The 122,110-nt window shown below is 40.4% G+C and overlaps 4 protein-coding genes across 6 annotated transcripts in view; 1 reads left to right on the top strand and 3 right to left on the bottom strand.

The window, feature by feature from the left end:
• Window positions 1-1,439, bottom strand: part of LOC124143686 — a 10,470-nt gene extending 9,031 nt beyond the window's left edge. The window contains exon 1 of the mRNA XM_046512731.2: window positions 1,296-1,439. The gene's annotated coding sequence lies outside the window, so the exon portion shown is untranslated. The remainder of the gene's footprint in view (window positions 1-1,295) is intronic.
• Window positions 1,440-5,301: 3,862 nt separating this feature from the next.
• On the top strand, window positions 5,302-19,294 carry LOC124143685. Of its 2 annotated transcripts, none has more exons than XM_046512727.2 (5): window positions 5,302-5,360; window positions 8,710-8,849; window positions 9,531-9,719; window positions 10,382-10,634; window positions 15,934-19,294. In XM_046512727.2, the coding sequence occupies exons 2-5, from the start codon at window positions 8,733-8,735 to the stop codon at window positions 16,587-16,589; spliced, it is 1,215 nt and encodes a 404-aa protein (XP_046368683.2). In that variant the 5' UTR covers window positions 5,302-5,360; window positions 8,710-8,732; the 3' UTR covers window positions 16,590-19,294. The 2 variants fall into 2 exon arrangements, with proteins under 2 accessions (XP_046368683.2, XP_046368684.2); XM_046512728.2 differs by having other exon boundaries at window positions 5,355-5,479.
• Window positions 19,295-26,260: 6,966 nt separating this feature from the next.
• On the bottom strand, window positions 26,261-73,784 carry LOC124143719 (transcription factor SPT20 homolog). The gene is made up of 26 exons (XM_048387608.1): window positions 73,661-73,784; window positions 73,214-73,321; window positions 70,666-70,736; window positions 67,823-67,889; window positions 65,401-65,556; window positions 63,445-63,480; window positions 62,295-62,333; window positions 60,731-60,838; window positions 57,962-58,155; window positions 56,486-56,639; window positions 56,211-56,267; window positions 56,023-56,073; window positions 55,076-55,239; window positions 53,266-53,298; window positions 51,870-52,068; window positions 49,343-49,469; window positions 48,554-48,689; window positions 46,930-46,979; window positions 45,972-46,184; window positions 45,271-45,312; window positions 44,040-44,188; window positions 40,200-40,391; window positions 38,050-38,173; window positions 34,991-35,181; window positions 28,180-28,318; window positions 26,261-27,546 (listed from the first exon to the last, which is right to left on the bottom strand). The coding sequence occupies exons 2-26, from the start codon at window positions 73,250-73,252 to the stop codon at window positions 27,233-27,235; spliced, it is 3,045 nt and encodes a 1,014-aa protein (XP_048243565.1). The 5' UTR covers window positions 73,253-73,321; window positions 73,661-73,784; the 3' UTR covers window positions 26,261-27,232.
• Window positions 73,785-78,659: 4,875 nt separating this feature from the next.
• On the bottom strand, window positions 78,660-121,226 carry LOC124143708. 2 transcript variants are annotated; one of them, XM_048388298.1, is made up of 4 exons: window positions 121,150-121,226; window positions 113,543-113,595; window positions 100,781-100,902; window positions 79,635-79,904 (listed from the first exon to the last, which is right to left on the bottom strand). In XM_048388298.1, the coding sequence occupies exons 1-4, from the start codon at window positions 121,223-121,225 to the stop codon at window positions 79,700-79,702; spliced, it is 456 nt and encodes a 151-aa protein (XP_048244255.1). In that variant the 5' UTR covers window position 121,226; the 3' UTR covers window positions 79,635-79,699. The 2 variants fall into 2 exon arrangements, with proteins under 2 accessions (XP_046368723.2, XP_048244255.1); XM_046512767.2 differs by lacking the exon at window positions 121,150-121,226 and having other exon boundaries at window positions 78,660-79,904; window positions 113,543-113,623.
• Between the last annotated feature and the right edge of the window lie 884 nt (window positions 121,227-122,110).

Below are 122,110 nucleotides of genomic sequence, written 5' to 3'. Positions count from 1 at the left end.
ATAATTGCTATCATTACCAAAAATAATATACTGAAAATCAGTGTCTAACTGTGACATTGCTAAGGCATTTTTTAAGTTTTGGCAACTTTGGAGATATAAATTTCGAAACAATTTTGCAAGGGCACCAGGCCAAGACAAGCGGGATCAGTAGCCATATCTGTGCTTGTAGACTACTGCGGCTTGAAACCTTTTCCACAAATTAAAATAGTTGGATTTGGCCGAAATATGTTTGAATTGTTACCTTGTTTCGTTTTGTCGCTGTGTGTACATCTGGCTGCACTTAACGTTATGACAGGACAGCCTGACTGTCAACAACGTCTGAACGTGGCCGTGACGTCCCATAGACTAGGGTTAGAGTAGCTTCCCTTTGACAAAGGGCAGCTACTCTAGCGGACAGACTGATGGATTGCCGCGAAAGGCACGTAAAAACAATTGTTGTTTTGCGTATATGTTGCTTCGCCACTGTATAAGAAACAGATTTCAGTTGGAACTATAGTGGCTACTGTCACTGTCCGACTTAGACATCACTTACCCTGTGACATAATAAATATTAATGCGTGCATTCCACGAAAACTCGCAATGTTTCCATAATGTTAGTGAGAGAGGGAAAGCGATTTTCAAGCACAGAATTAAAGTTTGGTTTGGTTTGGTTTGTTGTTAAAGGCCGCACTCAGCAATATTCCAGCTATATGACAGCGGTCTGTAAATAATCGAGTCTCGACCAGACAATCCAGTGATTTACATCATGAACATCGATCCACGCAATTGGAATCGATGACATGCATCAACCAAGTCAGCGAGCCTGCCCACCCGATCCTGTTAGTCGCCTTTTACGACAAGCATAGTCGCCTTTTACGGCAAGCATGAGTTGCTGAAGACCTATTCTACCGCGGAATCTTCACGAGATACAGAATTAAAGAATGACATTATGTGATAGAGAGGTTATCACGCTTGTGTGTTTGGGGATGGTAAATATCCTGCATTAGGAATAAACATTGTATTTAGCGATGGTAAATATCCTGCATTAGGAATAAACATTGTATTTAGCGATGGTAAATATCCTGCATTAGGAATAAACATTGTATTTAGCGAGCTAAATACAATGTTTATTCCTAATGCAGGATATTTACCATCCCCAAACACACAAGCCTGATGACCTCTATGTACGTGTAGATTTGCGTAAGAGGCATGAGGGATCCAGTAATATCTAACCAAAGCTATGATTCATGACACCTGATGCGCATACAAGTGCACAGCAAATCAACGGCATTTTCATAAGAAAAGCATACCATTACCTTTCCTTTTGCAAGTTGGTGCTCCAAAGTTAGATGAGTCCCGGGTAGCTTTGCACTTGCAGTTATAATTGTGCATCTGTTGTAATTACTTGCGTAAATGTGGACGGTTGTCAGACTCTCTTAAACTTAATGTCCGGTGTTTGTGCAATTTGCTTCCTGTGAAATACGTTTTATGGTTGCGCTACAATCCACAATGAAACACAGCTCCGTTATTCATTATTTGCATTCTGAAAACATCACAGGTCAAAGCGCAGTTTCACATACATGTATTAACAATGGAGAATTCATCCGTGGTATTGTATCGTATTTCCTCTCACAAACATTGATATAAAGTAGTTATATCTACAACATTCGTTTTTATTGTAAGGGCGCACCAATATGATGGTAGGAGCCACCTGGAGCTTCCAAAGTTTCCAAACGCCCATATTCAGGTACAATAATGCATCTCCACCAATTTTTAAAATGAACAAACTCCATTAATTGGTATTACAGTAAACTACGATTAAAACGAACACGCTTATAACGAACTGACGGATATAACGAACTTACCTGTTGGTCCCGACTATTTGCTTTAGTTATGCTGTATATTTGCTTATAACGAACTACGGTTATAACGAACTAAAATTAGTAGTCCCTTTGAGTTCGTTATAACCGTACTTTACTGTACATAGAAAATCTCACCTTCGTGTCTTTTGTCTTATCAAATTTATCAACACGAGTCGATAAAGGTTTAAACGCCGAGGTTTGTTCAGTGTTGAATTATTTATTCAATATCTTTTGGTAAAAACCGGGGTGCATACTATGTAGATCCGCGTGAATTTAATTCTCAGTTTATCATGTGGTGAAATGTATATGTTCACGATGGTTTTCTTTCATCTCATGATAGACGCGCGGGTTTACACAATGTGCACACCGTTTACGTTTATACCCCCATTAAATTAATTTGTTAATACATTGTTATATGGAACTACAGAATACGTTTTCTGTTTTTTAAACCGAACCTGTGTCAACGATATGTTACTGATATACAATGAATTCAGCATATTTCATTAGCAGCAATCTACTACTGATATGGTTTTAATGTTTATTATCTGGCAGTTTTCATATCATAACCAACATTGCCCCGACATCCGATTTGATATGGGGTATGATAAGAAAACTGCCAAATAATAGTTAATTGGTTGTTGTTTAACGCCGCACTCAGCTATCTTCCAGCTATTTGAAGGGGCGGTCGGGTAGCCTAGTGGTTAAAGGGTTCGCTCGTCACGCCGAAGACCCGGGTTCGATTCCCGACATGGGTACAATGTGTGAAGCCCATTTCTGGTGCCCCCCGCCGTGATATTGCTGGAATATTGCTTTAAGCGACGTAAAACCAGCTCACTCACTCACTCCAGCTATATGACGGCGGTCCATAAATAATCGAGTCTGGACCAGGTAATCCAGTGATTGACATCATGAGCATCGCAATTGGGATCCACGCAATTGGGATCGATGACATGCATCAACCAAGTCAGCGAGCCTGACCTACCAAACCCCTTAGTCGCCTCTTAGGCCAAGCATAGTCGCCTTTTACGGCAAGCATGGGTGCCTGAAGACCTATTCTAACCCGGATCTTAATGCTGTTGATTTTGCACCGTGCTTCACAAGCTCGGACAAAGGCATATAAAAGACAATCGTGGAATTGACAATATATTACACACGTTAGTTTCAAAACCTTTTACCTTCACGAACACTATATTATAAATGTATTTAGTCAAATTATGACCTGCGCCACCACTGGGTCGAAATTAATTATTGCATCGGGTGCTGCTTGTCATTCTTGTAACATTACAATTGTAACATGTATCTATTTGCAAGTGAGTGCAATACATTTTCACCTTGTTTTGCTTCATGTCGCTGTCGGTTTTACGTACTTTCCGTGTCTGTTTCGCTTTTAAATCTGTCCTCAGTATTGGCCCAGATAGCATCTAGCTCCATCATTCTATTAACAAGTGATAGTAATACATGTTCACCTTGTTTGAAAGACGGTGTCACGGGAAAGCTGTCACGCTGATTTTACGAAACGAGTGTCAGAGTTCTTGTGTTTCCCGAGCGAGAGCGAAAGTTTCGTAAAATCAGTCTGACACACGTGTATGCGAGTGTGATAATGTCTTTGTTACTCCTTATTTCTTCATCATTTTGAGCTTCCCTTTAGAAAGAATGGACTGATCACGACTGCTGTCTCAGAAAATCTCTATTGCCGAATGACGTCAACAATCCCTAGCTATGACGTCGTATATAGCGTGACGTCATTCCGATCTTACGTCACAATAAGATTCGAAGATCGCCAACAATGCATGCCGCCGGGATGACGTAAACAATAAACTGGAGCATGTGAAGTGGTATTTGGATTAGTTCATATTCAATTTTTATCCACTCGGGGGTTGGTCGGGCTAGCCTAGTGGTTAAAGCGTTCGCTCTTCACGCCGAAAACCCGGGTTCGATTCCCGACATGGGTACAATGTGTGAAGCCCATTTCTGGTGTCCCCCGCCATGATATTTATTGAATATTGCTAAAAGCGGCGTAAAACCATACTCACTCACTCACTATCCACGCGGTTATTTCTAACCCTATGGACCCGTGAAAATCAGGGTTAGAATTGGTCTTCAGGAACCTATGACTTAAGAGACGACTATACTTCTCGTAAGAGGCGACTAACGGCTCCTGGTGGTCAGGCTCGCTGACTTGGTTGATGTATGTCATCGTATCGTAGATCGATGCTCATGATGTCAATTACTGGATTTTATCATCCAAACCTGGCTCCTACAGGAGATGTCGCTTGGATTAGATCAGGCGATATCTACATTGTAGATATCGCTGCAATGAAATTACATCACAATGCTTTGCAGACCATTGTGACGTCACTGGTTACCATGACGTCACAATCAAATGACATCACTAAGGCTCTGCTACTGAAGCTGTTAGCAGTACTTTTTACACTGCTAATTACTCTCTACAAATTGAAAAGGTTGGAAGAATGATGTTGGATGATAAATAAAATCTCACCCTCGTGTCTTTTGAGATCAAATATTTCAACACTCGTTGATAAAAGTGGCAAAAATCCTCGGCAAGCCTCGGAATTTTTCCACTTTTATCAACTCGTGTTGATATATTTAATATCAAAAGACACTCGGGTGAAATTCTCTATGTCTTATCCAGACTAGATTATTTACAGACCACCATCATATAGCTGGAATATTGCTGGGTGCGGCGTTAAACAATAAACAAACAAAACAAAGAACCTATGGGAAATAAAAGAGATAATTATATCTCGTATAATAATTTCATTATTACCCATTATTTTCTTCATCCTTTTCAGCTTTCCTTTAGAGAAATGCACTGATCATGATCGCCGTCTAAGAAAACCACAATTGTCGAATGATGTCAGCTATGACGTCATTTCTAATGTGACGTCATTTCGAGCATCACAATAAGATTCGAATGCTATGTGGAGAAAGTTTAAAACTCCGAGGCTTGCCGAGGAGTTTTTAACTTTTATCGACGAGTGTTGACATATTTGATATCAAAAGACACAAGGGTGAGATTCTATTTATCATCCAACATTATTCTTCCAACGTTTTCAGTTTGTAGACAGTAATAAGCAGTGTTTTAAGTGTAAAAAGTACTGCTAACAGCTTTAGTAGCGGAGCCATTAGTGATGTCATTTGATTCTGACGTCATGGTAACCAATGATGTCTGAATGTTCTGCAAAGCATTGTGATGTTATTTCATTGCAGCGATATCTACAATGTATCTACAATGTAGATATCGCTTCATCTCACCCTAGCCATAGCTCCTGTGGGAGCCAGTTTTGGATGATAAATTATGTGTTCATCCAAACGTTCAAAAAAACTGATATTTATTTGAGATAATCACGTCAGCGAACTTAAGCATCTAGAACGACAAAAGCGCCATAAAATCCCCATGATAGCCGTCTCAAATAATTGTCACGGGTAACAAATTGTCTATTCACCGTCAGTTGCCTCGATTTCGCAATGCGGAAATATAGTTATTGTAAACAACAGGTGAGTGGGCCAACGAGTGTGTAATCTTGATGTGGGGTGTTGCAACGTTTGTAGATTAGAAAACCTCGATATTTCTTATTCGTCCTATTTACTGAAGGAGTAAGTCTTCCCGCTATCAGGTAAGCAGTAAGTAGACATGTCATTGAACATAAACAGACCAATAAACACGACCTGAAAGCACGGTTCTGATGTTAGACCATTTAAGTTACAGTCATCTTAGCGCAAAGATAGCTTTGTGGAACGGAGCTGTTAAAATTGTTCCTTAGGCTAACGCTAGTCTCTGAAAATATATATATTTATAGAATCAAACAACTCCGCTTTAATTATTAATAACCCCAGGGAGACAGGAAATTCAGATTCTGTTGAAAGTCCAGATCGACTTGCTTCATTTAGGACTGTTGCATTATGTACAGTAAGGGCAGGGAGGAATGGAAAAGAATAAGGTTCAGGGACAGTGAGACAGGCCTCAGCAACCTATGACTGTCCTAAGACAATGCTAAAAGACACGGCTCGTGAAGATTCGGGGTAGAATCAGGTCTTCAGCAACCCATGCTTGCCGTAAATGGCGACTAAAGGGATTGGGTGGTCAGGCTTGCCGACTTGGTTGATGTATGTCATCGTATCGTATTGTTAAACAACAAACCAAACCAAACTAAAAGACACATACGGTACCCTGACATGGTGGGATGTTGCTTATTTTTAAATCAATCACTGGTTTCTTGAGCACAGGTTTCATCATAGCCGAGAGCAGCAAGAGCCGTCAACACACAGCTCTCGGCACTCAGCTAGCTGTATATCTATAGTAACCATCATTATCTCTTCTCTGACTAGGGGCGGTCGGGTAGCCTAGTGGTTAAAGCGTTCGCTCGTCACGCCGAAGACCCAGGTTCGATTCCCGACATGGGTACAATGTGTGAAGCCCATCTCTGGTGTCCCCAGCCGTGATATTGCTGGAATATTGCTAAAAGCGGCGTAAAACCATACTCACTCACTCACTCTTCTCTGACTATGTTCAGAGATAAAGATCGCTCAGGAACATGGCGACAGTAATGATCGGATCGTGTTAATTATGCCAGGGATTTAGCTGGGATCCAAGATTAACCCTCATGGTGCCTGGCCGTCAGCAGGCTTTGTATACTGCTCAGTGCCGCATTGTGATGACGTCACTGTTTCAAAGATGAACTCTGTATAAAAAGTTTTCTTATTTCTTCACACAGTTTTACCAAATTGTCTAGCATTCAGCTCAAGTTAATTGTATTTCAAACAGAATCTTAATTCACTAAATACAAAAGGGATATGCACTGTGTGAAAGTAGCTGGAAAGTTTGCTACTTTTCTATACAATTGTATTAATTGTACTGCAGGTGCCAAGTAAAGTCAAGTAAGCGCCCTTGTTTGAAATCTAAATGTCCAATAATTCATATCATTTGAAAGTGCATATCCTAGCAATGATAGAAATATGACATTTCATATGTCAAAGTGTACATTCATTTTTTATTGTCCATGAGGTTAGCTTACCAATAAGAAATGCCAATGAAAATGTCAGTGTGTTTGACATCAAAACATAATTGGCAGAAGTGGTCATGATTAGTTTATACACTGAATGTTTCAAAGATTATATTACTATAAGAATGACAGTTTGGATTATATATATCTTGATGAAATTCCGGTTACGTCCACATAGATTTCAGTGTCAGTGTTCTTTCATTAGCGTGATGAGTGATAAAAGACAACCTCAGAGTAATTGTCATGAACATTTTTAAGGGGCAAAAAGTAACAGATTACTAAATAGTCCAAACAATCCACAAAGTGATATTGCTCAATTTCAGATATCAGTATTATTTCTCGTGGTGTAGTGGTAGAGCATCTGCCCGGAGAGCGGAAGGTGCGGGGTTCAATCCCCGGCCACGTCATACCAAAAGACGTTTAAAGATGGTACTTGTAGTTACCCTGTCTGGCACTCGGTATTAAGGGGCTAGAACAAGGACTGGTCGGCTCGGAGTCAGTATACTGTGGCTGAGTGGGGTATTCACATTAAGCTGCAGCATGGTATCTCAGTGGGCTAGCACTATAATTGGTTGGTTTGTTGTTTAACGCTGCACTCAGCAATATTCCAACTATATGACGGCGGTCTGCCTGTAAATAATCAAGTCTGGACCAGACAATCCAGTGATTAATATCATGAGCATTGATCCACGCAATTGGGATTGATGACATTCACCTGATCACCTGACCACCCGATCCCGTTAGTCGCCTTTTATGACAAGCATAGTCGCCTTTTACGGCAAGCATGGGTTGCTAAAGACTTATTCTGACCCGGATCTTCACGGATCCCTAGCACTATTAAATCGGCATTAGTCGGACAAGTACAAGCAGCCATACACACGTGCATGCATGTCTTTTGGTTTGATGTGGCCCGGGATCGAACCCTGGACCTTCCAGTTCCACTCTCTGGGCGGACGCTCTACCACTAGACCACAGAGGCAGTCACATCAAGATATTAAACTTTCATACATACAATAGTACACATTTGCATTTAGACATTTGTCATTTGATTTACATCATTCCTCACATTTATGTGTCTACATTGTGTTCAAATGCGAAAAAACCTCTTCATTCCCATGTTACAATAATACTGGAAGTTATAAATACAAAATCCAGTATATATTATGCAAAATACCCAGCATATTACCAGGTATATAAAATCACAGAGATATCATAATATTTTCGTTTATGATATTTAACCCAATTGAATAGGATGGTTTATAATATGTAATATTTATTTTTATTCTTTCCTGTTATCTTTGAAGTAGAAATCACCTCTACAAGGCAGTACCATAAGCTATTATATATTAACCTTGTTGACACGAATTGGGATGTACCAAGATACCTTTGCCAGGGGTCCAGTAAAACAATTCCTTATCAGACATTTTGTACCTAACTAGATTTTGCCAGGGGTCCAGTAAAACAATTCCTTTTTGGACATTTTGTACCCAACTCTTGGTGCTACAGTGGGTATCGGGGTAGATCCGGGTAATGGGGGGTCAGGTACCCGGGTAGTAAATATGGACTTATCCCAGCCCTAGCTGTAAATACCATGGATATTATTGTGTGTCCCTCGGGACACAGTTTATTCTTTTTTTGCGTCCAATGTCAACATTTGTGAGTACTGGATGCACATATGTGCATCACATCAAACCCTGGATGGGGAGAGCCAATGATCTCCCTGTTACAAACCTATTAAACACAGTAACTATCCTAGTTTTCTTTTATCAATAGAAACTTTCATAATTTCTCAGAGCATTTGGTAGTTTTAACAAATTTTACTGTTGGTTTTAATTTTGTTACAGAAGCAAGTCAACTGACATAGAACATGGGAGGCAATTCGTCCACGTCAAGGGGTCAGGTGTTGGCACCAGCTGGGCCAGCAGGTCCCCCTGAACCTCCTTATCCTGGACCAGCTGCAGAATACAACTTCATCAACACACAGGTAGGTCTTCTACAAATATACAGCTGATTGCACAGGTAAGTCACATGCACCTGAGCACAGCTGCAGAATACAACTTCATCAACACACAGGTAGGTCTTCTACAAATATACAGCTGATTGCACAGGTAAGTCACATACACCTGAGCACAGCTGCAGAATGCAACTTCATCAACACACAGGTAGGTCTTCTACAAATATACAGCTGATTGCACAGGTAAGTCACATACACCTGAGCACAGCTGAAAAATACAACTTTATTAACACATATCAGGTCATCTACAAATATACAGCTGATTACACAGGTGAGTCACATGGACCTGAGCATGGCTGCAGAATACAGATTCCTCAATGCACAGGTAGGTCATCTACAAATATATAGCTTCATTACACCTGAATGCACCTGCTGAATGAAGCTTTCTAAATACACAGATAAGTCATCTACACCTATACAGCTTCATTACTCATGTAAGTCACATACACCTGAGCACAGCTGCAGAATACAACTTCATTAACACACAGGTAAGTCATCTACACCTATACAACTGATAACACAGGTAAGTCACTTTTAACTATTCTGCTTCATTGATACCTGTTGAAGTTGAACTACTGAACACAAGGGCAGAATACAACTTCATTGCTACAAGGCTTTGCTGTCATCATCATTGTCTTCCCCCTGTTTCAGGTGTCGATGACCAACAACATCAGCTTCTCTACAACACACAACATGGTGACCACCAACATTGACTCCTATTACCCAATCCTGGGACAGAAGTATGCAGAAGGTTTCCGTCTCCTCACCTTCTACCGCATACCTGGGGGAGCACAGCGCCAGGGGGGCCTCTTCAGCATGTCCATGGCTATACCATTCCAGGTGAGTTACAATAAAAGTACAATCTGAATGTTTGGAGGTATTTCGTACCAGTATCCACTAGTAGTGGGACGATGCACACATGCATCGGTGGATCATGATTTTTTGCTTCTCGATACAAGTATCGATCATAATCGCACACAAAGTAAAAAGTATCGATTCTTACCTTAAATGTATTCTTTAATATATGTTACACCACACACTAATTTCTAGTGAAAATGAGTATTAAAAACGTAAATATTTTCATCCATTGCGCCATACTTTACACTGCATACTGTAAATCGTCAGTGTGTCAGGTATTTGGCCATCATGTCTATGAAAAGATGGCTTAGACCACAGATAAGAGCACATGCAAGTATCGTGATGCGAATCAGATCGTGAGCAAGGTATCGTGATACGTATCAGATCGTGAGCAAGGTATCGTGATACGTATCAGATCGCACAGTTGGTGTTTCTTCCCAGCCCTTGTATCAGATATAAATATTTGTGTCTAAAATAGAGATAATGTGCTATTTTTTGGCACCATGACATGATATTCTATTCATGATATACTGAGTCTCTGACAGTTGATGTTTGAAGGGCTAGTGATAAAATGTCTATCACTCACTCACTCACTCACTCACTCACTCACTCACTCACTCACTCACTCACTCTGCTGTTCCCAGGGTGTGTTCTGTCGCTACCCTCAAATGCCGAGTCAACAAGGCTGGCAGCTGCGCGTTGTCAAGTCTGTCATGGTGGCCCAGAGAATGGGTCATGGCTTGATCCAGCTCAACCCCCAGATTGTGGGAGACTCGTCTCAGATCTACCAGGCCATCGTGGACAACACTAATACAGGCGGGCGTCTCATTTGTGTCGAGATGACAGGGCAGCAACAAGGCCAGGGCTTCAGTGCCGCCATGCAAGGAATCAGCCCGAGTAAGTAGTGCAGTAAGACCCTGTGGAGATTCCAGGTTAGAACTGGTCCCCTGCAACCAATGCTTGTCGTCATTCCATGGAGAATTCATGTCAGAATTGGTCCCCAGTAAGTAGAGCAACAAGACTGGTCCCTAGTAGGGCTGGGAAGAGTCCAAATTTACTACCCGGGTACCCACTCCCATATTACCCGACCCTACCTGGGAACCCACTGTAGGTCTTAAGAGATACAAAATGTCCGATTGGGAATTTTTTTACCACAGCACTTGCAAATGTATTTACATTCATGTATCATACACTGACATTGACTTAAGTTATATCTTTATTCAACCATATGAAAAGTCAGGAGGAATGGGTGCATAGTCAGAAAGAAATGCGAACATTAGTGACTTGTAGTGTAACCATAGAGTTCGAGATAGCTTTTGCCATTAAACTATATATCACATGACTTAACACGGGTCCGGGTAGTCCTGTGGGTACCCGGGTCCTACACAGTACCCACCCGACCCGGGTACCCGAGTTACCCGTCCCAGCTCTAGTCCCCAGTGAGTAGAGCCACAAGACCCGTGGAGATTCCAGGTTAGAATTGGTCCCCAGCAACCTATGCTGGTCATCATCCCATGGAGATTCAAGGTTAGAACTTGTCCCCAGTGAGTAGGGCAGAAAGACCCTATGGAGATTCCAGGTTAGAATAAGTCCCCAGTGAGTAGGGCAGAAAGACCCTATGGAGATTCCAGGTTAGAATTGGTCCCCAGTGAGTAGAGCCACAAGACCCTATGGAGATTCCAGGTTAGAATTGGTCCCCAGTGAGTAGAGCCACAAGACCCTATGGAGATTCCAGGTTAGAATTAGTCCCCAGTGAGTAAAGCCACAAGACCCTATGGAGGTTCCAGGTTAGAATTAGTCCCCAGTGAGTAGGGCAGAAAGACCCTATGGAGATTCCAGGTTAGAATTGGTCCCAAGTGAGTAGGGCAGAAAGACCCTATGGAGATTCCAGGTTAGAATTGGTCCCCAGTGAGTAGGGCAGAAAGACCCTATGGAGATTCCAGGTTAGAATTGGTCCCCAGTGAGTAGGGCAGAAAGACCCTATGGAGATTGCAGGTCAGAATTAGTCCCCAGTGAGTAGGGCAGAAAGACCCTATGGAGATTCCAGGTTAGAATTGGTCCCCAGTGAGTAGGGCAGAAAGACCCTATGGAGATTCCAGGTTAGAATTGGTCCCCAGTGAGTAGAGCCACCAGACTGTGTGGTGATTCCAGGTTAGAATTGGTCCCCAGTGAGTAGGGCAGAAAGACCCTATGGAGATTCCAGGTTAGAATTGGTCCCCAGTGAGTAGGGCAGAAAGACCCTATGGAGATTGCAGGTCAGAATTAGTCCCCAGTGAGTAGGGCAAAAAGACCCTATGGAGATTCCAGGTTAGAATTGGTCCCAAGTGAGTAGGGCAGAAAGACCCTGTGGAGATTCCAGGTTAGAATTGGTCCCCAGTGAACAGGGCAGAAAGACCCTATGGAGATTCCAGGTTAGAATTGGTCCCCAGTGAGTAGGGCAGAAAGACCTTATGGAGATTGCAGGTCAGAATTAGTCCCCAGTGAGTAGGGCAGAAAGACCCTATGGAGATTCCAGGTTAGAATTGGTCCCCAGTGAGTAGGGCAGAAAGACCCTATGGAGATTCCAGGTTAGAATTAGTCCCAAGCAAATTATGCTGATCTTAATCCTGTGGTGATTCCAGGTTAGAATTGGTTCCCAGTAACCTATGCTGGTCATAATCCCATGGAGATTCCAGGTTAGAGCTGGTCCCCAGTGAGAAGGGCAGAAAGACCCTATGGAGATTCCAGGTTAGAATTGGTCCCCAGTGAGTAGAGCCACCAGACTGTGTGGTGATTCCAGCTTAGAACTGGTCCCCAGTGACTAGGGCAGAAAGACCCTATGGAGATTCCAGGTTAGAACTGGTCCCCAGTGAGAAGGGCACAAAGACCCTATGGAGATTCCAGGTTAGAATTGGTCCCCAGTGAGTAGAGCCACCAGACAGTGTGGAGATTCCAGGTTAGAACTGGTCCCCAGTGAGTAGGGCAGAAAGACCCTGTGGAGATTCCAGGTTAGAATTAGTCCCCAGCAAGTTATGCTGATCTTAATCCTGTGGTGATTCCAGGTTAGAATTGGTCCCCAGTGAGTAGAGCCACCTGACTGTGTGGTGATTCCAGGTTAGAATTGGTCCCCAGTGAGTAGGGCAGAAAGACCCTATGGAGATTCCAGGTTAGAATTGGTCCCCATTGAGTAGAGCCACCTGACTGTGTGGTGATTCCAGGTTAGAACTGGTCCCCAGTGAGTAGGGCAGAAAGACCCTATGGAGATTCCAGGTTAGAATTGGTCCCCAGTGAGTAGGGCAGAAAGACCCTATGGAGATTCCAGGTTAGAATTGGTCCCCAGTGAGTAGGGCAGAAAGACCCTATGGAGATTGCAGGTCAGAATTAGTCCCCAGTGAGTAGGGCAGAAAGACCCTATGGAGATTCCAGGTTAGAATTGGTCCCCAGTGAGTAGGGCAGAAAGACCCTGTGGAGATTCCACGTTAGAATTGGTCCCCAGTGAGCAGGGCAGAAAGACCCTATGGAGATTGCAGGTTAGAATTGGTCCCCAGTGAGTAGGGCAGAAAGACCCTATGGAGATTCCAGGTTAGAACTGGTCCCCAGTGAGTAGGGCAGAAAGACCCTATGGAGATTCCAGGTTAGAATTAGTCCCAAGCAAATTATGCTGATCTTAATCCTGTGGTGATTCCAGGTTAGAATTGGTTCCCAGTAACCTATGCTGGTCATAATCCCATGGAGATTCCAGGTTAGAGCTGGTCCCCAGTGAGAAGGGCAGAAAGACCCTATGGAGATTCCAGGTTAGAATTGGTCCCCAGTGAGTAGAGCCACCAGACTGTGTGGTGATTCCAGCTTAGAACTGGTCCCCAGTGAGTAGGGCAGAAAGACCCTATGGAGATTCCAGGTTAGAACTGGTCCCCAGTGAGAAGGGCACAAAAACCCTATGGAGATTCCAGGTTAGAATTGGTCCCCATGCAGTGAGTAGAGCCACCAGACTGTGGAAATTCCAGGTTAGAACTGGTCCCCAGTGAGAAGGGCACAAAGACCCTATGGAGATTCCAGGTTAGAATTGGTCCCCAGTGAGTAGAGCCACCAGACAGTGTGGAGATTCCAGGTTAGAACTGGTCCCCAGTGAGTAGGGCAGAAAGACCCTGTGGAGATTCCAGGTTAGAATTAGTCCCCAGCAAGTTATGCTGATCTTAATCCTGTGGTGATTCCAGGTTAGAATTGGTCCCCAGTGAGTAGAGCCACCTGACTGTGTGGTGATTCCAGGTTAGAATTGGTCCCCAGTGAGTAGGGCAGAAAGACCCTATGGAGATTCCAGGTTAGAATTGGTCCCCATTGAGTAGAGCCACCTGACTGTGTGGTGATTCCAGGTTAGAACTGGTCCCCAGTGAGTAGGGCAGAAAGACCCTATGGAGATTCCAGGTTAGAATTGGTCCCCAGTGAGTAGGGCAGAAAGACCCTATGGAGATTCCAGGTTAGAATTGGTCCCCAGTGAGTAGGGCAGAAAGACCCTATGGAGATTGCAGGTCAGAATTAGTCCCCAGTGAGTAGGGCAGAAAGACCCTATGGAGATTCCAGGTTAGAATTGGTCCCCAGTGAGTAGGGCAGAAAGACCCTGTGGAGATTCCAGGTTAGAATTGGTCCCCAGTGAGCAGGGCAGAAAGACCCTATGGAGATTGCAGGTTAGAATTGGTCCCCAGTGAGTAGGGCAGAAAGACCCTATGGAGATTCCAGGTTAGAACTGGTCCCCAGTGAGTAGGGCAGAAAGACCCTATGGAGATTCCAGGTTAGAATTAGTCCCAAGCAAATTATGCTGATCTTAATCCTGTGGTGATTCCAGGTTAGAATTGGTTCCCAGTAACCTATGCTGGTCATAATCCCATGGAGATTCCAGGTTAGAGCTGGTCCCCAGTGAGAAGGGCAGAAAGACCCTATGGAGATTCCAGGTTAGAATTGGTCCCCAGTGAGTAGAGCCACCAGACTGTGTGGTGATTCCAGCTTAGAACTGGTCCCCAGTGAGTAGGGCAGAAAGACCCTATGGAGATTCCAGGTTAGAACTGGTCCCCAGTGAGAAGGGCACAAAGACCCTATGGAGATTCCAGGTTAGAATTGGTCCCCATGCAGTGAGTAGAGCCACCAGACTGTGGAAATTCCAGGTTAGAACTGGTCCCCAGTGAGTAGGGCAGAAAGACCCTATGGAGATTCCAGGTTAGAATTAGTCCCCAGCAAGTTATGCTGATCTTAATCCTGTGGTGATTCCAGGTTAGAATTGGTTCCCAGTAACCTATGCTGGTCATAATCCCATGGAGATTCCAGGTTAGAGCTGGTCCCCAGTGAGAAGGGCAGAAAGACCCTATGGAGATTCCAGGTTAGAATTGGTCCCCAGTGAGTAGAGCCACCAGACTGTGTGGTGATTCCAGCTTAGAACTGGTCCCCAGTGAGTAGGGCAGAAAGACCCTATGGAGATTCCAGGTTAGAACTGGTCCCCAGTGAGAAGGGCACAAAGACCCTATGGAGATTCCAGGTTAGAATTGGTCCCCATGCAGTGAGTAGAGCCACCAGACTGTGGAAATTCCAGGTTAGAACTGGTCCCCAGTGAGTAGGGCAGAAAGACCCTATGGAGATTCCAGGTTAGAATTAGTCCCCAGCAAGTTATGCTGATCTTAATCCTGTGGTGATTCCAGGTTAGAAATGTTCCTCAGCAACCCTGACGTCAATCAGCATTGAGTATCACTGAAATGCACATGGCAAATAGTGAAAAGTTATTACACTTGATCTTCCTTACTTTATGGGTAATATAAGTCAATAAGTTCTTATAATGGGACCCGTGAAGATCCGATCTTCAGCAACCCATGATAGTCATAAAAGGTGACTATGCTTGTCGTCAGAGAAGACCAACAGGATCGGGTGATCAGGCTTGCTGACTTGGTTGATGCATGTCATCGTATCCCAATTGTGTTGATCGATGATCATAATAGCAATCACTGGATTGTCTGGTCCAGACTCGATTATTTACAGACCGCCGTCACATAGCTGGAATATTGCTGAGTGTGGCGTTAAACAACAAACATATAAACAAACAAACAGAACTTATTATTGGTCTCATTTTATGATTTGTTCACAATGTTTCTAACCATTTTTCCAGTGGGTGCAACTCACATTACGAACTTAACTCATCATGCATGTTAAATAATAATGTGCTCTTTGTCATTTTCAGTAATGGGAGTAGACTTGTTCTTCGAGATCCCCAATTCCCCAATGTCCGAGCGTTACCTCTACCAGTGTGTTCCCTGTCCAGTGACCATACAGGCTAATCTCTCCTTCGGGACATCGGGTGTCAGGGTCATGTGTGACTGGAATGGGATGCTTGGATCCCAGTTATCCCAAGGCTGGAAGTTGGTCGAGATTTTCTTCGACATGGGCCAAGCACGTCACGGAGCATTCTCGACATCAGCGTCGCTCAACTCTGTGTGGTTCTTCGAGAAACCTTCGTCGCGCGCCAATAACAACACCCCAGTTTACCAGGGGACAGTTGTGGAGCACTTCGTCTCCATGACATCAGGCTTCGGTGGGGTACATGCCACCACGAACTGGGAGCCCATCATACAACAGCTGGGGCTGAAGGGATGGGAACTTGCTTGTTTTGTGGAGACCCCAGAAAGCAGGATGACTGGTTTTGGGAAAGCAGAAATGAAAGTTTTGTTATTTTTTCAGAGGCCTATCCTACCCCCAGTAGGTGGAGCCCACCACCCCATGCCCGGCCCCGCCCAGCCCCACCCAGGGGGCCCAGCACCCCCAGCAGCAGGCTTCCTATATGACCAAGGACATCCTCAGCCCCCATCTAACGAGAAACCTCCCCCATACCAGGGATAGACTTTTATGAGAACAAATTCACCCAAGTCCATTGTCCCAGCTTGTATTACCTATCTGTTGGTTTAGAGGTTGGAAGTTACAGTAGATATATAAGGGTACTGTTTATATGTTATTCCATGTCGGTCCATGTTGTTTTTTGTATATTTTGAATTCCATTAACCTCAGTGTATTAAACAAGATGGCTGATCCATCCGGTTTACCAGATGCAAATATTACAGTCTACATGTTTACAGTTTGAGAATAAACACAATTAATTTTGACTGCGGGTCAAAGACGCAAACATAGTTTGGCTGTTTGAATCCTTGAATTGATCAAGTTGCATGTGACTGGCCTTTCTATTCTGGTAAGATCTTCATGGCTTTGGACCCCAGAAATCAACTGCTTAGAGTACCTGGACTTAAAAATGGACGAACTACTGTTGATCTCAGAAAATAAAGGATGGAAATTGATTTATTTTTCACTTGACTGCCAAAATAGTCCAACTCCCTAATGTTATCATTGAAATCTCAAGTTAAACCAACAGGAGAATTAATTTTATGGGTGAATGTTTAGTATGATAATGCTTACATCTTAAACACAATCATGTCTGTGGCCAGTATCACTGCATCTTTATATATCATTTGTAGAAACTGATGCATGCTTTAATTAGTTTTTAGTTTTGTACAGAACATATGGTATCCCTCCCTCCCTCCCTTCCCCCTCCCTCCTCCCTTCTGTTTTGTACAGAACATATGGACTCCCTCCCTCCTGTTGTGTACAGAACATATGGTACATGTATCCCTCCCTCCCTCCTCCCTTCTGTTGTGTACAGAACATATGGACTCCCTCCCTCCCTTTTGTTGTGTACAGAATATATGGACTCCCTCTCTCCCTCCTGTTGTGTACAGAACATATGGTATCCCTCTCTCCCTTCTGTTGTGTACAGAACATATGGACTCCCTCCCCCCCCTCTCCCTTCTGTTGTGTACAGAACATATGGACTCCCTCCCTCTTTCTCCCTTCTGTTGTGTACAGAACATATGGACTCCCTCCCTCTTTTGAATAAGATTCAGTGGCTGTGGCCTATTCATTGTAAATCATATTGTGATATGTTGTATGTTATAACAGTGATGTGTGTGACTCAAGCAGATTCTGTGATTTGACCAGATAAAGCGACTGAGGGATACAGAGTTTATAAAAGTCCATCCGAGTTGGTCAAGACCACATGCAACCTGGCAGGGCTCTATACTGATGTATGGTCTATGCAATGTCCAGCTTATTCTAGCTCACCATCATTGCCTTATTAAACAATACAATGAGGACAGATGTTTGAAAACAACTTAATTTCCCTTTTTTGGTCTACTGCATTTATTCACCATCAAGAGAGTTTGGGTGATTTATGTGCACACAATCTGATTGGCTGTTGCTAGAGAATAAGCCAATGGCTACAAACACAGTCATATACAGCTACAAATATATCAGGCATGATATTATTTTTTGTTATTCCAGTGTGTTTTTCACAATCTAGAAAAAACTTGTTCGATGGCTTCCATAAAAAAGTGAATAATTTGGCCTGGCCTAACTATAAGTCACTCTGATTCATTCCAGTCTGATTCATGATTCAACTGTAGCTATAGTCAGTAGCATGTCTCCTACGTCATGGTCTTGTGGGTGACTAACAGGATCAGGTGGTCAGGCTCGCTGACTTGGTTGATGCATGTCATTGCATCCCAATTGCATGGATCGATGCTCATGATGTCTATCACCGGATTGTCTGGTCCAGACTTGATTATTTACAGACTGCCGTCATATAGCTGGAATATTGTTAGGTGCGGCATTAAACAACAAACAAACAAACAAACAAACAAAACACAAATGCAGTCTTGTGTCGAGACAAGTTCCTAGTGCTGTCTGTTACTGGACCTGATCACAGACGTTGCAGGGGCGTTGCAGTACGTACTTGAACATGACTCTAGCTGATAGGGAGTCCCCTATTTGTCTTTCTCCATGTGCCATGATATAAGACACCATGCCGACACACCAATCAGTGACTCGGATATTTATTGTATTTAAATCAAGATCTTCTTTTAAAGCATAATACTTTTTGAAGCTAATATTTGTTATAACTGTTTATGAAATATTTCTTTCTGAACAGATATGGTTGGTGGGTGAAATAAAAAAACAAAATAAATTACAAATATATATTCGAGATCTCTTGAAATACTATCAGTAGATGTACATTGATGTAAAGTACATTGAAATGAAAAAAATGTGTAAATGCCCTGCTAAGCTTCTGCTTTGAATGGCAAGTCAGAACTCCTTTTGGGTTACATAAAAAAACGGCTTTGTTTTCAGTGTGTATGATTTGATTTGTATTGAGATAACTCACATGATATTCACTTAGTGCTGTATATAGATTGAAAATGTTTTATATTTACCTCATATTAAAGTGAAGCACAGTGGGAGATGGCTGACTTTGTATGTGTTGTTGTTGATTATTTACATTGCACTGAAGAAATTTATCCTGTTATCCATGATATGACTAGTACTTTTGATGTGATTGTGGGACACTGTGACACTTCACAAAAGCCATAGGACAACTGATTATATACATTTTAGTTAATCCTTGTCCAAGTATTGTGCCTTTTACCATTTAGTTATAGATTTTTCTGTTAACTATTTTGTCACTTCCCAGCAATAAAGTTGGATCATAACTCATTTGAGAATATGTGTTTGTTTCATATATGAAAAACTGTCTTTTTTAGAGTTATCAAAATTTTATAGTTAAGGCCTAATAAATTTCAATACATTCTTCTAAAATTGTGAGGCAAATGAATTTAGTTTTTTAAACAAACTGATCAAGGTCTGTGAATTTCAACAGATGTAACTTCTATGAAGCGTGAGTGTTTAGTAGGGCTATACAGTATAACCTCTAATAGATCCTGGGGATCCAATATATGCCGGCCTCAACTTGACACCCTAGGTCACACGCTCTGTCAAAAATATAGAAGCCTGGTCTCTAATACTGTCATATGCTGGTGATTAATATGACTGTTTCCTGCTAATGTATTCTTTGAATGACTAGAATGTGGATCTTGGAAAGGTAATATAGTGAGTTTACACTGACACCAATAAACAGACCCGACACCAGGTCAACGGCTTTCTCGAAATCAATAGATGCCCGGACGTCTAATAGAGGAAATTTCATCAAGTTAGGCAAAAAGGCAGCACACTTAAACCCATTTTCTTTATTGAGGTGTGTGGTGGTGAGGCATCAAGTGATGATAATCCAGTAGTCAGTTGCTCAACAGGAGACAGCATATATATTATTGTCCAAATCCATTTTACTTTCATGGCGACATGACCCGTGAACATCCGGGGTAGAATAGATCTACAGCAACCCATGCTTGCCATAAACTGCGACTCAAGCTTGCTGACTTGGTTGATGCATGTCATCCATCCCAATTGCATGGATAGATGCTCATGATGTCAATTACTGGATTGTCTGGTCCAGACTCAATTATTTACAGACTGCCGTCATATAGCTGGAATATTGCTGGATGCGGCATTAAACAACAACAAAAACAAATCATGGTGATATATACCGGTATTGGTCAAAATGCATGTACATGTACATGCATGGTGATATATAGCTGTATTGGTCACAATGCATGTACATGCATGGTGATATATACTGGTATTGGTCAAAATGCATTTACATGCATGGTGATATATACTGGTATTGGTCAAAATGCATGGACATGCATGGCAACATATACTGGTATTGGTCAAAATGCATGGACATGCATGGTAATATATACCGGTATTGGTCAAAATGCATTTACATGCATGGTGATATATACTGGTATTGGTCAAAATGCATGGACATGCATGGCAACATATACTGGTATTGGTCAAAATGCATGGACATGCATGGTAATATATACCGGTATTGGTCAAAATTAATTTACATGCATGGTGATATATACCGTATTGGTCATGCAAAATTCATTTACATGCATGGTGATATATACGGTAATTGGTTAAAATGCATGTACATGCATGGTGATATATAGCTGTATTGGTCAAAATCCATTTACATGCATATTGATATATACCGGTATTGGTCAAAATCCATTTACATGCATGGTGATATATACCAGTATAGGTCAAAATGCATGGACATGCATGGCGATATCATCTTCCCGAGGCAAGGGAGTTACCTGGCTATAAAAGTCCAGTTTCCATCCTTGCTGAACTTGGCTGGGATTATGGAGTTATGTTTTAGCTGGACCAATGAGTCAATGCATAATCCAATCAAAATCGCGAAACGAAATCAAAATCCGGCTCCTAAATCTTTTCATGTTTTTAATCAAGGTGCTCAAGTGATCTGATGCATATCGCTAGGTAAGACCCGTTTTGTTACAATATAGATCTTGATTATCGATCAGATCTTCTTCACTGGGCGCTGCCATTTTGTTTGAAGCAAAGGTAAGTGATATCAGAGGTGGAATCTGATTGGTCAATTGGAGGGATATAGAAGGGACATAACTTGTAATAGCCACTGGTGGCGCTACGATCGAATAAAAAAGTTCCGGCCTTGTTCAGCAAGGGTGGAAACTGGACTTTTACCAACATTAAGTCAACAGATATTTTCCAAATCTTTTCATGTTTTTAATCAAAGTGCTCAAGTGATTTGATGCACATGGCTAGGTAAGACCTGTTTTGTTACAATATAGATCTTGATTATGGATCAGATCTTCACTGGGCGCTGCCATTTTGTTTGAAGCAAATGTAAGTGATATCAGAGGTGGAATCTGATTGGTCAAAAGGAGGGATATAGAAGGGACATAACTCGTAATAGCCCAAAAATTCCGGTCCTTGTTTGGCAAGGGTGGAAACTGGACTTTTACAGTCAGTTAACTCCCTTGCCTCGGGACGATGTGCGATAAATACCAGTATTGGTCAAAATGCATGTACATGCATGGTGATACATGTATATACCGGTATTGGCATATGATACAAGGTTTTTTTGTGTCTATAACATGCAAAAGGACACAAGTTGTTGATGGTATGTCTGTTTATTGACGAAATAATATTTAGTGTGTCATACACCTCAGGTCGCTCCTGTTGAACTATCACTACTACATACAAGAGTAACTGTCAATGAGATAAAACGTGAGCGTGATCTAAAACATTACTTCTACTTACAATACATAAAATGATAATGCAGCACACTGTAAAAAGACCAACTAAGGTGTTCTTGAATGTTTCAGGGTAGGATCAGCTAAAATTATGTACATCACAAAACGTGCTCCAAAATATACATCAAGACTCTTCCTACAAATATATGGCTACCAAAACACGAAAGACAACGTCCTGAATCAGTTTTAGGGTGGAGATAATATATGAAAAAATGTACCAGAAGCAGACCACTGTCATCAATCACTTAGATGACATTGATTAACTCATTTGTGAACTATGCAAAATTGCTTGTACAAAGTTTTACCCACATTTTACATTCAGACATCATTTTCAGACTCAAAATTCTTTGGTTCAGTGAAACTCCTGAATTTCAATCACAATCATTAATTCTGGAAAATATAACTGTCCATTCTATGTAATTCTCTACTTAACATCTTTGTGTATACAAAATACTCCAGCTTTCAGTAATAGTAAATACAATTGAGTGACACAATAAAAAAAATAACACGTTTCTTTCAAAACGAATACCAAAGCTTTGCAAACTTCACATATTATACCCTTGTCGGGAATCGAACCTGGGTCTTCGGTGTGACGAGCTAACGCTTTAACCACTAGGCTACCTGACCTCCCCTCCCACCAGAGATCTTCAAATCTATCATGGTTGGAGGCAGGTTCAAGGCGCCGCCCATAACTGATAGTCAAAAGATAGTGTTGTATGTTGCTCGGTAAGAGCATGCACAACGGCAGAGTTCTCGTAACGGTACATAAATCACTGTGTCCGGTGTACTGAACATCTGCAATAATGTCCGTCACTGGCCACTAAAATTGTCAAAGGGTAGTTACCGTATTCGACGTAATCTCAAAATTAGAAATTAGGGGGAGGGGGGCTTATTAGACTATAATTATGGTGAAAAAAAAAACAGAATTGAAAGATTCTAAATTTCGTGATTTGGCGAACGCAGCAAATGACCGCTCTCAGTATTTTACCCCTTTAGATATATATGACTCTTACAAATAATACTACCTGTATACTTGCATGTATTACCTTCCATATCCACGTATTTGTGATAATGCAACTCCACATTAACAATGAGTAAAAATGATCGTCCATTGCGGTAATATTCTAACTATAACAATTCGGGCCTGATCATCATCTGATATGTTGGCAATTTAACATATGATGCCGAGAGATATTTTATTTCTTACATATTTCACCTGAAAATGTTATATATGTACTGATAACAAGGGATAAGGGGACAAACTGTGAAGGGAGGGAAACATGGCAAGTATTTAAAAATAACCAGTGATGATTTGACAAGGTCAGACCAATTTCATTACTTGCTTTATAGGTCTGTCTGTCACGTTTGGGCCATATTTGACAAACATCCTGAACATTCCGTAACAGGAGAGTGTGTCTAGTAACCTTTTATCTCAAAATTACATTTGACTTTGCTCAGACTCAGAGCAGCAAAGATTTCATCTTAGTATTTTCTTTTATGATGCTTTTAGCAATATTCCAGCAATATCACGGCGGGGGACACCAGAAATGGGCTTCACATATTGTACCCATGTCGGGAATCGAACCCGGGTCTTCGGTGTGACGAGCTAACGCTTTAACCACTAGGCTACCTGACCTCCCCTCCCGCCAGAGAGGTAGGGTTATATTATATACAAAATAATATGGTAATAGGTACAATGCAGTAGGAAGTTTAGTTACTTATTGTCTTATTTAAACAAGTGATTTATACTTCTAGTTCCTTCCTGCCTTCATATTTTAATGATAAATGTCATGAACAAGAAAAAATATTGGTCTGGCCTACACTCTCCAGAAACAACCATGTACTACCGTGACTTCAATGAAATATGAAGCTGATATATATTGAACAGCAGTAAATATTCTCCGATTTTGGTATTTTTCCCTCTTTCTCCTTCAGTACATAAAAAATACAGACAGAATTTGTGCCGCTTTCAACAGTATTTCAAATATATCATATATGTCAGCTTGATATGGGAGGAAAGCCCAAGTGATGCAGGTCTTAGAGGCTTACCACTTTGAACAGGTTTGGTCCTGACAAACCTAAACATCTGGTATTGAAACCCATATCACAGGATTGTGGCACGCCTAAGGGAGGTAACTCTGCACAGGCAATTGCTGTTTCTCAGACAACTGAGATGTCTGACTGACCGAGTATAGTTTTATGCCGCTTTTAGCAATATTTCAGCAATATCATGGCGGGGGACACCAGAAATGGGCTTCACACATTGTACCCATGTAGGGAATCGAACCCGGGTCTTCTGCGTGAGGAGCGAACGCTTTAAACACTAGGCTACCTGACCGCCCCTACAACTGAGATGTGTGCCCCTTGGCATTGCAGAGGCCTCTGTTATCAGCTCTGATCTACATATACTGTACCATTGATAAGATAGGGTACCATCATGAGACAAAAAGTAAATACTTTTTTCACCAAGCCACCACCTTAACCAAGAATGTTGTAAAAATGGAGGGTTCATTGATTAGAAATATAGACTGCTCAAGATCCCGAGCCAGAGTGGGACAATGGGACAACACTACATCTGCCCAGATTAAACAAAATTCTCAACATCCCTGTAATGGACAATATACTCTATATTTCCATGTTGGGAAAAAGACTGTATGCTGACCATTGCACTACTTTAAATCCTGTGCTGTGTTATAAGATCATAAAGGAAACACAACAGTTTTGATAGGAGTATGCTAGACATTTCAGAATGTCAAAGATGGCTTCTGATCCTTCAACCATTGCCATAGTCGATGTCAGGAAGGTGTGATGAACCGTGCAATGTCCCAACACCAGATTCCATTATGCATATGTGTCGTACCGGTATCTGAGCTGCATTGATGTTTGCATAGTGATTACTTCCAGCAAGTAGTGCCAGGTCCACCTGGTACTTGGGATTAAACAGCAACCTGGGTCCAGCCTGACTATGATCCTGGCTCCTGTTCTACATAGTGATCTTAGATCTACGGACATATTTGTTTATGTTAGAGTATGGCACAGAGCTCCAGATAACTTTTTGAGCAATTGAGTTTTTACTCTTTGGTTTCGATTTAATTGGGTTATTACATTTTTCATTGGGTAACTAATATTTTTTCACTCATCTATTCATCACTCTATTGGGTTTTCCCCTAAATTAGTGAACATTTTAAGATTTAAAAAAAATGAAATAATGTTTTGGTGGATATAACTGTTCTAAACACATAGGCTCGACTCGGAAAGTATATTAGCTCGTAATTGTGTTTCAGAAATTAGCTTTTTTGTACGCAGCTGAAAGGTTTTTTACACATGCTGTTTTTAATACATTTGAGTTTTTCATTTAATGCATGCGTTTCTGTACGCAAGTTAATTGAAAGTAATTGTGTTTTGAACATTTTGGGGGGGGTATTTTATGCAAATACGCTGCTTATCTGTAGCTCTGATGACACTCATTGAGCAAAGGTTACTTCCTGGAAGAAAGCCCGGGCCTTATTAAACAAAGTATCTTAGCACATGACTATCACAATTTGAATTAATGTATGGTAGTTACGATTGTCTCAGCGTTAAGATCATTTTCCAGAACTGCCATGGCCCCATTTCACAAAGTGTCTAAGTGCCACGACTGTCGTAAGTCTGAGTCAATGTGTGGAGATTGTGGAACGGGGCCCTGCTTTCACATCTAGCCTTGTACACACACCTTTACATCCTCCGTTATCCACTGTATTATGTCTCCATTTTATTTTAAAAATATCCTAAAGCCTTTTGTCATCACAAAGTTGTTTGGAAAGTGACCTCACCATCTCTCTCTTGTATCTGTAATGTCTCTGGCACTTGTGTTAAAATCAACAACCAATGCTAAATTTGGCTGAGATTCATATGTTGTGGTGTAAGAGTAACTTCCCTTGCACTACCGTATTCGACGTAATAAGCGCCCCGTTCTTATATGCGCCCACAGCGATATTTGCTAATATATTGGCTAGTGAACAATCCCAATTAGTACCCCTTCCGATTGATCAATGTACACAAGACTTATTTATTCATGTATAATACGCACTCGTGTGTTATATGCACCATTAATTATTGGCAATTAAATTCTGGAAAATTATATCTGTCGTACATAAACATTTCAGGCTGTCAGTATAAACCACAAAATTTACGATAAAATAATATTCTCATAAGAGCCCCCTATTTCTAATTTTGAGAGCACCCTGGGCGCTTATTACGTCGAATATGGTATATATACACAAGCTCCTTCCCAGCGCATGACACCTTTGTTACAGTCTCCGTAACATCACTGCCACCAGTGTGGGCGCGGCCATTACAAGTATCTTGAAATTTGCCCTCCTACCCCAAATGTATTAACGTTTATACTTTTGTCTATGTCTTTGGGAATGCCCCCTATCATTTTGAAAAGTTTTACGACTGACCATATTTCCCAGATGAATTTACCTTTTTGTTTGATTGATTGGATTGGTTCGAGATTGCAGATGATAATAAACCAATTTCTCCCTTACATTCTTACCATACCAATTACATGATAGTTGTACCCGGTAATGAAACAAAAAATCAAATTGACAAACAAAGAAAATAATTTAGTAGGGGTAAGAGTATTTGGCGTCACGGCAATCATCACTTGTTTGTAAACATAACGGTCATTCGGTTGCGAGTTCAAACTCCAAGCATGGTTGTGGCAACCTATCACAGTGGGGAGTTTTGACTGGTGGCAGCGAGAGTATAGGGAGCTCCACGAAAGGGCTATCGCTGGGCGCTGGGAGGAGTTGGATGTATACAGAGTTAATAGTCTCTGTAATTTGTTTGGACAGTTATTTTAGCATTGTCATTCAAATTGGACTGAACAATAGCTTGGTAATGGATGCGCTCTTGGCACATATGTCACAATAAAAAGAAGAAATAATTCACTCGATAATGAACAATGTCAACTTCATCCCCAGGCCATACCTTTTGATTACTTGAATAACATATCTTCCTGTCTGATTTTTTTAAAGAATATGAAAAAATCCAAAATTGAAACTGGCTAAGACTCTGATAAGAAGAAATTCTTTCGTTAGATATTGGACTGTGCTCTTGGACACCTCCAAACAATATAAAACTTGAAAGGAGTTGGCATGTACGAGAATGCTGACTAGTATTTGATGTAAGTTGTTTAACATAAAACAATTATTCAAATAATTTCTGCTTTTTCTCAGAATTACGAAATTTTGGCCACTTATTTTAAGAATTTAGCCTCCAACTGCAGTAACAACCTTAATAACTCCATGAATTAGTACCTCTGCCAGAAGAGCACTGACATGACCACTGTAAAGAGATTAAGTACTACCAGACCTGGCCTCTAGTACTGAGACCCCGACTGACAACCCCAAGTACCAGACAGACTCTAGTTCAGAAGAGAAGGAATACTGTGAATGATGACATCACAGACCCTTCTCAGAGTTTGGGCGGCGTGGGAGTGGTACGTTTCTTGCTCTTCGACTTGCTGTGTGAGGCTGACGGCGGAGCCGGAGAAGACGTGGGCTGTTTTAGCTGCAGCTGGTGGAACTGAAGGTGGGGCTGAGCAGCCGAGGACTGCGTCTTCTGGAAGGTGAGTTGCGGCTGGAGCTGTGACTGCTGCAGATGCGTCTGTCCCGTCAACTGCATCAACTGTTGCGGAGTGAAACTTGTCGTTGTCGTCTGACCTGGTTTACCCAGAGTCAGCGTAGATAGTGCTGCCATCTGCTGGCTAGTCAGGGTTTGTGTAAGCACTGGAACAAACAAAAATGGTTCGTTTCATCAAGAACTATTGTTCATGTTTTTAGCGTTTGAAATTTAGGGGAGTCCTGGAGGTTTCTTATGGAGGGACCTCCAAATCTTGAACTTTTAAAACTAGAGAGATAAGGACACCTTGACTTTCATTCTTATCTTTGAACACTTTGGCTCATTTTCAAATCAAAGCTGGCTTTTCTTCAAGGTAATGGAGTCCAAAGTTCTGACCTCTTATCAGTTGTAGAGTGTATAACATGTTCTCTGTGACATCACTGAAATGCTGTTCTCATAACTGACAGAGTTATAACTAATGTTGCTATGAGTGAGTGAGTGAGTTGGGTTAACGCCGCTTTTAACATAACTCCAGTTATATCATGGCGTGTCAGCTTATTGTGGGAGGAAAGCCTGAAGTGATGCAGGTCTCAGACGTTTACCTCTTCGGTGAAACCATCAAGCACGGTTATGGTGCTGACAAACCTAGACATTACTTTACATGCAGGGATAAAGAAAACCGTGTGTATTGTTTCATAAACCAAGCTGGAAATAGCAATTGGCTTATCTATGAGATTGGTTTATCTAGGGTCATATAGGGTACATGGAGACAGGAACATGTACAATGTCACAGTACGTACCGGTGGAGATGGGCACGGTGGTGGTCACAGCCCTAGCGCTGGTTTGAGTAGGGCCACCAGATGACTGGCCGGGCTTCACCTGTCCCCCGCGATGTTGCTGTTGCAGGTTTAGCAGCTGGATGCCCTGTTGTCCCTGAAGCTGCACCAAGTAGAAACACCAGTAAATCATTCCGGAATCATTCATTTTTCACAGCTGACAAAACAAAATCTCAACCTTACATTTCTAATTTCACAAACTATCCTGGACAAAAATATATTTTAAATTAGTTCACACTTAAAAATTGAATAATTCAATTTAGGAATGAAAACAGACGCCTCATAATCAAGGTAAAACAAAAGCATCAAGACGTTCTAATTCTTTCAGTTGCACATGAAGAGAATAAAGGCAATATGGTATTGAAGACAAAAAACATGTAATATAACCCAGTGTATGAGAGAACAAACCAAGTAGAATGCGAACCAATAATACTGAAAGCAGACTTGTAACATGCACCCTCAATGTAATGCATGTAAACAGAGTTATCTCCCTTAGAATATCACATTTCCCATACAACTGATAATTGTGTCCTTGATAGTCAAACCGTATTTCTCTCCATAGACATAACCTTGCTGGAACTGTGTTCTAAACTAAGCAATGTTGAACAATTACCCACAGTAACTAAGCAATACTAGAAGCCACATTTGCTTGGATGACATGGTGAACAACAATTAGCTGCAGTGCACATACCACATTTCATCAAGCCTAGTTGTAAGGTCAAATATTTGCCAATCATTTCTAAAACAGTAACAGAAGTTTCTTTCGACAAATCATTGCAAAGAAAAAGATCACCCATGGAAATTGACACAAATTTGAAATATATTCCATAATAAAACTTTTAGTAATGAATACCTATTGACATTATGCTCTTAAGTCACATTACTGTTTTATAGGCATTACTTAGAAGCTGACGGATGACAAGGTAGATGAATATCAACTTCATTATTTTACTCTTAAGACATTACTGACATTATCATTTGCATTATTATTTCAACTTTTGTACGAAGAAAGAATATTAGTGGACTGCAAAGAAACTGCAAATTTAACTCTCTTTTTTTAAAACCATTAAAATACAACGTAAACAACAATCTTAAAAAGGGTATTTTGGATGACTGACTGCAAAATGACATGCCCATTTGACTACACAGGAAACAATATTTACCTGAAGACGTGACCGCCCAGGTCTGCAATATGTACCTCAATTAATAATAGATAAAAGTACCTTTCTCACTCATGAACTGTATCAGCATATGATTCTTGTGTAAAGACACTTAGAGAATTGAGATCATATCAGGAGCTATTATGTGAACAAACATCATTCTACATACAACACCAATGGTAAATACAGTACCCAAAACATCAACTGTGCGGACTCTTCTTAAAACATCCCAATTTCATGATCACGTTACATGATGTTAGGTCAATATTGATATAACAATTTCTTTAGCAAATGTGGTCACCTCAAACTAGAATATTTACTGATGATTTCCAGCCCCTGATTTAGTCATTGACTTATTACTAAGTCCTCACAGATCATACAGAATCATACTCTCTTAACAAGAACCTACTTTCAACAGAAGGGCCTATTAAGTTATTTAGATACCAACTAACACAGCTTTACCAGCTAACCAAACAAATGAATACATCATAGGAATATAATACAGTTCAACTTTTAGATTTCAAATTCCATGTCATAGCTAGTTCAACTTTCATATTTCCAATTCCATATCATAACTAGTTCAACTTTTATATGTCCAATTCCATATCATAGCTAGTTCAATTTTCATATGTCCAATTCCATATCATAGCTAGTTCAACTTTTATATGTCCAATTCCATATCATAGCTAGTTCAACTTTTATATGTCCAATTCCATATCATAGCTAGTTCAATTTTTATATGTCCAATTCCATATCATAGCTAGTTAAACTTTTATATGTCCAATTCCATATCATAGCTAGTTCAACTTTTATATGTCCAATTCCATATCATAGCTAGTTCAACTTTTATATGTCCAATTCCATATCATAGCTAGTTCAACCTTTGTATAAGTCTTCCATACCGACTGAACATTCTTTGCATATAAAATTACATTCAACTACAAAGACTGAATAGCATAAATCTGAACATATACATACATTTCAGTAACAGGTTAGCAAACACTAATCCATAAAGAATTTTTATCTCTCTAACCACCAAAATTATCTAACCACACATATAAGCAAACCTGACACATATCTATAATATTTTAGGTCCTGTTTCACAAAACAATCTTAGCTCTCCCAATAACTTAGCCCTTAATTAGTCCATAGAGGAATGGAGACCTGACATATTAACCTCACCTCTAGTTCCCGGCAACATGACATACACCAGCCTCCCTCACCTGTACAAACGCCAGCAACTAGCCTCCACTCACCTGTACAAACCCCAGCAACTAGCCTCCACTCACCTGCACAAACCCCAGCAACTAGCTTCCACTCACCTGCACAAACCCCAGCAACTAGCCTCCACTCACCTGCACAAACCCCAGCAACTAGCCTCCACTCACCTGCACAAACCCCAGCAATTTGACATACTCGACAGCACTACCTTTGTCAAACTCCTATACTAGTCTCCCCTTACCTGCACTGTCCCTAGCAGTTAGCCTCCACACACATGACATACCAGCCTCCACACACCAGCACCTCCCTAGCAACATGTTATACTAGTCTCCCCTCACCTGCACCTCCCTAGCAACATGATATACTAGCCTCCCCTCAGTTGCACAGCCTCTAACAACATGATATACTAGCCTCCCCTCACTTGCACAGCCCCTAACAACATCATATACTAGCCTCCCCTCACCTGCGCTGTCCCTAACATCATATATTAGCCTCCCCTCACCTGTACTGTCCCTAACATCATATATTAGCCTCCCCTCACTTGCACAGCCCCTAACAACATCATATACTAGCCTCCCCTCACTTGCACAGCCCCTAACAACATCATATACTAGCCTCACCTCACCTGCACTGTCCCTAACAACATCATATACTAGCCTCCCCTAACCTGCATCCTCCCTAACAACATAATATACTAGCCTCCCCTCACCAGCATGCTCCCTAACAACATGATGTACTAGCCTCCCCTCACCTGCACTGGTCCTAACAACATGATATACTAGCCTCCCTTAACACACACATCCCCTAACATTATGATATACTAGCCTCCCATCACCAGCACAGTCCCTAAGAACATGATATACTAGCCTCCCATCACCAGCACAGTCCCTAAGAACATCACATACTAGCCTCCCTTCACCTGCACTGTTCCTAACAACATCATATAATAGCCTCCCTTCACCTGCACAGCCGCTAACAATATGACAAACTAGTCTCCCCTCACCTGCACAGCCCCTAACAACATGATATACCAGCCTCCCCTCACTTGCACTGTCCCTAAGAACATGATATACCAGCCTCCCCTCACTTGCACTGTCCCTAAGAACATCATATACTAGCCTCCCCTCACCTGCACTGTCCCTAACAACATCATATACTAGCCTCCCCTCACCTGTGCTGTCCCTAACTACATCCTATACTAGCCTCCCTTCACCTGCACTGTTCCTAACAACATCATATACTAGCCTCCCTTCACCTGCACTGTTCCTAACAACATCATATAATAGCCTCCCTTCACCTGCACAGCCGCTAACAATATGACAAACTAGTCTCCCCTCACCTGCACAGCCCCTAACAACATGATATACCAGCCTCCCCTCACTTGCACTGTCCCTAAGAACATGATATACCAGCCTCCCCTCACTTGCACTGTCCCTAAGAACATCATATACTAGCCTCCCCTCACCTGCACTGTCCCTAACAACATCATATACTAGCCTCCCCTCACCTGTGCTGTCCCTAACTACATCCTATACTAGCCTCCCTTCACCTGCACTGTTCCTAACAATATCATATACTAGCCTCCCCTCACCTGCACTGCCCCTAACAACATCATATACTAGCCTCCCTTCACCTGCACTGTTCCTAACAATATCATATACTAGCCTCCCATCACCAGCACTGTCCCTAACAATATCATATACTAGCCTCCCTTCACCTGTACTGTCCCTAACAACATCATATACTAGCCTCCCTTCACCTGCACAGCCTCTAACAACATGATAGACTAGCCTCCCATCACCTGCACTGTCCCTAACAACATCATATACTAGCCTCCCTTCACCTGCACTGTCCCTAACTACATCATATACTAGCCTCCCTTCACCTGTGCTGTCCCTAACTACATCATATACTAGCCTCCCTTCCCTTCACCTGCACAGCCCCTAACAACATCATATACTAGCCTCCCTTCACCTGCACAGCCTCTAACAACATCACATACTAGCCTCCCTTCACCTGCACTGTTCCTAACAACATCATATAATAGCCTCCCTTCACCTGCACAGCCGCTAACAATATGACAAACTAGTCTCCCCTCACCTGCACAGCCCCTAACAACATCATATACTAGCCTCCCCTCACCTGCACAGCCCCTAACAACATCATATACTAGCCTCCCCTCACCTGCACTGTCCCTAAGAACATCATATACTAGTCTCCCCTCACCTGCACAGCCCCTAACAACATCACATACTAGCCTCCCTTCACCTGCACAGCCCCTAACAACATCATATACTAGCCTCCCCTCACCTGTGCTGTCCCTAACTACATCATATACTAGCCTCCCCTCACCTGCACAGCCCCTAGCAACATTAGATACTAGCCTCCCTTCATCTGCACTGTCCCTAACAACATCATATACTAGCCTCCCATCACCAGCACTGTCCCTAACAACATCATATACTAGCCTCCCTTCACCTGCACAGTTCCTAACAACATCATATACTAGCCTCCCTTCACCTGCACTGTCCCTAACAAGATCATATACTAGCCTCTCTTCACCTGCAGTCCCTAACAACATCATATACTAGCCTCCCTTCACCTGCACTGTCCCCAACAACATCATATACTAGCCTCCCCTCACCTGCAGTCCCTAACAACATCATATACTAGCCTCCCCTCACCAGCACAGCCCCTAACAACATCATATACTAGCCTCCCTTCACCTGCACTGTTCCTAACAACATCATATACTAGCCTCCCTTCACCTGCACAGCCCCTAACAACATCATATACTAGCCTCCCCTCACCTGCAGTCCCTAACAACATCATATACTAGCCTCCCTTCACCTGCACTGTCCCTAACAACATCATATACTAGCCTCCCTTCACCTGCACTGTCCCTAACAACATCATATACTAGCCTCCCTTCACCTGCACAGCCCCTAACAACATCATATACTAGCCTCCCTTCACCTGCACAGCCCCTAACAACATCATATACTAGCCTCCCTTCACCTGCACTGTCCCTAACAACATCATATACTAGCCTCCCCTCACCAGCACAGCCCCTAACAACATCATATACTAGCCTCCCTTCACCTGCACTGTTCCTAACAATATCATATACTAGCCTCCCATCACCTGCACTGTCCCTAACAACATCATATACTAGCCTCCCCTCACCAGCACAGCCCGTAACAACATCATATACCAGCCTCCTCTCACCTGCACAGCCCCTAACAACATCATATACTAGCCTCCCCTCACCTGCAGTCCCTAACAACATCATATACTAGCCTCCCTTCACCTGCACTATCCCTAACAACATCATATACTAGCCTCCCTTCACCTGCACAGCCCCTAACAATATCATATACTAGCCTCCCCTCACCAGCACAGCCCCTAACAACATCATATACTAGCCTCCTCTCACCTGCACTGTCCCTAACAACATCATATACTAGCCTCCCTTCACCTGCACTGTTCCTAACAATATCATATACTAGCCTCCCATCACCTGCACTGTCCCTAACAATATCATATACTAGCCTCCCATCACCTGTACTGTCCCTAACAACATCATATACTAGCCTCCCCTCACCAGCACAGCCCCTAACAGCATATACTAGCCTCCTCTCACCTGCACTGTCCCTAACAACATCATATACTAGCCTCCCTTCACCTGCACTGTTCCTAACAATATCATATACTAGCCTCCCATCACCTGCACTGTCCCTAACAACATCATATACTAGCCTCTCCTCACCAGCACAGCCCCTAACAACATCATATACTAGCCTCCCTTCACCTGCACTGTCCCTAACAACATCATATACTAGCCTCCCTTCACCTGCACAGCCCCTAACAACATCATATACTAGCCTCCCCTCACCTGCAGTCCCTAACAACATCATATACTAGCCTCCCTTCACCTGCACTGTCCCTAACAACATCATATACTAGCCTCCCTTCACCTGCACTGTCCCTAACAACATCATATACTAGCCTCCCCTCACCTGCACAGCCCCTAACAACATCATATACTAGCCTCCCTTCACCTGCACTGTTCCTAACAATATCATATACTAGCCTCCCATCACCAGCACTGTCCCTAACAATATCATATACTAGCCTCCCTTCACCTGCACTGTCCCTAACAACATGATATACTAGCCTCCCCTCACCTGCAGTCCCTAACAACATGATATACTAGCCTCACCTTACCTGCACTGTCCCTAACAACATGATATACTAGCCTCCCTTTACCTGCACAGCCCCTAACAATATCATATACTAGCCTCCCCTCACCTGCACAGCCCCTAACAACATCATATACTAGCCTCCCCTCACCTGCACTGTCCCTAACAACATCATAATTAGCCTCCCCTCACCTGCAGCAAAGGTAAAGAAGCAGTTGTAGCACTGGCGGCAGCAGGCTGGGCCCGAAGCCCGGAGCCCGCCGATGTAGTCTTCCCTGCCCCAACGGGCACCAACTGAGTGAGATTCCCAGCTAGACCAAAAGGCAGAGACAACATGCCCGTTGACTGGGACGGAAGCACTGTGTTGGGATTTGAACCCAGTCCTGAACAGACAGAAACACTCAGCTAGCTTACGACAGACAGGGCAACAACTTGGCTCACGCTACACAGTGGAGTAGGATAACGGTTCAGTGATCATGGGGATGATGCTTTGTTCAATTTTCATTTTGTAATAAATGTGTCAAATATTGTATGTAGTTTTGCAGCTGTGACTGTGTGTTATTGGAACTGTTTTCTTTGACATATCTGTAGAGGTAATATTCAAATCAGGACCATAAAGATCAACTGTATTATCGAGAGAAAGGTACTTTCAATTTAGACATATTTCATTCAACTGTTTGATTCCATTAGAAAAGCATTAAGGAATCGTCTACATAGAGCATGGTCTGAGAAGAGTTTATAGCAATTACTACACAAACAAAGCCAAAATGAAATCAGATGTATATTGTTTGAAAAAATAATAAAAAGTTTGTATATATTTCCTTTTCTAAACTTTATTGGAATATTTTTTCACTGTTCCGAAAATATATACAAGATGTTGGGTGCCAAAGGCACAATTGACAACAATTTTAATGTGATGAGATGTGTTCACATGTGCCAATAATAGTGGACATTGTCAAAATATATAAAAAACACTACCAGCAACATGAACTAAATTGAAGTCCTGTCTTCCGATAAACATCAAGGGAGAAACTTATTCTGATGGAAATATGAATTTTGTAACATTGTTTTGAAATAGGCTTGGTGACTACACTGCACACATTCGAGAGGGATTTTCTTGCCACAAAGCTGCATACAGGATGTAGAGTATATGGTGGTAGGTATATGGACATCTATAGCTAGCATGCATGTCAAGGTACCACGGAGCCACCACAAGACAAGTATACATAAGCCATGCAATAACTGCACCAGCGACATAGACGCAGGTGCCCCTCCGGTGCAACCAACATCAAATATCATAATGTTGCATTATATACTGTTGTCATGGTTATAGAATATTTCTGATTCATTGGATTTTTTTCTTCTTCAAAAGAGACTAGAGAGTGAAGATGAACGTTTGGATATGTGCAGTTCTTGATTTCTGTTTCATCAACATTCGGAAATTTGAAAAAAATATTTTCATTGAATTTAATAATTTAATAATTCAACAAAGCAAGTTAATACTTCCCAAACATACATTTCAGTCGAGTTGATGGTGTGAAAAAACCCTTATAAAATAACACAAAACAAAACAAACATTGTGATAAAAAACATGCAATCATCAAGGAAAAATACAATCAAAGACACAACAAGGCTATCTGTGTAAAGAGATAGTCCCTCTTGCTTGGGAACAAAAACTGAGATTCCCCTCAGAAATCAAACAAAATAAAATGATAGAAAACAAATGAAGGAATTTACCGATATTATATGGCATCCATGATATCAAAGTAATGAACACAGCCTACCTGGATGAGTGAGTGAGTGAGTGAGCTTAATGCCGCTTAGAACAGTATTTTCAGTCATGTCACAGTGTGTCAGCTTGATGTGGGAGGAAAGCCCAAAGTGATGCAGGTCAAAGACCATTCCCACTTTGGGGAAACCTACAAGCACAGGTATGGTGCTGACAAACCTAGAAACAATCAGGGCAAGCCGGAATTCGAACCCACGTTCATAGGTTTCTGGCACGTCTTAGGGACTGTGTCACCTGTGTCGCCCTACCAAGATGAAGCAATAGTTGTACTGCAATTGCTATTATCCTGCATAATAAACCTCCAGTGATGTCATCTTATTGTTCTCCAATCGGGTTAAATCTAATATACAGGGATGTTATATCCCCAGGATTTTATACATACAAAGTCCTGTGATACTGGAATGATGCAAAATCAAACAACAAATTTTCCAAGATTTCAGTTGATCGAACTTGCAACAATCGTTTCTGTAGCCTCATGGGAAAACTAGTCTTTAGAGCCACTGACAAACCACAAAGCTTTCAAGAATCTCTTTTTCAAGTAATGTTTCGCGTCAGCAGGTCATGTCTCAATTAAAGATGAAAAGTATCCCACCATAAAGAACCAGAAACAATGTGCAGAGAACTACACCAACTGGGTATAATCCAATCTCATTAAAATCAGATCTAAGTTCTCACTGCTACTAAACAAAGATCTGAGGACATCCCATTACGGGTCCCATCAGAACGACCTTTCGCAAACTTTGACCGACCACTGAAATTGACTAACAAGAAGTCGACATCAGCCAGTTAGAAAGCAGCTTTCTCGGGCTTTACGGCGCTCATTCCAACCTGGCGACTTCCATTTCACACAACGTTTCTCGATTAAAATTTTGAAAACTGAACAAACAAACATTCCATAATGTCTAATATATCATTGAGATTGTATGGCAGTGCTTCCCACCTTCTGTGCAACGCCTCCTCCATTCAAATTTTTATCCTACAGAAGCGTGAGGTAGATGATAATATTGACCGAATCAGTAGTATGGGCCGTAACTGTCATTCTGAATACCCCGTGTTAACGTTTTCGAGGTTGCATGATTAGAAAACACATTCCGACTGTCGCTTTCATAATCTGGTAAGCGACACTTTGATTGGTTGGATGAAAGGTCGTTCTGACGTAATGGGATGTCCTCAGATCTTTGGTTAATGATAGCGAGAACTAAGATCTGATTATAATGAGTTTGTGTATAATATGAATCGATGAATTGAGTTTGATATCATGGTGCCCTTGTGCATTGAATCATTTCTGCCTGAACGATTCATGTGATTCCATGGGGTATAAGCACATGGTTATACATTCATTCCTGAATCTGACATGAATTCATCAAGAAACAACTGAACAAACACAAATAACTATGAAACATAAAATGGACACAAGTCTTCTATGAGAATTACTGTGTTAAGTGTAACTATGGCGACCTACCCGTTGACATGACGACCGTGGACGACACCGATGTACTTGTGGCTGTAGTGGCGGAAGCAGTTGTAGAGGGCAGCGCCGTTACCATGGTGACGAAAGAATGAGGGGAGGTCACCACACTTGTTGACTAGGAAATACAACACAAGATAATGACAACACTTCCTTGGAGGTAGAATAACTGTTGGAACTTTCAGAAGATGTTGATATTCTACAACACGACATGGGTACAATGTGTGAAGATACTTTGTATCCCCCTTTGTGATATGGCTAAAACCTCACTCACTACTATATGAGTAATGAGGTGAAATGGGGTTTAGATCCGGGGTAGAATTGGTCTTCAGCAACCCATGCTTGTCGTAAAAGGCAACAATGTTTGTCGTAAGAGGTGACTAATGGGATCAGGTGGTCAGCCTCGCTGACTTGGTTGATTCATGTCATCGTATCCAAATTAACTGGCTCGATGCTCATGATGGCAATCACTGGATTGTGTGGTCCAGACTCAATTTTTTACAGGCCGCTGTCACATAGATGAAATATTGCTGAGTAAAGCGTAAAACAACAAACAAACATGAAATAGGCTTAACATCACATATAAGATTATTGCACCTATAAACGGATGTACACACATGTGTGTGTGGCAGCTTGTACCAGTCCAGAAAAGAGACAAATGTTTCTCATTGTCATTGAGGGTCATTTTAAACCTGACGAGTGAATGCCTTTCCCACAGTTCCGAATGCAGCCATTTCTAATTTTTGAATATTAGACTTTTTCATGGAGCCTTCAGTATTCAAGGGTGGACTGTATGCCTTGGCATACTTACTACACAATGTACAAAACCATTAGATGGCTGTTTCCAGGTTTGTGGTGTATACTTTCAACACTTTCCTTGTGAAATTAATTATCAGTCTTATTTAAATGTCTCTGGTTGTCTTCTTACATTTGCTGTTTGAAAACAACACCATGTACAACAATATATGGTGAAACAAAATAGAAAAAAAAGCCTGGTCATCTTGCCATTATTAAACTCTGGACTTACTGAGTAACATTCGTTCTGTGTGGTTTAATGCTGGTTTTGTAATGCTCGTCCACTTGGATACCGGTACTATGCAACAGTTTAACAAGGACACCCCACTATGACAGCATGCTGACTCCAAGCTGAATAGTCCTTGTTTCATACCCTTAATGCTGAGCACCAGGCAGGGTAACAATAATGTACATTTTTTAACATCTTTTGGTGTGACAGAGCCAGGGATCTAACCGTCAACCTTAACACTCTCTATTATGAGAAATGAGATGAAAATGGACAGCTATTCACCTCTTGGAGAATTGTGCAAGTGAATGCATTTTAACAGTTCATCATGGATTGGTCTTATACCGCCTTATGCACTATTCAAGCAATATGACTGTTGGAACAAGAGTGAGTGAGTATGGGTTAACGCCCCTTTTAGCAATGTTCCAGCAATATCACGGCGGGGGGACACCAGAAATGGGCTTCGAACCCGGGTCTTCGGCGTGACGAGCGAACGCTTTAACCACTAGGCTACCTGACCGCGCCCTATTGGAACTAGATGATGCTTCATTCATTGTACTTTTGTACTTATTGTCAACATGTATATTTCTGTTTTCCTATTTCACATTGCTGTTCATCACTTGCTTGATAACAGTGTTAGTGTCTACACCGTAACGTCACGATCATTGTAATAAAGAAGTTGTTCATCCATAGATCTATATCCCTTGTTCAATAATCATGATCCCTAACTATTTTTGTTCAGTATATATTATTTGTTTCTTTGTTAGTTGTTTTATGCTGCACTCAGCAATATCCCAGCTATGTGACGGTGGTCTGTAAATAATCGAGTCTGTACCAGACAATCCAGTGATTCATCATGAGCATCGATCTACACAATTGGGATTGATGACATGCATCAACCAAGTCAGCGAGTCTGACAACCCGATTCCGTTAGTCGCCTCTTACGGCAAGCATGGGTTGCTAAAGACCTATTCTGTCCCGGATCTTCACGGGTCTAGTATATGTTAATTAACTCAGTAGAAAGCAATAATTTGTGAAATTTTTAATTTAAATAATAGATCATTAATTATTTTACAAAAGATCTTGAGGTGAACAGAACCTTTTCATCTCTTTTGCAACTGACCTGGTTAGATGACTGCGAAACAGATGCTGCTGCAGAGTCCGTGGAAGAAGACGTCACAGAGGCAGCCATGTTGGGGAGTGAGCTGACGAGGATGCCTTGGTTCTGTAGCAGTGACGAGTTGTTGTTGATCATTGTGATGGGGACAGGAACAGCAATCCCTCCACCGGGCATTGACACACCTGTCAGGGACACCTGTCACGGAGAAGTGGAACTTCAGAAGTGCTTGTCATGATCAAGTGTCAGTCTCTCCATAAGTCCTTGCATGCTAGATACCCCTGTATATAGGACAGCCACTGCAGTTAGGATAGTCCTTGCATGCTAGATACCCCTGTATATAGGACAGCCACTGCAGTTAGGATAGTCCTTGCATGCTAGATACCTCTGTATATAGGACACCCACTGCAGTTAGGATAGTCCTTGCATGCTAGATACCCCTGTATATAGGACAGCCACTGCCGTTAGGATAGTCCTTGCATGCTAGATACCCCTGTATATTGGACAGCCACTGCAGTTAGGATAGTCCTTGCATGCTAGATACCCCTGTATATAGGACAGCCACTGCCGTTAGGATAGTCCTTGCATACTAGATACCCCTGTATATTGGACAGCCACTGCCGTTAGGATAGTCCTTGCATGCTAGATACCCCTGTATATTGGACAGCCACTGCAGTTAGGATAGTCCTTGCATGCTAGATACCCCTGTATATTGGACAGCCACTGCAGTTAGGATAGTCCTTGCATGCTAGATACCCCTGTATATTAGACAGCCACTGCAGTTAGGATAGTCCTTGCATACTGGATACCCCTGTATATTAGACAGCCACTGCAGTTAGGATAGTCCTTGCATACTGGATACCCCTGTATATTGGACAGCCACTGCAGTTAGGATAGTCCTTGCATGCTAGATACCCCTGTATATTGGACAGCCACTGCAGTTAGGATAGTCCTTGCATACTGGATACCCCTGTATATTAGACAGCCACTGCACTTAGGATAGTCCTTGCATGCTAGATACCCCTGTATATTGGACAGCCACTGCAGTTAGGATAGTCCTTGCATACTGGATACCCCTGTATATTAGACAGCCACTGCACTTAGGATAGTCCTTGCATGCTAGATACCCCTGTATATTGGACAGCCACTGCAGTTAGGATAGTCCTTGCATACTGGATACCCCTGTATATTAGACAGCCACTGCACTTAGGATAGTCCTTGCATGCTAGATACCCCTGTATATTGGACAGCCACTGCAGTTAGGATAGTCCTTGCATACTGGATACCCCTGTATATTAGACAGCCACTGCAGTTAGGATAGTCCTTGCATACTGGATACCCCTGTATATTAGACAGCCACTGCACTTAGGATAGTCCTTGCATGCTAGATACCCCTGTATATTGGACAGCCACTGCAGTTAGGATAGTCCTTGCATGCTAGATACCCCTGTATATTGGACAGCCACTGCAGTTAGGATAGTCCTTGCATGCTAGATACCCCTGTATATTGGACAGCCACTGCAGTTAGGATAGTCCTTGCATACTAGATACCCCTGTATATTGGACAGCCACTGCAGTTAGGATAGTCCTTGCATACTGGATACCCCTGTATATTAGACAGCCACTGCAGTTAGGATAGTCCTTGCATGCTAGATACCCCTGTATATTGGACAGCCACCGCAATTAGGATAGTCCTTGCATGCTAGATACCCCTGTATATTGGACAGCCACTGCAGTTAGGATAGTCCTTGCATACTAGATACCCCTGTATATTGGACAGCCACTGCCGTTAGGATAGTCCTTGCATACTAGATACCCTTGTATATTGGATACCCCTGTATACTGGACAGCCACTGCAGTTAGGATAGTCCTTGCATACTGGATACCCCTGTATATAGGACAGCCACTGCCTTTAGGATAGTCCTTGCATGCTAGATACCCCTGTATATAGGACAGCCACTGCCGTTAGGATAGTCCTTGCATGCTAGATACCCCTGTATATTGGACAGCCACTGCAGCTAGGATAGTCCTTGCATGCTAGATACCCCTGTATATAGGACAGCCACTGCCGTTAGGATAGTCCTTGCATACTAGATACCCTTGTATATTGGATACCCCTGTATATAGGACAGCCACTGCCGTTAGGATAGTCCTTGCATACTAGATACCCCTGTATATTGGACAGCCACTGCCGTTAGGATTGTCCTTGCATACTAGATACCCCTGTATATTGGACAGCCACTGCAGTTAGGATAGTCCTTGCATGCTAGATACCCCTGTATATTGGACAGCCACTGCCGTTAGGATTGTCCTTGCATACTAGATACCCCTGTATATTGGACAGCCACTGCCGTTAGGAAAGTCCTTGCATACTAGATACCCTTGTATATTGGATACCCCTGTATATTGGACAGCCACTGCAGTTAGGATAGTCCTTGCATACTGGATACCCCTGTATATTAGACAGCCACTGCACTTAGGATAGTCCTTGCATGCTAGATACCCCTGTATATTGGACAGCCACTGCAGTTAGGATTGTCCTTGCATACTAGATAACCCTGTATATTGGACAGCCACTGCCGTTAGGAAAGTCCTTGCATACTAGATACCCTTGTATATTGGATACCCCTGTATATTGGACAGCCACTGCAGTTAGGATAGTCCTTGCATACTGGTTACCCTTGTATATTGGATACCCCTGTATATTGGACAGCCACTACAGTTAGGATAGTCCTTGTATATTTGATACCCCTGTATATTGGATACCCCTGTATATTGGATAGCCACTGCCTTAAGGATTGTCCTTGCATATTGGATACCCCTGTATATTGGACAGCCTCTTCATTTGGGATAGTCCTTGCATACTAGATACCCCTGTATATTGGACAGCCACTGCAGTGAGGATAGTCCTTGCATACTGGATACCCTTGTATATTGGATACCCCTGTATATTGGACAGCCACTACAGTTAGGATAGTCCTTGTATATTTGATACCCCTGTATATTGGATAGCCACTGCCTTAAGGACTGTCCTTGCATATTGGATACCCCTGTATATTGGACAGCCTCTTCATTTGGGATAGTCCTTGCATACTAGATACCCCTGTATATTGGACAGCCACTGCAGTGAGGATAGTCCTTGCATACTGGATACCCTTGTATATTGGATAGCCCTGTCTTAAGGATTGTCCTTGCATATTGGATACCCCTATATATTGGACAGCCTCTACATTTGGGATAGTCCTTGCATATTGGATACCCCAGTATATTGGACAGCCCCTGTGTGTTGGCAAAGTGAACGCCTACCTGCACGTTGGACAGCCCCTGTCTGTTGGTGATGTGAACACCTACCTGCACGTTGGACAGCCCCTGTGTGTTGGTGATGTTAACACCTACCTGCACGTTGGACAGCCCCTGTGTGTTGTCGATGTTAACACCTATCTGCACGTTGGACAGCCCCTGTATGTTGGCGATGTTAACACCTACCTGCACGTTGGACAGCCCCTGTGTGTTGGCGATGTTAACACCTACCTGCACGTTGGACAGCCCCTGTGTGTTGGCGATGTTAACACCTACCTGCACGTTGGACAGCCCCTGTGTGTTGGCGATGTTAACACCTACCTGCACGTTGGACAGCCCCTGTAGGTTGGCGATGTTAACACCTACCTGCACGTTGGACAGCCCCTGTAGGTTGGCGATGTTAACACCTACCTGCACGTTGGACAGCCCCTGTAGGTTGTCGATGTTAACACCTATCTGCACGTTGGACAGCCCCTGTAGGTTGGCGATGTTAACACCTACCTGCACGTTGGACAGCCCCTGTAGGTTGGCGATGTTAACACCTACCTGCACGTTGGACAGCCCCTGTAGGTTGGCGATGTTCATGCCCTGGAGACCAGCCAGGCTACTGATATTGAAGTTCTGTGGGAGTCCCCCAAGGTTTGTGATGTTGATGTTAGTGGTGAGGTTCGGCTGCTGGGTGATACTGCCACTCTCTGAAGGAAGACATTTGTCCTCTAAGACACACAATGGAGGGAACAGACTTAATTCTTTGGCTGCAAGACCCATGAAGATCCGGGGTAAAATATGTCTTCAGCAAACCATGCTTGTCGTAAGAGGCGACTAACGGTATCAGGTGGTCAGGCTGTCATCGTATCCAAATTGACTGGATCGATGCTCATGATGTCAATCACTGGATTGTCGGTCCAGACTCGATTATACAGACCACCATCATGTAGCTGGAATATTGCTGAGTGCGGTGTTTAACAACAAAGAAGCAACAAACAAACTTTGTCTAAATAAAGAAATCCTTGTACAAACATATATTTCTACGTAATCTTAAAATGAACTGGATAAAGTAGGTGATTTTGAATGAGTTTGCTACATCAATTTGAGTCATAAAGCACCCACAATTCCTTTTGATAAAATCCACCTGACTATCATTATTGACCATGAGGTAATGGAGTGAGACAGGGCTTGGACCATATTTGGGAATCCAACCCAGGTGTTCCTGGTGATGAGAAAAATCATAACCACTTGGCTACCCTACACTGCCACAATGAACTGCTAGTTATTCATGACTACACAGTGAGGTCATCAGGTCAGCGACATTGTACTTGGAATATACACTGATCCATTGTTAGGGGTAATCATTTCAGGGCCTTTGTGAGCATTGCCATGAGCAGTCATTTGGTGATTGAACATTAGGAGCATTATAAAATGAAGTCTGACAGGCATTTGGAACATGGATTCATGACACTTTTTAATGGATAGCAACTTCTTTTATTCTTTGTATGATGTTTCAGAGCTACTTCTTGCTCCTTCATCAGGTGAATGCCTAGTAAGTGCATAGAGTACTACAGTAAATTATGTTTATAACAAACACGCTTATAATGAACTAACCTATATAACGATCTTTGCTGTTGTATATATGCTGTATATATGATTATAATGAACTACGGTTATTGCAAAATAAAATCAGTGGTCAGACTTATGAACTTGGAATATTAGGAGCATTATAAGATCACTTATTTACTTATGACTTAAAGACCACCATGTTTTGAGTATAGATACAGACCTCCTGCGGATGTGACTGTCAGCGCACCAGAAGATGTCAGACCTGGGGAAAAACAAACATTCACTTGAGAGTGCCTTTCTGAAATACTTTTCAGTGACAAACATGAAAGAAAACTCACATCTGCCATTGTGGGTTACATGGACCACAATGCATCAGTAGTGTGATCAATCATTGGGACACATGGACCACAATGCATCAGTAATATGATCAATCATTGGGACACATGGACCACAATGCATCAGCAGGTTGATCAATCATTGGGCTACAAGGACCACAATGCATCAGTAGTTTGATCAATCATTGGGACACATGGACCACAATGCATCAGTAGTTTGATCAATCATTGGGACACATGGACCACAATGCATCAGTAGTTTGATCAATCATTGGAACACATGGACCACAATGCATCAATAGTTTGATCAATCATTGGGCTACATGGACCACAATGCATTAGTAATTGGATCAATCATTACATGGTGTGGATTGTTTCTTATGCTGTCAATAACTTATTTGTCTGGCCCAGATTCAAATATTTACAGGATATTCTGAGACAGCTGAAATATTGCTTACTGGACAAAACAACAACATTTACACACCAGTGACACCACTGTGTACAAGTTTTTGTTTTGTTTGTTTGTTGTTTAACGCCACACTCAGTAACTCAAGACCTATCACTACACCCTGCCCTTCCTTCTCACCTTGCAAGTAGGTGGTGAGGTTTGTGGCTTGTGGGAGATTCTGTGTTGTCTGACCAATGGTCACCGACTCTGTGGTGGACGTCCGCCTAGAGGCCGATGATGTGGGGGTGGGTGTCCGTGAGACAGGGGGTGGGGTGGGGGTGGCTGCAGGGGTGGGGATCTTCTGGCCAGTGGTCTGTACTGAGGATGCCGAGGCAATGAACTGGTGCTGTGCTGTAATCACAAATAGAATGAAACGATTTCATAACAACATTTTTTATTGACATGTCAATTTGGATTGTGAAAAAGCAAGACAAGCATCTCCATTCCAGACCTTTTTTAAGGTATGTGTGAGCTTTGAACTTTGTGGAAGTAGGCCCTGGATAGTAGTATTGAAGAGATACTAATCAACCTGGCTAGTTGCAAGGAGTGTAACGATATATCAAACAATCAAACTCTCGCAATTATTTGCCCTACAACTGTATCCTCACGTACTGTGTTTTCAAGCCACTAAGTAGTATTAAGAAGCATATAACCTTACGTGTCTAATAACAATCGCAATACACAAAAAAGTTTACTACAACTTCAGATTGGAGTTACTTCCCTTTGGTTTGAGTAGTGACAGGGAGGAAAATGTCCCTCTTTGAGTTTGTTAGCAATAATTAATATTCATTTCTTATACATTGATTAACATAATTATCAAGCCTTAAAGTCGGTTTAGTACTATCGCATACTATTGCAATAAATGACAACTGAAACAATACTATTGCAATACAATCGCAATTGTGAAAAAAGCTCAAACAGTCACCCCTATTAGCATGTTCCTGAGGCAAGGGCGTTAACTGACCATAAAAGTTCATTTTCCACCCTTGCCGGACTAGGCTGGAGTTCAGGGGTTACAATTTGGCCGGACTACTGAGTCTATGCATAGTCCAATGACCTACCAGTAACATGAGGAAAGCTGACATGAAGGACTCACCAGTGGTGGTAGCTGTAGGAGTAGACACAGGGCTCGGTGTACTGGTCACTCTGCAATACGGGACACACAGACATTAACATACACTGGGAGGGAATGCATACAATAATTGAGGGAGGGCTTGTGCCTCAATCAGTAATATTCCTGCTATACTATGGTGGTAAATAATCGTGTCGGAGCCAATAAAACCAGTGATGGACTGCACAAGACAGATTAATATGACACATGATCATCAAGATCAGTCATTTTCCTTATCGTAGACAGCTTTTACTCACGAAGAGGAAATAAGATACTTTACTGATGGAATAAAATCAGGGAGGTGGGGGGAGGTGAGGTGAGGTGAAATTCGGTTTAACGTCGCGTCCAAGATTATTGAACTTATATAGCGACGTGCATGCACGTGTGTGTGTGTGTTGCTGCTTGTACTAGTCCGGACTGATCACTGTCACTGAGATACCATGCCGCAGTTTAACATGAATACCCCACTCAGACACAGTATACTGACTCCGAGCCGACCAGTCCTTGTTTTAGCCCCTTAATGCCGAGCGCCAGACAGGGTAACAAAAAGGACTATCTTTTAACGTCTTTTTGTATGACGCGGCCGGGGATCGAACCCCGGACCTTCAGCTCTCCGGGCGGACGCTCTACCACAAGACCACAGAGGCCGTCTTATAGAATCAGGGAACACATAGCAATACAGTGAAAGTACTGAAAACGTATTCACCTGAAAATATTTCCAGTTAACCATAGCTGGAGATAAGATTTGTAAATAATCGAGTCTGGACCAGACAATCCAGTGACTGCCATCATGAGGATCGATCTATGCAATAACGATATGCATCAAGCAAGTCAGCGAGCCTGACCACCTGATCCTGTTAGTTGCCTCTTACGACACACAGGGTTGCTTAAGACAAAGCCTACCCTGGATTTTCTTGGGTTTGGGGATAAGAAGAACTACAAGGTTGAAGTGCCAGATTCATGGTGGCTTGTGAATAATGAAGCCTGGGCCAGAGATTCCAGTGACTCAAAGAATAGCCAACGTCCCACACAATCATCAAAGTGTTTGTTTATTGTTAAACGCTGCACTCAGCAATATGGCAGCAATGTGACTACGGTCTTTAAATAACTGAGTATAGACCAGAAAATCTAGTGATTAACATCATGACAATGTCAGTGCAATTGAGATACGATGGCACGCAATCAACAAAGTGCCGAGCCTGACCACACCATTCAATTTACCGTATTCAACGTAATAAGCGCCCACGGTGATATTTGCTAATATATTGGCTAGTGAACAATCCCAATCAGCACCCCTTCCGATTGATCAATGTACACAAGACTTATTTATTTGTGTATAATACGCACTCGTGTGTTATATCACCCTTAATTATGGGCAATTAAATTCTTGAAAAATACATCTGTCGTATGTAAACATGTTAGCACAAACCACAAAATGTACGATCTTTCAACTCAAAATAATATTCTAATAAGCGCCCCCTATTTCTAATTTTGAGAGCACCCTGGGAGCTTATTACGTTGAATACGGTAGTCATCTTTTTGGACGTGCAATAGGGGGCTGCAGACCCACTCTCATTCGCGTCTTGGCATGGGTTTAATACAAACTCACCTTGAGTGTGATATACTGAAAGGCTTTATCCTTTGTGTTGATGAGTGTGATTGGTTGCCCTGAGACAGTGTTAGCTGCTGAGCAGGAAGCGGCGTCTGATTGGTCAACTGCTGACTGCTGGTTGTCCCAGTAACACCTGCATACATTGTTCGACATTATCATCTTAATGCATGTTTCTCCCTCCAAACATATATGATGTAACTTCAGAGGATTTGATAATGACTAATGTCGAATCAGAAGTGAAATGTGGAAAATACTCACAATGTGTTTAAAACATTTAAAACAATAAAAAATAAGGTAAGTGCGAATATGTAAAAAGATGTAGCAACATTCCAACAACATCAGGTTTTCAGAAGCAAAACTGTGATTCACATATTGCTGGGAAATATTGGCATAAAAAGTAATAGTCTTGGTTCTGAGTAACCGCTAGCATCATTAAGTCCACCACATGCTTTGTTTTTGTTTCCAAAAAATCCTAATACTTAAAAACAAAGCAATCCAAAATAGCACACAGTTACTTCCCTTTACATGCGCACTGCTTTACTGCGCATCTCATGTTATGGTCATGGCGGCAATAGGAGTTTGTATGCTTGTTTATGTCGGGAGGCCCTTTCCCAGGTTGATGGTACACAACTGTTTATTTTCTTACATATACTAGTTTGAACAAGCAAAAAAACAAAACAAAAAAACACACAAAAATACCGCCTGTCTGCACTATAAGTCATTGCCTGAGAACCAGTTCTTTTATTTTTTTAAGCCTAAAAAACAACTCAAGAACTAACTCCTCACCTGACTGTGGGCTGAGGATGTTGGCAGCAGCATTGATGCTCCCCGACCCTGGTGGACCCAGAGACAGTGACAGCTGGATGGGCATGTTCCGTTTGGCCGCCAGACCAGCACTTCCCGTTGGTTCATTCTGGGGAAATAATGACAAGATAAAACCTACAGGAGCCATCAACAAATTAATAGTCTGGACTAATACCGATTTAATAGTGCTAGCCCACTGAGATACCATGCTGCAGTTTAACATGCATACCCCACTCCGACACAGTATACAGACCAGTCCCTGTTTATCCCCTTAATGCCGAGCACCAGGCAGGATAACAACAAGTACCACCTTTTAACATCTTTGGTATGACGCGTCTGGGGATCAAACTCCAACCTTCCAACTTGGCTACGGACGCGATCTCCTACATCGTGAACCTGATCCTCATATAAGTCATTTTTTACAACCGTGAACAAGCATGTGGTGAGGATCTTCCCTTCTCTTCACAGGGTCCAACACAAGCATGTGGTACTGAGGATCTTCCCTTCTCTTCACAGGGTCCAACACAAGCATGTGGTGAGGATCTTCCCTTCTCTTCATAGGGTCCAACACAAGCATGTGGTGAGGATCTTCCCTTCTCTTCACAGGGTCCAACACAAGCATGTGGTGAGGATCTTCCCTTCTCTTCACAGGGTCCAACACAAGCATGTGGTGAGGACCCACCCTTCTCTTCACAGGGTCCAACACAAGGATGTGGGTGAGTTTGGTATAACACAGATTTAAACAGTTTTTCAACTAATGTTGGGCGAAAGCCTGAATTTCAACCGTGATGAAGCCCCTCGTACAGTGCTGGCAAACAATGGTTGTAACTCAGTTTCCACTGTTTTGACCCAAATCCTCCCATGTCACCCTGCTTCAGGGCCCCGTTCCACAAAGTGATCTTAGCGCAACAATTGTCATAAGTCTATGTTAAAGTTCGGAGATTTGATCGTCAAGGGGGTTATTGTTATGACTCCATATTAAAATATGGACTATACGAGCGTTAAGGGGTTATTGTCATAACTCCATATTAAAGTATGGACGATACGATCGTTAAGAGGGTCATTGTCATAACTCCATATAAAAGTATGGGAGAAACGATCGTCAGGGATCATTGTCAAAAGTATTGAGATACGATCATCTGTGTATTTCTGGTCATACTTTCATGTTAAAGTATGCGAGATACAATTGTCAGGGTTTTTCTGGTCATAACTCAATGTTACAGTATGGGAGATACGATCATCACAGGGGTTAAGGTCATAACTCCATGTCAAAATATGGGAGATACGATCATCACAGGGGTTAAGGTTATAACTCCATGTCAAAATATGGTAGATACGATCATCACAGGGGTTAAGGTCATTAGTCCATGTTAAAGTATGGGAGATACGATCATCACAGGGGTTAAGGTTATAACTCCATGTCAAAATATGGGAGATACGATCATCACAGGGGTTGAGGTCATAAGTCCATGTTAAAGTATGGGAGATACGATCATCACAGGGGTTAAGGTCATAAGTCCATGTTAAAGTATGGGAGATACGATCATCACAGGGATTAAGGTCATAAGTCCATGTTAAAGTATGGGAGATACGATTATCACAGGGGTTAAGGTCATATGTCCATGTTAAAGTATGGGAGATACGATCATCACGGGGGTTAAGGTCATAAGTCCATGTTAAAGTATGGGAGATACGATCATCACAGGGGTTGAGGTCATAAGTCCATGTTAAAGTATGGGAGATACGATCATCACAGGGGTTAAGGTCATAAGTCCATGTTAAAGTATGGGAGATACGATCATCATGGGGGTTAAGGTCATAAGTCCATGTTAAAGTATGGGAGATACGATCGTCAGGGGTTCATTGTCATAACTCTATGTTTAAGTATAGGATATATGATCGTCAGGGGTTCATTGTCATAACTCTATGTTTAAGTATAGGAGATATGATCGTCAAGGGGTTATTGTCATAAGTCCGTGCTAAAGTATGTGAGATACGATCGTCAGGGGTTCATTGTCATAACTCCATGTTAAAGTATGGGAGATATGATCGTCAAGTTTTTTTGGGTTATAACTCCTTGTTTAAAGTATGGGAGATACGATCGTCATGGGGTCATTGTTATAACTCCATGTTTAAAGTATGGGAGATATGATCGTCAGGGGGTCATTGTTATAACTCCATGTTTAAAGTATGGGAGATACGATCATCACAGGGGTTAAGGTCATAAGTCCATGTTAAAGTATGGGAGATACGATCATCACGGGGGTTAAGGTCATAAGTCAATGTTAAAGTATGGGAGATACGATCATCACAGGGGTTAAGGTCATAACTCCATGTTAAAGTATGGGAGATACGATCATCACAGTGGTACATTATTATAACTCCATGTTTAAAGTATGGAGATACGATCGGAATGGGGTCAGTGTTACAACTCCATGTTTAAAGTATGGAGATACGATCGTCAGGGTTTTTCTGTCTCTGACCACAATACAACAATAAACTGACTGACCTGTGTGGTGATGGTAGCAGCCATGCTTGTAGCATGCTTGAGGAGAGCTTGAGCATTAGTGATGGTGATGCTGGTAGCACTTGGAGACTGTGTGGTCTGTGTGTACATGACACTGGCTGGCTGGTTGGGGCGCTGGGTCGTGATCTTCACTGACCGGCGACCTTCCTCCGTGAACAGCTCCTTGAACTGCTCAAAATACCTGACAACAGCACCACACATTCAAAACCTGCCACTGTACAAATAGCTCATACATTTGAGCACTTACAAAATGGACTATGAGGTGTGGTTTAAAAGGGGACATCCATAACTTCTCTTCCTTGTGTGCATCACTTCTAAATGCCTTTCAAAGACTTAAGGAAGGATAAGAATTTATGGATGAACAACTTCTTTATTACAATTAAGAGCGACGTTTCGGTGTAGGTTCTAACACCTTTACACCGCTACCTACACCGAAACGTCGCTCTTAATTGTAATAAAGAAGTTGTTCATCCATAAATTCTTATCCTTAGTTAGTACTCCAGCTTCTAAATGCCTATCAAAGAAGTTTCAAAGACTTGAAAGTTTCTATACGCATAAGGTGAGGTGAAATGGGGTTTAACGTCGCGTCCAAGATTATTGCACTTATATTATGACATGCAAGCATGTGTGTGTGGGGTGTGGCTGCTTATACTTGTCCGGACTGATTTATAATGCTAGCACACTGAAATACCACAGTTCACCATGAATACCCCACTCAGACTCAGTATACAAACTCCAAGCCGACCAGTCCTTGTTTTAGCCCCTTAATGCCGAGAGCCAGACAGGTTAACAACAAGTACCATCTTTCAACGTCTTTTGGTATGACGCGGACAAAGAACCATTTCCTGTGAAAACATTTGGCCAGGTATTGATTTATAGGACAAAGAGACTCATAATGCTCAGAAATGGAAGATTGTTTGTCTTTTTATTGGGAAGCAGTTCAAAAGTTGGATGTTGGACAAATATCCCAATTCCATTAGGTGTCAAAATTTTCACAATCAAGTTTTAAGGGGGAAGGGGTATATGTTAATTTAAGGAATTAACTTTTTTATGTGACATTGAGCTATTATCATGATAAACTACTCTCTTGACAATGAAACTAGGAAATGCAAGAGCTGACCAGTTCTTGTTTTATCACCTTAATGACAAATGCCAGGCAGGGTAACAACAAGTACCATCTTTTAACGTCTTTGGTATGATGCTACCGGAGATCTAGCCATCGACCTTCCACTCTCCAGGCAAATACTCTATCCACTAGACCACAGGGATGGTCCATTATTGAATGGACTTAGTAGGGGATATAATAATAGCTTGTGACATTCAACACTCATCTATTGACTTAGGTCTAACTCTAACCTACATCATATGTTCTACTTACTTATCAACACTCTCTTTCGATCCCAGAGTGAATCTGAAATGAAGGCAGACAGGAATGCACATAAACATATAGGAGCATAACAATCTATCAAACTATCAAGCTATTGCTATTGTTTGCCCGACGATGTTATTAGAGCACGGCTAATCGATGGATCCTACAAAGAAGAAAGACAACTTTCATGCTTACTGTATTTGACGTAATAAGCGCCCACGGCGATATTTGCCAGTACAGTCAAGTCCTGTAAATCCGACATTGTTGGTTGCATATGATTATGTCGGATTAACGAGTATGTCAGATAAACGGAGTGTGTGACGGGTCTAAAAGCACTGATTTAATTGGTTCCCATCATTTGTGTCAGATAAAGCCGTTTGTCGGATTAAAGAGTGTCGGATTAACGAGAATTGACTGTGTATTGGCTTGTGAACAATCCCAATTAGCACCCTTCCGACTGATCAATGTACACAAGACTTATTTATTTGTGTATAATATACACTCGTGTGTTATATGCACCCTTAATTACGGGCAATTCAATTCTAGAAAAATATTTCTGTCGTGTATAATACATACAGACTTTTCTTTTGTATCATTTCAGGCTGTCAGAATAAACCATAAAATTTACGATCTTTCAACTCTTTCACCAAAATAATATTCTAATAAGAGCCCCCTATTTCTAATTTTGAGAGTGCCCTGGGCGCTTATTACATCGAATATGGTAATTTCAAACATCGGTTTTGTCAGAAAAGATAGGGCTAATCACATGTGATTTTTTAAACATAATTTTGACAAAATGTCACAAGAAAATAAATCATTTAATCAAAAACTCTCAAAAGTAAAAAGTATTGAACTGGCACGCAAAAAGTGTTAAGAATTAATAATTTCTTATTACATATGTAAACATGTAAACAAAGGATTTTCAATAAATTCAATATGACCAATGCCAGTATGACCATCAGAGGCCTATTTTAATCATAGCTTACACAAAGTCTTACCAAGTGTGGATACTGATGAGATTCAGAGTGAGTGAATATTCTTTTATGCCGGTGCAATATTTCAGCTATATCACAGCAGTCTGTTATAACTGAATTGACCACATGAGTGAGTGAGTGAGTGAGTGAGTGAGTGAGTGAGTGAGAGAGAGAGAGAGAGAGAGAGAGAGAGAGAGAGAGAGAGAGAGAGAGAGAGAGAGAGAGAGAGAGAGAGAGAGAGAGAGAGAGAGAGAGAGAGAGAGAGAGAGAGAGAGAGAGAGAGTGAGTGAGTGAGTGAGTGAGTATGGTTTTTACGCAGCTTTAAGCAATATTTCAGCAAAATCACGGCAGGGGACACCAGAAATGGGCTTCACACATTGTACCTATGTCGGGAATCGAACCTGGGTCTTTGGCACGATGAGCGAACGCTTTAACCACTAGGTTCCCTGACCGCCCCTCCTGCCAGAGAGGTAGGTCTATATTATTTCGAAAATAATATGGTGATAGGTACAATGCAGTAGGAATTTTAGTTACTTACCGTATAAGTACAAGTAATTTAACCACTAGGCTACCCGACCACCCCTGACCAACTATCAGTGAGTGAGTGAGTGAGCGAGTATGGTTTTACCCCGCTTTTAGCAATATTCCAGCAATATCACGGCGGGGGACACCAGAAATGGGCTTCACACATTGTACCCATGTCGGGAATCGAACCCGGGTCTTCGGCGTGATGAGCAAACACTTTAAACACTAGGCTACCCAACCACCCCCCCAAGAACTATCAAGGGTGACTGTTGGTATCTGGTAATGTTAACGTGGGAGAAAGATGACAGCACAATACTTACTGACATGAATGACCGTCAGAAATTTTGTCATTACAGTAGTCGTAGTCGAGATAGAGTTCTCCGATGTAGCAGTCGTTACAGGGCTGTTGGTAGATAGTGATCTTGGCCAGCATATGACGTTCCTGGTTGGGATCGCGTTCCAGTGTGTGCTCTTCAATCAACACCTAGACACAAAATGCATCCGGGGTAAAGTAGGTCTTCAGCAACCCATGCTTGCTGTAAAAGGCACCTATGCTTGTCGTAAGAGGCGACTAACGGGATTGCATGGTCAGGCTCACTGATGTGGTTGAGGATGCATGTCATCGTATCCCAATTGCGTGGATTGCTCATGACGTCAATCATTTGATTGTCTGGTCCAGTTTCGATTTTTTCCAGACCGCCGTCATATACCTGGTATATTGCTGAGTGTGGCGGTCTGTAAATAATCAAGTCTGCACCAGACAATCATGTGATTGATATCATGAGCATCGATCCACGCATTTGGGATATGATGACATATATCAACCAAGTCAGTGAGCCTGACCACCTGATCCGGGTAGTCACCAGAAGTTAAATGTAATAAGTCACCCCAGAGAAGAATTAGACAAAAATTACTTGCTGGTTCTGTTGTGTCGTTATGTCGTTAGATCTACTTATATACTTTTACAAGATTTAGCACCATTATGATGAACAGTAAAGTTTCAACTTACACTAAGCAGTATGGTCTTTTACAATAAAGATTTGACTCATCTCAGGTATATGATTTTGTTCAGTTGTTTTACGCTATTATATCCCATGAGGGCCCTCCGTAAACCACTTGTCCCCCTGTGCCCACAGCTTCACTACAGTCAGGCACATGCATCCGATCTCAGCCCTCTGCAAAGTTTAAGGTATTCAGTCTCTCTGTTGTCAGAAAACCCTTGATATTATTCCATAATTGTTAAGAATTGTTCTGTGTGTGATCTTACCAGGTGTTTCCCAGAGGCTGGCGGCTTCTGAACTTTGGCCAATTCCTCCACCTTTAAACAATACAAAGTATTATGAAACTATCCACATGCACAACAAGACAAACATCATCATCATCATCATCATCATCATCATCATCATCATCATCATCACCATCATCATCATCATCATCATAACAAAGCTTACTTACGTTCACAGACTCTGGAGCTGACAACTGCGTGGGTCTCTGTTTCCACATGTCGACACACTGTAACATAAACTAACAGGTTATCACTCTACCAACTCCTAATACATAGAAACAAACACACTAAACCAGGGAGAGCGTCAATAATACTATCCGAATACATTTCTTAATATTCCATCAGATAGTACTACCTTGCGCAAAACATGACACTGAACGGTTGGAATATACCAAGGAATATAATTATCCTTGACAGCTTCATGACAGAAAGAAATATATCGTACTGATTTTCCCACTTTGAGATTGACAGGAGGGTTGGCTCGACTTTTATCTTTCCGTTTGTGGATGAAGTCGTGTAGTTTTAGCTCTGGTGGCGCGGGTGCCTGCTCTAACTTCCTCTTCCTGTTGACCGCTGCCTGTGTAAACTTCTTCACACACCTGACAACAATCGCAAGCTCAGGGTAAGACAGATGGGTAGTTTAGGATCCAATCAGATGAGCTATTTAACAAGATACTTCAACATCTCTTTGAAATTTTAAACCAAAGATGCATTAGTTGTTGCATGTAAAAATATCAGAATATCATGAAAAATGTGCTTTGAAAAGTATTTGTGCTGATAAACATGAATTAAAACATGTTTGATGAAAACTGAAGCTTAAGAATATTTGTAAAATCAAAATATTTTTTACATTTGTATACTTGGTTTTCTCCTCAACGCATCTACTGCTTACCTTGCGACATAGAAAACAGCCCTTTGCGATGGTCCTAGGTGAAGAAAAAAGGTTGTTTTCTTCTTCAGTCTACTTTTACTAGGACCCATCGTCATGTGACCGTCCGTGGTGATGTCCCAACTGATCACGTTCCTGCTCGTCGCCAAACAGGTTAGTTGTGCTTTGTTTGTTCCTCCAACTTTTGGCTTAATTTTGTGGTTAGTGTTCAAAATTAAGCCAAAATGGTCACCACGGACGGTCACATGACAGCAGCGATGGGTACTAGTAAAAGTAGACTGAAGACGGAAACAACCCTTATCTTCACCTAGTCGTAAGGTAAGCAGTAGATGCATTAAGGAGTAATGCAGGATAAGTAAAAACATTAGTAAAATCAGCTGTGATAAAAGTGTAGTGAGTGAATGAGTTGGGTTTAACGGTGCTTTGAACAGTATCCAGTTATATTATGGCATCTCAGCTTAACGTTGGAAGAAAGCACAAAGTGATGCAAGTCTTAGACGTTTACCACTTTGGTGAAACCCATGAGCACAGGTATGGTGCTATCAAACCTAGAAACATAACAGGGGAGAATCGTGATTTCGAACCTAGGATCATAGGTTTCTGCCATGCTCAAGGGACGCATGCTCAAACTGCTGTGCCTTAGATGACTGGGTCACCCGTGTCCCTATAGAGATATGAATTGCAAAGATGAGTTGTTTACACTGCTCACAGACACAGACTGTACAACATTTCTATTCCATATTTCAGGAAAGTCAGAAAGCCGACAGGGCCGTGGGTGACCCAGTCGTCTAAGGCGCCGCGATTCGCTGTGCAGAGTTATGTCCCTTTGGCACGCCAGTAACCTATGATTGTGGGTTCGAATCCCGGTTCACCCCGATTATGTTTCTAGGTTTGTCAGCACCATACCCGTGCTCGTGGCTTTCACCAAAGTGGTTAACGTCTTTCCTCCCACATTAAGCCGTGATATAACTGGAATACTGTTAAAAGCGGCGTTAAACCCAACTCACTCACTCACTCAGAAAGCCGACCCACCTCTTGAGCATGGGATTGTTGAGCTTCTTGTGTTCAAACTGCAGTCGGTTGTTGATAAGCAGCACAGCAGGGGAGGGGTCAAGACAGATGGGTTCCTCCGTCGCCATCAACAGCTGCCTCTCCAGCTGGAAGACATCATCCTGGGTCCAGCGATTGCCGTCGTTTGTCAGGGCGTTGATGTCACACAGGAGCGACTGCAACAAAAGATTTAAGAATTAGAACTAACTTCATAGTCTGTTTGTTGTTTAACGCTGCAATCAGCCATATTTCAGCTGTTTGATGGCGGTATGTAAATAATTGAGTCTGGACCAGACAATCCAGTTGACATCATGAGCATTGAGAACACACAATTGGGATAAGATGACATGCATCAACTAAGTCACCGAACCAACCACCTAATCCATAATGTCGCCTCTTACAACAAGCATGGTGGCTGGGGACCTATACTCATAACCGGAATCCACACGGGTGTATATAGTCTGCTGGATATACAGGAGTTTTGATGACTTGTATGTGACCAAATTATTGGTAATCATTAATAGTGAGCAGGCTCCCTGCCCACTGTAAGAAGACCAGAAACAGTTGGGAGTGAAAGAATAGTACTGGAATTAGCAACAAATGAGGTCAGACCAGTCAAGCAGCACCACACAGGACGATATGTGAAACACTTGTCCTTTATACATTGCATGGTGCATGTCCAACATGCTCCATCTGTACAGTCGGCCCGAGTGAGTGAGTTAGTTGGGTTTAACGCCACTTTTAACAGTATTCCAGTTATATCACGGCGTGTCAGCTTAATGTGGGAGGAAAGCTCGAAGTGATGCAGGTCACAGACATTTACCACTTCGGTGAAACCCACGATCACGGGTATGGTGCTGACAAACTTAGAAACATAATCGGGGCGAATCGGGATTCCAACCCACAATCATAGGTTTCGCGGCACCTTAGACGACTGGGCCACCCATGCCCCCGGTAATCATTAATAAGTAAACTGATATGATGGATATAGTAGTACTTGCTAGAACACTATTTAATCGATCCATTTATCTGATTAGAGTGAGTTGGGTTTGACAATATTTCATGGCATGACATGTGGTGTCAGCTTATTGTACAAGGAAGCCCAAAGTGACATTTTACGCTTGAGTGTTACACCAATCTCCTTAAAATCCGATATAGTGCTTGCTTCTGCAAAACAAAGATCTGAGGACATTCAATTAGGGTCATGTCAGAACAACCTTTCATCCGACCAATCAGAGCGTCGGTTACCAGATCAGGAAAGTGACAGTCGGAATGTGTTTTCTCATCATGCAACCATGAAAAATTTAACACAGAGTATTCTGTATGACAGTTACGGGCATTGCAAATGAATCCACACAATCTAGGCCATCTATTAGCCATTCAAGAATGTTCTTTTTCAAATTTGTCAAAATATGTTTCGAAGCATAGTTGCCGGTTTGAAACTAGTGCTGTAAACCCTGAAAAAGCTGACTTCTTATTGGCTAATGTAGATTTCTTGTCAGTCATTCCACTGGTCATCAAATGGTCATGAAAGGTTGGTCTGACGTGACCCATAATGGGATGTTCTGAGATCTTTGTTTGGTGGTTGCAAGAATTAAGATCTGATTTTAATGAGATTGGTGCAACAAACATGCACAGGTGTGGAGCTGACAGTCCAAGGGAGATAACTGGGAGAATATGAGCTTCAAAGCCATGACCCAAGCTCCTCACAGCGATTGCCCATTCGCAGAGCTCTCTATACTATCACCAACACCAGTCACAGTTCCCAACCAGGCATGGAGTTGAACTCGCAACCAAGATGACCATCATATCTACAACCAAGTGATGACTGGGGTGAAGCCAACTACACTTCCACCACTTAAACTATTTTGTTTGTTTGTCAATTTGAATTTCTATTTCAATCGAATATCATGTAATTAGTACTGGGGGAGATGGGTAGCTTTCTGCTAGTTTGCATCATGAACCAATCTGATTAAACAAGCATAACGTCATCTGGGAAATAGTCAGTTATAAGTCTCTTCCCAATTCACTATCATACACAGACATATACAACATACACCTCACTACATTTAGGGTTAGAGGGAAAAAAATAAGATTCTTGTTGTGGCCGCTTGTAAACTGGTGGCAGCGATGATACAAGGATGGTAATGAAGGTGGTGCGTACTGGGAAGGTGTTGCGTACTGGGAAGGTGTTGCGTACTGGGAAGGTGTTGCGTACTGGGAATGACCTTGCCCATGATCAGGCTATAGGACACAACTCTGCACAACACAATGGCTTTGTCCACTGGGCCAACTGTGGCTTCCTCACCTGATTTGAGGGGCGGTCGGGTAGCCTAGTGGTTAAAGCATTCGCTCGTGACGCCGAAGACCCGGGTTCGATTCCCGACATGGGTACTATGTGTGAAGCCCATTTCTTGTGTCCCCCGCCATGTTATTGCTGGAATATTGCTAAAAGCGGCATAAAAAAACTCACACTCTCAACTAATTTGAACAGGCTGTTGAGCTGGGCTGATTTGGCAAACAACCCATCTGGTGTATGAAGATGGAATAAACGAGCTCCTTCCCCTTTGGATTACCCCATCCTTGTATTAGAAACTGGGTGTATACTGAAGAAGATCGGAAGGGAACGGAATATCTACTCTGCCTGCAGCTGACTAAATTATAAGTCTTCCATCTATTACAGATCTACAGAGATATTGTGGTATCAGTATCCCCAAATCCCATTCCTCTTACTTCAGAATAAAACTTTACCTGCGGTGTTGGTTTCAACATGACATATTGGGTGTCATGTGATCCTGTTGTAGAGCGGCGGAAATCTCGCACTTCCACGATCACGCAACCATTGTAAAACACATTCACCTGAAAGATAGTAATCCCATGTATTACCCCCGAGTATGTCGGATAAATGAAATTCAGTAGTATCAACCTTCATGATTGAAAATCGGACAACACGATAGACAACGACACAAACATGTAATAAAAAAAGGAAAAAGGAAATATTCATGTTATTGCGTTACATTGTATATCGTTACATTCAGTGATGAAGTACATGTATGTTCAAAATGAGGCAAGGAATATCAATGATTACTTGAAGATTCCTCTTTCTCCAAAAATTTCTCCAACAGAATTTCAAAATTCAGAAGTGAAACTCTTTTTTTATTCTTATGAACATGATTAAAAGAGCTCATTGAAATGAAGACAAGCATTTTCTCTCTTTAACCAGGTTAAGGATAACATATGTTTAGAGAGTATTTCTGGGTATTTAGAGAGTATTTCTATGTATTTTGAGAGTATTTCTAGGTAATAAGAGAGTATTTCTGGGTATTTAGAAAGTATTTCTATGTATTTAGAGAGTATTTTTAGGTGATTAGAGAGTATTTTTAGGTCATTAGAGAGTATTTCTGGGTATTTAGAGAGTATTTCTGGGTATTTAGAGAGTATTTCTGGGTATTTAGAAAGTATTTTTAGGTATATAGAGAGTATTTCTAGGTATTTAGAAGTTGGATGTAATCATGACAAAGGGTATTATGAATAACAACGTCTTTATTATACCTGCAAAACAGTTCAGGACTACTTCTTGTCCCTTCACCAGGAAAAACGTGTTTGTATGACAAAGAAGTGAGTGAGTGAGTTGGCTTTAACGCCGCTTTTAACAGTATTCCAGTTATATCACGGCGTGTCAGCTTAATGTGGGAGGAAAGCTTGAAATGATGCAGGTCTCAGACGTTTACCACTTTGTTGAAACCTACGAGCATGGGTATGGTGCTGACAAACACAATCAGGGCGAACTAGGATTCGAACCCATAATCATAGGTTTCTGGCTTGCCCAAGGGACGCAACTCTGAACAGGGAATTGCGGCGCCTTAGACAACTGGGACACCGGTGCCCCCTACCAAAATTGTTTTTCTCTAATAATACTAGGGCAGTTATAATACACCAATTGTGTGATCCGATAAGTATCACGATACAAGGCTCACCATCTGATATGCAGTTCGCAATGTCAAATATGGCAGAATGGATGAAAATGTTTATGTTTTGACTACTAATTTCCACTGACTTGTTTGATGTAAACTTTATCATAGCAAACATTTACGGTATGAATTGATATTTTTCACTTAGTGTGCAACTGTGACCACTACTTGTATCGAGGAGTAAAAAACTGAAATCCATCGATGCATCAATGTAGTGTCCCACCTATGGATCAATGTATTGTCCTACCCCTAAATATTACTCCTTGTTATGATAGCTGTTTTATACATATTATATATAATATTTAAAAATAAACATCTCCACATTAAGAAGCATATAATCTTACCTGTGCTTTCTCCAGTAGGTCAACGAGGAAGGGTGGAAGCTGGGGACACAACAGATCAAGCAACAATCATCAGAACAAGAACAAGTTGTGTGACATTATGGAAATTAATGAAAAACCTTGAAACAAAATGTAAACTGGAAAGGAAGCTGCAGTTCATGCAAAGTAATGAGTGAGTGAGTTGGGGTAGTTGGGCTTAACACCGCCTTGAACAGTATTCCAGTTATATCATGGTGTCAGCTTAACACCGCCTTGAACAGTATTCCAGTTATATCATGGTGTCAGCTTAACACCGCCTTGAACAGTATTCCAGTTATATCATGGTGTCAGCTTAACACCGCCTTGAACAGTATTCCAGTTATATCATGGTGTCAGCTTAACACCGCCTTGAACAGTATTCCAGTTATATCATGGTGTCAGCTTAACACCGCCTTGAACAGTATTCCAGTTATATCATGGTGTGGCAGGTTACACCACTTTGAACACTATTTCAGTTATATCATGGTGTCAGCTTAACACCGCTTTGAACAGTATTCCAGTTATATCATGGTGTGTCAGCTTAACTCTGCTTTGAACAGTATTCCAGTTATATCACTGTGTGTCAGCTTAACACCGCTTTGAACAGTATTCCAGTTATATCATGGTGTGTCAGCTTAACTCTGCTTTGAACAGTATTCCAGTTATATCACTGTGTGTCAGCTTAACTCTGCTTTGAACAGTATTCCAGTTATATCACTGTGTGTCAGCTTAACTCTGCTTTGAACAGTATTCCAGTTATATCACTGTGTGTCAGCTTAACTCTGCTTTGAACAGTATTCCAGTTATATCACTGTGTGTCAGCTTGATGTGGGAGGAAAGCAGGTAGTGATGCACATCTTAGACGCTTTCCACTTTGGTGAAACCCAATAGCACAAGAATGGTGCTGACAAACCTAGAAACACAATCATAGGTGTCTGGCATTCCCAAGGGATGCAACTCTGCACAGCAACTTGTGGTCCCTTTGATGACTGGGCCAACCAAGTCACACAGGGTAATATAGAAAGTCAGGTAACATGGCAATATATAAAGTAGCATGGTTTTGCATTGTGATGCACAGTGTCATGTACTGCCTGCACATCGCAATGTAAGAAGAAAAGTCAGACCATGCACTTACCTGGGCAGCGTCAACATATTCCAAGAGTTCCGATTCCTGCAAATACAGCGAGTGAGTGAGGGAGTTGGGTTACAAATGGAGGTCTTACTTTTAATACACAATGTTTATAGATACCCTCAAATCTGCAATATCCAGCCTTATTGTATAGTGATAATACCCTCAAATCAGACTCCACCAAATAGAAGCAATGGAGGGCCAACAGGGGATTTGAGCACAATTGCAATCACAACATGGCTTTCATCACACTTCAAAAGAGTAGATCCAATTTTCGTATCACTGTGTGTGTGTGTGTGAGTATGGTTTTACGCCGCTTTTAGCAATATTCCAGCAATATCACGGCCGGGGACACCAGAAATGGGCTTTACACATTGTACCCATGTCGGGAATCGAACCCGGGTTTTAGGCGTGACAAGCGAACGCTTAAACCACTAGGCTACCCGACCGCCCCTCGTATCACTGTGACATTTTTAACTTTTCCTTGATCTCCTTGACTGGTGCTACTTGGAAACACATAGTTCAGGTAGTCAGTTAATAAATACTGTACACGTAACAAGCGCCCCGCTCTAATAAGCGCCCACGGCGATATTTGCTAATATATTGGCTAGTGAACAATCCCAATTAGCACCCCTTCCGATTGATCAATGTACACAAAACTTATTTATTCGCGTATAATACGCACTCGTGTGTTATATGCACCCTTAATTATTGGGAATTAAATTCTGAAAAAATATATCTGTCGTACATAAACATTTCAGGCTGTCAGCATAAACCACAAAATGTATCTTTTATCTCTGTTTTTTTCACCAAAATAATATTCTAATAAGATCCCCCTATTTCTAATTTTGAGAGCGCCCAGGGCACTTATTACGTCGAAAACGGTATGTCCTGAAATGGATGTTTTTGTATTGGCCTTGTTATAGGTCTATGACTGTCATTTGACTCATAACAAGGCCAATATGAAAACACCCATATGATAATGCAATTATATTCAATAACACGAGTGACAATCCAAACAATTGAGGTACGACAAACAATCAGCCAGGCAGCCAGCCCACTGTAACTATTGGATCTCTATATTAGTCTGCTCTGCAAGCAAGCAGTGGGACCCCTGAACATCCGGGGTAGAAACCATGCAAGAGTGAGTGAGTATGTTTTTACACCGCTTTTAGCAATATTCCAGCAATATCACGGCGGGGGACACCAGAAATGGGCTTCACACATTGTACCCAAGTCGGGAATCGAACCTGGGTCTTCGGCGTGACGAGCGAACGCTTTAACCACTAGGCTACCCGACCGCCCCCGAAACCATGCAAGAACCCATGCTTGCCGTAAAAGGCGACTATGCATGTCGTAAGAGGCGTACAGGATCAGGTGGTCAGGCTCGCTGACTTGGTCGATGCATGTCATCGTATCCCAATTGCTTGGATCGATGCTCATGTCAATCACTAGTTTGTCTGGTTCAGACTCGATTATTTACAGACCGCCGTCATATAGCTGTATTATTGCTGAGTGTGGTTTGTTTGTTGTTTAACGCCTCACTCAGCAATATTCCAGCTATATGACGGTGGTCTGTAAATAATCGAGTCTGGACCAGGCAATCCAGTGATTGATATCATGGACATCGATCCTTGCAATTGGGATCGATGACATGCATCAACTAAGTCAGCGAGCCTGACCACCCGATCCCGTTAGTCGCCTTTTACGACAAGCATAGTCGCCTTTTACGGCAAGCATGGGTTGCTGAAGACCTATTCTACCCCGGAATCTTCACGGGTCTGCTGAGTGTGGCATTAAACAACAAACAAACAAAACAAATACAAGCAGTGGATACTATGGATCTATTCTGCCACAAAATAAGATGACAATGAGACTATTCTGACTAAATAACTCTGATAGTCCTGTTCCCTCATAACCAGCTTCATGGCAAACTTACAAACACATAGGAAATAGTGGTACCTCATATGGCAGTTTGATGGTCTCTGACTCCACGCCATTCCTGGCCTTCAGCATCAGAGAGTAGCCCTCATTGGCAGGGTACAGGTTGAGAACCAAACAATTCAGCTTATCTCGGCGCACCAGCTTGCCGAGTAGGTGGGTGGCATGGTCCAACTCCTGGGAGGCAAACATGATACACATACAACACGACACACCAAGTCCTTTTGCAGTGTTTCATATAACTGAGGGTCTTTGAGGTGCTCCCCTATGATATTTGTGTGAGTGAGTGAGTGAATTGGGTTTAACGCCACTTTTGACAGTATTCCAGTCATATCGCGGCGCGTCAGCTTAATGTGGGAGGAAAGCCCGAAGTGATGAAGGTCTCAGACGTTTACCACTTTGTTGAAACCTACGAGCATGGGTATGGTGCTGACAAACACAATCAGGGCGAACTAGGATTCGAACCCATAATCATAGGTTTCTGGCTTGCCCAAGGGACGCAACTCTGCACAGCGAATTGCGGTGCCTTAGACGACTGGGCCCCCCCTATGATATTTGAATCTAGGAAACTCTATAAATGTTACATTAGGGTACAACAGGGACCCATTACAGGACTCAATTTACTTACATAAAACATGCACCAGTGCAACCTATTATTAAAAAAATGCAAACTAATATTTATGTCTACATGCACCTAGTTAATTTCAAAGAAATAATGTTTTCGTCTGACTGGCCCTTACTTGTCAACATAGATGTTTGAACACACAGTTTGTCATCTAAGCTTTATTAACCATAAGACTTATCTAATCCCTGTGTTGTGTGTAACTTGTGACCCAGATCAGAGATCTCAGATGTTACCATGGTTACACCTTTGCGAAATGGATGGGACCAGGGTGCAACTAGCATTTCATGTCAACAAGCACCAGTTGCAAGTTAAATCAAGTTTCTAAAGCAGCCCTCATTTTTGCAACTAATTTAGTCACTGTCGCAATCTATTTTTGTATATACGATCAGTATATTCATGTCAGTCGCCAGCTTGCGCCTGGGCATAACTCGAGTTTTGTGATCGAAATATGAAAAATATATATATATCAGTAAACAAACTCATCAGGTAAGACGAGCTCCACACCCTTAAGGAAGAGCTTATAGATTATTATTCATTGTCACGTGTCATTTGAGGATATATTGTTCATGACACGACAATATATGTGCATTTATGTCTTATGTTCACAACATTGTCTTGTGTTTTTAACGAAAGGTAAGAGCAAGGTAAGAGTGTTTTTTTTTAACATGCTTTAACATGGGGAAAAGGTCAGACATTTCACACTTGTGACAATAGACCTTGTGTCTGGGGGATCGGGGGTGAAGTTTAGGCCAGTTCCGGCAGTAGCAAGTTGCGAGGAAGCTATGTCCGATTTTTTTTAAGTCCTGATTTAACTTTGACTTTTTTCTGTAATAACCCACACTGTCAGATGAACAGAAACTGCCTTAATTTCACTGCAAGGTGTCTCACTCAGAGACATTTGATTAAAACAATCGACTTGTACTTCGTTGCTGATTAACAAAGATAATCCAGAAAGTCATTGGACTCCAGTGTTTGCCAAGACACGAACAGAACTTGACTTCATAACTATTCAATCTGAAATACTAGTACCACAAATTGAATGGAATATACCAATAGAATAGTTTTTGTCACAGCCAATGTTTGCATTGTGTTTGGTGAAGTAGGACTTCTATTTACCAATTGAAAAGTTGCCTACATATTTTCTTGGCTCCTTAAAATACTATACCGCAAAGTGGCTCCCTGGAAAAATACATTAACATTGAGGCCTGTGAAATCTAGCCCTACCTTTCTCTTTCATGCTTATTTGTGAGTGCGAGTGAGTGAGTTGGGTTTAACGCCGCTTTCAACAGTATTCCAGTTATATCACAGCGGGTCAGCTTAATGTGGGAGGAAAGACCGAAGTGATGCAGGTCTCAGACGTTTACCACTTCGGTGAAACCCACTAGCACGGGTATGGTGCTGACAAACCTAGAAACATAATCGGGGTGAACCAGGATTCGAACCCACAATCATAGGTTTCTGGTGTGCCCAAGGGATGCAACTCTGCACAGAGAGCTTATTTGTAAACATTGTACATGTAACATTGAGAACCGATGCGAAAAATGTAAACTGTAAGACTTTCTTCTATCATGGCTATTGTAAACAAATAAACAATCAACTGACTAATTTTCTAATATTTCACAAACTGTCACATACAAAGATCATAAAGTCAAAGTCAATCTATGCACCAAAGATACTCCTAAATAATTGTAGAACTACCTCGAAGTGATTTCTTAAACTTTCCCCTCCATCCCATCAACTTCAAGAAGCTTTGAGTTCCATTATTTAACGAACTACCAAACAAACTCCCATGATCCCTGTGCCCTACATCATACTGACCTTCACCTCCGGGTGCTTGTTGCATTCCTCGATGTAAAGGTCAACCAGCTTCTGGTGGAGTGACTTCCTACAGTAGTGAATAGATTCAGCATAAGTTCAATGCTTTGAGATACAGGGGACATGGATTTTTACTCATCCACATTGTTTTCAAGGCTCCTTCTGGCCCCTTCATAAGGTTTGAAGGGCATTTATGCACCATGCCCTGATGTAAATGGTCACTCTTGGTTTAGATTGTTATTGTTTGTTGTTTAACGCCGCACTCAACAATATTCAAACAATACGACGGCGGTCTGTAAATAATCGAGTCTGGACCAGACAATCTAGTGATTGACAAAATGAGCATCCATCCACACAATTGGGACACGATGACATGCATCAACCAAGTCAGCAAGCCTGACCATCTGATTTAGTATGCCTCTTAGGACAAGCATAGTCGCCTTTTACGGCAAGCATGGGTTCTTGAATGGTTTCTACCCCAGATGACATGCATCAACAAATTCAGTGAGCTTGACAACCCAATCCGTTAGTCACCTCACGACAAGCATAGTCGCCTTTTACGGCAAGCATGGGTTCTTGAATGGTTTCTACCCCAGATGACATGCGTCAACAAATTCAGTGAGCTTGACAACCCAATCCGTTAGTCACCCTCACGACAAGCATAGTCGCCTTTTACGGCAAGCATGGGTTCTTGAATGGTTTCTACCCCAGATGACATGCATCAACAAATTCAGTGAGCTTGACAACCCAATCCGTTAGTCACCCCTCACGACAAGCATAGTCGCCTTTTACGGCAAGCATGGGTTCTTGAATGGTTTCTACCCCAGATGACATGCATCAACAAATTCAGTGAGCTTGACCACCCAATCCGTTAGTCACCCTCACGACAAGCATAGTCGCCTTTTACGGCAAGCATGGGTTCTTGAATGGTTTCTACCCCAGATGACATGCATCAACAAATTCAGGGAGCTTGACAACCCAATCCGTTAGTCACCCCTCACGACAAGCATAGTCGCCTTTTACGGCAAGCATGGGTTCTTGCATAGTTTCTACCCCAGATGACATGCATCAACAAAGTCAGTGAGCTTGACCACCCAATCCGTTAGTCACCCCTCACGACAAGCATAGTCGCCTTTTACGGCAAGCATGGGTTCTTGAATGGTTTCTACCCCAGATGACATGCATCAACAAATTCAGTGAGCTTGACCACCCAATCCGTTAGTCACCCCTCACGACAAGCATAGTCGCCTTTTACGGCAAGCATGGGTTCTTGAATGGTTTCTACCCCAGATGACATGCATCAACAAAGTCAGTGAGCTTGACCACCCAATCCGTTAGTCACCCCTCACGACAAGCATAGTCGCCTTTTACGGCAAGCATGGGTTCTTGAATGGTTTCTACCCCAGATGACATGCATCAACAAATTCAGTGAGCTTGACCACCCAATCCGTTAGTCACCCCTCACGACAAGCATAGTCGCCTTTTACGGCAAGCATGGGTTCTTGAATGGTTTCTACCCCAGATGACATGCATCAACAAATTCAGAGAGCTTGACCACCCAATCCGTTAGTCACCCCTCATGACAAGCATAGTCGCTATTTACGGCAAGCATGGGTTGCTGAGGACCTATTCTACCCCGGATGACATGCATCAACAAAGTCAGTGAGCTTGACCACCCAATTCGTTAGTCACCCCTCACGACAAGCATAGTCGCCTTTTACAGCAAGCATGGGTTGCTGAGGACCTATTCTACACGGGTCCCTGGATTTGGATATTGTACTTAGTGCCATGTTTAAAGTTTAGAGAGTCACTCTATAAGTTGGGTCATTGTTAACTATTACACTGAAACACCTCATAAAATGTAAAACAACACTCAAAAAGGTGATGTTTTAATGACTGGCATCAAACTTGCTATGGCTGCTTACAGGAAAATGCCCAATCTTAATGAAAACATGAAATGTTTAAGGATAATAACTTCTTTGTTGTTTGTAAGGAGGTCTCAGGGCTATCATGGGAACGTTATTACTCAGTATTCATCTGAGGGAGGGGCAAGAAGTAGTGAACAGCGGTAGAAATTGGCACTTGTCCTATAGCCATACCAAATTGCCCAATAGTTAAGGTATCATGAGGACCAGTAGAAATTTGTCATTTTATGGGTTTCGCTATATGTTATCATTATAAGGACTAGTGGACTAAAACTGTTTCTACCACTGGAAAGTTCATGTCTTCCTGTTCCAACTTCTAAATGTCTATCAAAGACTTGTCATCTTAATGTGGGAGAAAATAATCTAAAAACTGAAGCTTGTAGTTATCTACCACAATGGTGAGTGAGAAAGTTGGGTTCAACACTCGAAGTGATGCAGGTCTAGGACATTTACCACTTTGGATTGTTTGCTTGTTGCTTAACACCGCAATCGGCAATATTCCAGCTATATGACGGCGGTCTGCAAATAATAGAGTCTGGACCAGACAATCCAGTGATTCACATCATGAGCATCAATCCACGCAATTGGGACACAATGACATGCATCAACAAAATCAGCGAGCCTGACCACCCGATCCGTTAGTCACCTCTCACGACAAGCATAGTCTCCTCTTACGATAAGCATGAATTGTCACTTTGGTGAATGGCCCCAACACAAACCCTTACCCAGATAACTGCTTGGAAAACTACCATCATGGGAAAATTGACCCCTGATAATGAACATTACACATGCATCCAATTAAACTTTGTTTGAACTTTTTAATTTTATGTCGTATATATTATATATCTTGAAGTGTATTTATGGGGGTAATTTCCCCCATATTTAAATAGAAATTAAGCAGGCTAAAAGTAATTAACATACCCCTTGCTGCTGGTGGATGGTGGTGAAGGCAAGAGGCTGGCAGGATGCTGTCTGCTGCACTGTAGCAAGTACTGCAACACAAATTGCTCTTAAATTGAAGTTATTTACTACAAGTTTGTATAACATGTTATTATTTTTCAAATATGAAGCTTACATGATATACAGCTTTTCCATTGATGAAAGGCTGTCACATGACTGCGAAACTAACGTTCATAACTGTATTAAGTAGGGCCAGCTAAAAAGATTGATAAACAGAATTACCGTTGATTATCAAACAAATATTAACAAATATGGATATCTGTTTGTTTGTTTGCTTATTTGTTGTTTAACGCCGCACTCAGCAATATTCAAGCTATATGACGGCAGTCTGTAAAAAAATCAAGTCTGGACCACACAATCCAGTGATCGACATCGTGAGCATCGATCCACGCAATTGGGAAATGATGACATGCATCAACCAAGTCAGCGAGCCTGACCATCCGATCCTGTTGGTCTCCTCTTATGACAAGCACAGTCGCCTCTTACAGTAAGCATGGGTTGCTGAAGACCTATTCTACCCCGGTTCTTCACGGGTCTCGATATCTAAATCATGTCACAGATAATATCTTACATAAACTACTATGATGAAATAATACTTAGAATTATCAAAACAGACTTGTTATTGTCAATCATGTTGATTGCCAAAGACATAAAGCAACTGATTTTGTTATATCTTAAATGTCCACAAAGTAATCCATGCATAAATGTGTCACCACTCACCAGTGATGTGAATATGTTGCTCTCTTTTAGACTTTTGTTTGCACATTTGCTCAAAGTCACTTCTCTTATTCTTATAGATAATTGATTGATATTTAGGTAATGATTATCGATCTCTGTGATCTGTATCAATACCCAGCTCCAGTTTTAATGGGACAGTACGTCGATGGTTCTGTGTGTTGTTAAATCATGCATGAAATAATTCCGAGTGTGACATCACATGCCCCCATCAATTCTCAAACAAAACAATAGAGCTCTGATGAGTTGCCAAATTCTAATTACCAGCTTGATTAGATTAAAAGCCAGTGTTTATCAAAGCCTAGATTACAATATAAATATGCCTCGGTCATATGAAGCCAATCACTCTCCTACCCGGTGTTCCATGCGGCCAGCCAAGTTCCTCCATCACATCTTCAAATCTCACACAGTCCATTCATTTGTTTTTCATGTTTCATTTTGGACGAATGTACACATTTAAACATAACAGTATTCCAGTTATATCACAACGTGTCAGCTTAATGTGGGAGGAAAGATCGAAGTGATGCAGGTCTCAGACATTTACCACTTTGGTGAAACCCACAAGCATGGGTATGGTGCTGACAAACCTAGAAACATTATCGGGGTGAACAGGGATTCGAACCCACAATCATGGGTTTCTAGCGTGTCCAAGGGACGCAACTCTGCACAGCGAATCACGGCGCCTGAGACGACTGGGCCACTCGTGCCCCCTGTGATGTGATGAAGAGCTACATTGTCTTGCACCTCACTGTGGCAGTTGTAGTAGTATATCTATATAATTATGCAAAACAATATGTAAAGAGCACCAAAAGGCTTGCCTTAGCCCATCTGTTCTTGTTTCAGAATTAGTGCATTTGTTTACAATCTCATTAAAATCAGATCTTAATTCTCGCTACCGCTAAACAAAGATCTGAGGACATTCCATTGCGGGCTATGTCAGAACGACCTTTCATCTGACCAATCAGAGCATCATTTATCGGATCATTCAAGTGGCAGTTGGAATGTGATTTTTGATCGTACAACCTCGAAAAAAACCACACAGGGTATTCTGAACAACAGTTATGGGCTTTATGTCTGTATTCATACAATCTAGACCATCTATTAGCCATTCCAGAATGTTCTTTTGTTCAGACTTTAATTTTTTAATTGAGTATATCTCAAAATTGGTTTCGAAGCGTAGTCGCAAGTTTGAAACTAGTGCTGTAAAGTTCGATTAAGCTGCCCTCTGATTGACTATTGTGTATGTCGACTTCTAGTTCGTCATTCCGTTGGTCGTCAAAGTTCACGAAAGGTCAGTCTGACGTGACCCATAATGGGATGTCCTCAGATCTTTGTTTAGCGGTAGCGAGAACTAAGATCTGATTTTAATGAGAATGGCCAACGTCCTGTCCCTTTGAGAACACATTTTGACATTCCTACGTTTTTCAATAGACTTTATTCTTGAAATGGCCCAAACTAAACTACTGCCACATTACTGGGCAAACCCCTTGAAATTCCCCAGCACTAATAAATACAGATTCAATGTTTCTGATCATTTAGACACTATAATCTTGCAATTAGCGTTTTAGAATACATTGGGAAAGGTGTTTGACTGCATGCCCATGCACAAATATCCTCGCTACAACCGATCCTAGTGAACAAGATGCAGAAATTCACTGTAAAATTATCAACTCAATAGTTTTTCGGGGGAATACAAGCCGGACCTCTGATGGCATGTTTCCGACCCCAAACAATGGGCTCAAACACTGTTTAGCAAGCATGTGGTCACACCTACCTCAGCATACTGAGCTGCCCGCTGTATGCTGGCAGTCATCCTCACGGACCTGTCGCCCCTTCTCACTCACTCACACATACACTGTACACCTTGGCTTCACAGCTACATCTGAAATAAAAAAGATAAGACACCACCTACAACCACCATTGTTGGCAAAATGAAATAGCTGAATAGTACGACGTCCTTCCTCAATCATTTACTAACGACCAAGAAAACAAATCTGACAATATCGGTATTAATATTTCAGATTTTTACCTGCACGGTCGATGGAATCTTTCAGGTAAAACAGAACTAATCAACGCTTGCACAATAATAAACCTAAGCGTCAAATTTCGCATTGTTTACATAGCACGAAATTAGGTGACACTGTCGTACCGTTCCCAATCAATCAGTATAGTCGTTCGAGATTGCACTTGCAGTAATTTCAAATATGTATGTTCTACTTACTTTTAATTACTGTTTTTGTAACACTATATTAAACATACAGACACATCCTGTCTCGTAATATGACTAATATTTCTGCAGGGTAATTTTCGCTGACATTTCTCTCACAAAAGCGACATCTATTGGTGAAACAAAGTCAGCTTGACTTACCTCCCTTGTTCGTGGAGTTTTCATTTCTGTCTGCATTTTCTTAAACAAATGTCAACGAAGCCCACCTTAAAATAGGTACTCAGCCGATCAGGATTTTTGTTCGTTTTGGGGGGTTTATCTTTTAAAATTTATTGTTCCCAGAGTTGTAGAGTAATGTATCAACTGAGAGCAAAGAATTACATTCTGAGAATAAATGTGACCATTTTTTGTCAAAGTCAAAGGAACCAAACCGAAAATAGAAATACTTTCAAAGCTACTTAAAAACATATATTCAATCGAGAAATGGATTGCTTTAAAAAGGTGGTCATCCTTTTTACAGCAATCCATTTCTCGATTGAATATATGTTTTTAAGTAGCTTTGAAAGTATTTCTATTTTCGGTTTGGTTCCTTTGATTCCACATACATGAATATGTCTTTTTCCCAATAAAAGTATATGATTGATTAAAGTATTAGACTAGATAGAACCAAACCAAATGAGATATTTTGTCAATTTATTTTTGTGTGAAAGATAATTGTAAAAGCCAAAGTCCGAGATCATTCCAAAATTGTAATTCCATGTAAAAATCTGTACTGAAAACCTTAAAGTTTTATCTCCTTCAGTTTACATCTAAAATCAGTAAATATATTTTTCCAAATAAAATCTCCGTGAAAACTTGATTGCCATTTATCACAAACTCTAAGATTATGTTCATTGAAAATTAATATGATTTAGCATTATTTAGCTAAATCGGTTTATGGTCAGCTGACATTCAACTCCCAATTACAATTGACTTATTATCTGTTACTGCCAAATCATTACCGGTCTTACGCAACGTCTCTTTGCACAGCTGCATACCTGCTTGCATTTTTTGGATTTTTTAGAATCGGTGAGCTGGTGGCAGGGTCAGCCAAGGATTTCTCGCTTAAGGCGTGTCTCTTGTCTGATATTCACGTGGCAGCAGATATAAGTCACATAACGATATGTTTACGCCCATCCAAGACGGATCAGAGCGACAGAGGTGTGCAAATAAAAATAACAGCTATTCCTCACTCTGTCCTGTCAGAGCAATGCAACAGTTTCTATCAATCAGACCACCAGTGCACGGTCATATGTTCGTCCATTTTGATGGACGTCCTTTAACTAGATTCCAATTACAGGCAATTTTAAGAAAGACCCTGGCTACTTTCTTTACCATAGCTCAATCTACATTTGTTGTCGTCACACCACAGCAGCAATTAATGGGGTTAGTTCCAAGCAGACATGGGCGTTGGAAATCGAACTGTTACAGCAAATATATCCGCATTACTCAACTCGCAACGCCGGGCGGGTATGGCCCATTTTAAAACAAATGTATGCAGGACATTGTTTAGTTGTAAGTAAAGGAGCAGTTTGGGTAAGTATGTAACTTCACTTTGGGGGAGGCGCATATTTTTTCTTTTCCTTCCCAGTCCCTTATCCACTCCCCAACTCCCTTCCACATCATAATTTACCCCAAATATAATATAATGTGTGGATGTCTGCGGTGTGCAAAATATTGCGCCCCGCTGTTTGGCATGGTGCAGTCGGGGGTTTGGTTTAACACCATGCTGGTGTGTGTACGATACTCTGGCTGCCTGCTAACTACAGCGGGAGCGCATATTCTTCTGCCCGCTGTTTCCGCGGGGGGAGTGACAGTATCTTTGCTGTGGGTCCTGTCTGCCAAGCACGGTGGAGGGACAACTTGACCCGCGATAGGGTCTGTATGCGATTTCTAGTCCGTGGTAGCACCTTGCTTATCGCCCCCGCCTGCATCATCCACACTCTGCTTATAATATCCCTCAAAACATCATTATTTGTTAATCTTTCCTTCTAAGGTAGTCTGAACATAATTTATCATAAAAGATTCTCGCACCTTTAAGATGATTCATCAGATCACTTAAAAAACCCTGTTTATATACAAATGCTGTAAAATATTTGTCCAGTTTTCTTTATTGTTGTTGTCCAGGGGTCTGGTATATTGAAAATGAAATATCTATAGTCTGACATTATAGATAACATAACCAGTCAGGAGATGTGAAGGGGATTAAGAGGTATTTCACTGGATTTGATGAAAATTATGTCACTCGGCTGTCATCTGTATTGATTATTTCGTGCGAAATACATTTCAATCTGTCATACACCTGTTGTATTTTTAATGTATCTCGTATGAAATCGTATTGCTATGGATCTACAAAACTGAGTCTGTATTTTACTTATTGACTTTCTACAGTATATTCATTCGGGAAAATATAATTACATAAAGGGATTTGTGAACACACACTTAATTATCAATATTGAAACCTCTTCATTTAAAATAACACATATTTAAACACACGCGCAAACGCACGCACGCACGCACGCACACACACACACACACACACACACCAGTTTTACAAACAGTAGTTGATGTTATGCTTCCCTTCAAGCCAGGATCCAGCTACCGTTGAAATTTCAAATCTAGCCAAGACATAGGTATCTATTATAGTCTTATTTAATCACAAATCTCTTACTGTACATTATAAATGCAACAAGGGAACTAACCAGTTCAATGGATCACCACACGTCCAAGACAGGTATATACATCTTCCGGATGTTCCAACTGAACAAAATAAACTGAGCACAGTTTATTAGTTTCAGTATATTTCTAAAAAAAACCACCACATTGCACATATGCATTTACACACATAATTTATATATATATATATATATATATATATATATATATATATATATATATATATATATATATATATATGATAAAAAATATCAACTTACATAAACATACAATAAATCTGGACAGATTTCCAAGTGTTGTTGTTCAGTCATGAGAACTGTAAAATGAGCATCATTTGCCTGACGTTGTCCATCGTATCTCCAGTTATACTGGATATTTGTAATAAAAGGTTTCAGTACTAAACAGTTTATATCAATAAAATTACTCAACCGATGTGTAGCACATCTAAATTTATGTCCTGCAGTTATCGGCCTCAGTTTTAAACAATTAGGGTCTTTTATTTCAATATAACAATTGGTAGTATTTTTACATTTGTATAAATATTCGGACATTTGTGAACTTTAGGTAATCCTCCTTTCAGTTGTAGTATTTTTTTATGAACATTGGTATTATTTGTAACTGCTACCTCGGAACTGTCCTTATGATTAATTATAATCCAAACCATTTTCTTTTAATCGGTAACACCCCCACCCTCCCCCACCCCCACCCCCACCCCCCTCCACCCCCAAACACACACGCACACCTTTATCAGCCTATGTGGTAATGACAGTTTTATGATTAAGATTATCTTAAAGTGCACGTCGTTTTTTATTACATTTTCCTTTACTTATTTGGGCACGTTTGTGGAAATAAAAGAACATTAGAAATAGAGTCAATATATTTATCTAGATGTGAACTACCTTTCTTCGGTGTCCAATAATATTTGTTCCTTAATATTTTTTATGGTTCGTTATACAATGTTTTTCCTGCTCATATGCATTGATATTGCTGGAATATTGCTAAAAGTAGTGTAAAACCATACTCACTCACTCATATATTTTCATTGAGTCATGAGCGTTTGCTTTGGCTGAAGTGATTGTAGGATATATTTGTAATTTTTTTAAATGGATATTCTTATGTTCTGTACAGTGTTCTACCCTCTACTTTTTCTTAAAAGCTTAATTTTTCTAGTTTTGATTCTGTTCAAAGACTCAACAAGTGTGTCTTGTATCATGGTGTTGTTTGTTTGTCGCACCACTCATCAATGTTCCAGCTTTTTGCTCTGCGGCCAGTTGACAAACAAGTGGTAACATAATGCGCAACGTCAAACGCGTTCTGGAACGTAATCAACCAAGTCATCCTTGGTCATCTTCCAAAAGGCAAAGGCGTTAATTGACCATAAAAGTCCAGTTTCCACCCTTGGCGAAATAGGCTGGAATTTCCAGACTCGATCGTAGCGCCACCAGTGGCTGTTACTTGTTATGTCACTTCTCTGTCCACTCGATTGACCAATCAGATTCCAGCTCTCATATCATGCATTTGCTTCAAACAGAATGACGGCGCCCTGTCAAGACTATCTGATTGATAATCAAGACACATATTGTATTAAAACGGGTCTTACCCCGCGAAGTGCGTCAATCACTTGAGCACATGAACAGATTTGGAAAAAATCTGTCTACACCAAGATAACGGAACACATGCTTTGCAAATCCTGCAGTCGACCGAAATCTGCACATTGAAATCAATGTGGTTTACGAACCGGATGCCTTTGCAGGTACATCGACTTGTGCAGAGGACATTTTTGTATGAACTGTAGGGTCTGAGATTGAAGCCAATCAAAATTTAATAAAAGAGACCGAAATCTGCACATTGAAATCAATGTGGTTTACGAACCGGATGCCTAGTTCCTCGCGCGATTTTGATTGGACAATGCATAGACTCGTTAGTCCAGGCAAAATTTAACTCCTGAATCCAGCCTAGTTCGGCAAGGATTGAAACTGGACTTTTATAGTCAGTTAACTCCCTTGCCACGGGAGTATATCCTTGGTGAAAACGTCAACTACGGGAAAGGACTCTTAACTGAATACCGACAGTAGTGCTGAATGGAGCCACCAGAACTTCTCCATAATGTAGAATTGTTTGTTTGGCAAAGGGATCTGTTGACATCTCTTCTTTGCAGGTACATCGACTTGTGCAGAGGACATTTTTGTATGAACTGTAGGGTCTGAGATTGAAGCCAATCAAAATTTAATAAAAGAGACAATGTGAAAATTCTGAATGGACTGGAGTCGGGTAAACTGTAAACGACATTATTTCTTTCTTAATCTGATTTTATTCACAGTCTTTACATCCCGTAAAATGATAACTTTTCATAGCCACTGCTTAAAGATACATTCTAATATTCTACCACCCTACTCACAAGTACCAACCAGTTCTAATAAAGCAATATATGTAATATATGATTAATCTATAGAAAATGTTTCCAATCTTTGATTCTTCTTTTATGTCCATAAACATAGATTTACAAAGGTGATATAGGCTCATACTAACTTTGAATGAACACTACTATTTTTGTAGGTCAGGTATATTTGTTATGAAAAAAAATCAATATTGTCAACATTTTGATATTCCCCGAACACGAAGTCTGGCATTGGATCATAATCAAACATCTCAAAATCACGCTCAAAAATCTTCCTCAGTTTGACCTTAGCATGATAGGTCAGTGAGCCATATGCCTGTCTCAGTGCTCTATTTCTCCCTTCATGTAGAATGCTAGGCTCTGACGCATTGTATGCTTTTTGTGCTAACTCATTGAAACGTTCAAATGTAATTTTGGTATCATTTGCTTGTAAAGGAAATGGAATCTCTTTTGATATCATTCCCCGAATCTGACATGTTTTCCAGAGCGCCCGGAGTCCTTCAATAAATGACAGCCCACAGGTTTCAATTTCGACCCGTCTATCATAAACGAGACTTACCCAGCAGGAAATCGTTTCACGCTTACCATGGAAACCATATTTTAGTATAGCCTCCCTCGTAGTCTTATAGTCAAGCATACCCATAGCGTCACTCACAGACAACATGTCATCTCGAAACGTCTCTATCTTCCCTATGTACGTATATTCAGTCTCACAGAACTTACAATGTTCACTGATTGGCATAAAATGGGAATCAATATGCTGTTTGTTGTCATGCTGGTAAATAAAGTAATTCACGAACTCGGCAAAACTTATGTCATGTCCACAACGTACGCTTCCAGTTCTGGAAGCGTTGCCCCGAACCACCCTCAGGACTGACTTTCCCACACTCTTCCAAAATGAAGGATTGATACAGTACATTTTATCAACATATCCTGAAAATAATCTCGTGTATGGGTTTCTAACGAACGCAATCATTGTGCTAGATTTTCTCAGTTTTGAGCCGCGATCGTATGTAATTGAAACATCCATATTGGTTCTTGTTCTCTCCATCAGCATTTTTCTTATATGCATCATCAACATGTCTCCAGAAGGTACTGCCACTCTTTTGTATCGTACACAAGGAATATTTTGGCTGGTTGGTTCTGTGGTCTTGAGTAAGAGGGCTTTGGGCCTTCTCTGGAGACCTTAGGCCTTAGACGTTTACCAGTTCGGTGAAACCCACGAGCACGGGTATGGTGCTGACTAAACTAGAAACATAATCGGGGCGAACCTGGATTCGAATCCACAATCATAGGTTCCTGGCGTGTCCGAGGGAGGCAACTCTGCACAGCGAATTGCGGACCCTTAGACGACTGGGCCACCCGGGTCCCTATAAACATACAAATTATATAATTAAAGAATATATACATTGTTGCTGCATATGTATATGTACATAGATTGATAATTAATAGACATATAATGGCAATTAGGGAATTGCATTGAACATCATTTTTGATACTGATGTATGAGATAAAACGTTTTGAAAGTTTTATATGAGTGTTGTAAACCTTCATGAAACACCTCTTGAACAGGAGTTGTATGATACTCTTTCAAATCTTCTCAGCAAAAGGATGATAGACTGTACATCAAAAGTTGTGAAATGTAGACACCAAAGGCTGGAGCTGCTTGAATATTGCTCGACATAAATTTAAAGTTCACCATTGGAATATTGAAGTCATCACTCTTGTCATACAGTCTTGAGGAGAGTTTTTGTCACTTTGAATCTTCACAAACTCAGCAATAGACAAAATTGACCACGATCAGATCTCGACAAGTGCTCAAACATCATTTCAAGGGACTGTAAAGTCTTTGTTTCAGCATCCAGATCTTCTCAATTTTGTTAAACAACAAACCAACCAACCAACCTTTACAATCTGGGCGTAATTTTCAGATGTTGTAAGATTGGTTGGTTGGTTGGTTTGTTGTTTAACGCCGCACTCAGCAATATCACAGCTATATGATGGCGGTCTGTAAATAATCACGTCTGGATCAGACAATCCAGTGATTAATATCATGATCATCGATCCATGCAATTGGGATCGATGACATGCATCATCCAAGTCAGCGAGTCTGACCACCCGATCCCGTTAGTCGCCTTTTACGACAAGCATAGTCACCTTTTACGGCAAGCATGGGTTGCTGAAGACCTATTCTACCCCGGAGTCTTCACGGGTCAGATGTTGTAAGATGTTGTAAGAGCATGTGAAGCATATACCACAATTGTCCTTGCATGAGACACACAATGTAATCCATTTTGTGAAGCATCACGTTGTATTTCTGTTTGACCAGAGCCACCAAAGAACTTCAACACTGGTGGTTCAGACAAGACATTCTTCATCTCCTTAAGAGACTTTCCATGAATGTGTTCAACCCACAAGAAGTGATTAACATCGATCAACAATACACGTCGAGTGATTTGTGACAGCGTGTCCAGTCAAAACGATCTGATCGATAATCAAGTTCTATATTGTAAAAAAACCGGGTCTTACCCCTCGAAGTGCATCAAATCACTTCAGCACCTTGATTAAAAACAAGAAAACATTTGGAAAGTCTGTCGACGTCCAGTTGGCGATACACATGCTTTGCAAATCCTGCAGTCGACTGAAATCTGCACGTTGAAATCCATGTAGTTCGTTCCGCGATTTTGATTGGACTATGCATAGACTCGTTAGTCCAGGCAAAATGGAACTCCGGAATTCCAGCCTAGTTCGGCAAGGGTTGAAACTGGACTTTTATAGTCAGTTAACTCCCTTGCCACGGGAAGATATCCTAGGTGAAAACGTCAACTAGGACTCTTAACTGAATACCGACAGTAGTGCTGAATGGAGCCACCAAAGCTTCAGCCAAGTTCGGCAAGGGTGGGAACTGGACTTTTATAGTCAGTTAAACCTCGGGAAGATGGCAGCGAGTGTACCCTCAGAGAATTCTGTTTCAGCTGGACTAACGATCACCATGCAACGATCCAGTCTGGAACCCGATGTGGTTGGGACACTCGTGAAGAGCAACCTCCCCATTAATACCTGATAACTGTTCCATTTTTACGGCCGAAGCAAAGGCCATATTCACAGCATTAGAATATATCAATAACCAATCAAAACATAAACAATTCATTATACTTCAGACTAACTCTCTTGCCAGTGTCTGGCGATCAATAGCTCATTTATATCTTGTATTGTTACGTATGATGTTATATTTTTATGGCTACCTACTAGTTTTAAATATAATCTGTGATAAATCTAGTTATTTTACTGTCCATCGTTGACAAATTTTTATTCATTCTAAATATATGTATTATTAATGTACTTTTCGTCACGATATGGCTGAAATACTGCCGATGTCACTATGTGATTGGTGCTATCAAAGTTTCTGAAAACCAAGGTGAAAAGCATTCCCGATCCCACTGAATGATTACGGAAGGCAGATATCTTTGTGTTGAACCTGAATGATTACAATACACAGAGAACTCAAGTCACACATATTGTTCGCGTTTTAAACATAAACGTTCCTGGTGCTTTAAACAATTAGCGTTGCATTTAATTTTTTATTGGTGTCAATGATTTAAGTGAATCATACTCATCGGCGAATACATTCACATTTGATATTTCTGACATTGTTGTTTAAATATTTCATTGGAGAATTAAGGTTGAAATATTTTTTTAAGTGTTTCATTTACAATTGACCCAAAATAAAATATACATACTGATGAAATTACAATTCAGTGTGTATTAATTGTAAAAAGTCATCATTATCAATGGAAAAGGAAGATAAAACAAATACAGTTGCACATTATTTGATTAAATAAAGTGTAACAATACGCATTGTATTAGTGACTTAATATAACACAAATAAATTACATATATTCGATGATATGGTAAAATCAGTATTTGAACACGAAGTAAGAATTTGCAAGAATTGTAATTTATTTGTATCCTTATCTACTCACTATGCCAACAAAAAAGGCTTTGCATTTTTCTGAAAGTTTAAAACGGTCATAACTTGTCTTTGCTTTGATAGACATGATTATTTCTATCTCTGATTTGTATCTTGTTTGTTGTGTAACGCCGCACTCAGCAGTAACCCTTCTGTATGAGACGGGTGTGTAAATAATCGAGTCTAGAGCACAAAATCCAGTGATTGACATCATGAGCATCGATCCAGGCAATTGAGATCCACTGACATGCATCAGACAAGTCAGCTAGCCTGACCACCCGATCCTGTTAATCGTCTTCTACGACAAGCATAGTCACCTTTTACGACAAGCATTGGTTGCTGAAGACCTATTCTATCCCGGATCTTCACGGTATAATTTATAAAGCGGACTCACCTCAATATTGCCGCTTGACGAAACTGCAAAAGACAACTGTTGTGAAGCATGATCTGAAAAAGAGGTTGATCTCTAACAATTGATTATCTTATGATTTGTGTGTTTGTTGCTTAATCCCGCGATCTGTAAACAATCGTCTCTGGACCCGACAAATTCAGTGATTGATATCACCAGCTTCGATCCACGCAATTGGGATATGATGCATCAACCAAGACAGCGAGCCATCCGATCCCGTTAGTCGCCTCTTACGACAAGCACAGTCGCATTTTGCGAGAAGCATTGGTTGCTGAAGACATATTCTATCCCGGATCTTTGCAATTGTATTTAACTCGAAGTGAGCAATATGCGACAGAGATACATGCATAACTAGATACAAATATATTTTGACCACAACAATCTCCTACATGTACACATTAGCGCTCCTATTATGGACACTTATATAAGCCGTCTCGTTGCTTTATGTTTGCAAGGAAATAGCATTGCAAAGGCCGTACCTTGGCAATATCACTTGGCAACAGAGGGGTAGTAGTGTGGATATTTTAATTCTGGAAACCCAATAGTCCTGAAACTCTACGGTCTTTGCCCAGTCTCGGTCAAAGGTATTTACAAAAATAACATGCTGTTTTCATGGGAACATACTAAGGAAGAAAAAATGAAAAACAAAATGTTCAAAAACTATTTATACTATGTCGCCCATGGGCAGGCCCAAGTCAACTAATTTGTGGCGTTATAAAAATATTTCGCCCATGTTTTCGTCAGTCCCTTTAAAGCATTAACTAATTGTGTGCAAAGTATATTGTATTATGTGAAATAAACTTTATATTATATCATTACATTACTATTAAAAAAGGGCCTTTTGTTGGATGTTTCCTTTATAGAAGTTTTACAAATTTGACCTTTTTTACCTTTTGTAGCGATCTTTAATGAACCCGGCCTTACCTCTCAAAACGTTTTGATAGTTTATCATACGAATTCATGCGCGTGTACTCCAATTCATTGGCGTTATTTTCCACAACATTAAAGTTTAGTTAGTTTCTTTTTCATTTCCCATTTTATGTCTCCTTGTTACATCACACAGGGCAATTAAGTGACATTAGGTATACAGATACAACATACAGGTACACGTGCGCGAATTTTAACGGGGGAAAACCCGATTCGTCTTTCATTGCATAACGTCTGCCTGAATATCTCACATTCTAACGAAATCTCGAAATAATTATTTAATTATATGCGGTGTCGAACTGACCATTGGGAATTATGTTTAATGGCGATTGAGGAAAACTTGAGTGAATATTATGACACGAAAGCAACTTTTAAATGCATTAGCAGTTATGCAGGTGTTGCTGTGGGCAAATACCTTATAATTATATACGGACAAATTTATCAGAGAAGGTAATTTTTAATCATTAATGTCCAAAGAAGGATTTTAATTAACGGTAGTAACCATAATTTGTTCCAAGCACCTACGGTATTCGGTAATAACATCAACAGTTTAAATCATAAGTCCAAAGCACGAGAATCTGATGGCACACAGGTTCAGTACGTGTATGGCCACCATGTGCGTTGACAACTGCCACACAACGCCTTCGGATGGACCTTGTGATGCTTGTGAACACATGCTTGGGAAGACGAGGCCATTGTTGCTGCAAAATGGTGCCAAGATCTTGCAAATTCTGTGGTTGGTTCTGGAGAGTGCGCAGACTTCTGCCAAGAGCATCCCAGACATGTTCGATGGGATTGAGGTCGGGAGACCTTGACGGCCAGTCCATGACGTTTACTCCCGCATTCTGAAGGAAATTCCTTGTCAAAATTGCTGTGTGGGGTCTGGCATTGTCGTGTTGGAAGATCAAACCGGGTCCATGTGCTTCCATAAAAGGCAGATGTTCTGGTGCCAGTACCTGGTCGAGGTAAGCAGCAGCGTTGAGGTTGCCACGGATGACAAGAAGCCTGGAACGTGCATTAAATTGCCACAGAAAGCACCCCACACCATGACACTTACGCCTCGAAATCTGTCAACTTCCTGTTCATGACGGCGCCTCCAGACCCTCGCCCTACCATCAGCAAATCGAAGATTAAATCGGGATTCATCACTGAAGACGAGTTGATTCCAATTCCTCTGAGTCCATCGTAAGTGTCGCTGTGCCCACAATTGACGTTGACGTCTGTGTAATTGAGTCAGAATCGGCCCGCAGTATGGCCGTCGTGCTTGAAGGTGAGCAGTTCTCAGACGGTTTCGAACAGTTTGCGCACTCAGTCTACGTAAGACAATCTGACGATCCTCTGCATGTGACGTCACACGTGGTCGACCTGGCCGAGGGCGATCAGCGGTGGTACCCGTTTGCTCAAGACGCGTCTGTAAATCATAAACATTCCGTCGACTACAACCCATCGTCCTTGCGACTTCAGCTACGGACGTTCCCGTCTGCAACATGCCGATGGCACGTTCACGTTGCACATTTGAAAGGCCTGGCATGACAAATGGTCGTTAAGACTTTTGTTTTCTTGTGTTTTTCTTTTTTTATGTTAATGACTGCTAACAAGTATGGCTGAAAACACGTGCGGTATTATGGCCACGTGACCAGTTGCACGTGAAAAAACACTTTTGCCACTATAGCTGTGCACATGATTTTGATCGATTCACCTGCACAAAAACGGGTGTTATCTGAAGACAATACGTGGCCATTACTGTTTAAATACACAATAAGGGCCCACAATAATAACTGATTAAAATTTTAGGATTGTGAAATTTTAATTTGGTTCAGTATATATGTAATATATATATATATATATTGTGGATACATGTATTACATATTTTCATTAATTTGTGGATATATTAAGCACAAAGACAACAGGTTTATGAAAGATGAATTCGTCCTTTGATATATATATATATAACGAGAACGAATCTTGTATTTTCTCCGCGATCCTGATGTGTATCATGTGTGACTCTAAAGCAATCGAAGATGAAATCCACTTTCTAACTGAATGTAACTTTTATTCTCATTTAAGATATGATTTATGGAATTATATTGCCTCCTTGGAGCCCTCCTTCCCGACCTTTTCTCTACTGCAACAGACCTGCTATCTAATGAATACTACATGTATAAGTAAATCCCTAGCCTCCCTTGTCTACAGAATGTACAGGCGCCGTAAACTTTATATAAACTGTTAGCTTTTATTTTTAATTACTTTTTATCCCATCCATCATGTTATGCATTGTCTCATATATGCACGTAGGTGTGTAGGTGGGTGTGTTTATGTACGTTAGTACACAGTGCCCCTCATTTATATCATCTGTTGTATTTAATGTATGTTCATACTGTATTCAGTACGACACTTGTATGGTTGTATGTGTATATGTATATGTATATATGGACTGAGGTGTGAATGGATGGATATAGGTATGGTTGTATGTGTATATGTATATGTATATATGGACTGAGGTGTGTATGGATGGATATAGGTATGGTTGTATGTGTGTATGTATATATGGATCGATATGTGTATGGATGAATATAGGTATGGATGTATGGTCGTATGTGTGTTAGTATATTTGGATTGAGGTGTGTTTGAATGGATATAGGTATGGATGGACCTGTGTATGTATAATAAGGATTGATTTATGTTTGATGAATATAGGTATGTATATAGGTTGGTATGTTAGTATGTATGCTAGTTATACATGCAGGTTAGTATACACGATTGATGTATAAAGTTGTGTGTATATGGACGCATATGTGTATAAATGTATGACATGTATGAGAATGCCGTGAGTGTTTTGTATGAGATTGCTGCGAGTGTTCTGAATGAGATTGTTGTGAGTGTTCTGTATGAAATTGTTGTGAGTGTTCTGAATGAGATTGCTGTGAGTGTTCTGTATGAAACTGCTGTGAGTGTCCTGTATGAGATTGCTGTGAGCGTCCTGTATGCTTACCTGTTTGTATGCTTACCTGTTTGAATGCTTTGAGCGGGATTTTAATGCGGATGTGTGTGTGGGTGTATCGGTGTGAGTGTGGGTGTAGTAATATACAAAGTTGCAACTAATTTTCCCTTTTTTTTTCTTCTTCTTTTTTTAATTTTTAATTTTTTTTTTTTTTTTTTTTTATTTTTTTTTTTTTTTTTTTTTTTTTTTTTTTTATTTATTTATTTATTTTTTTTTTTTTTTTTTTAAATATTTTAATGTACCATTATGTAATTAGTGTCTCGTAGGCCAACTGGCCGGGTGCTGTTTTTTAATGAAATGTTTATATGTCCATATATTTAGTACTGCAGCATGTGACACTTTAATAAAACAATTTTCTTCTTCTTCTTCTTCTTCTTCTTCTTCTTCTTCTTCTTCTTCTATATGGACTGATGTGTGTATGGATGGATATAGGTATGGATGTATGGTTGCATGTGTGTTAGTATATTTGTATTGAGGTGTGTTTGAATGGATATAGATATGTATGGATGTATGGTTGCATTTGTGTTAGTATATTTGTATTGAGGTGTGTTTGAATGGATATAGGTATGTATGGATGAATGGTTGCATGTGTGTTAGTATATTTGTATTGAGGTGTGGATATGGATGTATATATGTATATGTGTATGTATAATACGGATTGATTTATTTTTGATGGATATAGGTATGTATGTAGGTTGGTATGTTAGTATGTTGCTGGTTATACATGTAGGTTAATATACACGATTGATGAATTAAGTTGTGTGTATATGGACGCATATGTGTATAGATGTATGACATGTATGAGATTGCCGTGAGTGTTTTGTATCAGATTGCTGCGAGTGTTCTGTATGAGATTGTTGTGAGTGTTCTGTATGAGATTGTTGTGAGTGTTCTGTATGAGATTGCTGTGAGTGTTCTGAATGAGATTGCTGTGAGTGTTCTGTATGAGACTGCTGTGAGTGTTCTGTATGAGATTACTGTGAGTGTTTTGTATGAGACTGCTGTGAATGTTCTGCATGAGATTGCTGTGAGCGTCCTTTTTGCTTACCTGTTTGTATGCTTTGAGCGGGATTTTAATGCGAATGGGTGTGTGGGTGTGTGGGTGTGTGGGTGTGGGTGTAGTAATATACAAAGTTGCAACTAATTTTTTTTTTTTTTTAAATATTTTTAATGTACCATTACGTAATTAGTGTCTCGTAGGCCAACTGGCCGGGTGCTGTTTTTTAATGAAATGTTTATATGTCCACATATTTTGTACTGCAGCATGTGACACTCTAATAAAACAATTTTCTTCGGTACACAAATGTCGCGGTGTCAGTGTGGAAGGAGTAACAACGACGGTCAGTCTTGTCTACAGCTACGATACCATCATCCCTGTCTCAACTGGCGTAAAAACGGCTTATTCAAAATATTAATTGTAAAAACAGACTAACGAATGCAGTCCTCAACTGGATGTTACATTCCTTATATCAGCAAACGACCCTGTTTGTGAAAATATGCACTAGACATAAGATTGAAGGACTAATAAAATCAATTTTAAGACCGCATAGACCACAAAACCGAGTAAAATATGTCTTGGTATCATCTCTTGTGTATTAGATGATGGTAATGAAGTGTTATAACGTTAGATTAGGAAGGAGAAACATGAAGGTGTTTTCTAATATTTGGGAACATGAGCAATAAGATGTAGCAACATAAACATGCATGGAATGGGGAAAATGGGGAAAACAAATCGAAATAGATTTTAATAAAACATTATTGTACTAAACAACTTGCAAAAGCGGTGAACAAAATTGTTTGACCGTATTTTGTGTGTTGTAGACTGACGACAGCAAGGAATTGTCATGTTGTACGCATGGTTCCATATACAAATTCAGATATACAACCGGTATGAAACTGAGAACTGAGATGCCAGGTACAACCTGCATTCACACACGGAAGCAATATACTTATGTGTGTGCCCTCTCCTCTGAAAAATGTATCACTAAAGTATTTGCATTGTAATAAATTTAGTAATTAATAAAACTTGGTAATTTGATGGGTCTCCGACAGATATGATTTTCGGTTTTTTTACACCTTTGATTGATACTGATTACGTACATGTAGTCACTGCCTCTAATGTATCTGCAAGTTGGAAATTTCAAATGTCATGTTAAAACACTGTTCCTGAAATAAGGCAGTTTCTTTTATCGGGTATAAATAGTTGATTGGTCTAGTCACGCAGCCATTTTTACTTGATCGAATAATTTCCACGAAACATTCCAGCAGAATTTTGTATTTTATCATATACATGTATTGTTAATTGTAGAAGATACTTACATCCCTGTGTCTCAGAACGCAAAACTGATAACATTCAAACATGTAGTACACAGTGAATTGTTACATATAATTTCCTGCATGTTGCTTTTTGAACAAAAAGCCTCTATGTATACTGTAATCGGTGTCCACTGTTAAAAGGGTATTAGTGCAGTCAGCCATGGTAACTGACTGACTGATATAGGAGATTTAACGTGCGCTTTCCGACTGTAGCGTATTTCGCACACGGGCCTGGTAGGACCATTTAGTGTATTCCGAAAAGGGTGAAAGTGGTGTGTGCAACCCCAGAGGGGGCTTTTAGGAGTTGCTTATATTGAACTTTTGGAATTTTTAAATTTGGAATAAATGCCGAGGTGGGTGGAGGAGGGAACTAGGGGGCCGGGTGAGGTTGGTGTTTGTATGTTTATTGGATTTTGGATTGGTAGATTAATTAGTTTTTAGATGCGCTTAATTAGATCTGTTTTGATTAGGAATACGCCCTAGGGCCTTGAAGTTTTCTAGTTTATTTTGAGGGTTTAGTATTTCATCTAGAGTAGGAACCTTATTTAGATTGAGGGTGGTTTGTAGTGTGGTTCTGTGTGTTTGGTAGTGGGTGCAGTGGATGAGTGCGTGTTCTGTGGTTTCGGGTTGTTTGCAGTGGGGGCAGTCGCCTGTGGTGTGTCTTTTAAGTGTTTTTAGGTGGTTATTTAGGTTCGTGTGTCCTGTTTGGAGTTTTGTAATTAATCGGTCAATTTTTTTAGAGGGGTGTAGGATGTTAGGTTTGGCTAGTGGTTTTCTGAGCACTTTTTTTATTTGGCCATGGTAAATGGAGCGACACTAATAAGGTGATTAATTATAGTCTGTTGCAGAATATGCGGCATAAGTGTAGTCATTTATACATATACACATTACACATATACAGATGAAATACACAATATGACACAGTTCAAGAACAAATTAAGACACGGTTTCTATCAAAAATAATTACAGGATTATGGATTTAATTAGCATGTTTAATGATACGGTCTACATACATCTTCAAACAGGTTTCACGGGCCAACACGGTTGAGATACAGCATCAGCATACTCAACTGGATTTATTTTTCTGCCGGTCGTAAGTTCAGTGTTTGACTGAGCACACTTGTGTCGGGGTTGTGATATTTTCTTATCTTTGTTGGCTGCCTGCCACCGGCCTGAATTAAGAGAAAGGTCTCAGCATCATTATTCTTAATGATGTCTACTTGTAGATGTTGGGGCGGTTACGACCAAAAATTTTCAGCTTAGAGTGCCACTCTTCCCAGTGTTAGTGGTCCTGGAACCCATGGTGTCAAACAGGTTCTGCGCAATACGTCCATCAGATTCTTTCTACTGTTCAGCAACATTGTCACTGAATTTCCGAGGTCTGGCATGATCAAGGATTACGAAGGTGAACGAGGGGAAAGGCAGACGCACGTGGATTTACTCTTAGGTTATTATTGTCCGGAGTTCACATTTTGGGGAATTACAGACACTAATTAAACAGAGTTCACCTGCACATGTCCACTTTAATCAGACAGACTATAAACAAAAATTGCAGTGAGCTGAAGCTCTTAATCCCTTATAACAAGAACACCCAGGGTGAGGGCACAGCAAGGTTAAACGTGTCCACCAGACAATATCAGGTGGTTAACGTCATATCTCCCATCAAGTCAGCTCTATTTTTTAAGAATAATTTAATATTTTACATTTTGAATAAAAGGAATTTTAAAAAAATCATATTTAACAAACCTACACATTACCAAATACAAACCATTATAACCCTTTCTACACTTCGTTCCAATTGACCTTGATCATTCAACTCGCTCGCGAAGGTCGAAGGTCGTGTACGACTTTAAAGTGAATACATCTACAGTGCACAAGTAACTTTTAACTGTATCATATATATTCATATAATTTTTTTAGTTCCTAATTCAAATGAGCACATTCTGCGGCTAAATCTGCAAAAGGACAGACAAAATATTTCTTTGTACAATACAACGATACAAACGTAGCGGCTGATAAAAGAGACAAGGATTGAAGAATCCGCAATATATTATTTCAATCTATTGTAAATTTGAAGTCATTGTAAAGTTTCAAGGAGTACTAAAATGTTGTGGCATTATGAATGAATTTAGAATATGAATAGCGAAAAGCAGTCACCATATGAGATGTACATGTCTAACTTATCTTCCAAAACCACGCTTGTGCCGAGGCCCGTGGTCATAAAACTAATCGGTCCCATAAAAGCAACTAGTTTCGCAGATATTCCGCTGTACTTGCTATGGTTCACTCCTAATCATCTGAGAGACCAGTCAAGTGTGACCAGTGTACCTGCCTGGTTTTACGTACTAATTACTGAGCTGCCCAATACTGTCATACTGATTATGATTGTGTTTGTAAGTTGCGTTTGATATGTATCGGGTTGCAGGTGTTTTATTAGGCAAGACCAGGAGTAGTTTTTTCAAAGAAACCTTTTAACCGTTGAGTTTGTTTTTCAATAATTTCATTAAATACATTGTTAGGTAGAATAATAACACGGTATATAGATTAAACATCTCCCTAACCAGAGTATAATCTCATATGTACTCGAAGTACCGTACTATATTACTTTGAGGAGACATTGAGTATCATTTTTGAGTTGGCATTGTATGCTGTCGGAATGACTTTACACAAATCCCTGCGTCAATGGACCCGTGAAGATCCAGGGTAGAACAGATCTTCAGCAACCCATTCTTGGCGTAAAGGGTAAACTGTGCTTATCGTTGTTGTGTAGATATTCTGTTCAGATTATTCACCGTATGTTTTGAGAAAGGTAAAATGCCTAGTGCATGGAAGCAGTCGATCACTAATCCTATAGTTAAAAGTGACACTGACTTGCGACTGCCATTAACGTACAGAGGAATATCACTCATTTCAGTCCCTTCTAAGATCTACTGTGATGTACTCAATCATCAAATCTCTTCATGGTTGGACTCCAGAAATATTTTAGTAGATTCGCAGAATGGATTCCGTAAGAAGAGGAGTTGCTTTGACCACATACATAGTTTGTATACTATTTTGAAAGGAAGGCGTGACTCCAAAAGCTCAACTTATACCTGTTTCATTGATCTGAAGAAAGCCTTCGATAACGTTGACCGAAGTTGTCTCTGGCTGAAAATGTTAAAAGCTGGGATCCATGGGAAATTGTTTTCCACTATACGGTCCTTGTATGATAAAACTACAAGCGCAGTACGTGTTAATAACTGCCTAACACCATTCTTTAAAGTATCAACAGGCGTCAGGCAAGAATGCACACTGTCTCCGACTTTGTTTTCGTTATATATTAACGACCAAATGAACTTGACGAGTTGAATGATGGAGTTACAACTGACGCGATGTGCGTTTCTGTTTCACTCTACGCTGACGACATAGTTCTGATTGCCCCTACTGAGGGGAAACCTTAGTTAAATTATTAATCTTTATACTAAACAACGTTACTGATAAGATGCTACCTTGGGGGACACCTTGATCTTGATCGTAAAAATCGGACAAAGTGGATCCCACACATACATGGAAATGTCTCTCTGTTCAAAACTGAGATAAAAAAGTAGGCAAACGGCCTCTCAACCCCATCTCATGAAGATCCTTTGAAATTCCATGTTTCCTGGTCGTATAGTTTGCTTTTTCTAAATCGAAAAATATAGATACGGTGTGTTGTTTATTGATGATAGCATTTTTAACAACTGATTCTAACCTAACTCAATGGTCAATAGTACTTCTATTTTTCCTGAAACCACATTGAATATTTGTTATGAGATTATTTGTTTCTAAGTACCATATTAATCTGTTATTGACTATTCTTTCCATGGTCTTACAAACGCAGCTAGTAAGGGATATTGGCCTAAAATTTGAAGGATCAGTGGGATCCCGGCCAGGTTTTGGTATTGGTATTATAACAGCATTCCGCCATGATGAAGGGAAATTTCCCGTTGTCCAGATATAATTAAATATATTTAATAGGGTTTCTAAACACGAGTCAGGTAAATGTTTAAGTAACTGATAGTGGATATTATCAGCACCTGTAGCAATATCATGAGCTTGCCCTAAGGCAGTATTTAAAGTTTCTCCTAATTTGTTCGCTTGATCGCATTTATCGGTCAATAGTGTGTCACCCTGATTGAGATGATGAACATTAGATTTTGATCCTTTACCCTTTATCCTTTGCACCATATTCCACACTTTAGACTTTGGTGTTCTGGAGTTCAATTTGGATACAAAGGTCCTCCAAGAGTGGCGTTTATTTGGCTTAAATGTGCGACGTGCTTTTGCATTTAACATTATAAATTTATTTAAGTTATGGACAGTTGGGTGGTGGCGGAAATATTTTTCTGCCTTTTTTCTAGCTTTCCTAGCTTGTTTACAATCAGTTTTGAACCATGGTTTACGTACATGTGGATTTGTAGAGGACTTTGGAATGCATTCATGGGCAATTTCATTTACAACGTCGGAAAAAAATTGAATAGGATCAGCGACATCACTGAAACAATCAGGATTTATTTTTTCATGTATAATGTTTGAAACAAAGGCCCGTTTGCCTTTGTAAAATTCCATCTGGTTGAAGGTGGAACATCAGATTTATTGTTTTAATCGTAGTTGGGAAATGGTCACTTCCACAAAGGTCATTGTGTACCGACCATTCAAATTCGTTGAGAAGCTCAGAATCAGTTAGGGACAAACCGATTGAAGAATAGGTCCCAGTTGCAGGATGCAGATAAGTGCTAGATCCACCATTAAAGATGCGTAGGTCATTATTGGAGATGAAATCCTCAAGTATTTTACCTTTGTTGTTAGTGTTTGTACCACCCCAGAGGGGGTTGTGGCCATTTAGATCACCCATGATTATACAGGGTTTAGGGAGTTCATCATAGAGAGCTTGAAGATCTGACAGCCTGAGAGCTGAAGAAGGCGGAATATACAGAGAGCACAGAGTAAAAACAACGTTCAAAGTTAGTCGCACTGCAACAGCTTGGAGATTTGTGTTAAGTGTAATTGGACTGTGGATAACATCATTCTTAACAATGACTGAAGATCCTCCAGTGGCCCTATCACCCGGAGATGAAAAATGATGATATGCTTGAAATTGACGTAAGTTAAAATGATCTGTCTGCTTTAGATAAGTTTCCTGTAGACAGAATGCCAATGGTTTTAAATCCTCGACTAATAAATGCAATTTATTAAAAATTAGTCCTTAGTTCTCCACAGTTTAACTGTATAATATTATCACAAGAGTTTGTCACTAACGTGGCTATATCCCCCGCCCCTGTTGCAGAATTTATGACATAATTAAATCTTAACAAACCCTAACCTTTTTTAACCGAGGTCGAACTTGTCATGGAAATTGTAAAAAAAGAAGTCCATCTTGTTGCCATGGAAACGTAAAAAATAAAGATTTCTAAAATTTCTAAATAGCAAAAGGCACCTTTACAGCATGTACATGACAGACCTGCAAAGTTTGATGAAAAAATATTAACGGTTTATGAGTTATGCTCCGGAAACGAACCCTACCCTCACAGAACCTAAGTCCATCTTGTTGCCATGGAAACGTAAAAAATAAAAAATTCTAAATAGCAAAAGGCACCAGTTCAGCATGTACTTCAGCATGACAGTCTGCAAAGTTTCAGTGAAAAAATATTGAACGGTTTCTGAGTTATGCTCCGGAAACGAAACGTGACGGACGGAGCCCGTTTCTATATCCCCCGCAGTTGGACAGGGGATGATAAACTATCTCTTCGGTGGATTGATGGGGGATCTACCCCGCAATTTCTTGGATGGTGACAAGCTATGTGACTTGGATGGATGTTTTCGGACACACCCATGTCCTCCAGGGTTCCAAACTTATTAAAAAGTTGGATCGGAATTTCTGACCCCTTTGAGGCTCTGCCTCTTTCATAATTTTTAGAAGATTCTGATTAAGGTTTCGTTTTGCTTTTGAGAAGTTTCAAATCCGTTTCAGAACGAGTGTGTTGAGCAGACTGAGATGATTGGTCCTGAGATAGTGATGTATTCTGAGTAGATGACTGTGAGTGAACTTGAGATAACAGCTGTGTGTTAGAAATAGATTTAGCGGTTTGAGTAGACTGTTCAGTTGCGATAATTTGTGGTGTGTCAGTTTTAACCCAAGTCAAGTCAGTTTGACAGTTTATAGACGAAGTGGTTACTTTTGGGGTGGTTTCAGTAGGTGTTCTAGCGACAGAAGCATACGTTTCACTTGGTACTTTTTCATCAACAAGTTGTTGTTTTTTTGCATCAGCAAAGCTAATGTTCCTGGTGAATTTAATTTGTGTGATTTCCGTTTGGTTTTTTTCAAATTGGACATTCTTTGGAGAAAGATGAATGACTCCCTGAACAGTTTGCGCACTTTTTAAAATTGCTATCACAGTCCTCTGTTACATGTGTGGTCTCACTACAGTGAGCTGTTTAATAGGCTTCGTGCAGGTATTGACTCCATGGCCGTACATCTGGCATTTAAAGCATCTCATAGGATTTGGGATACAGGTGACAGATGCGACATTGCAGTAACCCACCTTGATTGATTTTGGAGCTGTAGGAGAGGAGAACGAAAATAGGTAGGTGTTTGTTTGAGTTGTTTCATTGTTTCTGCGGGTTGTAAATTGGTTTACATTGATAACTCTTTGATCTTTCAAATTCACTCATATCAGCCAACAATCGATCACGGTCTCTCACAATGCCTTTACTGGTGTTCATTTCTGCTGCCATCAGATTTGTAGCTTGCTGTTTTCTATTGCATTCAATCAATAGAGAGTCTGAACGCATGCGTTTAATGTTTTTAACATCACCTGCTATGCCATATATTCCCTTAGAAATGACAAAGATCTGAGTTAGTTACTGGCTGTAACCTCAAAGGGGGTTGACGTAGTGTAAAATTATTGTCCCCCTTAGAGGATATAGTAAGTCCATGTCATTCAAAGAATAGTTCTGACTACTACTCCTTTAAACGTAGTATATTTGTAATTTTAATTGTGGCTAACTTTGCGTACAATCGCTAGTTGCTGAAGGGATGATGTAAATCCTGATGGGTTCCATGCAGGAAGCTAAAGTACTGTGAGTCCCCATGGTCCCAAGTATGGTGATCTACCTTCAGTTGCTGGCGATCTACAGCCCGTTTTTATACTGTGATGTTATGTTTAGTGCTATCAATTTTATGATTCCATACTAGTTTTAAATCTACTTCTGTGATAAGTCTAGCCATCCTTCGTTGGCAGGTTTTCATATAAGTTTCAAGATATGTACAGTAAACTACGGTTATAACGAACTCCAAGGGACCTCTAATTTTAGTTCGTTATAACCGTAGTTCGTTATAAGCATATATACAGCATAACTACAGCCAATAGTCGGGACCAAAAAAGTAAGTTCGTTATATCCGTCTGTTCGTTATAAGCGTGTTCGTTATAACCGTAGTTTACTGTAATATGTTTAACTACTGATAGTCACGCTCGATATGGCTGAAATATTGCCAAAGTGACTTACATTTTAACCCACTCACTCAAATACCACGATGTGCCAACTGATATTGTCATTATGTTGACAAAACAGCCTGATTGTTAACATCTATCAGTTGCGACGTATTATATGATTGCTTTGTATAACATTGGGTCAGTTTTAATGTTTTGGGTTGCATACTGTTCACTTTGATTGGTACTGGATTCTTCTTTGAGCAATAACCAGCGTATCTCAGTCGTAGTTTGTTGACTTTGCAAACGATATTAAGCGGAGTTCAACTTGCTCTTGATATTGTTAATAAGCGAAAATCCACCATGATGGCTATTCACATCCAATGTATACCGTGCAATTAAACCGACAGCTCAGCACAAATCGATTTCAACACTTTTAAGTGATTATAATATAGAAGTCACCACGAGTGCAATCACCTCCGCTATGTGCATTTGACCATAATGTCTACTCGCATACCCAGCACTGCGCCAGGAACGTACCAGACGTCTCAGCCGCTTACCTGTCAATATCATTGCAAGGAGAGTACGTACTCCCGCTAACAGTGTGTGTGGCAGGCTCAAGTCTTTGTACATATGTACATAACTTTTAGTTAAGATTTATTAGTTAGTAGTTCGGTTATATGGCCTTGTTACCATTTTAACTTATTAGTTTATTACGATATTTACATTATAAGAATATATAATTAGTTATGTTTTATACCTTAGTATTTTATACCTTAAACATTCATTTCATAGCTCTGTAACATTAAGTAAGCTTACTCTCAGCCTGACTTCCACTTATTGTCACACTGCATGCTTTTGACTTTCAGCACTCTTTGCCCCAGCGCGCCCCGGCCCAGTCTATTGTCTTGTTGATAGGCCAAGCTGGCCATACATGTAGCTACAGCAATGTTTAGATGTTGAATTTTACAAAATCAGTTGCTACTTTCATCTCACAAGTAAAGAGCATATACTTGGCGAGATTTATTGCCCTACTGAGTCCGTTTCTCATCATGTGAGGATTTGCATATGTGAAGGCATTTATTCATACTTAAGGCTGGTTGATCATTTATTTTATGATGTTGTATATATGGATGGTTTCTAATTATTGCGATTAGAAATAATATATATTGTAGAATAAATTGTTAATTTGATTTATTAGAAACAAAATGTATCTTGTATGTATTGATAGTTCTTGATGAACTCACGGTTCAGTGAGTTATTATCATCAGTATAATTAGATAGTATTAAAACTCAAAACCTAGATATGTATAAACTAAGCATTATATGTTAAACCCCTCTGTACAGTAATGAAAAGTAAATGTATGTCTGTATGATTGATTGATATGTCTTGGTAAGTGCAGGTGTATAAGTGTTGTATGTCTGATATAAGTGGCTGTTGTACTATATATTTTTTATACATTATTTTACCATAGGATATCACTTGTATATAGTATTCTGCATATGTATTTCTTTATTATGCAGATTTGTCAGTGGAACCGTTCGCCGTGTAATCATTGTTACCGGTATTACCAGTACAGATCTCACCTATCAGGTATGTAATGTCATCTTAGATATTGTATAAATATTCTATCTTTCATGATTTATAATTCTTACCAAAGTTACATACAGTATGCTCATTATCACTTTATTAACATATTAATATATTTTGTATCTCTGTAGTGATGTATTGATGTATTGTACAGATACTGTACCTCATCTAGTACTGCACGTAAGTGCTATTTATTTAATGAAAGTGATATCTATATTTCAGAAATTTAAAGAGTAACTATAACAGATTGTAGATATTTATTAGATTCTATGTTAAATTTGCTTATGTTGTGCTTTCATTGTTTCAGGCTGAAGTAAGTACGTACGTACATTCGTACCTTCCAATATAAATAAACGTCATCAGCCTCACCCCCACAGCTGTTTGTGATTATTTGGCCAGTAAATCGCCTTCTCTACTATCGGCCAACTCAAGCACACTTACATGTGGAGTACTAATTAAACATTCCAGTAATGTTACACGCCACGATATCAGTTTTATTTGAAACTTGCTAATAATATTGATCGACTTAAAAACAGTGCATTTTGCACATACAGAACAATTATTGTTTCGCAGTGAAATGAAACATGAAATCTTAAGTTTTCTAATCACCTTTTATTATCCCACAATTATATATTTAAATACAGAACAATTGAAGGTAAACAACTCCACGAATGTAGTAGTATTTCCTTTTTTAAGTCAGTCCCAATATGACTGGAGGTTAAACTATACCCAACGATGTCATACCGGCTATGATGACCATCGTCAGTCTAATCATGTTTTCTAACGTCTAGCCACCATTATGATTGATGCTAGACTCCTTTAAAGATTAATCAACATGCTTTTATAACAAAAAAATTAAGGAAAAGCACGTGCATTTCAGCGTTCTTTCCGATAAGCTGATGCGTTTGCGACAGTTCATATCCCGAAAACAAAAATTATAACAAACAGTCACTGCACAGTGTTCCTGAATGTGCACTGTCAACGTCAATCCGCGAAGTAAATGACATTATTGTTGTTTTTTAACTACAAAACCGACAATCCATAAACAGTTCTTCTAACAATACATAGCAATTATCCCCCTTTACCAACATATACAAAGAAACTCAGTGATCAACTAAACCACTGCATTATGCACATACATAATAATCATAATCATAATAATAATAAACGAATACATAACAATTATATCCCTTTACCAATGTATTCAAAGAAAAACAATTTTGGAAATATCATGTTTACAAATTTGTAAATTTTTGGATATAACATCTGTCCAAAATTGAATATTTTTGGATATATCATCTATCCAAAGCATATACAAGCTTGTATATCTGGAATTTTTGTGGCAGTGCGTGCATCCTAGTCACAAGTACAAACCAGTCCTAATAAAGCAGCCCAATATAAATATATGATTAATTTATAGAAAATGTTTCTAATCCTTTATCCTTTCTATTTATTGATATAGGCTCATACTAACTTTGAATGAAAACTACTTTTTTTGTAGGTCAGGTGTATTTGTTATGAAAAAAATCAATATTGTCATTTTGATATTCCCCAAACACGAAGTCTGGCATTGGATCATAATCAAACATCTCAAAGTCACGCTCAAAAATCTTCCTCAGTTTGACCTTAGCATGATAGGTAAGTGAGCCATATGCCTGTCTCAGTGCTCTATTTCTCCCTTCATGTAGAATGCTAGGCTCTGACGCATTGTATGCTTTTTGTGCTAACTCATTGAAACGTTCAAATGTAATTTTGGTGTCATTTGCTTGGAAAGGAAATGGAATCTCTTTTGATATCATCCCTGAATCTGACATGTTTTCCAGTGCGCCCGGAGTCCTTCAATAAATGACACCCCACATTGTTCCATTTCGACCCGTCTTGAAAAAAACACAAGACGTGTACTGGAGGAAATCATTGCAGACTTACCATGGAAACCATATTTTAGTATAGCTTCCCTCGTAGTCTTATAGTCAAGCATACCCATAGCGTCACTCACAAACACCATGTCATCTCGAAATGTCTCCAGCTTCCCTATGTACGTATATTCAGTCTCACAGAACTTACAATGTTCACTGATTGGCATAAAATGGGGATCAATATTTTGTTTGTGGTCATGCTGGTAAATAAAGTAATTCACGAACTCGGCAAAACTTAAGTCATGTCCACAACGTAAGCTTCCAGTTCTGGAAGCGTTGCCCCGCACCACCATCAGGGCAGGCTTTCCCACACTCTTCCAATAATATGGATTGATACAGTACATTTTATCAACATATCCTGAAAATAATCTTGTGTATGGATTTCTAACGAACGCGATCATTGTGCTAGATTTTCTCAGTTGTGAGCTGGATCCAATGGAAATATCGTTATTGGTTCTCATTCTCTTTGATCCATCTGGAGACGGTGTATACCCAAACCGGTTGCAGGTGTCTTTCAGAAGTTTTCTCCTCTGAGCAAATCTGCTTTCAAGTTGCACTTTCATCTGAGGGCTTTGTTGCAGCGGTGACATGAGGTTTCTCTGGGCCTATAAACAAACATAAACATTATATAATTAAAGAACATGTACATGTTTGCTGCATATGTATATTGTCAATACATACATACATACATACATACATACATACATACATACATACATACATACATACATACATACATACATACATACATACATACATACATATAATAGACATATAACGGCAGTTCCTAGCTATTAAATGGCGGTCTTTCAAGTATCGAGTCTGTCCCAGACAAACCGATAATAGATATCATGAGCAACGTGGCACGCTATCAGGCATGCTATCAACCGAACCTTAATAGCATTACATACATTAAAAGAAATGTATGTTTACTGACCTGAACTTCGAATAAGACAGACCAGTGAAACCCCTCAACTTTCTGAAGGTCAACTTTTCCTTTTAGTCGAGCAATATTCCAACAGCTACAGCCTTTGGTGTCTACATTTCACAACATTTGAGTCACCCCTCGCATGTGGATATGTAGAATGAGAATAGCGAGATTCCAGAAATCTGCTATCGTTTCCAAAATCGGAACATTGTTTTTATGATACTTGTATTTGAAAGCAAAATCTGCAATCCTTCATAACCACCCAGGTCTATGAACATGTTTGGGGGATGCGTTTCTTTTTTTGAAGAGTGTTTGGTGTTTGTATATGCATCTAACGTATCACACATCCGACATCACACACTATATCATGAGCATGTGTTTATGGACACCAGGTGTTCGGCAAGAGGAGAGCGTGTCCTGCCCCACCGGATGCACCCGTCACACACACACACACATTCAAAGGCAACTGTTCATTTGAACAGAACTTTCAAACATATTGTACATATTGTATCAAAATAGGGAATTGCATCGGACATCATGTTTGTGACTGATGTGTATCAAATGTGGAAGCGTCCTCCACATGAGACCTTGAGTGTTGAAACCTTGATGAAACACCTCTTGAACAGGAGTTGTATGATATTCTTTTAAATCTTCTCAGCAAATGGATGTTTGACTGAACCTCAAAAGTTGTGAAATGTAGTCGACACCAAAGGCTGGAGCTGCTTGAATATTGTTTGACATAAAGGGAAAGTTGACCATTGGCATATTGAAGTCATCACTCTTGCCATACAGTATTGAGGAGAGTTTGTGTCACTTTGAATCTTCACAAACTCAGCAATAGACAAAATCGACCATGGTCCGATCTCAGCTAGTGCTCAGACATCATTTCAAGGGACTGTAAATTCTTTGATTCAGCATCCAGATCTTCTCAATTTTGGAGTTAAACAAGCATGTTCTCAGACATTGACAGTGTTAAACAGCAAGACACGACCAAACAGGTACACCTTAGTACCACCTGTTGTTGCAATCAGGGCCATTGTACCAATGTCTGACAGTACAGGACATGGATCAGCCTTTGCCAAGCCTGACTTTGTCATGAGTCTTTCACAGGTTTGACAGCATTTCCACCTTGCCATTTGACTGCGAATATCTCCATGGTGATATTTGGTGAACAAAGTCACAGCTGCCAGCAAACGGTTCAAAAGCACCTGAGTTTAATGGCGTATCATTATAGGCCATCATGCAATCTGGTATTCAATGTCTTGCACATTGGACTTTGAGATTCTCAATAACCTCAGCATGCTTGCCATGTAGGCAATCAACTTCAAAGTAGTCAGAAACATACATGTTGTTCACTTTGATGAGATAGACCCACTGTTCAAATTCAGACATATCAAAGTCAATTTTCTTCCACGGACGACATGGGATTCGCAGCCAATCAGCGGTTCCTTGCTTTGACAGAAATCTCACATATGCGCATACATTCTCGAAAATCAATATGGCTGGAATGTATCCTCTCAATAATATCGTTTTGTATACTCTTTGGTATGACCGGACGGCCTCTTGGTCGAGTGGTAGAGAGTCTGCCCGGAGACCTGAAGGTCCGGGGTTCGATCCCCGCCCGCGTGCGTCATACCAAAAGTTGGTACTTGTTGTTACTCTGTCTGGCGCTCGACATTAAGGGGCTAAAACAAGGACTGGTCGGCTCGGAGTCAGCATATTGTGTCTGAGTGAGGTATTCATGTTAAACTGCGGCATTGTATCTCAGTGGGCTAGCACTAAAAATCGGCATGAGTCCGGACTAGTACAAGCAGCCATACACACACACACGTGCATGCACGTCATTATATAAGTGCAATAATCTTGGACGTGACGTCAAACTCCATTTCACCTTACCCCACCTTTGGTATGACCACACGTTCACCCCTGATGATGATGTTATTCTGCACAAACAGTTTTCAGTGCCAGCATGCCGACACCTGAATAATCTGCTTCCTGTATCTCTGAAAACCTCTTCTCAGAGATTGAAACTTACTCTGGCATTTGGATGGATTTGTACAATCGACTGTATGCAGAGATTTCTATTGGATATGGAAAGAACACGTCCCATTTTAATTCTGGAAACCTATGTGTCATGACACATGATTCGACTCATTTTAACTTAATTCAACTAATTTGTGGCGTTATTAAAATATTTCGCCCATTGGCGAGAACATTTTCCTTTGCTCAAAACTCGTGTTTTTCTTAAACAAATACATAAAGGTTTGTCTACAAGCATCATGACACATGATTAAACGCATTTTAACTCAATTCAACTAATTTGTGGCGTTATTAAAATTTTGCGCTCATGGGCGAAAGGGTTGGGCCCATGCACGAGAATATTGTTCTTTGCTCAAAACTCATGTTTTTCTTTGGCAAATACATAGAGGTTTGTCTATTAGCATCATGACACATGATTCAACTCATTTTAACTTAATCCAACTAATTTGTGGCGTTATTAAAATATTTCGCTGGGCAGGCCCATGGACGACATAGTTTAAATTTTAAGTTTACGAGGTAGCCTAGTGGTTAAAGTGTTCGCTCGCCACGGCGAAGACCCAGGTTCGATTCCCGACATGGGTACAATGTGTGAAGCCCATTTCTGGTGTCCCCCGCCGTGATATTGCTGGAATATTGCTAAAAGCGGCGTAAAACCATACTCACTCACTCACTAAGTTTTCGAAGATTTTTTAAACATTTTTTCTTCCTTTTATGTACCCATGAGAACAGCATGTTCAATTTTGTAAATACCTTTGACAGAGATTGGCCACAGCATGGAAAGTTTCTAGACAAATGGGTTTTCAGAATTAAAATTGGACGTGTTAAAGGGATTCATCGCTTTATATATTCTCCCTCTTCTCCCTTCTGCTTCATCATGTGTGGCCAAGTGTGTCCGCCACATACATCAGCGACCTTTTCACAAGGCTACTTTCATGTCAAACTTTTAAAGACGCAACATCATCGTCATTTTAGCATGCTATGCAAGTTTTGTTAAGGATTGCTGATTTATGATCTACCTCGACATGCACTTTCGTACCATCGATATAGTGTTCAAACCTTTCCATGCCAACCACAACAGATAACATCTCCTTTTCAATCTGGGCGTAATTTTATTCAGATGTTGTAAGATGTTGAAAGAGCTTGTGAAGCATGTACCACAGGTAGTCCTTAAATGAGAGACACACCCACGAATCTATTTTGTGAAGCATCACACTGTATTTCGGTTTGACCAGAGCCACCAAAGAACTTCAAGACTGGTGGTTCAGACAAGATATTCTTCATTTCCTTAGGAGACATTCCATGAATGTGTTCATCCCACAAGAAGTGATTACCATCAATCAACAACGCACATAGTGGTCAAGTGATTTGACAGATTTGGTGCAAACTTCTGAAGAAAGTTTACCATTTCAAGGAGACGTTGCGCTCATGCTTGTCAGTTGGTGCAGGCATTTTAGCTATTGTCTCTATAAGAACTGGGACCAAATTTGAAATGTTTGATTGGCATTACTTAGAAGTTGACGGATGACAAAGTAGACACAATATATTGATAACAACTTCTTTAATACTGTAAAGGCAACGTTTCGGTATAGATCCTTATACCGTTGTCAAGCAAGACTATCCAAATTTGCTGACCCGGAATCGAGTACCCATTACTGTTATGGATTTAGAGTTCTTCCCCTTATGCTCATATCCCCGTCATCAACAACGGCTGAGAATACGAGGAAAATATTAATGGAGATAACTTGATTTTTCCAATAGTCATTATTAACGCCAAAAAATATTTGACAAAGAGAGTTCAGTTTCGAGAACAGCTATTTTCACCTTTGCGCAGAAACTACTTGACCATATATTTTTATCATTGCATCGATGTTGTTAATGAAGAAAATTCACTTGAAAGATCTTAAATAAATCCGGGGATTTAGTATTGAAAAGTTACATGTATTAATACTGCAGTTTCAAAGACCAGTTCAATAAACAAAATGATAATAGTGTATATATATCGAAAAAAGAAATAGTTTCTTATTTTAATACTTAATAGTATAAAGACCAGTTGTACACGGAAAAAGTTGCATTGGCGCCTAAAAGGTTTCCAACGTTGAGCTTGTTTGTGGGACTAGGCCCACGAGAGTTTTGCGTCACACTTAACCCATTATACACGCCTCCAACTCACAAAATTGGGAAGAAAATTATCATGGCGATGTACGAGAACGAGAAAAAGATGCTAATATCCAAATTAAAATCACAAACAATGGCCTTTACAACCGACATGTGGACTAGGTTGAACACAGTGGCTTACGTTACTGTAACTGGTCATTACATTTCTGACGACTGGAAGCTGCAAAATGCAATGATGGCCACAACGGACCTCCATAACCAGCACACTGGGTTTAATATCGCAGAAGCACTGACCATTATTGCAAAGCAATTCCAGATTCACAAAGTAATATCACAGCGCTTCAAACATGCTGCAGACCAGCATACATCAAGCGTGAACAATGTTTTGCACATAAGCTGCAGTTTGCAGTCCAGAATGGACTGGACAGCACCGCCATTACGTTGCGTTCTTCAACAAATCAATTCCAGCATCAAATGCCCTAACTGAACACCAATAGAAGCTGGGCCAAAAAACAAAACAGTGGTTTAAGATGCTCTGACATGGTGGAATTCCAACTATGTCATGATAGAAAAACTGATCTCAAAACAGTGCTTACTGACCGACGTTCATCAAACACAAACAACTTAGTTTGAAGGAGAACCACTGGATTCTTGTTGACCAAATGTTGCCCATCTTAAAACCATTGAAGTAAGACTAGTTCTATGGATGAACGACTTCTTTATTGCAATTAGTGCGACGTTTCGGTGTAGATCCTAACACCTTTATCAAGCAAGTGATGGATAGTGCTTACTTACTTACTTACTTACTTACTTACTTACTTACTTACTTACTTAGGAGATTTAACGTGCGCTTTCCGACTGATGCGTATTTCGCACACGGGCCCGGCCAGGCCATTTAATGTGTTTCCGAAAGGGGCGAAAGTGGTCTGTGCAACCCAAGAGGGGGGTTTAGGGGTTGCTTATATAGAATTTGGGAATTTTGAGATTTGGAATAGATGCCGATGGGGTTGGGGAGGAGAACAAAGGGAGCTGGGTATGGTGGATGTTTGTTTGTATATGTGATTTTGATTTGGTAGGTTATTGTGTTTTTAGATGCGTTTTATTAGTTCCGTTTTGATTAAGAATACGCCTAAGGCCTTGAAGTTTTCTAGTTTATTTTGTGGGTTTAGTATTGCTTCTAGAGTGAAAGCCTTGTTTAGATTGAGGATGGTTTGTAATGCGGTTCGATGTGTTAGGTAGTGTGTGCAGTGGATGAGTGAGTGTTCTGGGGTTTCTGGTTGTTTGCAGTGTGGGCAGTTACCTGTAGTGTGTTTTTTTTTTAAATTTTAGGTGGTTATTTAGGTTGGTGTGTCCTGTTTGGAGTTTAGTGATTACTCTGTCGATTTTTTTTTGATGGATGGAGAATTTTTGGTTTGGTTAGTGGTTTGCTGAGCACTTTTTTGATTTGGCTATTTGAGTTTAGATATAGGTTATGCCATTTTTGTGATTTTTTGCTTGTTTACACTTTTAATTTCTGATTTTGAGATGGGTAAGTTTAAGCTTATTTCTGGGATTTTGAGGGATAGTTTAGCTGCTTTTTCGGCGTTTTCATTACCGTATATTCCTACGTGGGCGGGTATCCACAAGAAGGTTATTTGTTTGCCTGCCTTAGTTGGGTCGTTGGAGTTTTTAAGTATTTGATTGATTAATTTAGGTCGGTTTTGGGTATTTTTGTTTTGGAGGGCTTGCAGTCCACTTAGGGAGTCGGTAAGTATTAGGATTTTTTTTGTGGTTTTATGGATTCTTGATTATGGAGGGCTGAGGCCATGCCCATTAGTTCTGCCGTGAATATTGATTGGTTGTTTGGGAGTCGGAAGGATTGTGTGGTTTTAGTTGGTTGTGTGGTATGGACTCCGAAACCTGTGTGTTTTGAGGTCGGATCTGAGGATCCGTCCGTGTAAATGTGACACCAATTTGGCCAATTTTCGTGTATGTATGCTAGTGTGGTGGTTTTAGCTATCTTTGGGTCGGTTTGTTTATTTATTTGGCTAGCTAGTGTTGTGTCTATTTTGGGTATTTTAAGTTTAGGGGTGAAGATATTTGATTGTTTGCAGTTTTGTTTAAGATTTTTAATTTGGTGTTCATTTAGGTAGTTTGTTATTCTTTGGGATATTGGGGTAAGTAAGGGGTGTTTACCAGCTAGAGCTTGGTTTTGGGGGCCGATGTTTTGGTTTATTAAGTTTTGGATGAGAGGGTTTGATTGGGACGCGGCCCAGAAATTTAAGCTTAGCTGTTCCCTGCGTAGACTTAGTGGCATTTCTCCTGTTAAGGCCTGAAGTGAGGTGTAGGAGGTGCCATGTTGGGTGCGTGTAATTAGTTGAGAGCCTGATATTGTATTGAGTCAAGTTTTTAAGATAGAGAGTTGTTTAGGGTGTTGTATATGGCGCAGCCGTAGTCTAGTTTTGATCTAATTAGTGATATGTAGAGAGAGAGGAGGGTATCTTTGGAGGCTCCCCAGTTAGAGCCAGTTAGGCATCTTAGGGTGTTTAGGTCTTTTCTGCATTTAGTTGTTAGGTTTTTGATGTGAGCATCCCAGGTGAGATGTTCATCGAAAATAAGTCCTAAGAATTTGGTTTATTTTTGAAATTTGATTGTTTGATTGTTTAGCTGGAGGATTGGGGAGGCGGGTTTCATGTTTTTATGTTTGAATACTATTCCTGTTGTTTTTTCTGAGTTAAGGGAGAAGCCCCATTTGTCAGCCCATTGTTGTATTTTATTAAGAGATTTTTAGAGTAAATTTTGGGCCATTTAAATGCATTTAGTGCGGATCCAGATGGCTCAATCATCCGCGAATTTTGATGTGTTTACTTTAGGGGATAGGCCCTCGAACAGATCGTTTATTATTATATTGAAGAGAGTGGGGCTGAGGATACTGCACTGGGGAGTGCCATTTTCTAGGGGGCATTGGTCCGATAGAGTTTGGTCTATACCCACTGTTATTTTACGATTGTTTAGGAAGTCCTGGATGTAGTTTATTATCTGACCTTTGAGTCCTATTTTTTTAAGTTTTTGTATTAGCCCATCGTGCCATACCATGTCGAAAGCTTTAGAGAAGTCTAAGACGATGCCTGTGGTATATTGTTTATTTAGTTGTCCTGTCTTAATATCTTGTTCTAGTCGGGCGAGGTTATCTAGGGTTGAGCGGCCAGGAGTGAAACCGCTTTGATCTGGGTTTATGATGTTATTTTGGGTTAAGTAATGTTGTAATCTATTTTTAGCCATTGATTCCATTACTTTACATAAGTTTGAAGTTAGGGATATTGGTCTATATGAGTTAGCTTGATTAGCTGGTTTATTAGGTTTAGGGATTGGTATGACTAGGGCCTGTTTCCAGGGGGTAGGAACCTGTCCGTTTAGGTAGATGAGATTGTATAGTTTGAGTAGTGCCCTCCAAAGATACCCTCCTCTCTCTCTCTACATATCACTAATTAGATCAAAACTAGACTACGGCTGCGCCATATACAATACCCTAAACAACTCTCTATCTAAAAAACTTGACTCAATACAATATCAGGCTCTCAAACTAATTACACGCACCCAACAAGGCACCTCCTACACTTCACTTCAGGCCTTAACAGGAGAAATGCCACTAAGTCTACGCAGGGAACAGCTAAGCTTAAATTTCTGGGCCGCGTACCAATCAAACCCTCTCATCCAAAACTTAATAAACCAAAATATCAGCCCCCAAAACCAAGCTCTAGCTCGTAAACACCCCTTACTTACCCCAATATCCCAAAGAATAACAAACTGCCTAAATGAACACCAAACTCAAAATCTTAAACAAAACTGCAAAAAATCAAATATCTTCACCCCTAAACTTAAAATACCCAAAATAGACACAACACTAGCTAGCCAAATAAATAAACAAACCGACCCAAAGATAGCTAAAACCACCACACTAACATACATACACGAAAATTGGCCAAATTGGTGTCACATTTACACGGATGGATCTTCAGATCCGACCTCCAAACACACAGGTTTCGGAGTCCATACCACACAACCAACTAAAACCACACAATCCTTCCGACTCCTAAACAACCAATCAATATTCACGGCAGAACTAATGGGCATGGCCTCAGCCCTCCATAATCAAGAATCCATAAAACCACAAAAAAAATCCTAATACTTACCGACTACAGTGGACTACAAGCCCTCCAAAACAAAAATACCCAAAACCGACCTAAATTAATAAATCAAATACTTAAAAGCTCCAACGACCTAACTAAGGCAGGCAAACAAATAACCTTCTTGTGGATACCCGCCCACGTAGGAATATACGGTAATGAAAACGCCGATAAGGCAGCTAAACTATCCCTCAAAATCCCAGAAATAAGCTTAAACTTACCCATCTCAAAATCAGAAATTTAAATCGTAAACAAGCAAAAAATCACCCAAAAATGGCATAACCTATATCTAAACTCAAATAGCCAAATCAAAAAAGTACTCAGCAAACCACTAACCAAACCAAAAATTCTCCATCCATCAAAAAAAAATCGACAGAGTAATCACTAAACTCCAAACAGGACACACCAACCTAAATAACCACCTAAATTTTTTTTTAAAAACCACTATAAGTAACTGCCCACACTGCAAACAACTAGAAACCCCAGAACACTCACTCATCCACTGCACACACTACCTAACTCATCGAACTGCATTACAAACCATCCTCAATCTAAACAAGGCTCTCACTCTAGAAGCAATACTAAACCCACAAAATAAACTAGAAAACTTCAAGGCCTTAGGCGTATTCTTAATAAAAACGGAACTAATAAAACGCATCTAAAAACACTATAATCTACCAAATCAAAATTTCATAAACAAACAAACATCCACCATACAATGCTCCCTTAGTTCTCCTCCCCAATCCCATCGGCATCTATTCCAAATCTCAAAATGCCCAAATTCTATATAAGCAACCCCTAAAGCCCCCTCTTGGGTTGCACAGACCACTTTCGCCCCTTTCGGAAACACATTGAAAGGCCTGGCCGGGCCCGTGTGCGAAATACGAATCAGTCGGAAAGCGCACGTTAAATCTCCAAAGTAAGTAAGTAAGTAAGCACTATCAATCACTTGCTTGATAAAGGTGTTAGGATCTACACCGAAACGTCGCACTAACTGTAATAAAGAAGTTGTTCATCCATAGAACTCGTCTTACTTCATCACACCAACTTCTAAATGCCACTCAAAGAAGTTAAAACCATTCGTTTCAAACACTGTAAACACCCGCAGCTGTCCGATCTTGACAGCAACAAAGTTTGGGATTTCAAAACCAAGGTCGCTAACTGTCCACACGAAACGTCTCTTGTCTAATAGCGAGAACAGCCACCTGTCACCTGGGATTGTAGCTAGCATTCTAAATCGGCAATACAACCTACGCCGCAAAATGCCCCGAGTCCTTCACTCACGTCAAGGAACTCTTGTCATAGGCTGTGAACAAACAATAGTGTCCGTCTCAGACAAATATCAATGTTACAGATGAATCAAGATAAGCTGAGCACTGGTGAACAAATGTTGAGAGCGTGAAGAACAGACCAGGAGAGCCACCTGTGAAGAGGATCTCATGTGCGACATCGTTGCGATTGAAGAGGCATCTGAGGTAGAATCTAGTTATCTTTCTGATCCACATAAGAATACGCGACTCAACAACGCTACCCTTATCTTACAAGGTTGGCCTGACACTGTTTTTGCATACTAGCAACGAGTCATTTTCCCGAGGCAAGGGCGTTTACCGACTATCAAAGTCCAGTTCCCACACTTGCCGAACTAGGCTGGAATTTCCAGGCTCGATCGTTGCGCAAACAGTGGCCATTACGAGTTATTTGCCTCTTCTGTGTCCCTCCTATTGACCAAACAGATTCCATCACACATATCACATGCATTTGCTTGAAACAAAATGGCGGCTTCCAGTCAAAACGTTCTGATTGATAATCAAGTTCTATATTTTGAAAAACGGGTCTTACCCCGCAAAGTGCATTACATCACTTGAACACCTTGATTAAAAACAAGAAAAGACTTGGAAAGTGTCGACGCCAAGTTGGCGGAACACATGCTTTGCAAATCCGGCAGTTGACTGATATCTGCAAGTTGAAATCCATGTAGTTCGATATGCGATTTTGATTGGACAATGCCTAGACTCGTTAGTCCAGGCAAAATGTAACTCCGGAATCCAGCCAAGTTCGGCAAGGATTGAAACTGGACTTTTATAGTCGGTTAACTCCCTTGCCACGGGAAGATATTCTTGGTGAAAACGTCAACTAGGACTCTTAACTGAATACCGACGGTAGTGCTGAATGGAGCCACCAAAGCTTCCAGCCAAGTTCGGCAAGGGTGGGAACTGGACTTTTATAGTCAGTTAAACCTCGGGAAGATGGCAGCGAGTGTACCCTCAGAGAATTCTGTTTCAGCTGGACTAACGATCACCATGCAACGATCCAGTCTTGAACCCGATGTGGGAGTTGATATCATAGTTTTATTGATTGGTGTCAATGATTTTAGTGAATCAGAACTCATAGGCCAATACATTCATAGTTGATATTTCTGTGTATGTTGTTTAAAATTTTTCATTGGAGAATTAAGGTTGAAATATTTTTTTAAGTGTTGTGTCATTTACAATTCACACAAAATAAAATAGACATACTGATGAAATTACAATTCAATGTGTATTAATTGTAAAAAATCATTATCAATGGAAAAAAAAGATAAAATAATTAAGATTGCACATTATTTAGATTAAATAAAGTATACAGTACGCATTGTATTGGTGACTCAATATAACAAAAATAAATTACATATATTCGATGATATGATAAAATCAGTATTTGAGCACGAAGTAAGAATTTCCAAGAATTGTAATTTATTTTTATCATTATCTACTCACTATGCCAAATAACATTAAGCTTTGCATTTTTCTGAAAGTGTGAAACGGTCATAACTTGCCTTTGCTTTGATAGCCAAGATTATTTCTATCTCTGATTAGCTGAACACTCGTAGGTGTGTCTGAATAAGCCAATAGTGGCGATTGGCAAAATCGAAAGCAAATGCAATTGAGGTTTACTGAGAAAACATTATGTGAATTGCAAAACTTCCTCATCGATAACATCTATGTTAAGACATTTAGGCAAGAAGAAGGAATCCCCAGGGGCACCAATTGTGCTCCCCTTCATGCTGATGTGTGTCATATGCAGATGAATTGGAATTTCTGCTAGCATTGGCAAACTTTCCATCCAATGATTTACACATCTGAACTAGAAATACAGGTGACCAGTATGACAAGAGGAATGACTTCAACTTTCCAGTAGTCAACTTTCATTTTATGTCGAACAATTTGCCTCTGTGTGTGTGTGTGTGTGTGTGTGTGTGTGTGTGTGTGTGTGTGTGTGACGGGTGCCACTGGTGGGGCAGGATACGCGGACACACTATTTGATAGAGATTCATAAATACATGCTCATGATATAGTCGGAATAATGCACTGAGTGCGGAGTTCAACAACAATACGAGCCATCAACATGTTAAAGGGAGAGCTTCAAGTAGTGTAATTTACATCACGAGCTGCCGAGTCCACGGTGTGCAACACGTTCCTATAAATGAACAACTTGGATGAAATGGTTTTCGTGCAGGAAAATTTGAAATATTAAAGTTGAAAACATCGAGATACTGGAACATTTTAGGAAACTTTGTCCGAGAATGTTACTTAAATTTATTTGGACTTTGGCTGTCTTGATATCTTTGGGATGCCAGAAAAAGAGTCAATACATTAACGTTGGCACTAAGTTGGTTAGAAAGACTGCCAATGTCTTTATTTTGACATTACATTGGAATTGGAATTTACGTAATTTATATCTTGTTTGTTGTTTAACGCCGCACTCAGCAGTGTTCCTTCTATATGAGGGCGGTCTGAAAATAATCAAGTCTGGACCAGACAACCCAGTGATTGTCACCATGAGCATCGATCCACGCAATTGGGTTACGATGACATGCATCAACCAAGTCAGCGAGCCTGACCACCCGATCCCGTTAGTCGCCTTCTACGACAAGGATAGTCGCCTTTTACGGCAAGCATGGGTTGCTGAAGATCTATTCTATCCCGGATCTTCACGGGTTAATTTTAAAGAGCCGACCTCAATATTATCGCTTGACGAAACTGCCGGAGACAACCGTTGTAAAGCATGATCTGAAAAAGTGTTACAATTAATTATCTGATGATATGTTTGGTTGTTATTTAACGCCGCGGTCTGTAAACACTCGAGTATGGACCCGACAATCCAGCGATTGACATTACGAGCTTCGATCCACGCAACTGGGATACGATGACATACATCAACCAAGTCAGCGAGCCTGATCACCCGATCCCGTTAGTCGCCTCTTCCGACAAGCACAGTCGCATTTTGCGACAAGCATGGGTTGCGGAAGTCTTATTCTAACCCTGATCTTTGTAATTAATTGTATTTAACTCGAATGGAGCAATATGTGACAGAGATACATGCATAACTAGATGCAGCTGTATTTTGACCACAACAATCTCCTACATGTACACATTAGCGCTCCTATTATGGACACTTATATAAGCCGTCCCGTTGCTTTATGTTTGCAAGGAAATAACATTGCAAAGGCCGTACCTTGGCAATAGCACTTGGCAACAGAGGGGAAGTAGTGTGGAGTCACTGGAGTGGACCCTTATAATGATCCTACAGTCAATCGGTTCAGGAAATTAACAATGTATATCTTCTGGTTTGTGTTTTTTTATATTTTGTTTGTTGTTTAACGCTGCATTCAGCAATATTCCAGCTATATGACGGCGGTCTGCAAATAATCAAGTATGGACCAGACAATACAGTGATTGACGTCATAAGCATCATAACAGAACAGAACTTTATTTACGCTCAGGCCGGGATCCTCGGCATATGAGGTACAAATTTGCAAACAGTAAATACATAAGATGGCGGGATGGTTTACATGGAAGATTTTACAGTTTTCATAATGACATTACAGAATGTACAGAGTTTCTTAATAACATTTATTTTTTACAATTAAAAAGTTCTTTAAATTTAAACATATTTGGGGTTTTAGCATATGAAATTGGAAATTATATTTTCGTTGGGTCTTGAAAAATTGACAAACAAAAATATAATGGAATTCATCACCAACGTCGCTCATGTCGCAGAGTTTACACGTACGTTCATTGACAGGGATTTCGTGCCACCTACCTAGTTAAATAGGTAAATGGTGGCACGAGGTTCTAAACAGAAGGAATTTTACAGCCAACGAGAAAGGGATAACTAATAAATACTTTTCAAGGACGAGTTCAGTTTTAAATATGCGATATGTGATACCTTTAGAAGAATGTGTAATCTCTGCATTCCATGTTTGAGTTGCTATATTAGATAATCTTAACGACATGATCGATTAAAGGACATTAGGAATAACTGTTTGTTTGCTTAACCAATAGAACCTGAAGCCCGTTTCATTGAAAATACTTTCCAAACATTTTATCCATTTTTCATCCCCCGCCACGAAGTGGAAGGGGGATATAAGAATGGTTGCCGTCCGCCCGTCCGTCCTTCCGTCCTTCCATCCGCTCGTCCGTCCGTCACATTTCGTTTCCGGAGCAGATCTTGAAAACCGTAACATATTTCTTCACCAAACTTGGCACATAGATAGGTCTAGTGGTGAACTGATGCCTTTTGATAGTTTGGGATTTAAAAAAAAAAATTGTTTTGAGTTTCCATAGCAACGACTTTGAATTAGACTGAAAATGGCGGTAGTCCCCGTTTCCGGAGCAGATCTTGAAAACCGTGCCATATTTCTTCACCAAACTTGGCACATAGATAGATCTAGTGGTGAACTGGTGCCTTTTGATAGTTTGGAATTTTCCCAAAAATATTTGGTCGGGATGGTTTACATGGAAGATTTTACAGTTTTCATAATGACATTACAGAATGTACAGAGTTTCTTAATAACATTTATTTTTTTACAATTAAAAGGTTCTTTAAATTTAAACATATTTGGGGTTTTAGCATATGAAATTGGAAATTATATTTTCCGTTGGGTCTTGAAAAATTGACAAACAAAAATATAATGGAATTCATCACCAACGTCGCTCATGTCGCAGCGTTTACACTTTCGTTCACTGACGGGGATGCTGTGCTACCTACCTAGTTCAATAGGGAAATGGTGGCATGAGGTTCTAAACAGAAGGAATTTTACAGCCAACGAGAAAGGGATAACTAATAAATACTTTTCAAGGACGAGTTCAGTTTTAAATATGCGATATGTGATACCTTTAGAAGAATGTGTAATCTCTGCATTCCATGTTTGAGTTGCTATATTAGATAATCTTAACGACATGATCGATTAAAGGACATTAGGAATAACTGTTTGTTTGCTTAACCAATAGAACCTGAAGCCCGTTTCATTGAAAATACTTTCCAAACATTTTATCCATTTTTCATCCCCCGCCACGAAGTGGAAGGGGGATATAAGAATGGTTGCCGTCCGCCCGTCCGTCCTTCCGTCCTTCCATCCGCTCGTCCGTCCGTCACATTTCGTTTCCGGAGCAGATCTTGAAAACCGTAACATATTTCTTCACCAAACTTGGCACATAGATAGGTCTAGTGGTGAACTGATGCCTTTTGATAGTTTGGGATTTAAAAAAAAAAATTGTTTTGAGTTTCCATAGCAACGACTTTGAATTAGACTGAAAATGGCGGTAGTCCCCGTTTCCGGAGCAGATCTTGAAAACCGTGCCATATTTCTTCACCAAACTTGGCACATAGATAGATCTAGTGGTGAACTGGTGCCTTTTGATAGTTTGGAATTTTCCCAAAAATATTTGGTCGGGATGGTTTACATGGAAGATTTTACAGTTTTCATAATGACATTACAGAATGTACAGAGTTTCTTAATAACATTTATTTTTTTACAATTAAAAGGTTCTTTAAATTTAAACATATTTGGGGTTTTAGCATATGAAATTGGAAATTATATTTTCCGTTGGGTCTTGAAAAATTGACAAACAAAAATATAATGGAATTCATCACCAACGTCGCTCATGTCGCAGCGTTTACACTTTCGTTCACTGACGGGGATGCTGTGCTACCTACCTAGTTCAATAGGGAAATGGTGGCATGAGGTTCTAAACAGAAGGAATTTTACAGCCAACGAGAAAGGGATAACTAATAAATACTTTTCAAGGACGAGTTCAGTTTTAAATATGCGATATGTGATACCTTTAGGAGAATGTGTAATCTCTGAATTCCATGTTTGAGTTGCTATATTAGATAATCTTAACGACATGATCGATTAAAGGACATTAGGAATAACTGTTTGTTTGCTTAACCAATAGAACCTGAAGCCCGTTTCATTGAAAATACTTTCCAAACATTTTATCCATTTTTTATCCCCCGCCACGAAGTGGAAGGGGGATATAAGAATGGTTGCCGTCCGCCCGTCCGTCCTTCCGTCCTTCCATCCGCTCGTCCGTCCGTCACATTTCGTTTCCGGAGCAGATCTTGAAAACCGTAACATATTTCTTCACCAAACTTGGCACATAGATAGGTCTAGTGATGAACTGGTGCCTTTTGATAGTTTTGGATTTATAAAATAATAATTTTTTGAGTTTCCATAGCAACGACTTTGATTTAGACTGAAAATGGCGGTAGTCCTCGTTTCCGGAGCAGATCTTGAAAACCGTGCCATATTTCTTCACCAAACTTGGCACATAGATAGGTCTAGTGGTGAACTGGTGCCTTTTGATAGTTTGGAATTTTCCAAAAAATATATTTTCAAGTTTCCATGGCAACGACTTTGACTGAAAATTGCGGTAGTCCTCGTTTCCGGAGCAGATCTTGAAAACCGTACCATATTTCTTCACCAAACTTGGCACATAATGTCATCTCGCGGTATTGAACACATTTCCATTCTTGTTGGTAAGTTCTGCATCGCTTGTGTTTATCTTCCTCCAAAAGTGTCATGGACACGGTTGTTACATTCATTGACTAACTTTATGCAGAAACACAACTCATTACAAATACAACAGTGTAACTGATCTTAAACCTACTCAACTGTATTAACACTGCCTCCTATCCTGTATATATTCTTGTCGACCATACTCTGTACTTCACTTGCTTGATAATGGTGTTAGAACCTACACCCAAATCATCGATACAAATTGTAATAAAGAAGTTGTTTGTCCATTTGTCTCATCCTTACTCTTTCCAAATACAGTTACATATTCTATCATAAACTGCAGATGGGAAACAACACCAGTAATAACTATTTTTACTGCTGCAAATAAGGCCATTTACAAAAAGGCCCAGTGAACATAGTTCACAGGAGCTAATGAATTGCACACAACCGGACATGTCATATTGGCGGGGGATATGAGTATTTCATGCTTGTTACAGCTATTATTTGTACAGACTTCAATGTATAACATTTGATATAGAATTCTTGATAACTTTTGTTCTTTGCCAGATAAGACCTTAGCCCAAAAACATACCATTCGGCATTTGATAGAACTACTTAAAGGTACTCTTCCAAGTTCTCCATACAACATTATAAAGGTGTATTTTTCTGAATAGGAAGTAATTTAAGTAGAAACAGATTCAATTTGTTTACAATTTTCAAAACCCCAGATTTCACAACCATATAATAGAATTGGTTACAATAGCATAAAAGAGATATAATTGACATTTTATGGATAGATTAAATGTTTTACTCTTACGTAATACAAAGTACATGGCCTTTATGGCAGATTCACAATTTGCTTTTAGTTTTTTGTTTTACTAGTATTGATATGTAATCTCCATTTTCTGCAGTAAAGTGAAAACATATCAAACATATTTTGTAAACTTTGATGATTAAAAGCTAACAAAACTGTATCATCTGCATATACACATGTAGTAATGCGAACAAAACAACGGAGAGATCTAACAGACCAATAAGTGACAGAGATTGAATAGAAACACTAGGGCAGTTTTGAGAATATAAAAACGATTCCAGATAATATAGAAACAATGAAAACAATATTGGGGACAGATTTTCTCCTTGACAAGGGAAATGTTCTGAATATACACCGTTTGAACACACACATGATGTAATGCCATCGTACATATAAACAATAATACGAATGAGTTTCCCATCAATACCTTGTGCTGATATTTTTTTCCATAATCCTATACGCCAAACATTGTCAAAAGTTTTTTGGAAATAAACGAAACAATTCAATACATTTTTTTCTTTCTATTTTTTAGTAAATCAATAATTGCATACATGGTAAAATTATGACCATTTGTGGAGTAGCCATGTCTAAAACCCGCTTGTGATTCTGACAGAATGTTATTACTTTCAACATAATTGTTTAATCATTTATTTATAACTGAGGTAAACAATTTTGCGAGGCAACTTATAAGACTTATGGGGCGAAAGTTTCAAGAGTCATATGTACTTTCTTTACCTTTGTAGATCGGACGAATAATTCCGTTTAACCATTGTTCGGGAAATATCCCAGTGTCAAATATAAGATTAAATAGTCTGGCATACAAGTGTAAAACTGTTGGCACCGAAGCTTATATATATTCATTGATAATGTTATCCTGGCCACATGCCTTGTTATTCTTTAGTAGTTTGATGGCGTATTCAATTTCTTGTTCGCTTATATCAGTGTTTAAAATATCATTACAATTATTGACATCAAAATTAATATCAAAATCAGTCAAATCATCAGGGATAGAGTCTACACTATCTGCGTTTAGGTTTTTGAAATAGTCAAAGAGTGTATCGATAGGTGGCAAATTTGCATCATTATCCTTTTGACTTAACATTTTCCAGAATGAGCGGGTGTCATTTATCCGTAAATTAGAAATATTGTTTTGCATTTTGAAGTGATGACTATTATAGAATTTGAGAAGGTTTTTTTTTTTTTATAACGTCGACTACAGTTTAAAAGTTGAGTTTTGTTTAGTAAACTTTTATGTTTATTAAAATTCCGTTTTGCCTGATGATACAGTCCCCTCCTGATCTTACATTGGCGTCCGAACCAGGGCTTTGATCTATTGCATCCGGGTCTACGCCGGCGGATTCAATGATTGACACGCTTCAGGCCAAATCTGATTTTGCTGTGAGTAAGAAAATGTTGTTAATATTATGTACAATAAGGTTTACATCGTCATTACAAATATCACTGGGCACCAGGAATGAATTGATTGTACAACATCGTCAGCGTGCCTCTTATCCCAGAGTTTGATTGACAGATGTCCCTTGTTGATTGGGTTTGACCTGTGATATTGTAAACATTTGTTGATTTACATTTTAAAAGTAATTTCAGAGCGCAATGGACATCAGATAAAATAGGATAAAAAAATTCAACTTCTAAATCAGAAACATATTTTAAAGTGCCTAGAGAAGAGACGGTATAATCAATGACACTACAATTTTTACAGGTATTTTTCCCAACACCCCTCTGCAATTTACAATAAACAGTGAGTTATTTTTACACATGTATATGAGTTTATGTCAATGATTATTCACTCCCCCCGAATCACTAGAACATCTTGTATCTGAAATGCCTAGGTCAGATAAGCAGTCAGATCAGTGTCTTGTACTTCATCGATTACGGTATATCATTTTTTTTTGTATACCCAGGTGTTTTGACATAACACTTTCAATATAAACGATACCACTCATATCTTAGGTTCGGGCAATAACATCTCCAACAAATATTACAGCAAAGTTATCTCTATGTTTGAAAATATCATCTTCAGTAGTATAGGTAAGGGGGCATATAGCCTGAGACCGGTACACCCACGATGCGGCCAGATTTATACCCCAATACTGCTTCTACAGGAGGGGGGGGGGGGGGGGGGGGGATTTTTGCTCTCTTCCATTAAAATGATTTTGCTATTCTACGATCGACATGTCATTAAACTAAATATTATTTGTGGTGAAAAACGAGAGGTGTCGAAACAGGATTGTATCAAAGTATAGGAAAAGAAACAAAGACGAATGCGCCCAAATAGGTGTACTCCCGAGCAAAATACGAGGCACCTCGTTGTGCACAGAGGCAGTGTTGTCTCTCGTTGTATAGTTAACACTTTAAGATAAGACATTTCATCACCAGAGCCCCCTTGTGGCCCAAAATTCCAAGATGGCCGCCAAGAGTTTGATGGCTAGACATAGAATATCAAGACACTGTTGGTCTCTGATGACATATTGGAGTGATTTGAACTTCTACATTGGGGTAAACAGACCCAGGGATGTATGTAGAATTCTCAATCATTTGAATAAATCCAATATAACCACCAAATATCAATATTTATCTCTTAAATGACACGTTTTGGCGAGTTTAGATATAAATGTTGATTGTTATTGTCTGAATCTACTTATTAACATGACAATAAAGGCTATAACATGTTTCGTTTTCATACTATGTAAATACTTGTTGGAATAAGTATGACCTATATGAGGTCCTCTCGGGATTTACGCCAACATATTTCCCAAACTGGGATTGCTTGTGACTTTTAGTATGTTGTTTTCGGGACCTTGTAGAAATGCGTTGTGGTAAAATAAATTCTGTTGCAATTTGTTCCAAGTGAAACCTTATTTTGCCTGGACTATTCGTCGCCTCTCACGACAAGCGTAGTCGCTTTTTACGGCAAGAATGGGTTGCTGAAGGCCTATTCTACCCCTGATTTTCACGGGTCTTCTGGGTTGTGAAACATGCACTTACCTTTCGTCCAGTTGAAGGCGATACATAAAGCTAGCAGGACAAGCACAAGGAGAGCGACAAGACATTTTATTCCCATGTTGATGGCGAACTGAATGAGCCTGAGTCGCACTGCACCTATAGTCAGACCTAGCTGTTACAGTAAGCACACCTGTTCACAGATCCACCAGTTTGAGAGAGCGGTACAAAAATTCAATTTCCGATAAAAAATTTTTTATAAACCTTAAAGTTATCGACAGACAGACTGACATGCATACACATTTATTCAGTAATATAAATAACCGATCCACCATTCAATTATATTTATTGCGAAAACCTCTGCTAAATATAGTTCTGTATTATATAAAGAAGGTCTATCAGTTGATTTTATGAGGTAGATACATTTTCCAGTCGTTGGATAGTCTGTGAAATATGGATGTATATATTGTTTTCTTAGATGAGAGTAGTTTCCGCATGTCATCACATAGTGTTCAACTTTCACAAACATCTCATGTTTCATCTTGAGGATTAGGCAGCTTGGGTTGTATACTCCCCAGGGAGCTGAGAATGAAAATCGAATGCTCACTGATCCATTGACCGGGGTAATAATAGTGTAGCGCAATGAGCACCCACTTGGTGAATGGAATCTGGCGCATTATAAATGCACTTTATTATTATTATTATTTTATTTTATTATATTTTTTTTTATTATTATTATTATTATTATTATTATTTTAGTGTTGTGTCTTTAATCTCAACATAGAATCGTAAAATCATTGCACCTATATTTCCTTAAATGTCACTCAATTATGGAAGGTTATCAGTGCCACGGTGTAAGAAAGATATCATCTACGTATATAATATTTTAATCGACGTAGAAGAAAGTATCATCTACTATAGTTCCGGATCAGTTATATATACCTTCTAGGTTCTCTGGGTTCTCGAGTACGAGAGATGGCGAGAAAATGATATGTCCCATTATCGC

This window comes from Haliotis rufescens, unplaced genomic scaffold, assembly GCF_023055435.1.
Source record: "Haliotis rufescens isolate VD_foot unplaced genomic scaffold, xgHalRufe1.0.p SCAF_7, whole genome shotgun sequence".
Lineage (NCBI taxonomy): Eukaryota > Metazoa > Mollusca > Gastropoda > Lepetellida > Haliotidae > Haliotis > Haliotis rufescens.
This window is presented reverse-complemented; position numbering and strand designations above follow the sequence as displayed.

What these genes read in the sequence shown, in the direction of transcription:
- LOC124143685 (XM_046512727.2), top strand. Translation starts at nt 8,733, where the DNA reads ATGGGAGGCAATTCGTCCACGTCAAGGGGTCAGGTGTTGGCACCAGCT. An exon ending in ACAACTTCATCAACACACAG is followed by an intron (nt 8,850 to 9,530) that starts GTAGGTCTTCTA and finishes CCCCTGTTTCAG; the next exon opens with GTGTCGATGACCAACAACAT. An exon ending in CCATGGCTATACCATTCCAG is followed by an intron (nt 9,720 to 10,381) that starts GTGAGTTACAAT and finishes TGCTGTTCCCAG; the next exon opens with GGTGTGTTCTGTCGCTACCC.
- LOC124143719 (XM_048387608.1), bottom strand. Translation starts at nt 73,252, where the DNA reads ATGACTGCCAGCATACAGCGGGCAGCTCAGTATGCTGAG. An exon ending in CCATCAAACTGCCATATGAG is followed by an intron (nt 63,481 to 65,400) that starts GTACCACTATTT and finishes CTGTATTTGCAG; the next exon opens with GAATCGGAACTCTTGGAATA. An exon ending in CATCCTCAGCCCACAGTCAG is followed by an intron (nt 48,690 to 49,342) that starts GTGAGGAGTTAG and finishes CAATGTATGCAG; the next exon opens with GTGTTACTGGGACAACCAGC.
- LOC124143708 (XM_046512767.2), bottom strand. Translation starts at nt 79,800, where the DNA reads ATGTTGATGATGCATATAAGAAAAATGCTGATGGAGAGAACAAGAACC.